At 43.0% G+C, this 119,506-nt stretch overlaps 3 protein-coding genes and 2 long non-coding RNA genes across 23 annotated transcripts; 3 read left to right on the top strand and 2 right to left on the bottom strand.

Annotated features, from left to right (window-relative positions):
• Positions 1–8,306: 8,306 nt before the first annotated feature.
• On the bottom strand, positions 8,307–34,878 carry TDRD1 (tudor domain containing 1). Its single transcript, XM_075155127.1, has 25 exons — positions 34,796–34,878; positions 33,853–33,947; positions 32,379–32,449; positions 32,035–32,182; positions 31,502–31,607; positions 30,266–30,326; positions 28,532–28,636; positions 27,983–28,165; positions 27,188–27,334; positions 26,047–26,218; positions 24,396–24,479; positions 23,854–24,030; positions 22,560–22,667; positions 20,944–21,114; positions 19,270–19,518; positions 16,481–16,603; positions 15,221–15,331; positions 14,843–15,013; positions 13,445–13,690; positions 12,824–12,940; positions 12,494–12,604; positions 11,161–11,328; positions 10,594–10,815; positions 10,366–10,412; positions 8,307–9,383 (listed from the first exon to the last, which is right to left on the bottom strand). Exons 2-25 carry the CDS (start codon positions 33,881–33,883, stop codon positions 9,291–9,293), a joined length of 3,222 nt encoding a protein of 1,073 aa, XP_075011228.1. The 5' UTR covers positions 33,884–33,947; positions 34,796–34,878; the 3' UTR covers positions 8,307–9,290.
• Positions 34,879–34,998: 120 nt separating this feature from the next.
• On the top strand, positions 34,999–40,049 carry LOC142084416 (uncharacterized). Its single transcript, XR_012674364.1, has 3 exons — positions 34,999–35,122; positions 38,134–38,272; positions 39,810–40,049. It is a non-coding gene; the product is annotated as an uncharacterized LOC142084416 (long non-coding RNA).
• A 994-nt stretch (positions 40,050–41,043) lies between these two features.
• Positions 41,044–81,474, top strand: CCDC186 (coiled-coil domain containing 186). 8 transcript variants are annotated; one of them, XM_075155107.1, is made up of 17 exons: positions 41,044–41,171; positions 41,950–42,043; positions 56,932–57,625; positions 60,061–60,187; positions 62,600–62,728; positions 64,280–64,492; positions 65,992–66,111; positions 66,659–66,784; positions 67,109–67,207; positions 67,944–68,030; positions 68,811–68,953; positions 72,015–72,270; positions 72,911–73,100; positions 74,206–74,286; positions 75,350–75,560; positions 76,609–76,828; positions 77,552–81,474. In XM_075155107.1, exons 3-17 carry the CDS (start codon positions 56,946–56,948, stop codon positions 77,633–77,635), a joined length of 2,766 nt encoding a protein of 921 aa, XP_075011208.1. In that variant the 5' UTR covers positions 41,044–41,171; positions 41,950–42,043; positions 56,932–56,945; the 3' UTR covers positions 77,636–81,474. The 8 variants fall into 8 exon arrangements, with proteins under 8 accessions (XP_075011208.1, XP_075011210.1, XP_075011207.1 ...); XM_075155109.1 differs by lacking the exon at positions 41,950–42,043 and having other exon boundaries at positions 66,659–66,763; XM_075155106.1 differs by lacking the exon at positions 41,950–42,043.
• A 1,652-nt stretch (positions 81,475–83,126) lies between these two features.
• Positions 83,127–112,872, bottom strand: ADRB1 (adrenoceptor beta 1). Of its 12 annotated transcripts, XM_075155121.1 has the most exons (4): positions 111,554–112,871; positions 101,829–101,883; positions 87,874–88,120; positions 83,129–87,202 (listed from the first exon to the last, which is right to left on the bottom strand). In XM_075155121.1, exons 1-3 carry the CDS (start codon positions 112,832–112,834, stop codon positions 87,885–87,887), a joined length of 1,572 nt encoding a protein of 523 aa, XP_075011222.1. In that variant the 5' UTR covers positions 112,835–112,871; the 3' UTR covers positions 83,129–87,202; positions 87,874–87,884. The 12 variants fall into 12 exon arrangements, 5 of the variants coding, with proteins under 5 accessions (XP_075011227.1, XP_075011224.1, XP_075011222.1 ...); XM_075155126.1 differs by having other exon boundaries at positions 83,127–88,120; positions 111,554–112,872; XR_012674356.1 differs by lacking the exons at positions 83,129–87,202; positions 87,874–88,120 and adding an exon at positions 92,541–93,332 and having other exon boundaries at positions 94,576–101,883; positions 111,554–112,869.
• Positions 100,335–104,087, top strand: LOC142084415 (uncharacterized). The gene is made up of 3 exons (XR_012674363.1): positions 100,335–100,404; positions 100,564–100,855; positions 102,145–104,087. It is a non-coding gene; the product is annotated as an uncharacterized LOC142084415 (long non-coding RNA).
• Positions 112,873–119,506: the final 6,634 nt, after the last annotated feature.

Raw genomic sequence — 119,506 nt, 5'->3', positions numbered from 1 at the left:
CCATCACGCCAGGTGCCGATTCTTTGAAAGCATAATCTGGCAAACCTGACACGTCAGGGCAGCGGGGGTCAGGAAACGCCTTCCCGGGGCACAAGCCAAACTTTAAGCAACAGACACTTCTCCTCTGGGCAGGCTTTTCTCTTCAGAAGAGCAGGCGAGACACCTGAAGCAATGGGCATCGCTCTGTCTTGTAGCAGAGCATCACTCTCCAACCCTTTCCTCTAGCACCCATCCCAGACACACTTGGTCAGAGCAAGGACCCACTAAGCCCATGTAGCTGCCTGCACCTCACACCCCTCACATCAGACGAGGCAAGATACCTGTAGCAGGCCATGCTCAGTTACCTGCACGGGTCCAGAAAGAAGAGAGGATTAAAGAAGTGTCATCAGGGATTATAGACACAATAACGCTCTGTGTCTAGCAGTTCCTTACCCAGTTCCAGGTGCTTTACAAGCATCACCCTTCAACACCCCCACCAGACTGCCGCTGCCAGATTAACAGATCCCAAGCTTGCTTAAGTAAAGGGAGGTAAACACAAAACACGACTTCATCAAGGAAACCCTTGTGTTCCTCAAGTAGCTTCAAGCCCTGGCACATGCCACGGAGGCAAGGTCATCCGTTTGCCATGCCCTGAGGACATTCTTTCTAGGAGCTAATTCCAGAGCACACAACACCCAAAGGAGGACAAGCCTCTGCTTGCAACCAGATGTGACAGGTGTGGGGGGATTAAAGGTTGTTTTCATATAAAACATTTACAGGTCGAGATGTTTCTACAAGTTGGTCTTATCTTGGGCTTAAATCAACTAATTTGCAGGATGAATTCTTTGCCTTTCGGCCCAGCTAGACTCTCAGCAGCAGGAACTGCAAGAAAGGTTCATCATCACCTGCTGCTCATCAGCATTAGCCCAGGATTAGCAGAAGCCGAGCACCTTTAGAGAGCAGCTTTGCTGGGGGATGGGGTGGTGAGTGAAGGACCTTTTCATTTTATCTTCCTGGCCATTAAGAAAGGGAATTTCAAAAACATCGGCATTAGTACTGGGTCAAAAATAATCTTTTTTTTTTTTTCTTAATCACACTCAGTCAAAACTCATATTTTTTGTACCCAGATTCTCACTTGGTCACATAAATATGATGATGACTTATTTAAAGCTAAGCAAGAGTGTAACCACATGTAACCACCTCATTTGGAGAAGTGAGACAGAAAAGGGGAGAGGTAGAGGGGGGAAAAGCTCTTCTTGACAAGAATCTTCCCAACGTGTCTTTCACCACCTGCAAAATACCTGAGCTTGCTTAGTCTTACTAAAGAGACAGAACCAAATTGTGAACTGAAATCACAGTGAACCCAACACCACCGGCCACCGTGGTCACCTGGATGCGGGACCAGGTCTGACAGCACAGTTGTGCCTGCAATGGGCCAACAGCCCGGCTGAGAGGGGACCCAAAAAATACCGTGGGCTGGTGTCTGTAAGAAAGTGAAACGGGCTTGCAGCTGAGGTCATTACCTTGCTAAACTTGCCTGGCACGAAACACCACCACGAGACGCTATCCTGTGTATATCCACATGAACACACCCCACTTCCACAGACTGTAACCAGAACAGTTGGTATCATGTGCACTACTTTGGGGCAAACGTTACTCTTGTACTGGGACAAGAAGGAAGATACTTAAAAGTACCAGTCAGCTGCTTTAATTAATTATCACTTCTTTTCACCGCAGAGACCTGGCTTGCAACAAAAGGAAACTCCAGCTCATTTTTCAAACTGTCCCCCTTTTATTTAATAGGAGGAAAGTAGGAAAGATTATGCCATATATTCATTAAAGCATATTCTTTCTGCTGGGGAGGATGTGGCACCGGCTTGCTGAGAGGAGCCCACTGCTAGGGGCTTGTCTAACATTTAAGTCTAGGGAGGGAAGAGAGGAGGGCAATTTTGCTGGCCCCTCTTTCAGTCTCCCTCAGCCTGTTTTCCTTAAGTAAATTTTACTTTTCACTTCTTGCCCAGGTTTGGAGGCAGTGGGCCACCTCTGTTGGGAACTCCAGGCGTCCCCTCTCCCTGGCCATGGGCACTGCCCCGGCTGGGGGCAGCTACCGGCGGGAGGAGGAAGACAATGCAGAAATGTTTAACTTCTGCTTAAACATCACAAATTTCACTCTAAAAACTTTTGACAACTTTTTTCTCCAAGTGATAAACAAGATTAAATTTCCACAAAATATTCTGCAAAACGAGCTGGTTTATCCACCCCACCCCACCCCGGTTCTGCAGCGAGGAACAGTTTTGACAGGCTCTTTCCCCCCATGTACAAGGGCTCCTGTACATACAGAGACCTTGATCTTGCAGCACTGCTCACATGGGGTGCTGTAAAAATCAACATACTGCAGATCAGGTCCTGTACGACACACGAGTTACGGAATAAGAGACACTTTCCTGAGCCAAGAGCTTGTGCTAAACTTAACTGTGTAGTTTGTTCTGACAGAAGTGCTCACGCTACTGACTTTGCCTGTGGCTAGAACAGCGGGAGTGTTTCCATGAACGTCTCCTCTTTTTTATCCTTTGCTGGCTGCCACATGCAAGACCACCCAAGGGAGCCAGAGCCTGCCTCAGCACCGCCAGCACCCGGCCCTTGCTCGCAGCGGCAGGCAGCTTGTGCGGATGCTGGAAGAAACGCTTTGTGCAGTGGCTGAGAAAAGGGGCACAGTGATCTGCGAGAACTTGGTGTCTTAGGACAAACCAACAGCAGCATAAGAAAATAAATTCGCAAACAATATAATTACATTGAGGTTATGAAAGATTACAGATAACTTGGTCACGCACCCTGCTGTGAACTACTAATTCAAGGCTATGGGCTCCGGTGCAATTACCGTAACTGTCCCCTGTCGCCACCCGCCCCGAGCTATGCAAATCCGGGAAGGCTACAGCTGGGTGCCTGGCTTCAGGCCTGACCTGCATTGCCTTGTACCAGCCAGAAACATCCACACCTGAGGTGGATCAACTACTGATTTACCTGCACCACAAGCAGGTGTGAATGGTTCCCGAAGAATGAGGTGGGAGAGGATCACGCTCCCTGCCTGCTGCAGCAGGCAGCTTTCTCAGCAAGACCAGATCTCTCTGCTTTATTCCTTAGATGTACCACCACACCACAGATGCCTTTGTCCAAAAGCTTCCCAGAGGGACAGGAAGACCTTAGGTTTGTCACCTTGTCTCACAAGACACAAAAACGCTGTTATTTCACTCAGCAGCATCGCCATCCTGAGAGCCTCCTCCACGGGCAGAAGGCAGAGGCGATGTGTTCCTGACACTGCTAGAAGGGGAGCTCGCTGCCTGTGGCAGAAGCAAACTGTTGGCCAAAGAGCACCAAGCTGGTTGTTAACGAAGCCAGGCCTCAAACCACAGGCACCTGCTGGCTGGCTTAAAAGGACAAACCTCACAGTACCACAAGCAGGAATAAGGACTTAAAGAGTGTTATGACAAGCCTTCCTCTTGAGGAAACAAAATTCTAGTCCGTCCTTCCCCACCACCCAATACTGCAGAGGAGGAGGAATTCTACCTTTGCAAACCAGTCAGTTGCAAAGATTACCTGCAGCAGGAAGGGAGGAAAAATCTTTTTTTGACACTTCTGGTATTCAATTTAGCTCTCAGAACGTGAGACAGTCTGTCCTCATCTCAGCACGCATGACGCCAAGATGTTCCTGGTCATCACATACCCAGCCCCTTTTACAAAACTAACCCCAATTCACACCTTATCCTCCTGCTGCATCTCTGAGAGCTCCACGGACAAGCTACAGCCTGGCAATTTTCTCCATGGCACCACCCCTGCAGACACACACAAGCTGTTACCTGTGTGCACTTTCAGGACAGAGGTCTGTGGGCCCTTCCTAAAGGAGCTTCAGAAAGCGGGAGTCTTCCACATGTTTTTTCTGCAGAACTGGGGTAAGGTTAAAAGAGATTTTTTTAAGTCATTCCATCTACTTATTCCTCTTAGACTCTTCCTAGGAGACCCAGACACCTTCAGGAGCACATGCTGAAGATGACGTGGTTACCTGCCCCAGCAGGCAGTACATGAGGCGTGGGTCAGCACACGCACAGCCTCTCTGAGGAAAGCGGGAAAATGTGGTTATATATGGGCCTTCTCTCCTGGTGACGCCTCATCTTCACTACACAAAATAAACAAACAAAATGGAAGTCAACTTAGCAGAAGCCCCCATGAAATCATTTTCACAATTCCCAGGTCACGTTTTAATGCCTGTTTGCATTTTCTCAGGTAACTTGGAAGCAGGGTCCTGCCACCTCCCTGTTTCCTTTCCACTCCGGGCCATTGGGGAAGCGTCTTCATCCCTCTTTAACATACATGGAAACCAAGATACAGAGAGACAGTGACTTGCTCACAGGTGCATGAATTTGTAGCACAACAATTTGGAGCCAGCCAGAGAGTCCTCCTCTAGCCATGAGACCACATCAGGAAAAGCTGCTGTTCCATATACTTAGAGACAAGAGCTATTCTAATTTCTTTAATGAAGTACAAGTGTCTGGGCTTATTACAGTTATCATTCCAGGTCCTTCAGTTCTTGCTTGATCAGGACTTGATCAAGTCGTCTTTGTGTCTTCTGCAGAAAGGTTTTCACTAAGGACATGAGACACAACCTGTCTGAAAGCCTGCCCTGGCAAGTTCAGCACCTTCCCCCGGCCGCACCCCAGAACTGCCAGAAACAAGTCAGTTAAAGCATTACAGCGTGGGCTAGGTCTGGTTTCCTGGGTGGTCGATTTTTTGTTATTTTAATAACCCAATCCTCTTTACCGAGCACAGGAGCAAAGCTTATGCTCTCGGGGCACCATGCAACTGGACCCAAGGCAAAACACAGAGAGGCTGGGACTCAGCCTGCCCCTGTCGCCAGCTCTTCTCCTGACCTGGGACGGGACCTCGGCTGAGCTGTGGTGCCTTCCACCACCGCCACCCTTGACCCCGACGGGCGCACAGGCTTTGAGATGCCTGCCGCAGAAGCGGTGTCCCGCCGCCCCCCAGTACCCCTCGCACCCCGCGGAAGGGCCAGGAAGGCTTCACCGCCGCCGGGACGGACCCGGCGCTACCCCCGAGGACCGCCCGCTGGGGGCCAGCCCGGCTGCTCGGGCGGCGGCCGGGCTGAGAACCCCGACCCGCCCCGGCGCTGGCGCCCGGGGAAGACTCACCCCCGCGCACTCACCCACTCGTCCCGCTCGGCAGCCACCGCCCCCGGCTCGCCCGCCCTGTGCTTACCCGGGCTCCACCGGGCTGGGAGGAGGCGGCGGCCGCCGCCCGCCCGCCCGCGAGAGCGGGGGCAGCCGGAGGAGGAGCCGGGCGGGGGCTGCCCTCCCCGCGCTCCCCCACTCCCTGCCGCAGGGCCGGGACGGACCCGCAGCCCCCGCCGCGCAGCCGGCTCCGGCGAGCGGGCTCGCTCTCAGCACCTCTGCTTGCCCACGTGGTCCCTAACCTCTTAAGTGAGAGGTTTAAGATGTTACCAACTAAAAAAGGGGAAAAAAAAGCGGTTTGAGTTGCATTTTACCTTTTCTCTGCAAGACTCTACTGAGTAGCACTTGCACACCTGATGGGCTTATGAGCAGCCTCCTTCACACTTGGGTTAATATTGTGTTCAGCTGCGACAGTCTCTCCTTCTCGTCCATCACATCCTCCCATTTACAACCAGGATTTGGAAAAAAAAACACCACCAAACCCAAGAACACCCACATTGCTCTAGGTTCCATTTAAGAGTCACACTGTTGTATCTGCTCGTCCATCAGACTAAGTACAGCTGAACGTGTCAGCACCCCTGGAGCGCTCTTCCCGCCGCACAGCTAACAGGCCTGCCAGCAACACAGAGTAGAAGTAAAAACAGACTGCAGGGTTACATTGCACCAACAGCCATAAAGTAGCTTCATTTAGGAGCCAACTTTTTTGGAGAATGTTTTCTCTAATGCTTGTTTTTCCACAGAAAACTATTCTCCACCTGTGAGTAGGAGTACCATATTCACACCTACTACACCTGGAGGAATTATTTAGGGGACCTATTTTAAAAATTATGGGGTGTTTAGGTTGGTTTTTCAGTTTGGGTTTTGTTTTGGTTTGGTTTTTTTTCCCCAACTGTGCAACTGTAGGAGCAGAAGAGAACTTTACAGGTTAATATTCTTTGAAAAGTGTTAACTTCATCTGTTTTAGAGTTATAAATAGTTACATTTTCTAAAAATAAACTGGAATTTAACTATGTAATAAGATTAGTATAGCTTCTATTAGGGAATAAAGTAGCAGATCCCATTCCTAGATCAGCTTTCCTTATTCTGCTTTTTACTTTTCTCCAGGAGGACAGTCCGTGCCTACGATACTCACCCTGTAAACGGTCCTTACCCTTGAAAGCTGAGCAATGCAAGAAGTCTACAGCAAGAAGGAGGACACAGATGAGCTGTGCCATGGGCATGCAACACCTGGACCTTGCTCAGTGTTCATCTGTTCTCTTTCCTGCAAAGGTCTGACTCAGAGTGAACAGATAGGTAATGGGGCTAGAATCCACCCCGCCACACACCCACCACCAAAAAGCAGCTCCCACAATAAGAGCCAAGGAAGAAAGCAGCACCAGAGCAATTAATTTCAAATATACCAGCACTATAGGATAGTCCAGCTTTAGAGAGAACATTTCTGTCTTACACAATAGGGTTACCACAACATAGCCATTAAAAACCACTAATTCTAAAACATTGAGAGGATCACTGTTCCTGTACTTTCAGCCCTTCCCTACCAGGTAAATTTAAAAGATAGGGTACTAACTAATCTAAATCAATCCCTAGCTGTTATCTTGAATCTCTTTTTAGAGGGTAACGCAGTTCTGGTTACAGTAATCTGGCTGGAGCTACCAAACAGGGCCTGGTATAGCCTGGCAGGTGCTGAATCCCACTCGGAAGTTCTCCCTGACCTGTCCCAAGGGGCAGCAGAGGAGCAGCTGACCACCGTGATGCACACACTGTGACCAAGCAATGTTCCTGTAAATAAAAAAGTACCTTCAGAAAAAGTAAAGAAATATTTAGGAGGGGAGAAGGTGTCAGACCCACTTGTAGTAAGAGTTTGAAAGCAGACAGCAAGACCTCAAGAGTCCAAGCCTCAAGACACCATTGCCTTTCAAGAGCACTGCATCGCCTTAACCTGACAGGCTTAACCAGCAGCTAACACTCGCAAGTACTGGTAATTGCACAAGACTGAGCACTTTTAATTGAAGAGTATCTTGCACATCTCTTCCCACACAGAACTAAATACAGAGCAGTGATTTTGTAATCTGTACAAAACACTCCCTTGCATCTACCTCACAGTATGTAGAGTTAGGAACGGAATGGAACACCAAGTGCTAAATAATAAATAAATAAAAAATTTCAGTCACACCCAATGAACAAAGTATACTCTATTTCCTCCAACAGTAATTCATAAATGAAAATGACCTTTTAAGGATTAAAAGAAACCTCATTTTTCAGTGCTATATAATTTTTATTAAATTTACACTACTTCCCTTTCAGCAGTGCTGTTATTCTAGAGTTCCAGTTCACTTTGTTTTTTTTCTCCAGAAAGGATGGAGAGGAATTAAGAAGTTTTATTTACCAAGAGCATGGATGTTATAGTTTAAGTGTTTCATATAATAACCTTTGTGCCGACATAATCACACATGGAAATTTACTTTGAAATTAAGATTCTATACTAGCATTTAGAGAAATATAATCCATATAATAATCCGTATATTTAGAGAAATATAATCCGTGAACTAAGTCTCTGGAACCATATGAAGTCTCTTACTTCTTCTGTCTTTCCACTGCCTAGAAGGATTACTGCCAGATACCTTGTGCTGCACCATGCATACATCTCCAAGTGAAACACCAACCACTGCCTTCCAGGGGTTTTTGTCCAAGTAGAACAAGCAAAGATTCACTTTTCCTTTCTCCTGCTCATGAATTGTAGACAAAGTGACTACTTTTGACTACTGCAATCAAAGTCATCTTCTGAAATGCAATGACTAGTTGCTAGGAGAGGTGGTATGGGGGGAAAGTGGACTAAAGCATCAGTGAGTTGCTTTGGATGTGGGCAAATGCTTGTGAAAGTCATGCTTGTCCCAGGAAATCAGAGGACACTCAAAACAGCCACAATCTTGGTTCAGAACTGGGGGCACAAAAAGAACTCTAGAGACCCAAGTGCAAGAGTTTGTCTAATTATTAGGTACTGCAAGAATACGATGCAACAAAACCTGAGGCAAGAAAAAAAATCTGAGGTAATTTAAGTGTAATAGAACATTAAGTCAAACAAAAATATTTCACTTTCACAACAAGTTTAATCACAAGATCCTTCCAATTTGCACAAAGCCCGAACTTAAAATATGTACTTCAAGTGGACAAAAAAGCTGACACTGCAGTTTCAATATGCAAATGTCTACTGTGCTCTATGAACAATAATTTGGCATTCCTTAGTAACATCATCAGTTGATAAGTCAGAAGTGACAACTAGGTATCAACTACATTTTACAGAAATACTGAAAATTCGTTAATAATTTGATTTCAGTATTTTTGTCACACCCCTGAATGCGACTTATCTATTATGATGTTCCTATTATGATGTGAAAAAACTTGATGGGGTAGAAATCCTGACAACGTAGCTACAGACGAAACAGCTCTAATACAATTTACTTCAAAACAATATTCACAGATGCATATTACACAGTGTAAGTGTAAATAAAGAACTGTGCCCAATTAAGTGTCTACTGATTTTAGAGAGAAGTACCTATACACAGTCCAAGACAAGATTCAGCCTTTAACAATACTGAAACCAAGTTTATGAAGAACAATTTTCAGTCTAACTTCAGACCAGAGATTAAGTTGAAAGAAGACTAATCAAGATAAGATACAATTTTTCAAGTAAAATTAATGGTACCAAAGTTGAAGTAAGCTTTACAATTCCAATAATTTCAAATGTAAGTTTGAAGAATAGACTGACAATGCAATGGCCATTCCATAAAGTTATGTGCATTCAACAGCAAAATAAAAGCAAAAAAGCTTAGCAGCACATGGCAGTATAAAACAAAAACGGAACAGAAAATTTAGCTTGCAGCTTTGAAATCCTTCAAGTTACACACTTATTTCACAATAACAATCCAAGCATACAGATAAATACAGGTACTTGAACAGCAGAATTTCTACAAAGCGGCTCTCATTTTTAAGCTGACGAATAAACTTGCTTTTCCAAAAAAGGAACTGCAGCAACCTGGTACATATACATATGAAACGGCACACATCAGAGACTTAGTGCTCCAACAGTTTTTTCATTTCAGTGAATCCATCTGGATTTCCATACTTGTTTAAAAGGAAGAGTAGTATCTGTTCATGCTTTTTAAGCTGTGGAACAAGCAGAAAAAATTAAAAATAGACAATTCTTTTTTTTAAATTGCTGATTTCAGATTAGGGTAGATCCTAAAACTACAAACTCAGCTAAGTCCCACATTAGTTTAATGAATATACAGTTCTTTTCTGCTGTAAAATCTTCGGGGGGGGGGAAACCCAGCAGAATTGTAGCTGACTTCCCCCTGCCCCGTTCCTTCTGCCCCCCCCCCCCACTTTGAGAAAGGCTGATGCATCTTTTCTGGTATACTTTAAGTTACTTTTTGTAATCTAAAGTTCTAATTTTTCATAAAAAGCCTAAGTTAAAATAAAAAATTAGAAAGCTTAAAACCAGAAAGCTTTCAAAAATTACAGGAATATGCAATACCTGTAAGAGACACTTCATTTTTTTTCAAAAGGAAAAAAAAATCTTGCAACTGGCAAACACTGTTACAAATTCCAGTATTCTACTGAACTCTGATTCCCAGCCCTACTTTCATGACTGAAACTGTGGCACATATTAATCTCTGCTACCTAAAATACACATTGTAAGAATTTTCCTACATGTGCAGCTGTCTGCCAAGTTGTATCCACACCAAAACATAGCCATATTACTGTGGATATTACTGAAAAAAATCCAGCTGCCCCTTCTCCAAATGACGCAGTTTATGCAAAACACTGCAACTATCTTTACACAACAGACAAAAGTAACACTCCTGAGCCTTCATACTCTAGGAAAAAACAAACAAAAAAAGAGCTGTATGTGTGGCAAAACAGACTAATGAAGTCTGTGTGATCTATACACTATCCTCCCTCAGTTTCAGGATGCTCTAATTATTACCATGTATAAAACAAACTGAGAAGTGTTGGGATAGTCACTTTGCATATCTTGAACGTTTCGGTTAGCTATTATCTCCCCACTCCCATTTGGTTCCCACATAGGGTTTATTTTAAATTCTGGAAATGTAAAAAAGCGAGTATTGCTTGGACTGAATCTTACTTGCATTTTTAATTCTGTGCAGCAGCATTTGGTCTCACCTCCATTGCCTACAAAAAAGCAGAGCAAGTGAATGAGCAAAATACACATGGACACTGCTTCCCTAATTTAAGAGGTGACGTGTGGAATTCTTTTAAGTTTTTTGGAAGGAAAAGTCACTTAAGCATCCCACATGCCCACAGTTCTTCAAATTAAGTTTAAATTAAGTAGTAATTAAGTGAAAGTAAGTACCTTGGTGTTCAGTATGTAAGTTTTCAGCCCTGCAGGACTTGACCAAACCTTCCATTACCAGTTTGTCAGCTACATTCAGATTACCACTTTCACAAAGTTTCTCCACCGTTACTAAATTCACATTTCCATTAATCCCTTTCACTGTAATTGTAACATATTTATTCAATAACATTTCTTTCAACTTGTCAAGTAATAATGGAGACCACTCAGCTTTCTCTATTCCTGCAAAAAAAATATAGTCCAATCAAGTTTGTTCTAAACAGAATTCCTTTATGATATGACTTGAATCTTACAAATAATGCTACCACTGTTTTTGAATATGATGCTAAATTTTCCTAATATAAATAGCTTAGATTCTACAGATAATTAACTAAAAACATACTTTCTAAAACAGCTTTTGCAGTGCTAACCAGTATACTATTTCAGCAGATCATCATGTTGTTTGTCAGCATTAAGAAACGAACACTATCATCAGAATAGACACAGATTTATAATGTTCAAGAAAACAACCAAGGGGTTTTGGGGGTGGGTTTTTTTGGTTGCTTTTGGGTTTTGGGATTTTTTTACCTGCAAGTGAACATGTAATTGTCTGAAAAGGCAGCTTTAAGTAGGAATCAGTGATTGGCAGCACCTTTGAAAGTGGTAAAGTTTCTGTGTTCCCATAGTCTGCATATAGTACTTTTACTACAGACTGAGAAGCTTTTAGAATGAGAGCTCTGTACCAGCGGCCATCACCTGAAAAGATTGGGACAAGAAGAATCACATGTGAAGTACCATCTTATAAACTTATCCCAAGTACAAGAATCTGTAATGTTTTCCAGGAATTTTTAAATACTCTGGTATATACAAAAGGCCACTTGACAAGAAGCAAGCCCATAGAACAAGGGAATAGTTTCTGATTGCTGTATTCATATTTAAGTGTTGTTTTCAGAATTTTGCTCAAATTATACGATAAGATTTTTACTACAATATTGTTTTAAGGATGTCTGCACACTGTATTTCTAGCTCCTTACCTTTCTTTTCCAACACATATTCCCTCTCAAAATATAACCAAAATTAAAAAGAAAAAAAAATCCTTTTTCCTCAATTATCCTGAAGCCATAAACAAAAAAAAAAATAATTAAAAAAAATCAGTGGAAATTAAAAACAACTGTCAAACACTTAAGTATACTCCTGTGGTCTGCCTAGTATTTTTTTAATTCATCTATCCTGTTTTCCATAAGCTGTTATCTGATCTATCACTCAAATTCATTTTCAGCTCTTAGCCAGATCTCCTGTAACAATCCACATGCAGTCAAAATTTAGTATTTATGAGTCAACACTACTTTATTTTTTAAATATCAAGCCAATATATCAGCAGAGTATCCCCTCTTCTGAAAGACTAAGTAAAGGAACTTAATTAATTGTCTATTAAGAATACTTTTGACTTGAACTAACAGTTCACTAAGCCTGGACAGCTTGTTAGGCTAACAAGGCTGAACGATCAGTTGTCATAGCCAGTGTCACCGCCCCATGCTTGCACAAAGCAACAACAAAAACACACCCAGGCACCCACAAACCAGAAGTGGGTCTGTATAGATGCAAGTGCACTATTACTCTGCCATGAATTTCATGCCCCTGTGACTCAAATACAAACAAATTTCAGTTTAAACAGTAACTAGCTTTTTCCTCTTAAAGGTCCATACATTTTGCAGGGCACAACCTATTGCTTATTTTCTCTCCTGGACTGTCAGGCGGTTTCTTTGCCTTAAAGATGCAGCCAGGCTATCCTTTGTAACAGAATTAATGTATAACAGTATTAATGTAAGCACTTTAAAGTTGGCATTTTTTCCTTTTTCTAAAGCAAAAATGAAAGTTGTGTTTTACACTGGTCAAGGAAATATAAGAACGACTGCCTCACCTGAAAACTTGGCACAACAGGCTTCACCCAGTTTTGGTTTGAAGAGCAGGTTCTTACAAGATTTACAATAGCCTTCCAGTTCAATCAACTGCCTATGTAGTTTCTCTTGATCTACAGAAAAAAACACCTGATAACTAACCACATTTGGGTATATGAAGAGCATACTTACTTTTAAGCTCCCCTGCTCCCACTTTTGGCATTTTTTATATTCTTCTACTGTCCGAGCTACATTTCCACATGGTTCGGTTTGCTATTAGGTATTCATTTTATTAATTATCTCGTAACAGTGACTTCTTACTGGTATTAGGAACAGCGAACACTTTTTCTTACCCTTACTTTGAACTGGTACAGCGTAGAATAAGTCTGGGCTTACAACTTCTGTTACACAGACAGATACGGTTTCATCTATAGCCAATTCAATCGACTTCCAGTGCCCAAGTGAGATTTCTGATAGAAATAGTAAGAAAATGCAGTGTACCACTTTTCTCCAAGCACATACATAAGTAACTGCTACAGAATATCTTTTTGAATTTTAGAGACAACTGCATGTCTTCACTTCAAGAAGAGAAATCGAAACCAAGATAATTCTTGCTTAATTTGCTGTTCGTAAGCTATTGGCATATAGAAGTAGCTAAAGTAAAAAAACACCTCAGAAAAATAAGGTATTGGAAAATAAATATGGGAAAACATTCAGTTGTAGCAAATTTGTAATTCTCTACTATCAAATATTCAAATAGCATTCATTTAAGACAAACCCAGCGATTTTTATCTTTCTCTTTTTGTCTGTAATGCCACCTGCAGGGCAGCTTGTGTTTAACTGTAAAAACTGACAATATAATCAAAACTATGTATGTTTATTATTGATATTAACTATAGTTAAACAGCAGGATCATGGTTAAAGGCTGGAATACTGAAAATTCTTGTTTAATCTAAAAGTTAACATTTGTTTACCTTTTTTGTCAACAGACTTGTTTGGAAAGTTATTTTTATCTTGTTGAACTTCCTTTACAGCCAATTTTTCAGAAGTTAGTATCTCATTGATCACTTTTGGATGACCTGTGGAATTGTCAATAAGCTCTACACCTGCCCCATCTCTGGAAAGGGAAGTTACTCTGGCTTGAAGCTTTATCCCTGCAGTGTACATACGAAATCTTGCTGTAGCTTCTGGAACCCATTTGCTATTACCAGGCTTTATACCTAGGAAGTAGGAGAACTGTTCAAAATATCTCCATTAAGTGCCTTTCTTCAACATTATATTTTCCTTTTAAAAAAAATTTCCTTTTTTTTTTTTTAAAGCACAACTCGAAATATTAAGGCTCCTTTTACTACCTTACACATTGTTCTTCATCCTGTTAACTGGTCTCCCTCTTCCTCCTTTCTTCTAAAAGAATACATTTCCTCAGGACTCCCAAGTTTTGTTTTCTACATTTTATGATATTCTACCAAGTAAATCCTTGTGCCTTAGCACAAAAAACACTGTTAAGACTGCTTATGAATCAGTTTAATATAGCCTTTTTATCAAAGGAGCAGAAAAATGAAGTGTTTTAAGAGACAAAAAAAAACCACCAGCTGAAGACACCTTGACAAAATGTGGTTTTGAGCTTTTCCCTGTTTCCACATTTTTTTATTTTTAAACCAAGTAGACTACATTAGAAAGAAAGAATAATTCTATAGAATTTTGAGTGATTTGGTGTGGAAAAGGAACAGGCAGAGAATTGGTAGAAGACTGAGAAACAGCAGTATGGTGCCAAACTCTGCAGGAATCAAATGAAACAGCCCTACAGAGAACTGAAAGGCCAACTTGCTTCATAAAAACAGATGAGCTCCTTCGCCTGCAAAAATTTTGAGAAATAACTAAGTTGCACAAAAGCACATTTACTCCTAGCAAGGCAGCAACCAAAAGCTAGTAAGCAGTACAGATGAAGCAAAACTAAATGACAAGTTCCCTTTGACTGGTAAATCAGGAAGTAAACTCCATGCAGATCACTCCACAGCACTGTCAGGAGCTCAGGGGAGAGCCACCATCTTTCTGTTAAATGCCAGTCTGGCGTGTAGTAAGGTTAAAACAATGGCTCCCACAATTTCCAGAGGCTGGAAGCAAGACAGACATTTATTATCAAAAAAAAAAAAAACCAAAACAAAACACAACACCCCAAAAAACCCCAAAACACAAAAAAACCCCACCAAACAAAAAAAACCCCAAAAATCGACAACAACATAAAAACCCCTTCAACCCCCCCCAAAAAACAGTTCTGTGAAGTATACCCTGTCATCACCTCCTTCCCCCAAAGCAGCAAGCCTCTAAATGCAATAGCTCTTACAAGAGAAAGAATCAATAAGAAGATCCACCTGAGAGCCAGCATTTAATTCCTTGAAATGGAAGTTTTAGGAAGGAGGATGAGATGTGCCGTATTTTATCCAGTGGTACTTCCTCAACATTTCCGTAGTCCACAAAGCATACTTTAACAGTTCCATCTGAAGTAACGTTTTGCACCAAAGCACGGTACCAGTTACCATCATCTAATTTAAAAAATTAAAACAAACAAACAAAAAACCCCACAAAAAACAACTACTTCACATGTTTAGTAAGTTTACCAGCATTTATGTTTTAGTAAATAAATGCAATTCTTTGCTATCCTATACCAATGCAAAGTATCAGATATCCATTTTTTTTTCTTTGCTTTATGTTCACCCTTTAAAACCAAAAATATTTAGTGTGTTACTTACCAGAGAAAAAAGCACAGCAAGGTTCTCCATTCTCAGGCTTAAAAACATTTGGTGGAGTTTTCTGACAGTATTCAGACAATGATTCGTTAAGTAAGTTTAGAGCAAGTAACTCTGAAAATTAGAAAGAAAAAACCAAAGACAAGATCAACAAAATAAGCTGACTTGAACTTTATCAATACTGTTCACTGCATAGCTTACTTATAAAAAATTTGATGGGAGATTTCCATGAATTTTAGAATTTCATAAAAAAAGACCTATTGACACCGAGTTAACTATTTAACTTACTAGACAGACTTATTAACAGGAAGAGGCGAGGTAGCTGATATTTACTGACAAATTAGTTCAGTATGATAGCAAAATGACCAGTAATGCTTCCTACTAATCCAACAAGTACCCCTCACTCCAAAATATAAAGTATATTTTACAGCCAGATAACACCATAGGAATTATTTAGTTCAGCCAGTGCATATGACAGACTATGGGATCTCATCCTCTTGCTTATTTATTTTTTATATCAAGTCCTTTAGCCTGCTCTAATAACATCACTTTTAGGGAGGAATTCAGTCATGTTTTAAAGGCGATAAGCCACGAAGAATCTCTACTATCCCTAGATAAGTCAAGGAATAAACTTTCCTCACTTTTTAAGATCTGCCCTATATTTTTTGTTTGAATGCATTTAGCTTCCACTTCCAGCCACTGAATTTCACCATGCTCTTTTTTCTAGTAGGTTAAAAAGCCAGTGGCTATCAGAAGTCTTTACAATGCAAATAGAGGAACAAGATTTTTTTTTTAGCTTATCCAAGAGCAAGTCAAATCTCAAAAGCTGCAGTTTCTAATTTTCATGTTATTTTCTCTCCTTAATCTTTTTAAGTTTTTATAAATTAGAACAGGACAGAGTACTAGAAGAGAGCTCCAGTAAACATCGTATGGGCACAGGGAACATGTCTCTTACTTGCTATCTTCTGTTTAGATATCCTTTGACTAGGTTATGGTAGTTCTTTTCACTTTTCTCTACATTCTTAGATTACATTTTATTCAACTGCTTACCTTCAACGTTTTCAGATTTCAATCTCAATCTCAGAGTCACTACATACCATGATCGAATTTCTTCATCATTCCACTTTTATTCTTAGATAAAAAAACTCAGAGGTAAGCCTTGGCTCTAAACTCACTTGAAACAGTAATGCATTAGAACTATAATAAATGACAAATCAGGAAGCAAAGAAACTTAACAGAAAGAAAAAAGCTGAATAAACTTACCACTGTTATTTGAAATCTGACAGTAGAATTCTCCAGGATTGTACAGTGTACACACTACAACATCTACTGTTTGTTTAAGAGTTAATTTACTCCACTTGCAAATTCTTTTGTTAATTGTACCCTCTAGAGAGGAAAGAGAAGAGAGACGTAGAGGAAGGAAGAGAAATTAAAATAATTTTTACAGGAAAAAAATTACATATCCTGAACGCTCATTCATGTCCTTGAATTTCTTGTTACAAATAATCCAACAGACTAACTACCACTGAGAGCCTCTTTGCAGAATAAAAGCGAGTAACAGAAATGTGCCAGTTGCTTAATGTATTTGACCACTACTGGGAAGGGCAAGCCATAGATGAGCGGGGAAGAGTAATCACATGAAGAGGTACAGACTAGGTGGCAATAACCTGAACAAGAGGGACTCTGGGCAACCTTGGTTCCTGGGAAACAGGCTAGGGGGCATAGAAAAAGGAAACAGCTGTCACCGAAAGTACTGCAAACCGTCTAAGGAGGAGAAGGAACAAAAAGATTGATAGAAAGATTGGTTGCAGAAATCTGCACTGTGTATTATACTTAATACCTGAAAGGAGGTTATTATTTAACACAAGTTGTAGAATAGATCATGTGAAAACTAAATTATGGCACATTGGAGAAGCCGTCATTTCCTCCATTAGCATATAATTAAATCTTCCTGTATTTTTCATAGCTGTTGAGTTTGTTACAGATTGTGGTAGGCAGCAGCATGCAGAAATACTGTCAGCCTTTTCAAGACTTGAGTCTTCTGAAAATGAAGCTCAAGAAAGTTTTGAGCTTCAAGGATGGCCATGCTGAGATGCTGTTCCATCTGCCCAGTATTGTGTCTGACAGTAGATTACTTTAGGAAGTCATATTGCCAACAGGCAAAGAAAAAAACAAACACAAAACAAAACCCCTCCCATATCCCCCTCCGCCCCCCTCCCCCCCCCCAAAAAAAAATCAAAACAGGCTCTTAACAGGCTCTCAAATCTTCTTTATGTTCAGTGGAATACAAGACTCTCCTTCACACTGTAAGCAACTGCCAGAACCCTACTGGAAGGGACACAGCACAGTCGGCATATTTTGAGAAATATGCTCGAAGAAGTAGAAGCTGGTTGAATTTTCCACTCCAGAAGGAAGAAAGATTGACAGGAAAAATAAAATTTAACAAATGGCTCAAGGTTTAGAGAAAGCTTTATGATGCTTAACCACTGTGAAATATAATTTTTTTTTTACTTTCATGTGGTGGTGAGATTTCTTTTAAGTAGTCCTCTAAACTAGAAAATTTCTTAATTCTGACAAGTTTATTAAAATCTACTGTTATACCATGCTGGATCCAGCAATCACAGATTTAATCACTAAGTTTAAATAAAGCAAACAAGTTAATGAAAAATTATTTTGCAAGTTGACAGAGAAATGTATGTGTTAAAATTCCAATATAAAAAGCACAAGTTTTAAAACACCTAAGACAAAAGTTGATAATCTGTTTAGAACCTGCATTCAAAAGTTTCCACTCAGTGCGAGAAATTAAAACGTGAGAAGAAACCTAAGGAGTACTAAACAGGTCCAGGATTATGGCCATAAATCAAAATGTGTTTGGATATAACCATGAAAGTTACTGTTCATTTGAATTGTATACAAGATTCCTTACCCTTCTGAACAAAGATCATGGAATCATAGAATAGTCTGGGTTGGAATGGGCCTTTAAAGGTCCAACCCCCCCTGCAATGAGCAAGGACACCTTCAATAGATGAGGTTGCTCAGAGCCCTGTCCAACCTGACCTTGAATGTTCCCAGGGATGGGGCATCTACCACCTCTCTCGGCAACTTGTGCCACTGTTCCACTGCCCCACTGTAAATAATTTCTTCCTTACATCTAATCTGAATCTACCCTCTTTTAGTTCAAAACCATTCCCCCTTGTCCTATCGTTACAGGCCCTGCTAAAAAGTTTGTCCCCATCTTTCTTATAAGCCCCCTTTAAGTACTGAAAGGCTTCAATAAGGTCTCCCCGGAGCCCTTCTTCTCCAGGCTGAACAACCCCAAGTCCTGGCCACGAGGCATCTAGTCAGGAAGAACAAAATTAAGGGATTTGGACATAGCCTTGACAAAAAGACTTTCCCCAGTTTTCAGTACAGATGGATCAGGAGAGACTATACAGTTTTACCAGAGCAGGATGGAAAAGAGGGGCTTAACATGCTTTATATAAGAGAAGCTAGGAATCTTCCCACAATACAAAGAAATCTGACATAGAATTTGCAAATCTCTCAAATTGAAGCTTTGGCTACTAAATGCCAAAAAGACAATTTAGACATAGCCTTGAAGTTGTATAAGCTACTGCAGTCAAACAAATTTTCAAGGACTAAATATGTGGGTTTAAGTGTAACATATAGGACAATGAAGATGAAATACTATTTGAGATAAAGGACAAAGGCATAAGAACAAGCAGGTACTAACTAGTCTTGTCCTACTTCAACTGGAAGTTGTAAGACTTCTAACAAGAGAAAGTGAAATACTAGTATGGTCTTCCAAAAGTAAGCAATTGAAACTTTTTTATGTATGCACACATATATATACACACACACACACACACACATACGGACAGACAAGCAAACACACAATTTCTTCATGGTATCATTGCCATGGCTAAACTTCAGAGCTGTGAAGGCTAGCAAGAGCCAGACTGGAAATTTCTTACCAGTTAAGAACTTGCATTCTTTGTATCCACTCTAGTAGGAGCTTAAATAATGCCAGTTCAGCAGTATGTGCTTGTACTCACCATTTGCTTGCTTAACATCACTCATTCCAACTGCTGGCAAGGCCATCCTCGATTCTTCAGCTGCACAGCCTTTCTCCATGAGATGGCTCGATATATTTATTACTGGAGTAACTGATGCATCTACAAGCTCCACCACAGATCTGTAACTCTCTTTATCCACTACTTTTACTGTGAATACTTTGTCTTTCACCAGTTGTTTCATAAAAGAAATAGCTTTTGAGGTCCAGGCTCCTAATGGTGGCTTTACACCTAAAAAGTCACATAGTATTGAAAGGTTCTGAGGACAGTCCAAGTCTCAACAATATGTGGAAAGGTACAACATTGTTTGAAACAACAGATTAAGCAGCAGATATACCAAGTAACTCGTCCTCATTCCTCATGAGCGTAACAAGATTCCAAACCCAATTATTTAAATGCTGAACTTTTGTAGTACTTGGATTTAATAAAAAGCTGACAAAGATCATGTACAACTAGTCTATAACATAAAGAGAAGCACAAATTCAGATTTAATACTTCCTTAGCATGAATGTCCATAAGAAGTGTCAGTCTTCAAGTCTCATGAATAGAACCTATAGCTTTGAACATTAACTATCTCTCAGTCAATGTATCTGCTACTATAAGCTTCTTCCTCCTTAAACGTTTACTCTTTATGCTAATAAATTTATTTCTAAAATGCAAGTTATAGCCAGAACTTCATAGTAACAGACTGGCAGAAGTTGCCTTCCAGAAAGATATATTTTATGCATCAATAATCCTTAACTCTAATCAGGAAACATCTTATCTGATCACTTTTTTGTGTCCATGTTGTGTTTAGGATCTTTCTTAGTCCTAGAACACTCATTATCAGCTGTAGGCATCATGATTCACCCCAGAAAAGAGATTTCTTTAGGTCACGTTCCATCTCTACATCCAAGGGAAGCATTGTTTCATGTTTTCCTCCAAAGTAAGAAGCTAGAAGGCTGCTCTGAACTTTACCAAAACTTTGAAAAGCAGGTTAAATATCGAGTATTGTAAAGGAAGGATAGACATCAAGTATTCTAAAGGAAAGGCACTGAAGCAAAGGGGTGGACTATCTTGCATAGGAATGGGAACAAACAGAGAAAATACACAATTTCCAACAGCAGGTAAAACAAGTATGTGAGGGGAAGAAAAAAAAAAAAAAAGATTATGATCCTGGCTTGAGACAGAGGGATGAACTAGGAAGCGTCAACGTCCTTTCCAAACTGACAGATTTCACAAGCCTGCAGAGAGGAGTCTACCAATAGTTTCATTAGATTTGCCCTAGGGGAGGGGGACAGATACAGTTCTCAATTTCAAGACATAAAATGAAATTTTACCTTCCCCTGCAGTGTTAGAACCACAACAGATTTAAGAATTCCACAAATCCAGTAGGTGACTGAATTTTGCTTAGAACAAAAGCACATGCAAAACCTAACAGGTATGTTAATATAACATAGTTTTCCAAACACACAACTGCGGGTCACCAGGTACATTAGGAAAGATTTGTCGTGTTTTGTAGATACACCACAACAATTAAGAATTCTGGAAATAACGCCTACTGTTATCTCCATCCTTCCCCATATTTTAATATAAGATACTACAGGTGTGATCGTTATCTAACCCCACTTATTTTGCCTCTATCCACCTTGGAACAGCTTATCATTTGTTTCATACCTGCCAAGGTACATCTTATGGCTTGAGCTGGCAAGTCCATTAATCTTGGAATCATAGGACGAAGTCTAGTCAGCGGAAGAACTTCAAAATTACCATAATCTATATAGCCCGCCAAAACAGTATCTTCAGAAACATATGCTATAACAGCAGCACGATACCAAAGATTGTCTTCTAGAAAGGAAGATACAGATGTTCATTGTACTTGCTTTTAACTTCTGAGAACAGAATGATTTTTTGGGCAGACCAATATAAAAATACGTCAATCTCAACATAAAACAGCAGTATTACAGTTCACACAAACCTTCACAAAACCCTTATGGACGCAACATCTACCACCATCACCCCTCCTTGAGTTGTGCGTTGCAAACTCATTCTTTCCGTGAAGACAACACCCCCCCCCCAATACACATTGCAACAAAGAATTGACTGTATTATATGGATGTAGTGTTTAAGTTCAATACATTTACACAAACAGCAAACAGCATCTCAGCTGACCACAATGAATGCAATTCAAAGGCCACACAACAGATCTAATAATTTAAATATTTTAATTCAATTAAAATATTTGAGAAATAGAAATACAAGCTTACTCAAGTTTATCAAGACATCTGAGGTACTGAACTGATAGCTTTCCCTAGCTAGGCACCTGAAACCAGTGCCCATTCAAATGCCAAGACAGCTTATTGGCCATATTAGCTTTTTCTAAATGTGCAAAAAAAGCATTTATTTCAGCTTATCTGTTCAGTCCCACAGCTAATTTATTCAAAGCAGCAAAACCGCAGGAAATGGAAAAAAGAAATGACCGGGAATGTTTATCAATCACATAAAGAAGTTACAGCAGCAACATTTCTGACCAGAAAAAAGGCGTAAGAACAGCAATACGTAGAGTTATTTTTCTTTCTAAAAGCTGGATGAAAAGAATAATCTGTGAAGAAGAGAGATTCACTTCCACCCCATGCACTCAGGGAAACAGGACTTCAGATTCTAATAAATAAAAGGTATTTCTTTCATATAGACTTAGCAATTCCTAGCATAAAACACTGCTTTATGCAGAATACGAGCCTATGTTTAGGCAAGATTCAATTTTGTCATGAACTTGTAGAAACTTGACATCAGTGGTAACTGTCAGGTGGAAATTAAGTAATGAACATACATTCAGGACTACCAGGTCTTGGCTAAATAACATTTCGAGTAGTCATCTATCAGAGCAGCATTGTTACATATAATGCCATTTCTTCTGTCCCTTTTTTGGGGTCTAAAATTCCAAGTCTATATTTACTTACAGCCACAGGAAGCAGTGCTCACCAACATATAAAAGATCAAATTTCTTCATGGTCTCTTAAAAAGTTCCTTTATACAAAAGTGAACCCAGGGTTAGGAGTTTGCTCAACGAAGGGACCATTTTATGGTCTTTTTTTAAACTAGTATTTTATAGATGTCATCATTTGCTCTTAATAATTTTTTAAAATCACTACCAAATACTATCCACAGCTAAAACCAGACAAATAAAATAAGCTCTATATGAAACATTTCTAAACATAATTATAAAATGTGTTTATTTTTGTAATAAATTAAAGCGACATAAATTAAGAGCCATATTTTCACTCCATTTTTACCTGTGAACTGGGCACAGCACACATTTCCAGCAGCAGGATGGAAAGATGGACTACTGGGAAATTTGTCACAATGTTCATTAAGAGACACTTGAAGCTCAGCAAGTTGACCTATGTTAAAATATATACGTTTTGGAACATACACTGGCTTCTAACTATTACAAAAGTACACAAATCTTAAGTTCAAAGAACATCTTGTAGTATAATGGAGATTATTTCACGTAATGTTTAACATAATACCAAAATAGCAATGAGACTAGGACTCTTCAATCAGTAAAATGAGAGTCCTCACGTGAGTCTGAAGAATTACAGTAGTAAAGAGAACAGACAGGGAAAACTAGTCATGGACTTCTTCAACACAGGAGCAAAACTGAAGCCAGTAGGAATTGAAACCAAGCTAGTGGAGGTATGCTAGAAAGAAACCAAAGACGACAGCTCTTCAAACAACAGGCAGATGACAAAGTGTCATTTCTTGCCAAAGGACACGCTATGCTACGAGTCTACCCAGAATTCAAAGGCTGCAGAAGTACACAGAAGAGAAATCATCTTCTGAGTGTTAGGAGATACACCAGGTCACATCCAGCTGCAAAAGCCCTTTTAGCTGAAAAAAAAAATACGCTGGCTTGGACAGCGCTAGGAGGACACATCCCACTAACTTACTCTGCTCTTATTCTCCCCCAGACATTGTTTATGGGCACTGTGGGAGATGAACCAGAAGTTCCTGCAGCCCAGCACTCTGACTCTAGGGTGACGCAGCTGTTACATTTTACTGTATCAGAAGACACCAAAGCAGGGTTTGGGCACTATTATCTGGCCTTCTCACACTCAGATATTCTCCCCATACTACGTAACAAAGAAGTTCAGTTCACGCACCCAGCCTATAAAGAAACACTTCCCTCCAGTGGTAAAGCAACAAGGCATTATAGGAATAAACAAAGTAATTAGAAATTACTGGATTTCTGGAACGCATTTCTGGAACACGTGAGAACATATTTAACATTGAATATTTGTGATACAAATTTACTTCAGATTGCTAAAATCCATGCCACACCATCTTTCTACTTTGCACTACTCAGACTGCCCATGAATTATCACCTCACAGGTCAGTATCCAACTGCCAAAAATATCCCCTCCAACACCATGGCTCTTAACTGACTGAGGCATGGCCTAAAGCTACAGGGCATCACCATTTCAGGTCAAACTACAAGACCAGCAACACCTCCCTCCAGCCACTCTCTGCTGAAGAGAAAGATGCCATAGTAGGTGTCTTACATCCCATTTTCAGCTCGTCACTTACGGGCACCGTGTATCTGCTGACAGAAAAAGTCTTCTGGATTTTGAACACAGGAAACCACACCAGAAAACGCATCTCCGATACATACGGAGACACACTCTGCAACGGAATTAGCACAGTGGAGAGATTCTTCATCTTCAGGTATTGTTTCTTTACTTCCCTTAGAATGGTTTTCTGACACTGTACATATTTAAAAAAAAAAAAAGTTGCTGATCAAAAGCTAGATGACTTTGAAAATTTAAACACGCTGAAGCAGTTTATTCTTTTTGCTGACTCTTTGGACTTTGAAGGCTCCTGTCATATTATCCATGAAATTAATGCTCACATAATCATCACTAAACACGTACTTTATTCTATTAAAAAGCATATGTGCTATTGTCACTAGTGAACTGAAGAAAGCTCCATTAGCCAATGTTTTTAAGTAGGAGGTGATGCTCATGAACAGCTAGAGTATTTACTACGTTCAGAATATCATGCAACAGGAGGACCTAAAATTCCCTAAGTTTTTTTTGTCTCTTACTAAGAAGTTTGATTTGCTTGCTTACCTCTTGGAGCACCTCCTCTATTGGCATTACTTCCTGGAGTTAAATCAGACCTCATTTCTAAAGGTACTTTATCTATGCAGTCTCCTAAAATACAGATGTAAGAAACAAAGTTATTTACCATACAAGATAGTCATAATTTAGTTTCATTTCAGAACCATCTTCTGAGCCTGACCTATATCCCTATCACAAGGTGAGCATGTTCTACTTATTTGTTGAGCACTTATTATGATTAGAATGCAAAATAAAAGTAGTTCCAGAGTAACTCAACTACTTGAGTTTTCTGAAGACATTCACAGCTCCAAGACTGTTTGGCTAAATAAAATGAGCAAAGCAGTAACAATCAACATTTACCTGTAGTGACTAAAGACTGTTAGCTGAAAAACTGATTACAGCTTTTCAGACACAAGGATTCATAACTTACATGCATTTTTACAACACTGAGTATGCAATGAGTTACCAAGAAATCTTAAGTTTCTTAGCTATTACATATTCCATTTCCGATGCATGAAGCTGTATTCCAAGCGTTCAATATAATTATTTTCAACTGAAAACCTGCATACAGGTGTTTAAGTTGCTTGTAAAGTCATGGAATAGATGCATGCAACATTTCATGAACGCAGTGATATTTTTGTGATCTTCTCTCCAAGAGGTTGGCAAGTTATATTGTTTTGCCATTAGTGTGCTGTAAAGCAACCAAGCGTGAATATGCCCAGTACAACCCTGAATCAGTTGAATTTACACAGGACTAAGGTGAACCATCATTTTATAGATTGCAGGGACTACGACATGGAGATAAGCTTCCTGCACATCAGGAATTTTAGCAAGCTAAGAGGATCAACCATCACTTCCTTCGAAGTTTCTGTGGGCTGCATATCAATGAAAAGAATATGCTCTTAGCACTATATTGTTCTTGCTCTGCAGCCAGAAAAAAACCCAAACAAAATAGCCCTCCAAATAATGACAACAGGCACACCTTCTGTGTATTGATCTGGTTCCACAATCAAAGCCACCCCCTCAGCTCAACTGAAAAATCTGAATTCAGACTCCTCAAACGTCAGGTGCTCGGTGCTCTGCCTGTCTCTGTCCACTGAGGCTTGCTAAGTTAAAAATATAAACATGCTTAGAGTTCTCCAAGTAGGTACAACAATATCCAGTGGCTGCACTTGCTTTGGGATACTTTTTTAGTGAGCATGTATGAAATATAACAAAAGCTGGTAAAATCCTCAGTGGAACTAGAAACTGATACTATCATTTTTAAAGAGTTAAAAATGCATGAGATAAAAGGAACAACATGGTCCCAAATTTGCATGCGTCTATTAAAACAGAAAAATAAACAAGATAATCCAGAAAACACTGAATTTATTACAATTCTACTGGAAAAGTAACCTTACTAAAATTTAAGGTTATTAAGCATAACAAGATATTTCAGGTACAGACATTTTAAAATGACCTCTACATAGAAAGGTGAAGTAAAAGAAAATTTAAAAAAAAAAATAAAAATCAAGGGACAGGTTGGGAGAGTGACAAGAAGGAGGAGAGCAAAAGAAGAAACTCTCCTCTTTTAAAGGTATTGGGCAGGGGCAGGGAAAGTGAGCATGAAAGATTTATCAATTTTGTTTTTTTTTTCTTCCCCACACTACCAAGTACTTACCAAAATCTGGAAGAACAACATCTACAGCAAAACTCAACATCATTTCCTCCTGTAATACATCAACAACAGTTACTGAACAGTGCTTTCCCATGAGTTGGGAAGAAAAGCTGGCGATGCCTTCATTCCATCCTTTTTCTTTTGGATCATAATTAGCAAAGGAACACTTAATGGCCTGGAAAGAATTACAATTAGAACAAGAGGGGATAGAGGGTTGTTTGCCCTGTAGAAAAAGCAACTAAATAATAAAGGCCCTCAGAAATACATCTTCCATGTAGAAGTTAAAGCTCCTGTTGGAATTTGAAGCACTATCAATTCAACTAGCTTCTTTACAAGAGAGTTAAGAATTAGGAAATTAAGTTCAAACTGTAAACTACATTTCCTTTGATTCTCCCACTATTTATGCTGTCTTATGTAAGGCATGGTTGTATCACACATCACATCTAACCACAGGTGCATGTCCTAACTTGCCCTCAGCAGACACTGCGGGCTTTAAGGCAAGATTCAAACAGCTCTCAAAATCTTTTATGGACCCAGCAGAAAGTCATGTGAACAAGCTATGAAAGACTATTCCAACAGCTGCTACCCATAGTTGTCATTGGTTGAAAGAATCCTTCTCTATTCTTCTTTGTGCATAATTAAACATACTAGTTTAACTCACAGATTAAAGCTAGGCTATCTATTTTGTAATGGAAGACATTCACATAGTATGGCAATGAACTCGGACCGACAGCTGTCTTTACTCCAAACAAAGTTGCCCAAACTACAACTGATTTTTCACTTCTGCATGAGACCAGATTAGAATACGCAGGCAGAATGTTTCTCCTGCTGTCCTCTAGCGTATAAGGGACATGTGGACCCAAACGCCCTGCAGGGTTTGTTTTGTTTGGTTTTTTTTTACCAGCTCAGAACCCAAGAATTTTGGGACTAGGAAGAAAAAAGCCAGGCAGCCTTCCTCACTCCTATGGAATAGCTAGGGAACATTTCAGAAGATGAACTTAGTGTAGTATAGCAGTTTTTATGCATCAGTTTCACTGAACAGAAAATACTGTGATAATGACAGTTACATTGAGACACAAGTTACACTCATTTCAGAGCTATTCATTTAAAATACCTCAGCTACTGTTAGGAAAATAGAACTCACACATGGAGGAAACAACAGTTCAATGTCTTTGTGTAGAGCTTTAATCCAGGAGAGTGGAATATTTTCTTCATTTCCATAATCTATATAGAGTACTTGTGCTTTCTTTTGCAATATATCCACATCTTTTATCAGTGCTCTATTCCAGGTCTGTGTAGGAATAAACGAAAATCTTCGTAAGAACACAACATATTTTGCTTTACTTCATCAGGTTTGTTTACCAACAAAGGCACTGACCAATTCTGAAGCGACTCAAATGAACACAACTCACTGTAGTGTTGACTGCTGTGAAGATAAAATTCTACTCGTATGGATATTGGCTACCATACAGTGAATTAAAAATCTGCTAACAATGGAGGAGAAAAAGGGGAAGAAATACAAAAAAGGGGTGGGAAGGAAAACAGGAACTAGATGTGGCTATAGAAATGCAGCCAGAAAAATCAGGTAAGAAATGAAGTAAGAATAACTTCCTTAATTAAGCAGAGTAATATTCCAAACTGTTCTAACTACAGCAGTTTGAATTTGCTAAGAACACATGCAGCCTTCAAGCAACAGTAGGACAAACAGTGCCTACAGGGCTCAAGGACATAACCACATAGAAGTAAACTCTTTGGGGGCGGGGAAATCAGTACCTTAAATTTGAGTTCCAGATGTTATAAAGCTAGTTACTACCACAATTCCACCACAATAAACTGATCTCTAATTAGCAGCCTTCACCGGTAGAGACATAAAAACAAAACATGCAAAACATGACGAGCTCAACATAGTATGGTTATTTTATGGACAATCAGATGTTACCTGATCCAAAGAACACCTTGCAACGCAGACTTCCCCTTTGATAGCAATATATTGCTCTTGAATAACTGTGTTAGCGTAACAGTCTTGCAGTTTCACAGAAAGTTTACTGATCTGGTCTAAAACTTCTGGAGAACTCATCTGTATATAAAATTCACTTGGACTCTTGAACTCTGTTACTGTACCCTGAAGAGAAAAGCCATAGTAGATGATAATTATGCAAGAACAACCTACAGTATATTATTCAGGACCAGTGTTCATTTCAATAAATGCATTTCACCCTATACCTGATTTTGTTCTTTTGTTTTGAAGTAATTAGCAGTAATTAACTACAGGGACAAAACCAGTGATGTTCACCTTCACAGAAACAATCTTCCTCACTTACTCCCCCGCCAGCCCCACTTGCATTTACTCATCTTCATAAAAATAAAGGAATTTTACACGTGAGCAAAATGAGTCAAAAAGCTGAGGTGACACGCAGCTTCATATGCTTAGTAAAGCTTCAAATGCAACCTAACAAAGCATTGTAAGATTCTTCCAAAATAAAACTACCTGTACTTCCATAGTTTTTTTGATCCCTAGAGTCTGGAGATCTGAAAGCATTATTTTCTTGATGTGCTCTTCTGTCTTGAGAGAATCCACAGAAGTTGAATTACCCTATTTAAAACAGCTACAGGTTATGTTTAAACTGGAGTTGTTCAGCTGTAGCTCTTTGTAGTAACAGACGAAAAAAGAACTTTTTATCATTTCAAGAAACATGTAAAGAAGTGCTTTTGTTGACTTTCAATAAGAAGTCTTACAGATTTCGTATTACTCTTGAAAATAACTTAAAACATTATCACAGAGATATAGTGAACAGACAATGAAAAACAAGTGCTGAAGTCTCACACATTCACCTCTTCCTTTCACGCCTGTTTTACAGGACAGCTCAGCTCTGTTTCCTGCTTATGATGCTCTCGTAAGTAAGAGGAATTGAATTCCACTTGCTTCCTTGTAGCCTTAACACCACAGAGTAGATTATAGCTACTGCTTTAACTGCTGGCACCTATTTTTAGAAAAAGTCTAACATTTAATGTAACCGGCCTAATGCATACCATCTGTATCTGTGACATCCTAAAAACTTTAAAAAATAACCTCATACACATCCTTAAGGAAAACCTCTTTTACATTTGAACCAACACACCGCAGACAATGCACGATGACAGAGATTACTGTTGCAACTGCCAAATTAATTGTTTACTTGTAATAAAGATCCTTCTAGAAGATTTTCCATAAAAACACATCTCACAGTACAATAGCAAAATACATTAGATGTTGTTCGATATGCAATATAAGCCCTCTTACTTCCACAGGAGTTACTTGAGTTTCAGAAGATGAACCAGGGAAAAAAAAAACTTCTGTTATTTCAAAATAAATTGGCTACAAATTGTTCATTCATATTGTACATCCTCTTGATATAAAGGTCCGTGACTATCAGTTGATCAGTTTTATTAGAACACAGTCACAAGTACACACAGCAGAAACTTATCAGGATGAACTAACAGAAGCCTTATGACCCAAAATGAATACTCCTTTCTAAATTCCTTCAAGAAGTTAAACAGATGAATGAGCTACTTCAAAGAAGTGCATGACGAAGGAGTTTTCTTGTACAGTGCAAACATGAGGCTAGTTGGAGGTATGCACATTTACTTGCTTTCATAAATATCATCCCAAGAAACCACGAAGACAGCAAAATGATCTCCTGCAGAAGAGTTCATAGGAAGACTACAGGAAATGTCTGACTGAAAGTAAGATCAAGAGAGGCTTCAAAACATTACAAAGGAGAATTGCATCATGTTTAATTCCTGCTACAAAAGCTTCTCTGCATCTGTTACTATACAATACTACATTAAATGTGTTTCTCCGATAATTTACAAGGCTCCAAGCATCAGCTCATGATCTACGCAGAAAACAAGACACCAGAATTTTTCTCAATTGGACAAGCTACATCTGTTTCCTTCCTAAAATATTTCTCTAGCAACATCATACATGTCTTGATTTTTAACTTTTTCACAAATGTTTTTTCAAACAAAAACTGAGTTGTCTGATAGTGTTGCTAAGGGCTCTAGAAGTAACATATTTTTGAATGCTTCTCCCAGTAACTTTTGATTTGAAGCACTGATCTTTCTAAAAGGAGTAGATCATAATCTTTGGAACTTGTTCCTTCCCTGTACAAGTTAAATTAAGCATATTGCAACTAGCTCACAGCAGATCCATTCACAACATAGTAAAAATTGTATTCTATACCTTAAGATAAACTCCCTTCTCAGTTTTAGCAGGGAACTTGCCTCCATTGTTATTACTTACACTGTAATCAAAGAAGATTATGTTAATTTTGAAGAACCAAAGACAAACAAGTAGCATTCATAACACCTACTTGCAAATAGGACAAAAAGGTTTTGTTCATACTATGTGGTTTTTGTCAACACTTATTCCTCCTCCAAGAAAATGTAGAATGGCAAGTTTGTTAGTTCCCTGTCATGCAACATCTGGTGTGTTTTTCCTGATGCCATCAACAAAAAATAAATTAATTTTGATTAAAATGGAGAAGAAATCTTACTCTGTTGTTGTGGAGTTCTGGTAACACTGTAATCCCAAGCCAACCTTAAGAACTATAAAATTGCAAAGGAAAAAAAAGTTGCTATTTCAGTTGAATACATAAGTAATATCCAAGTAACATATAGGCCAGATTGTCGCCGTGTCCCCCCCATTCAGTCACTGTAGCAAAACTTGTGGAAAAAAAAATACCTCTTGTAAACTTTGATTATGGACACCTGGTCGCAGATTGACTGAACTGTGATCATCACTCCTTGCTAGAGACTACCAGCTTAAATGCTCAGATCACTCCCCCAAACTGTTCCAAAGCCAGTCAATTTGTACCATGTCATAACCTAACAGCGCTTACTTTAATTGAAACAGATTAGGGAATGATCTCTTGAGCATCTAAACTGGCATATCAAAAAGTGATAATGAGCAGCTAAAGAATGCCCTGGCTGAGACAACTTCTTGTAATTGCAGCTGTGCTCATCAAAGATAAAATATCCATGAAGTTCACTGAGGCCACAGTTAGATTCAACGGGTGCCTCTTCAGAGTCTGTTAAATGCAATCCGTTAACCATGCCACTGCTGAAAAGCACAGTCTCATTTCTCCTCCCTTCTCTACATCATCAAGAGCAATAACAAAGGCATGTGATAAGCTGGTATTCTTACTGCGTGCTCACATAGTTCTGATGCAAATAAAAATCATGCATTTGCTTTAATTCACACTACAGAATATCTTAAGAACTCCAACAGTATCTTTCAAGTCACCCTTCTAAAGTAGCAGAGCTGAGTTTTCTGACAAGTATGAGATAACATAGTACTAGCCTAAGAATAAGGAACATGTTTTATTGTAATAGTGCCTTTACATGGTCATTTAAGTTGCATTGGGAGAGATATTGTCTTTCTGTAAAGATTATTTGGCAGAACTTTTAACAAACTTACTTCTGTTTAATTGGCTCACATACAACACTATGTGCTGGCCAATCTTTCTTCTGACAATCTGCAGAGCAGTAGTGTATTTGCTTGCATTGTGAACATCTGAGGGACCCTAAAAGAAAAAAAAAAAAGAAAAAGAGAAGTCAGAGAGAAACATCTGCATGTCTCTGAAGAGACAACAGCTGTTAAGATACAGACTTCATATATTATTTAATAACTGCCTTACAAGACGGTTCCACTACAGTTCTAAATACATACAAATAGGTATTTGTATTCACATATAGCTATCAGACATTACTGCCCCAGATGTCCCAAATTCCTTCTATAGGTAAGAAGGAAAAAAAACATTTTTGATTAAGGAGATGCTCTCTTCTGTTTATCAGTTCCATAACTCCAACTATGTTCTGAATAGTCACTATACTTGCATCTAAGAGATAAAAATACACATCCATTTTAAGATATTTCTAAGCAAACCTTCTGATCTGGTTTCACTAATAAATATAGTATGCATCACAGACTACAGGACAATAGGCACTTACCAAACAGACCACAATGATGGCAAGTCCTCATTTGAGGGGGTGATATTAATGAACTAAAGAGACTCTTATCATAGCCAATAGAGAAAACATTTTCAGAGGAATATTGCAATTTCTTTGGCTTCTCATGAATCAAATCAGAATGCGATACCTGTGGAAGAAAAAATTTAGGTGATTCTTACCAGAAGAAAGCTGCCCATTAGGGCAGAAATATTCTAACATACCAAAATGTGGTAACAAAAACAGTCAAAATTTCAAAGTTCTAGAAAGAGCAATATATGCTGATCATTTCTGCTATCTAAAAATGCTCAGAATATTTGGGGCAATTTTAAAGTCCAATAACTCACCATATTTCCTTTATCAGTTGCAGCTGTCAACAGCAACTTCCCTCTACCAGTTATGCCTTCCATGGAACTTCCTAGGAGCAGAAGTATTTGCAAAGGTTTAACAATGCTAATGCATGCGTGTGGTATGGAGTATTTGCAGGAAGACAGAAGGCTCTTATCTACTCCTACTATTCTGCTAGCACATTTGAGCAAATGGAGATGCAAGGACCATGACACACTCTGGAAGTCACTTCTTGTTATCACTCCGATACTACATTTATTCAAACCTACCATCAGTGGTATTATTAAAGCAATAGTTTCACAACTCTGTGCTTATCACTTGATAGAGGTCTTAATGTCCTCCATCCACGAATTTGTTTCAATTAAAGTTGTTCAGCAGGAACAAAAAAAATTTACATAATTTCCAATATCCATAGGGTAAAAATTCAGAATAGGCAATTTTATAGTAGCTGAAACAGTACAAGTTTCTTTCAATACTGTTGAACACGTGGTCTATGTTTATACTTATGCATAGTTTTATCACATCAGCATGTATTCAGAAACAAAATACTCTGAAACAAGAGATTTTGACTTTCCAATGAGTGCCTTATAAGCCTTATGGTTTTCCCAGTGAGTTTATGCTTTATCAAACGACTTTTACAAGACAAGCATTCAGCTCAGTCTGCATACCAATATATTAGGAACTATGTTTTCATTTACCTACAAAAAATTTGTTTCAGTTTTAGACCACACATGCCATTCTGAGCTTGTTCCAGTCTGGCAGGCTTATTAGCCCTAGTTCTCCACTGAGCCAACATAAAGTTTACGTGGCCTTTTTTCCCCCACCTAGAAGCAAGTTAATCTTGTAAACTTTGCCTAAACTAAAACTCTTGCCTAACATGAAATCAAATTTCATGAACACTCCAGTCGGCTGCATCCCAAGCTATCTCAGATCTCCCAGAATCAAGTCTTTCCCCCCCACCCCCCCCCCCCCATTTGGAGTAAAAGAGAACATGGATCAGACAGTACTAAGGCACTGATGAAGGCAAGAAACATTGCTGAAGGAACGCCAACTTCCACTGCATGTATCTGCGCCAAATTCCCCAGTACTCCAATTATCCTGTTTTTTCAATTATCTAAGACATTCCAGCCCACACAAGTTTGAATAATTAGGAGTTAGCTGTATTTATAAGCCATACTCATACTAATGATGTTTATCAATAATCAAGTATATACACAATTACAGAAGAACAAAGTCAAGATACCTTGTCAAGCTTTGAGCAAAGTCTCTCTTTTGTTGCACTTATACTGCAGTTAAAACTTTCTATACTGTTTCTACACTTGGCAAAAAATACCCTGTATTGTTTGTTCACAAAATACTGATTTTTTTTTTTCCTAGATATTTCAGAAATTCAGCCTCAAACCCGAGAGCTTTTCAACAGGAAGTTGGCACTTGTGATTCTGCTGCTTTAACCTCCACCTACAACTTTACTACCTTTGTTCTTCATGTGAAGCGGTTCTGCCATCACGTTCACATCAGAGTATGACGAAATGTGGCTGTATGACGAAAGGTGGCTGTAGGCCAAGTAACTACAAAAGCATGGATTTAAAGATTAATTCAGGCGGGCACACAAATTAAATATTTTAATATTTTTAAGTCATGTTCTGAAGCTATATGTAAGCATCAATGTTGGAAGGCTAATTCTTCACTATTTCCTTGATTTGCACAGTAAAAAGTACAATACTTTCTGCATTAAAGTTATAAACAATGAACACTCCAGATTAAAAATAAATGACAAAAAGTCCTTTATGAGAGGAAAGCGCTGAGGAGCGCTGAGCACGTAAAGCTGGCTGGACTCACGAGGGACCCGTCTCTTTTGAGCAGACCTCGCTCCCGCTAAGCGGCCCCTCCACTGAGGCATGAGCTGACTCCCCGGTTCCTCCCGACCGGGCGCGCAGCCGCGGGCCAAGGCCCCAAGCCCTGGGACGACCACCGGTTTCTGCGGGGGCAGAGCCACTGCCCGAGGGGGAACTACTGCGCCGGGCTCTGCCAGAATGAACTTTTGGCGCCTGCTTTCCAAGTGTTAACACGCAATATAATTATTTTAAATACAAAAATACTCTCTTACTACATTATATGGGAGAAACCAAATTAAAATGAACTTGCAAACAAAGCAGAGCAGTCTTTGGGCACACGAACTGGCACTGCAATCAACCAGAACGAGCTTTCACAACAGCAACTGAGTAGTACCAGTACGTGCTATTTTAATTAACTCAGAATAAAATTAAACATCCCCACCCCTCAGCCTCCCGCCACCGCTCGGCCGGCGCAGGCCGGGGCGCCCGCCCCCGCTGCCCCGAGCCCCCCTGCCGCCCTCCCTCAGGGCAGCGCTCGCCCGGGGCGCCCCCCCCGGTCCCCGGCTGGGCCGGCCCCTCACCCGAGGGCCGACGGAGGCCGGAGAGGAAGCACCGGCCCCCGGAGGGGAGAGACGGCTCCCTCCGGCTGTGCCCCCGCCGCCTCCCCGCCGACGGCGCCTCACTCGCCCCGCCCAGCAGGGAGCCCGCTCCGCGCGGCGGCCCGTAGATGGGGCGGGGCGGGGGCACGTGCTGCCCCGCCGGTCGCAGGCGGCGGGATCCGGCGCGGGCCGTCGCCTGCCGCTGCCCGCCTGTCCCGCCATCTTACCCCGAAAGGAGGGGCCGGAGCACCCCCGGCATCGCGTGCGTTAGAGCGACACGTGAAGCGGCCACCTGTGATTAAACGGCAGGTACAGGGGCTGAGGAGACCCCAGCTGCGGGCGGGGGCGGTCAGGCCCCCTCAGCAGGTGGGTGGGCACCATAATTGGCACCTCATCAGGGTCGCTCTGGTCATGTCGCCTGTCCCTGTGTTTGAGGGCTAAGGCTGTGTGGTTTTCACTGGAACTATGGCACGGTTGTCAGAGCCTCTGACCAAAACTGTGTCAGTCATAAATTGTATCACACCCGGCGTGTTGCAAGAGACTGCTTTTATTTTATTACTCAAAAGCACCACTGGTTTTCTCACTGTCTTCAGCAAAATTCAGTGAGGGACAGTGGAACATCCATGGTTGCACTAGTAACCCCGTGCGTTCCTTGGGGATCCATGTACTGTACTGCTCTTACTGGTGATGAAAGAATAATTAAGTTACAAAATACTAGCTGCAGAGAGCAATGAGTAGCACTGTCCTTAGCTTTTAATTTCAGAAAAACCTACAGGTTATACTCACAACTCTGACTGTGCCTGAGCAGCCTTGGGCTTCTCCTGACTTGGCCTGTCAGTGCTTCACAGCAGCAGGCATAGCCGCATCCCGGGCCAATGTTCATAGTTCAGCAGCAGAAAGGTGTATAACTGCAATAAAATGAAAATTCTCTCAGAACATCAGTTAGACAACCTTGTTTCATACAAGTTCAGAAGCTGGCTGTAAGATCTATGCAGGAATGATGAAATTTGATACATCAAATTGATGCATTTGTATTTTAAAATATTTGAATTTTGCCCTGCAGCCTAGAAAATACATCACTTCCTCTCCCATTTCCAACCTATTCTCTGCTTTCATTTGTCCTTTCTCCTCTTTCTTTTCTGTACAAGGTGTTTTCCCCTTTTATCTTTTGTTTCCCATCCTCATGTCTCTGTCTACACTGGAAAACATACTTCATCCTCAACACTGCTGCAGTTATGCTACTACTTAGACATGCTCTCAGGTGTTCCCAGTGCTGTGCAATTAAACTTTCACCAAAAATAAATGAATCTGGTCTATTTTAGTGCCTATGCTGTTGTACTTATTATTAAACTGTATAAAATCAGTGATGGATTTTATTCTTACAAGTTCTGTGGGGCAGGGAATAATTATCTCTGTTCACAGAGAAGAAACTGAAGCACAGCTATGTTGCCTTAAAGTCATTTGGAGTCTGGCTGTAATGGCTTTTCAGTCTAAATCTTCTGTGTTTAAGTCTAGGATCCTGTTTGCCAAACTATTGTTCCCTGCTAAGCATTCTCAAAAGAAAAGGGAAAGACACATCAAAGGTTTGCTGAGTTTTTTCTAGGTTGTTTAGATACTGCCTACCAAAGTCAGAGGAAAGACTTCCTGGCTCAGATGCAATCTGAGTAGAAGCTGACTGTATTGGAGGCTGCTCTGAAAGCAGGAGGTAGGTGGGATTAGGTGGGATTTCAGGAAATCCATCTGCCAAATTGCCCAGCATTGCATATCAGCGTAGGCACAGCTGCGCACGGGAGGTTGCAGGGAGACAGGGCAATGATGATCTTACAGCCTCCATTACCTCCCTGCGCCTTTTTCCTTTGTCGACAAGATTAGCCCAATAATGCTCATGTCTAAGAAGCAATAATACCAGTGAGGCATTAAGAAATACTTGTCATTCAAACCTCTCAAAAAAAAAAAATTGGACTATCTTTGTGACTTAAAATATCCACGTTTCTATACATTTAGCTGACTAGTCATTTCTATCCCCAAGGCCTGCTGAATCAAAACAACGCTGCCAGTCTGAAGAGTCTTTTGAAATGACACTAATTAACACTATAGACTGCACTGGAAATATATTGACAGGATGCAGTGAAAAGGAAAATCAAGTATCCCACTGGAGACAAAACTTTATCAGCATGTGAACTGGCACAAAGTTTTCTTGCAGTTAGAAGCTGCAAAGAATGATTGAGCCAGGGCAAATGTTGTTTTCATTGTTTTTGTTTTATAAATGTCAGTCATTTGGGACTTTCGATGCCTCAGGATACTGCAACAAGAAAGGGCAGGAAATGACAGCAGTAAAATTAATTCTAAAAAGAAAAAATAACAGGTCTGGCTGCAGCAGTGGAAAAAGATAAATGTGAAGGGCTGTCAGAGGTAACTGGGGAGAGTGCTGTTAGCATGGAGGCTGATCAGCAGCAACATCACAGGAGCTGCAGGAGGTTGATGTGGCTTGCCTGCAATTTTTAGCGAGAGCTTTGGGCTTGCCTGCATGTAGGTTCTGTAATAACTGTACCAGTGTGTCATTAGCTCTAATTTGTAGGATCTAAGTGCCTAGGAACTAGCTGGGACACCACTGTACTACATGCTGAACAAAGGACAGTCAAAACAACGTATAATGAAAATAGGTTTTTCCAGGTATAACTTACTCAGAGCACTTGTGTAATCACAGTCACACTTTAACTACACCGTGCGTAGACTAGACACGACAGTGGTGGCGAGGCCTTAGCCCCGGGACTGCAGCTTCAGCAGTGCTGCTGTCCCTACCTGACACAGGGAGGGAAGACAAGGCTCCTGGGGCTTTGTGGGTGGCGCTCCCTAAAGACCCCTGGCAAACCATGCTTGCATAGAATTAAATAGTTAGACAATGAAAGCAATTCCTAATGAAGAAAATAATGACTCTTCATGTAATCTTGCCATGATGTGAAATGCAGAAATGAAATCAGCCTGCAGTAATTACATTATAACAGACCAGCCTTCTGACGTATGCAGAGGATGGGGTCGGGCAACCTGGACTCTGCTCGCAGCTCCTCTGCGGCAATGCCAGCCATGGCCTTCCAGCGCCAGTGGTCCCAGGGGAGTGTGGGGTGTTCAGCACATCTACTGTTTCAGCCACCTCATTGTTGTCCCTGAAAGTGGAGTTGCTAACACTTTTTTAGTTGAAGGAGAAAACATAGGGTTGTAAGCCCCTCTGGTGGGCAAAGCTATAAAAATGCTATGTATAATTAACAAACATCATCTGGAAATTGAGCAATTACATGAACACTTACTTTTCTTTTTCTTAGATGACAAAGCATGAGCCAAAAGCCAGAACTACAACCTTTTGAAAATACGGGCCAAATTCTGCTTCTGCCTCTGCAATGCAGAGCTTATGTCTGCAGCAGAAGAGAAGGCTGTTGTGTATGACTGTCTGTATTTCAGATGGTAAGTTCTCTCACTCAGAAATTGTCTTCCTCAGCATTTGTATATGCCAAATGAGAGCTATGGCTGGCTAACTAAAAGTTACAGTAATTCAGTCATTCTTATTTACTATGAATGCAGACAGTTTGGGGAAGGGGCTCTCTCTATGTCCTGTCATTATCATTGCCTAAGTATCTGTGGCTGCCTCCTGGGGCTAAGATACTGTTTAGGTGAAAATTTGGCCTAAGCACAGGTACTGTAAGAGTCAGAACTGTGTGAGCATCAGTGCTGGGACTAGAGCCATGGGGAGTCCAGCTGAGTACAAAAAAAATCCTTTTTGCCTGCCTTTAAGGAAGAAATCCGCTAATCAGGCTCAATTTTCTTAACCAGATTTCAGTCCTGCTGAAAAAAATGTCCAGAAGAAAAGGTGAAAATCAGCTGAAATCCTGCCAGGTCTGGTGGGACGCACTAAGCCACACACGGTTAATTCAGTGGGACTGCAGACAAAGTGTACAGCAAAGCAGAAGCATAAATCTTAGAAGGACTGGGGCCAGAGTACGCTGGTGTCTCAGCAGTTGCCTTTAAATAACTAGAAGACCAAATAAGACACATTTGGGCACTGAAGTGACTGTGTTACAGAGCAGCCAGGCTGGGTGAACTTTGCCACTTAGCTGCAGAACAGCAGTAGGAGTGGCAAGAAGCATTTCTGAAAGCAAAGCTTAGACTTGGGCTGCATGGCAATTAGCAAGTGAGTGTTGTATGGCACCCTTTTCTGAAAATGGACCGTTTTTCCTTATCTCTATTCCACACCTAATTTTTTAATGTATTTTTAGCCATATGGAATGCACAGCATGTTATGAGCAAAGCAATGGCTAGTTTTTTGCCTTCCAAATATTATTTGGAGGTTAAAGCTGGGGCCACAAGTTCTGTCCACAAACTACTCTAGTTTATGCTCTCACCTAAATAATGTGTTTAAAGACATATGCCTTCATCTGACTCCTTCACTGCTTTAGAGGTGATGGTTAGGATATTAATGTTTAATTATCTGAAGCAGTATTATCTTTCCTAAAATAATGAAAATGCAAAGGTTTATGGTTATGAGCTCTGAATGGTTTGCAGATTGATTTTCTCTAAGATCCCAGTGTTGTTTTTAAGGATGTAAAAAGGTTTCAAGGGAGCATTTTCTAGGACCCCAAAATTTGCATTTGTGGTTTTTGAAATTCCAATTACCTGGAAAGAATAAAGAGAAAAATAACTTGCTCTGAAATAGTGCTCCCAATTAATGTTTGTAAGGAAACTTATGCAGCACATTCTGTTTTCAAAGTCACCCAAGATATGAACTGAAGAAATCGTGGCTGGGTTTTATAGGTATAAAGCATATACGTATGTGTATACTTTTATATGTATATAAAAGTAAATTAGCCAAAATACGGGAGCAATCTGATCTAACATGCAAGTTAGGCCTGCCATGAGTAGAGGATTGGATAGATACGCTCCTGAGGTCCATTCCAACCCAAATTATTCAATGATTTTAACTTGCTTTTCTATTGTTATGTTTCAGAAGTTCCTGCAGGAAAGATGCCATTATTTACTTTACCTCATCTGCTATAGTAAATGCAACTGTTTTCACTTAACAGTTTGTCTGCTAAGGTAGTTTTTTCAATTTACTTTTTCTTAAATAAAATAAAATGGCATTTATGTAGTGCTCTGGACTCCAAAAGCTTTGTGTTTCACAGAGAAATTGCTGCTCCCAGCACTGAAACGTACTGCAGATTTTTGATGGCCAGCAAATTTTTTACGTTTTTTTTTATCCCGTCAGAATAAGGAACGAAGAACCGGCAGGCGTTAGCTGGACTCTGTTTATTAACATCACTGGATTTACTCTGACATGGCATGTGGGTGCAGAGGCTTTTGACGTCGGTGTAGGGGTTGGTTCTGGAAAACGAGATGCTGTTTACTTAGGGAAGAAGAGACTCTACTAGTCATTACTTGTACACTGATCTTGCGAAAAGGGGAGGTATCTTTGTGACCATCTCCAAAAACTGTTGGGGTGAAGAAGTCCTCCTTTATGGCGGCTTCTCAGGGCTATGGTCTTGAGTAGCACCATGAAATGCCCGACACGAGATCCCTCACTCAGAAAGGTTGTAATGTATGCTTAATTAAGAAGGGGGGAAAAAGCAACCTCCTGATTGAAATAATATTTATATACACGCTCTAAATTATCTAACGTGTGAAATTCAGCAGCTTCAGTTCCTGGAGCTGTTAGCACCTTCAGCTGGCGCCTCGTTTGGTTCCGTCAGCCTGCCTGTTGTTAGCACGCTTTCGGCAGCCAACGTGGGAGCATAGCGGCAGGAAAAGGGAGAGACAGACGACGGCGAGAAGGGCCACGCCGTCACCGCGGGGTCAGCTACAGCAGGGTGCTCAGGGCTGCGTCCGGACGGCTGTTGGGTACCTCCGGGGAGGGAGATGTCCCAGCCCCTCGGGGCGCCTGCCCCAGCGCCGGACCGCCCGCACGGTGCACCCGTGGGGCAGTTCACCCTGAAGAGCCAGCGAGGGTGAGACCTGGAGAAAAAGCGTGCTCCTCCAGGGAGCTGACGTGACTTCACCGCACGCCCGTTCAGCACGGCAGCGCTGCAGCCGCCAGCCCGCCGCACGCCGCAGAGCGGGACCGGCCCCGCCGCCTCGGGAGCTGCAGACCGCCCGGCCGGACCCAGCCGCCGCCGGGCTCTCCCCGGCCCCGCCCACTGCGGGCAGGCCGCCGGGCTGGCTCCGCCCCCGCTCCGCCCCCCGCTCCCGGGCTGGAGCACCGCCCGCCGCCGCCATCTTTGTTGATGTGTCAGCTCGCCGGGGCGGTCGCGGCCGGCGGGGCGTACCGCCGCCATGGGGGAGCTGCCGCCTTCCCTGTCGGCCGCGTAGCGAGCGGGTGAGGGGCCGCGCCAGAGAGCGGGCGGAAAGGCGGGCGGGTGCGCGGGTGCTTGCTGCCGGCGCCCCTCAGCCCCACGCGGCCCCGCAGGCGCTGCCGGGTTCCCCGAGGGGCCGGCGCGGGGGCGCCCGCGGCCGAGGGGGACGGAGCGAGGCGGGACGGCTCGGTGCTCCCCGGCGGGCTCGGGGAGGGGGCGGCGGTGCCGGCGATGCCAGTGAGCCGCTTCGGCCGCCTCCCGCGGCGTGCCGGAGCCGGCGGGCGATAAACCCTGGGGGAACGTGGCCGCGCCGGCCTGGCAGGGGCCGCGGGGGCGGAGGGAGGCTTCCCTCGGGTGCCCTGACGCTGCGGTGGCCGCTGCGAGGGGATCTGCGGGTGCCGGTGGGGGCACTCGGCTGGCAGCGGGTCGCGCCGGGTCTGTGGGTGAGGCTCAGGTTCCGCAGGGAGGAGAGGGGCGAAGTGACATGAGGTCCGGGGCGGTAGAGTCCTGCCTTAGCAGCGATTTCTGAGTCAGGACCTCCCGAGCGCGTAGCTCTAGCTCCTGTGCTGGCTCGTGGTGTCTTTGTTTCTTGACAGCTTTCTTCTCCACGGTATTAATTAGATTGTCCTGTTTCGTTGGTCGTGTGTTGATTTCACTATGTGGTTAAATAATTAGATAACAAAACCCAGCAACTGTTACACCGGTATGAAGGTTATTTTTTAGAGCCGGCTGCAGTGTTGCGGTAGAGTACGTGTCCTTGTTTTTGCAGATGGTATTTGCAAAAGCTGCTTGCCCTTCTAGGTTTGAAAGCAGGAAGCTTTACTGCAACTTCAGCGAGATGATTATGATGTAGGCTTGCAGATTTGGCTCTTGTCCTGGAAAATAGTCAGCACAGGTGAGTCTGATACATGTATACTTCCAGTGAGACTCTGTGCAGACCAGGAGAGGATCTCTTGCGGAATTGAAATGTGTGTGTAAGATTAGAAATACAGTAGTCTGGCTTTATTGTTGGTTTGCTTTATCTTCTTGTAAAACTGCTTTTCAGAAGCTAAAATGTTGCAAGCAGAATACACTAAAAACCCACATGTGACCAGTGTCCCAGTATGTTTTGTTGTGTAAGGAAATTGTTGAAACGGCATGAGCCATAGCTGCGTTTTTATATCGACAAGGAAATGTAATCACTGGCTGCTATGAATGCGTATGTCACCATTGACTTTAGGAGGAGATGGTTAAGCTCTAGAATTATGAGAATCTGAAAGTCTGAAGATGTTTCAAGAGTGTCAATTAGAAATTTCATCCATTTTATGGGGAAAAAAAAAGTAAACTTGTTCTGTATCACCCTTTGAGTCCTTCTTTTCCTGAAATTCTTCAATCATCTGTTCTTGACTTGGCTTTAAAACAGTATTTTCTATTGTTTTATAAGACTTGATTTGGGGTGGTTGGCAGATGTTTGTGGTATTGTGAGGTTCACTATTTCAAAGTGTTGAGAAAAGGACTGAAGAACCAAATACTTTGGTCCTAATTAGCAGGTATGTTGCTTATCACTACCCAGGGCTAATATTGAATTTCCTGAAGCTGCCTTTTTAAAGAGCTATGGAAAAAACCAAGTGCTTTTCTGGATTTAGTAGTGTTATGAGGCAGGAGAAATATATTAAATCAGTAGTCTGCAATTTTTGTTAACATGTGGGCTCCAGTAGACAATATCGTGTACTTAGTTCTGGGTTGGCTTGTTCTAAACTTACTTTCCTGTTGCCAAAAACAATATTGGAAAGCCTTACAGATAATTCTTAATCTTCAAGTCATAGACTAAGACCCTGCTGCCTCAAATTGAGGGTTGGGAAAAAAAAAATCTCATCAGAAACAAATCAGTGTCAGAAGAGAGAAGAAAATCACAAACATAATTTCAAGAAGTACACGGAATACTGATTTTTTTTTTTAATGTAATAATATTGTATATAATACTATCTCTTATATTAATTAACAGAAGTCAGTCTTCTGTAGCGCTTACAGTTGACTCATTCAGATCCTTAAAGGACTGAAGTTTTTTGCTTGTTTGTTTCCAGGGGTACTGGAGAAACTAGGAAAATCAGGTTTGAAAACAGTAGAGCCTTACCATCCTCATGAATGGTGTTTTTCAGTACGCAGTGGTCATGCACATGGTAGTGCCGTGGTTGGAATTTTACAACCCTGTTGCGTGTTCTGGAAATGACATTTGAAAACAGCCATTGATAGCAAATATGCTGACATCTTCAATGCCAAATATGCTAAGACCCATGTCTTACCAATACTATCACACTACAATTTTGTAAGAAGGTCTGCCAGTGCTCTAACTTTTATAGTGTAAATGAGAGTTATGACTCAGTTATAGGTGGAGAAGACCTGCCATAGAATGTATGCTTTGTCCAGGTTGTGAACTCGATCATAAATTTGATTTCTTCCCCTCCCTTAAAACATTCTTCTTTGCACAGGTGGTGTTTTCAGTGTCAGAACATGAATGCAAATAGGGTAGTGGTAGTGACTAACTGGCTGGTACTAGCCTTGTCATGAGCAGAGCTGAAGGCATGATGCTGAAATCCTGAAAGGTTACAGTAGTGCTGTTGCTGATACTGCATCGGTTGCTGAGTGGTGTAGGTGAGACTTAGAAGAGTAAGAGTTGTTCTGTGCTGAAGGCATTCTACTAACAGAAGATTACAAGTCTGTGCGTAAACCCTTAAGTATCCAAGTCTCATTTGAAGTTCACAGTAAAAGGATGCTGTTGTTAGTATATTGTTTTCCCCTGAGACATGAGCTTCCAACCTTGGGATTAGTATAACAAAAAAATAACACACTCAAGGTGTACCCTATGACTTGTGTTGGGTTGGGAAGAAATGCAGTGCCACTCGTTAAACCTTAACTGATGAACTTTATTTTGGAGTTGTGCTGTTACTTGACTGTATATGTGGAGTTAATATGACCATAATATTAATCACTTGCATGAGATCAGTAGAAAACCCAGTGATGCCTTGAAGGAATTCATACTATATTGTTCAACTAGCTAGCTTGTGACGTAAGCAAAGAAAAGCAAAGGTAAAGTTTGAGTAAACCTTGTCTTCTAAAGTACTTGACTCATGTTAAAAGAATTGATAGTAATGCTGAGCTTTGCACCTTGGCACTGTATGCAATCTGTGTTTATATAAAGTCAGATTAAAAAAGAGAAGAATAATTAAGTATTAAACTGATGAAAGCAAGGAAATCCTGAGAGTACCCACTGTGTATACGCACCCTTCCACTCCCCTCCCTTCAAGCATGTGCATCAAAGCAAGTCTTTGTGTGCACTGAATCAGGGAGCTGTGTCAAGTTATGCCTGGGCTGGAGGACTCGGTGTCCCAGCACACAGCCAGCTTTACCGCTTGTACTGTGTGTCACAGTTGTCCTGTCTGTATTGCAGTCCTCTGGCTTTTCTGTGTAGATGGGACCATGTTATGTTAATCTTCCTTCTCAGGAATACCAGGCGATATCCCAATAATCTTGTCTCTAAATTAGAGCAGTATCTTGTATTTGGTCTTGGGCAAAAGTGAACTAATATTGGGAGAGCCAGTGTAGGTGGGAGTCAAGTGTGTTTCTTTTGTTTCCTATGTGTGCGATCTGTAAATACAGGAAGGCCATCAGTATATGAGACCTCATGGCCACTCTCTATCTGTTTTGTATGGAATACGGGCAGTGGTGATCAACTTCATCGCTTTTAAGCTGTTCTTTTTCTGACTTTTTCTTAGGTGTTCTGATGCTTTTCAATCCAGTTAATCGCCTTTTACTGCATTTCATCACTTCTAAACTTGGGTGGCTTGGTGCTCTGGTTACCTTTACGTGTGGAGATGTAACCAAATGCATTTCAAACAGTCCTTCTGGCTTCATATTTATACATCCCGCTCTAGATTATGTAAAATATCTGGACCTTTCTATCCCAGTCCCTTTTGATTTAGTTGAAATCTCTGCTTTGTCCCTCTACGCAGCTGGTATACAGTAGAGCTGCTTTTTGTATCTTGTCATGTAGAGCAGAACTTCTGTAGCTGAATCCTCATTTCTTTATAAACTTCTGTTTTCAACAGAAGATCTCTAGGATTTGAGTTTCCCTCTTTTGCAGTGTTAAGTGGTGGTGTAATGTTTAGTCTGGGAAAGCCATTTGTGATGGAGTTCTTATGAAGATACCATGCAAAATACAGATAAGTTGGGTATTAATTGGAAACAACAGGAAAGTTTGTTTTGCTGGTCATTGTGATGAGCAGTAGACAGTAGTTGAGGATATTTTGCTTTACAAAAAGAAACAAAAAACCTCACCTAACAAGTGAAGTAGAAAGGTGTGTTCAGTCTGTTCAGATTAATTTAGGTGGAAGTATTATTAGTATTACACTACAGCTAACTGCTAACACAAACTGTAAGATTTCTCTTCCATTTTATTTTTAGTCTTACCGTCATGTAAAATTGTTAGCAAGAGTTCTGGAGTTTTGATGCAATGACAGCTTGGCACTGACTTGGAAAAGTATTTTAGTTTGCTCCAATAATGATTATTGTCTAGCAAAGGTGTGAAAAGTTCTTGGAGATGCATCATGGGTTTTGGGAATGACCAACACAATTATAAGAAGAAAACAACTTTGTCATACCTCAAAATCAATTATTGCTTTAGCAGTCTTGTTGGATTGTCATTGTACATATGATAGCACATAAGTGATCCTACAGCTTCGTCTCTTACCCAAGTGCAATAGGTTGGAAATTAAACCTGAATTGGAATGAAGTGGCAGTTCCTGTGATTCTAACAGTTGTCTGGTTGTTAATGGTTACTTTAATGTCTCTGTCTTAGGATAATCTGTTTAAAGATAATAAAAAGTACTTATTATTCTATTTTGATTCATCTAAGACTATGTTTCTAATAGAATATTTTGTAGCATGATATTTAAAGGAGAGGAATAGTCCTTTGTGAAACAAACTGTTCAGACAAATAAATTATGGTCTTCCTAATACGTGCCTTCCTGCAGCATTTGTGAAGCTTTTTTGCATGTTACTTCTTTAAATCTTACTTTGATTGCTGGTTTCTTCATATGTGTGGGACTTGTCAAGAAAACTCTAGAAATCATTATCATTCTCTGCAGTATTCTTCAGCCAATAAATCCTAATTAACTCTTTGAAATGAAGTCCATCTCCAGTGTTACACTGGGTTATACTGCATCTCCTGTTAAGACTTGAATTTGCAATTGAAGACTGGCTAAATCACTTGGACTCTCTGTCTCTTTGTTGTCCAGGAACCCGCAAGAGGCAAGTGGGTGTGTAACTGAGCTGGTCAAATGGTGCTGATGTGCAGCTTTTGCTGGGGTTTTCTGATGAACTTCAGAGCTTCATCAAGAAAAGCCTTTTGACGGTTGAAACTTCAGTTATATGTCACTTCATTTCATAGATGCATGAGTTGAAACATAAGGCAATATAAAAAAAAATCTCTTTACCAGAGTCTTTAGTCTATACTGCAATGATTGGGGAAAGAGCCGACACGTTATTGAAGTATAAATGAAAAATGTGGTTTTGTTTAAGTTACGTATTTGTCTTTGCTTCATGAGCTTTAGTAGCTGCTTGCACGAAGAGAGGTGCTTCCGAGTTGGTATTCTGCTTGAGTGTAATGAAGCACTTGTAAAAATCAATCTGTGGATTGGAATTTAATATTACATGTGCTTAACATGAGTGAATAGGAGACAGAGTTGTTTAAATGGTGGAGTACGTATTGATTATGCATTTGCATGTACACTGTAATGTTGTATTACTCCTTTTTAAAATAACAATTACCGTTGAATCACAATTTCCAAGGGATGAGTGTGAACCTCCTATCTCAGGATAGATTTAGGACATTGCTGATCTTTCTTTACATGAATTTTTGAAAATCATGTCAGAAAAAGGGCATGTTTTGAAACATATTGCTCAGTATTACTGAATTAAAAGTCAGTCCTCAGTTGCATACAAAGTAAATGTTAGATTCCATCCTAGCAAAAAGAGCTGAAGTTCCAGCTCGTCTCCAAGTTGCGTATTTGCTAAAGAAGGAGAGCTTCTAGCGCTCAGTGTCAAGACATGGAACAGTGTAACGACATGTAATGGAAGTTTGATTTGTAGTTGAGCCAGGAGAGCGGTGTGTGTCGGTGGGTGTTGCTGAGCGCTTTAATTGGTGGTTGGAGGGCTGTAGTAATGGGAAAGTGTATTACTGTGTGATTTGAGGTGTAAGTGTGAATCTTCAAAATAGCTGTAAAGTACGTGTAATTTCCTCTTGGAAATTCACATGACTGCATTTGAAATTCCTATTGGGTGATTCAGAAAAAAAATTCAATGTTTTCTTTGGCAGCTATAATTCCATGAGGAATAATGCTTTTCAATTTTTAAAAAAGTCTATCTTCCAGACCCCCCAATTCTAGATTTAGCTGTTAGTTTGGATTTTTTTTAGTAGCCTTTTTGTGTGTGTGTGTGTGTCTTGTTTTTTTTAATTATTATTTTTATTATTGGATCAGCTTTGAAAGGTTGCACAACTAAGTCGATAGTATTTCTACCTTCAGATATAACACATATCTGTGAACAAATCTCTTGATGTTTGGAGAGCTACTGGAAAGCTAGAGTAATGAAAATAGAGGAAACAATTTCTGGTATCTGTTTAGACCAGCTACAGTTTCAGGTGTCTCAGTGCTCACTTTGCTGTCCAGAGCATTGCAGGTGACCAAAAAGGGCAGTCATCATAAAAGCATTACATTTCTAACTGGTTTAACTGGGGTATAGAATTTTCTGTTCATCTAGCACCTAGGTTATACAGAGATAAAACCCATAGCTTTCTAAATATGTAGGCAAGCTGTATGTCCGCTTTCCTAAATTCAACTTTGCCAGAACTGGAATGATTCATAAAGTATCTGCATTTGGCACCTCCAGTATCAAAATGAAGCTGTTCTTTCGTCAGTTGCTTCTGCAATGTTGGGATCGGCTAGCAAAAAAAATCTGTGTAAACCCATAGATAAAATGAGCATTTTTTTGGTTGGATTGGAGAGAAGGACACAGAGGAGCAGAGATGTTTGTAAAATAAGTTGGAATCTGCTACAGAGAATAATAACACAGCATCTGGGATAGACAGTTGGTTATTTGAATTATGTAGCGCTGCCCAAGTCTTCTGGCCTAGTACTAGGGAAAAGAAGTAGTGATTTGCTTTCACTGGGCAGGTTGAGGATGTTAAGAGTAAACCCCTTTTCTAGCTATCTTCATAAGAAGCTGGCCAGAAGATGTGCATTATCCCTTCTCCTAGTAACTGACGAGGCAAGCTGCACACTAAACCTGAATTGCATAGTAAAGGAGATAAACGAAGTTTATTTTACCATGAGTTCAGAAACCAGAACCAATATGGAAGGTTAGTGAGTATTACAGAGTATTTGAAGAGACTGCTGCTTAAAGGTGTTTGCTTAGATTATTATGATGAATTTCCAGTGGAGCTTATCTTGAGAAAGTTCCATCTTGAAAAGCAAAATAAAGAGTAACAGCAGCAATTTGGTGAGTTATCAATCCAGTGCAGTTTGAGAAAGAACCAGGAAATACGGATCTCAAATTACAATGTAAAGAGAATTGCTCTGAAGCAATTTCAAGGGGCTTGTTTTCTAGGTAGTTTTTTTTTCCTGTAAATATGTGGACTTTGTTTAGAGGTATGCAGTGTTTCCTTAGCAAGTTTAGACACAGATTACAGTGGCAATGCAACTATATGAGTGCTGAGGTGGCATCCATGTAAGAGTGGTAGGGGCTTTTGGGGACTCAGGCTGCTTGTGTTGGTGTCACCAGATTTTTCTGTCACTTAGCTGCTTGCCTGGCCTGGTCGTGGTACTTAGGAACCTGCTGACTGTTGGGGTCATCTGCCCACGAGCCAAGGAGCGCTTCGTCACTCCTTTCCTTGTCCCCCATCTACTCTCTGAAATGCATCGTATCTGTGTTGCAGCTTTGGGTCATTTTGAGACTTTAGTTTATTGCTTAAAGGAAATTTGAGTACTCTGCTGTGACGGATATAAAATGGAAGGGGAAAGAGGATGGCTTTGTAAATTTGCATTGTACTTCTGTTTAAAAATGAGCTTGTTTCATATCCTATAAAACCTGTCTGAATGCTTTTTACATATCCAAAGGTGAAGAGCATACATGGTCTTAGCTGATGTGATAACTGTGTTTTCACTATTTTGTGGATTGCACGTATATTTGTTTGGAGAGTAGATGATTCCCTCTTCATCAGTGACTCTGCTACAAGGTCCCTCTTAGGAGCACAGCTATGAGCAAAAAACATCTACCGAAAGACGATGCAAACCCCTTTCTTGTTGAAAGGAACTGTCATAATTGACTGCTACTGGTCCATTATATTATGTAATGCATGGTTGAATATGCCTGGTATCCAGTGAACTGCATTTACTGTATTAACTTCTTGTTATTACTCCCCTTTCAGAAGGTTTTGTGCCTCAGAGTCACTTATCTCAATGCTCTTCACTTCCTTTCAAAATCCACCCTGGTTTGAACAAGTTTTTGTATATGCACACACCCATGAAGCATTAGTCCCTCCTTCCCTTTTTTGCCCCTTTCTCTACAGTATGTTTAAGTTTTGTAGCTTAAATATATTTTTTCTCTTACAGCAGTGATTTTTATTTCTCGGGACATTGACCGTCAGTTTGTTTGCTTACAAAACCACCCCAGGCACACACTTCTGTCATTCTTTAATCTGTTTATTGTAAAAGAGCCCTGTTGTGATAGTTACTAGGTGACAAGGCACATGCTTTCTTTTTTTCCCTTGTTAGTGAATTCTTCTAGGCAGCCACACCTCAGAAAATGCTTTCTATAGTTGTCATTTAATATGTTTCTTTAGATGTCATCTCGCATGTGTTTTGAAATTGGCTGAAACAAAGTCACTTCCTCCTTCTCGACTATTTACAACATAAGTGTTGATAGCTTGGGTCAAGCTATCTATTTTATGAAATTAAATGCTAGCATTAATAGTGCATCTGCTTAGGAAGCTCCTTTTTAGTCAAGGATTTAAAAGAATCACGTTTGTGCTCAATAAGAAGATTGAAAAGACAGGCAGTTTGAAATGGCATAATATTGAATTAAAATGTACTAGATTCTCAGTGCATGCCTGCAATAACAGAATAGCAGGCTATAGCTGGGAAAGGTTGTGTTCCTAATTAGATCTGTGCAGACAGTAGGAAGCATACAGGGAATTGCTTTCATGATGAATTACCTTCTAGTAGTTGGGAATTAGTAGTACTGGAATAAGGGGGAAGATTTCCAACTGGTATAGTGGATAACCTGATGGACAGTCAAGGGATGAGGGGCGTCAACAGCTTCCTTAAAAAGTAAGAGTGTATGTACTTTTCAGCAGAGGGAAGAGGAGGATTGACTGTTAGAGAAACTGCTTTTCTCCATGCCAGTGAATGGACTCTGAAATGAGAATTTACTGTTAAAGCATGTATAGAAAGGAACAACTTTGATACTCCTTTTTTTTTCCCTCCCTCTGTCTTCCATCTTTATTGCATAATTTTCTTTCACTTTATAGTGAGTAATGAGCCAAGAGAGGGGGAAGAAAAGAAGAGAGAGGGAGGGAGAAAGTGCTTAAATTTTGATGTTAAAATGATAGGTCTTAGCTGTCTGCCAGTATAGAAAAATAGAGAGTTCTTACATTTTCAGACAAAGTGTTCTTCCAGTGAAGTTGAGGAGTTAGTATGGTGGTTCAGTGTAGGTATTGAAATATTTTTTATTTGTAATCTTGTTTCTAGAGTGGTACCTGTAGAATCTATCCATTGCTGGCTTGTGTTCTGACGTCTGTGTGTTTGATGTCATGTATAACTATACTTGGAAGAGTGATGCTAAAACAAGAATAATTAAACTTACTTTGATATCGCATGTGAAGATTAATTCTCATAACCTAATTTATCAGAATGTATTAAAATCAGAATTTGAATTGGAGGAGCTTTTAAAATTAGTGGCATGTATCTTCTAGCTGTTAACTGGCTTTTTATTTCTGCAGGTAATTGCTATGGTTTTAGTCCAGGAACTAAATATTAATTCTGATCGCATACTTTCTTATACAGTTATTTTATGTAGTTTAATAAATCTTGGATTAATAACCAGTCAAATTAGTGTTCAAACATTGATGTCAATGGCTCTTCTGGAAAGTCTATTTTCATTTCACTGTAAAAATTAAATTATAAACAAGTACCTAATTACCATAATTGTCATAGCAATGATATAGTACCATTATTAGAGTTTATTCCAGAAATTCAGCTAACATGATGTAGCATAGTACATACTCAGCTTGCAAGAGTGAGACCACATCTTACATAAGAAAAAGTTACCCGACTTGTCTACTTAGCAGATTGATTTAGTGAACAAGTTAAGATCTTTGTCCCACATACTGGTAATTTGCAGAGCAGGTCTATACTGTTAAATAGCTAAGTATTAAACATTATTTGACTTAATCTTTAAGTAATTTTAAACCTTGAGATAGATTACTTGCAGACAATAGAATGTAAATGGAAATACCCAGATAAATTCTAGTAGCTTGTACATTTTATTCACCTGCAAGTTTTACCTTTTTGTATGCAATGATCCTGCAAGATTTTTTGTCTGTGACTTCATATCTATGAATAGCCCCTGAGGCCAGGACTGAACAAACACTTAGGATGACTGCTACTGAAGGTAGCTAGAAGAAATATTTTTTTCTTCTTTTTTTGGCATGTTACAGGACCATGTATCAAGGTTTTTGATGTTCTCCGTAGATAATCAATACTTATGTTGTATCAGATACTTCATTGAAGAGCTTAGATGAATAATTGTCACATTTGTTCTTATTTTTGTCATTTGATTAGCAGTTAATAGAGGATGTTTCTATTGTGTAACAAAGAAAGTGAATGAAAAAGATACTATTTCCTGAGTCTTTGCTTTCCCTTACATCCCTGTGAGACATTTCTGCCTTTAAAAGTTGGTGTGCTGTACACTCGTATCGGCAGGCTTTTCGCTCCCTGCTTTTTTTTTTAGTCAGTTGTGCTATCAGCAGTTTAGCAGATAAGAACATCTCAGTTACCGTAGTATGAGAAATGGTTGCAGTCCTTGCCAGTACTAGCCTTTAATGTTGTGTGTCGCGTGGCTGCAGTTTAACTACTTCTCCAGGTACTAATGTAATATTTAAAATGGACATAATATGCGCTCATGCAGATTTAAACTTAATTTTTGTGAATACTACAGGGTAATCAGGAAAAATATGCATGCTCCTTGCTCCATTGAAGAACACATCTATGATGAGAAAAACGAGGTCTGTTTCTAAAAAAAAAAAAAAAAAAAAAAAAAAACAAACCCAAAAAAAACAAAGAACCAAAGTTTTGTTTTTGCTGTAAAGGAAGGTTGGCTGAGCTGTGTTTGTGTTCCTCATTCTCTGCTACTCACATCACCAGGTTTTGAATTGATGTGTTTCCACTTGCTTTGCTGTGTATTACTGCATTGTGGGGAAACACAGACGGCTGCCTCCTTAGCTTTAGAAATAGGGGCAGGAACGTGGGGAAGGTGTGTTAGAGTGTCAAAATAATTGTGAGCTGTAAAACAGAGAAGGAGGAGAGCTGGTCAAACCAGTTGTGTGAGTGCTGAGAGTCCTGTCACAGCAGCAGAAAGTGTTATAAGCCAGTGACAGAAGGCTTTCCATAAGCCACACTAGATGTGTGGCAGTTTCACAAGATGGCTTGTTATTCAAGGTATGCAGGCAGGCAAGCTTGGGCTGGGCTAATCTCAAAATGGTACTTTGAGAAGTTCGTGCCCTGGGCGTTTTAAGTTGACTTGGTAGTGGCATAGGCAGCACTGTGAGGGCGAGACGAACATCACACGGAGGGGACTGAGGAGCAAGACGCTTCTGCCATTCTGTTCAGATGATGATCAACCCTGAGGAAGGAGCAGAGTAAATGATTAAAGGTAGAAGCTTAGCAAAACAGTGCAAGAAGGTCGGCCAGTGCTCAACTGGCATTTTGCTATCACTCAAGATACTGTAAGCTGACCTACCATGATTTGCTTGTCTGATGCATTAACAAGATATCATTACATAAAACAGTTGATCTGCCTGAGTCAGGATTTGCCTTTTATGATTACTTTTGGTGCTTTCTGAAGACATCATAAAAGACACTAAGCTATTTTGTTTTCTTAGTGCAGTATTTTGTGAGAGTGTAATACCATAACCTTATTACTTCCCTAATTTTGAGAGAGTCACTTATAAGGATGGGTAGGATAATAGAAAATGGATTTAAAACCTGGAAAGACATGGAGCTGCTATCAAATATGTATCCAGTGTCCAAATATTATCAGGGACTTGCTGTATTTGTACGTTTGATGTGAAACAGTCAAATACGAGCATGTTTCATTTCAACTAGCTACTGCTAGGCTGGCAATGTTGATGTTTTAAGCTACTTTCACACAAAACCTTTTGCTTACAAAGCGTGAGCCTTTTCTTTAGTTTTCTGTCTCTGGCCCTATAAAGGAGGTATCTGCTATATTCAGTTGCCTGAGGTAGGGACAACAAACTTTGGGTATTCAAGAGACATTTGAATATCAAGATGAACTTGCATTGACAGCTGCTCCACATGACTTCTTTGCCTGGATATTTCTGATGTGAAGATAAATTGTGATCCTATGATGAATTGTTAGGTTTTATTTCTGTTTAAAAGTTAGCACTTAAAACATGAAAACTAGTACTATCTAGTGGCAGTAGGGGGGAAAAAAAATCTGCTCAGGTTGTGAACAGATTCAGATAGATTTGGGCAGATAGAGCTAAAATCCAATGTATTGCAATCGGAAAGGCTGTGAACATTCTTAATGTGGTAAATTATATTCTGGCTACCACTGAAAATTGGAGTAGGTCTGCAGGGAACACTGAATCATCATAATTTACTTCTCATACTTTAACCAATTTGTATAGTCACTATGCAAATTCCCCGTGCATTTGATACAAAACCTACGCTTTATTTATAGGTGATATTAAGTGTAAGATATTATGGATATGGAGTTGGTGGCATTTTATTGCTCTGCAACTGAGTTATGCAAATAATTGTATTTCTGCTTCCACATAGATTAATCTTCCTCTCTAATACTAATTCACAGTATTGTTTACAGAAGGAAGTAAGACGAAAACTTAATATCCTTCCCAATGTACTGTCTTAACAGGGCTGTATTTTTTACCTGTTGCTTTCATATGAAGAGAAATACCATCCAGTTTGCTGACTGGACGGCAGATTTTAGGTATGGTAACCAACATGAAAGTTCGCATATCTGATTTTACCACTTCTTGTAGGAGTGGTGAACTGCAGCAGCTGGGTGATGATGAGCAGCTTTGAGGCAGTAATACATCAAACAACTACACATTTTTGAGGGTTTATAACACTTTAGAAAAGGCTTAAAATGAGCCAAAAAAACCCCTCTGATCATTCCAGAGAAAGTGCCAGCAAGAACTTAGACTAGAGTAACCAATATAGAAAAAAATTGTTCCTCAGCTTTATATTAATACAGTCTCTTTCTACAGCTGAGTGTGTGGATTATAAGTTACCTGTGACAAGAGGGAACAGATACAAGAAGGTGAATTTCTCTTCCCTCTTAACTGCATCACTTGCAAATTATCTTATGGTTATTGACTGTATTAAATGGACCAGTCTCAAAACTTTGGGGTTTTTTGACGGCTTTTTAATTAAGTAGTAACTAGTGTGTTCTGCTACTATCAAACTGAATGCTTTTTCTTGCAGTTATGTTCATTGTCTTTGCTTGCAGATTGAGATTGTTGGTGGGGGTTGTTTCTTTTGTTTGTTTTATTTTAGAATAACAGTAGTACATTGTGAACTGTCATTACTAGCAGAAGTTATCAAAAAGTAGATAGGTACCAAAAGAGCAATTGTTTTGGCGGCACAAACCAAGCGGATGGATTTGTTGGCTCCAGTGTTGACCTAAGCATAAATCCTTTGATGCAAAGGGGAATCAGAGATTTTATTAATATCAGAGGAGATCTGTTTGTAAATGGGGAGTCCTTGTAAAAGTTTCACATTGTATATAAACTCTCACGTTCACCATCTCTGTTCGCATTTGTAGCTTTCTCTATCATTTGCTTTCTGGTTCCTATTGATTTGTACTGGTTTAGGGGCTTTGTAGCGTTGAGGTTTTTTGGTTTGAAACCAAAAAGGAAAAGTGGTTTGCTTGTTACTTAAAAATGTGTAATTGTCGTTGGATGATTTGTGACTGTTGTCCAGTCGTGACATATTCCCATTCATACTTTCAGCCTTATGCTCAGTTTTCCTTATGCTTTCCTCTTGTTGATTAACTGGCAGTTGTAGCCCAACTGTTGCTTTCAGATACAAGTGGTAGGTTTTTTGCTTGATGGTATTTCCTGGTAGAAATAGCTGGGCTGAGGCTGCTGCTTTTTTTCCTTATCTGATTTTTATACCTAATAGTGAAAGGTGATAGTGGTAGCAATTAGTCACAGACCTAATGGGATTTGTGAATCCCTCGTTCTAACAGTGTGAGCCTCAGTACCAAGTGTTCGTTAATAAGGCAGGACTCCGGAGGAGTGGAGCCCAGGAGCACGAAGGATTTCCTTTCAGACTGAGTCGAAGTGCAGGGCCTGGAGCGTGTAGCTGAATGGCTTGGACTGTGTGACTGTGTAAGAGAAAGCTAAACAAATGAGAAAGGAAGTATGAAAACAAGCTTGGTGTTGCAAGATGGCAAGGCTACTGCTTCCTTTGAGATAACTGTTTGAATAGCAGAGTTGAATTTATAAACGAAAAATTTGCCTTGTTATTAAATAGTCTAATTTATCTAGTATCAGGGGATAGGGTTGCATCTAGAAGTTATGACTGCTGTAATGAATTTCTCCCAATGGAAATGATATGATAAGGGCTTCTTTGCTTGCTAAAAATGCCAGCGATCTTTCCAGAAACCTGACTATCTGGGATTCCTGAAAAAGAAGATACAGCATTATATCCAGGCTCTTCCATAAGTGTTCTGGCTATTTGGATCTCAATAGGGTGTCCTTCTAGAAGAACACTTTCTACATAGCTTTTCAACTCCTCAAATGTTTGCTCTGCAAGCTCCTTTTTGAGAGTGCAAATCTGCCGCAGGCCATCTGTGCTCTTCCAGCAAGGGATTTTGGCTGCTTGAAAGCAGATGGGAAAAGAGAATCTCACCCCCGTCCTCCCCCAGCCCCTTCCTTCCTTTAGGTTGCTGGGTACAGATACATTTTGCTGTGCGGGTGGTGAGGACGTGACAGTAAGGAAGTTGTATATTCTGGCTGGATGAGGGAATCGCCCTACGTTGTAAAAATGAGTAGGTCGAGGCATATTACTGCTTTCGAATAGTGTATAGGAAAATGAAAGCTGTAAGGCTCTGGTTTGTTGGGTTTTTTTTTTATTCTTTTATGTCAGTGTTTTTCAGAGATGATGGCTTGAACTTTTTGTGGATTTAAATCATGGAATTATTAATTCTAAAAAGCTCTGCTTTTTTTTTATTGTCTTGGCATTTATGTCCCACTATTTCCTGTTTGCTATCCTTGATTTCTCACCTTTTTAGAAAAACTTTTACTGGAGCATTTACTTAAAAGTTAGGCTGGAAAATCAACAAATTCTGCATAACACCTATGTATCTAAATAGTTTTGCCCTTTGAGTTTTACTTTCCAGTAGCCTTTCTTTCCCCTCTCTCTCAATCTCTTTTAATTTTGATTTTGAGTATAATACGTTGTGTAATGTGAATTCTACTTCTAGATTTCCAAAGGAAAATGATGGAGGGATATTTACCAGAAATGCAAAGCACGCTGGAGCCAGTCAATCTGTCGGACGACAGCTCTTCCAGGTCCCCAGGTAATGAGAAGTCTGATAAAACATCTGGAACGAAGGATTGCTCGAGCATCAGTTATACTGGAGATGATGCTGGTGTCTTGGAAAGGGAATCAAGGTTGTTGCCCTCGGACCAGGATTCAACAGTTATTGGCATAAGCAACATTGGGGCCCTGGCAGAAAGGCAGGAGCAGCAGTGTGGAGGGGCAGACTGCCGTGCCAATACCTGCTCTGAAAGAAAGATAGAAGGCTCTACAAAACCAGAACATATATCTAGTGAAGAATTTGAACAACAAGATCCAATAACTAATCAAACAGAACAATCATTAATGGAAATATTACAGGGGCTAAGGGAGGAGCCTGACTTTGTGAAAAAATCTAGCGATAAAATCTATTCAGAAAGCCCTTACGACACAGACTGCACAAAGAAACTTATTTCCACAATACATCAGACTTCCTCACAGGAGGATTTGCTAAAGGAAATAGAATCTGAACTCTTATCTACAGATTTTTCAAAGGAACGAAAATTCCCAAATGGCGTGCAGAAGGGTGAACATACCTTGGCTGTGTTTGAAAAATGTGTGCAAGATAAGTACCTGGAACAAGAACAAACTATAAAAAAGTGAGTATTTGAGTATGCTCATCACAAATGGAGGTGTGTACTGAACAATTTTGCTTGCATGTTGTGTACAACTGCATACAACATTTTGGTATGAAACAAGCAGTCTCTTGTGAGTTGTTGTAAGGACAGTTAATGAGCTTTTTTAATTATGTTCTTTAAGTGAGGAATTATTTTTACTTGTGGTATGTACTTATAAATAAAAACGCGTACTTAGATCTCTGAATTCTTGTGGAATTTGGAAGGAACTGAATAGCCAGCTGTTCAGTTGAATAGCCTGCCAATGTCTAGAATTACTTAAATACTGAAAAAGTAATGGTGATATAAAAATAGTCCAGGATTCATTCAGTCCATACATGTCTTTGGAGAAATGAACCTTTGTAATTACTAACTCCCACTATGTATGTTTCATTTATGAGTTTGAAATTGCTTATTTCTTTCTCAAGTAGTATTCAATTTCCTGTCATAATCCAGCAAAGTTGCTAATCAGTCGAGAGCTATTCTTTGAGTTGGAAATGTCCTATATAGATAAACTACTGTCTTACCACATTTTATAGGAGGGTTTTTGAAATGAATGGTTTATAAACTTTGCTGTAATAAACTAGGCTTAATAGTTCTACCAGGCAGTACACTACATGAAGAATATTATATTCATGAAAAGCCAGTTCGTTGCTTAATTTCTTGATTCCCCACTTGGTGTTTGATATTCTGTTACCACTTTAGAAATGTTTTTTGCTAACAAAATGTAGCCTCTAACTTCAAATTTATTCCCGCTTGCAGAGCTGGAAATGAGTGTCCTACTCTTCATGATACCATGGCACTCGGATACCATGGTATGGGAGGACATCAAAGGGAGGGAAAGATGCCCGGTAGGGAAAGTATTCTCTTGCACCTCACCAGTTAACCTCTGACAGAAATCGTAAATGTGAGAAAAGTCAGTTGATGACAGGAAAGCTTGGGAATGCATAGTTAAGACATTCAGTAATTACAGGGGAGGAGGAGTGGGAATCTGAAGTGGTGGATGTGTAGATGGTTGTAATTCCAGGAGATCTTAAGTGAACAAGTTGTTTGGGTTTTACTTGTTTACGGTAAACTCAAAGGCAGGTCAGTGTTTTCAGCCATGGACCAATTACTTTCTTAGAGAAAAATGTTTATATAAATATATGTATATATTATGTATACACATAGAAAGTTTTTTCTATAAACATGTCTTCAGCCTCTTTATTTGCCAGCTGCTATCCCAGCTGCACCCCTTTGACTCTTGGGGACTGACCTCAAGAGTGTAAAACTTCTGTGGAACACTTTATGTTTGGTCCAAAGGGCATTCTGGGTTGAGTTGATTTTATCCCTTAGTTTGTTATCAGCAGAATTTCTTGTAACATTGCTCTGGAAATAGCCCAGTTGTCCTCTGCGATCAGTTCTAAAATATACTGGTGAGCAGCAATTGTGTGAAATACTAAGAATTTGTAATCCTGGAATATTCATTAATAGATTAAAAAACAGTTCAGAAGTGCTAAACTCTCTTTCACTGATTGTTTTGAATTCCATGTAATTTAGAAGCCTAATTTTAGAGGTTTTTGTTTTTTTTTTTTTTTTCTTTTTCCCCAAAGGAGGGGAGCTAAAGATGAAAGTATATATGTAAAGGGTTATTTAAATATCTTGTTCAGGTAAGTGCATGCCTCCCACAAATTCATGCAATTAGTGGCCTAAAATATCCACCATCTAACTGTATCTTCAAACATTTAAATACATTTGAGACTCTGTTTATTCAGCAGTTCTAGCAATGTAACTTCTGAGTTTTATGTATAACTACCTTCTATCGCAGTGCTAGAAGGTGAAACTAAATACATGTCAGCTTCAACTCAGGCTTCAAACAGCTGAGCTGCAAAGGAACAAACTATTGCTAAAAATTTGAACTTCATAAGGAATATGAGCATGGACGCTGTTGTAGTTACATGCCCACTTAGGACTCAGAAAATCAGGCTTCTGTTTCTTACCAGGTTGTGAACTTCAAGGGCTACTCTGAGCAATCCATGAAGTAAGTACAGTACCTGTGTTTTCAGACATTTGACGGGTGAAGCTATCTGACTGGAATTTACTTGTCTTGCAAGTACCTTAAAATTGTTAACATTTACAGTTCTGTAGTTGCATAGAGGTACCAAATGTCTCAATTCATCATGAGCAATAACAACCCCAAAATGCTGGAAACAAGCAATTTGCTCACAAGGAAGATGCTGCTTGCGTGTTTGGAGTTAAGTTTCACATGCGCAACATACTTCTGTTTTGTTTTTGTAAGGTGGATTTCATTAGTGTTTCTGGCTGTAACTCCCAATAAAATTTGCAGATCAAAGAGGAAAAGCCATATATCAAAATTAAAATCAAACAAACAAACCAGTACTGAAGTATCTTGCACTTAATTTGTTTTTTTTTCTTTACAGATTGATTAAAGAAAATAAAAAACATCAGGAACTGATTTTGGAAATTTGCTCAGAAAAGGACAACTTAAAAGATGAATTGAAAAAACGAACAGAAACAGAAAAGCAGCACCTTAACATTATTAAACAGGTACAGATAACAAAACAGAAGTGCTGGTTAGTATCTCACCCATATACGATGTCACTATTGCCACTGTTTAACAAGTTGTCCTTGGTAGCATAGTGGAGAAGGAAGGAATGCCCGTGTTTATTATCCTAAGCTTTTTAAGAGGATGAATCTGCTCTTCCATTCCAAGAAATATTATTCATTGGCTAAAAGCGTTTAGTGTCTTTGGATAAACTGACTTTCTAGATTCAGATCACTTACGTGTTCCATATCTGGAAGTCTCTCTTAAAGTCAAGAGAGTTCCTTGTTTCATGGGTTGCCTCGGTGGTAGGTTATGTGTACCTTGGCTTCCTGCTGGAGACAGTGTATGTTGAATGTCTGTTAGATATTTTTACAAAAAATGACAAGTTCAGCCTTTTTCTGATAGGATGATTTATTGTTTGTAGACATAAAGGAGATCTTATGCGAGTGTTTTATCAAGCCCAGTTTCTTCTTAATTTGTCATCTTTATCTTCTGGTGTTAACTACTGCATCTGCTAATAGAAGTGGATGGGTGTGTATTTACAGTTGTAAACGTTAACAATATGTGGAACATGTATAAAGAGTAGAGCGTATTAACTGTGGTCTTGCATGTTATTTTGGTATTATTGGTTACTACATACAGGTATTTCCCCAGTGAATTGTTAGAACCATGACAAGCCAAAGAGGAATATAGACTGTGCATTAGTGTAGGCTGGTTGTAGTGTGGGAAGAAAAGGTATCACATCAGGTGTCATTGCTTGTCTGTTACAAAGTTATCTGCTAATGTTCCTACAGTTGGTTGGCCTAGCTTTATAAACTTTTACAGCTTAGAAATCTGCCAAGAGATAGCATTTAAATTACTAATTTCTGTTTGTCAAAGTACTGGTGATACTACCGCAGTTGTCAGGTTTCTCTGTTAACGTCTTCATCGCACAGAAATCTGTTCTCAAAGCAGTGTGTCAAGCTTGTGGTGTTCCAGAGGAATGTAGGTAGAAACTTTGGTGCAGGTAGAAACTTTGTCTTTTGGTTCATTTCAAAGAATCCTTAAAAATCCATGATGGGATTGAAAATGGAATTGGAAAGTCTTACTTTTAAGCTACAAATTGGAATTGCATATGCCAGTATGAGCAGCTTACTCGTTCTCTCTTGTCTGTATTTCCATGATAGCACTGTATGATTTCATGAAGCTATATTATGCAGCAATTGCTTTATCCCATTCTGAAAAACAAAATATTTGTGAGGGAGTTTCTTTTGCTTTCTGGTCAGATAAGAAGGATCTGTGATATTACAAGCTTGCAGGTGATTTCAGAAAATACTGGTTTGGAGTATAATACTTTTATATTGTAGTTGGATAGCACCTGGAATTGTAAGAAAGATACATTGGAGTGAAACACTTGAGGTTTTTTTTGTTTGTGATGTGGGTGATTTAATGTCACAAATTTCTAAATAAGTGTTTTCTGGCAGCTTTCAAGTCATTGAAAGCTTGGCTGCACTCACAACTGCAAGCAAACTGCACGTACATGCTTCTATGTGTAAAACTTATTTCATATGGGCAATGATTCATTTGCAAAGCTGAAGAGGGTGTGATCAGTTCATTGTGGAACAGAAGCATTTTAGGTTGTTCTTGCCTTTTATGTAGCAGTTTGGAATTGCACAAAAATGTAAGATACTGATCCTGAGATCTTTTACTTTTTTTACACCCCACCCACCCCTCCAAAACCAAACAAAACGAACCTTCATGAATTGGCTTTCCTCTGGAACAAGAGGATAGTTGTTAAGGCACAATTTGAACAATGTTTGGGCAGCATTACAGCTTATGTAGCCACCACTTGTTCTTGCGCTAGTGCTGCTGCTTCTTCTACTGAACTTGCATGACTGTGCAGTGAACATGCTCTGGGAAGTGTTCCAGTTGAACATTGGAAATTATTCTTCAGCTGGATCAGGTCTCTGACTTGGTTCACTAGGCAGCTAAAAAAAGTGCCAGCACGATGACTAAGCACCCCTTTATTTGCTGAGTTATTTTTCAATGAATTAATTCCCGGTCCAGTTCAGTATGGACGCATGACTGCTTTGCTGGCACGGTAAAGGATATGGCACAGGGATAGCAACAAAAGGGTAGAAGGTGAAGCAACTTCAGAGAGCAGCCAGCTCTGCTCTGGCATCAGCATTTGCTGTCAATCTAATTTTTCGTGTAGTAAATTACTATGCCTTGTGTTTTACTTGATTTGATGCATCTTTCATGCTTGTAGTGTAATGCAAAGCTAGATGTTGATATGGATAGTTGCAGCTTGACAAGTGTAAAATACAGGTAAATACCTGTTGAAGCATTTAATTTTGTGTGAAATGTTCCTGCCTGTACAAAACATGATCAAAGTCTTATTTTCCCTATAATTATATCATAATGTCGTCTTTTAGCTGGAAGCAAGAATGGAAGAGCTTAATAAAGAAATGAAAGCTAGTAAAGACAAACTTTTAACTCAAGATGCAGCAGCCAAAAATGCTATTCAGCAGTTGCATAAAGAGATGGCCTTTCGAATGGAACAGGTAATACGGAAAACCTTTAACTATTGAACATCTTATGAACAAACTCGGTTCTTGTAGGAAACACACAGCCTAGGTTGTTAGATCACTAGGTAAGGCAAAATTTTCCAAAATTGGAACTACTAGCGTGCGGTTATATATGCATTTTTGATAACTGGCATCAGTGAATTTCTAAATAGCTGTTAAATTCTAGAGCGCCTGTATCAGAAATAGTGTGGCCAGCAGGAGCAGGGAGGTGATTGTGCCCCTGTACTCGGCACTGGTGAGGCCGCACCTCGACTACTGTGTTCCATTTTGGGCCCCTCACTACAAGAAGGACATTGAGGTGCTGGAGCGTGTCCAAAGAAGGGCAACGAAGCTGGTTGAGGGTCTGGAGCACAAGTCTTATGAGGAGCGGCTGAGGGAACTGGGGTTGTTTAGTCTGGAGAAGAGGAGGCTGAGGGGAGACCTTATCGCGCTCTACAACTACCTGAAAGGAGGTTGTAGCGAGGTGGGTGTTGGTCTCTTCTCCCAAGTAACAAGCGACAGGACAAGAGGAAACGGCCTCAGGTTGCACCAGGGGAGGTTTAGACTGGATATTAGGAAAAATTTCTTCACTGAAAGGGTTGTCAAGCACTGGAACAGGCTGCCCAGGGAAGTGGTTGAGTCACCATCCCTGGAGGTATTTAAAAGGTGTGTAGATGTGGTGCTTAGGGACATGGTTTAGTGGGCATGGTGGTGTTGGGTTGACAATTGGACTTGATGATGTTAGAGGTCTTTTCCAACCTTAATGATTCTATGATTCTGCAACTCTTTTTAATGTGTATGTTTATATGTATGGAATTCAGCCCTCAAGGAAATCTCATTTTCCTTGACTGTAAGCTGATCTTTGTTCAAAAGGAGGTAAAAGCTGGCAGTGGCTCTTTGCAGACAGACTATCACAAAATTAATATTTTTCTCAACTTCAGCACAAAGCTCTTATTTTGTCTCATGTATTACTGAGAGCTGAGATGATTTTTTTTTTCCTTCTTAATACCATATTTTGCCAAGCATTTTCTCTACGGTATGAATTCTAAAGCTCAGTGTCTGATTCTTTTTTTTATTTGAAGCAGACTTTATTAGTGCTGGGGTGGGGTGAATCTGTAAAAATAAGCCACTGAAAATAAGCCATCTGAAAAATAAGCCACTGGATAATGATTGCGCAGTTGGCATGTGGACAAGGGAAGACGCAGGACTGGTACTGGGTATTTGCAAAATTATTTTCTTGCTAAAACTTACCAAATACACTTCTTTCTTTCTGAAACAACATATTATATTCCAAATTACTAATGTATTGATAACTCATTTGAGATGTTTAGCTGTGAAGCTGCAGCTGCTTAGATGTATATTTACTGTTAGAAGCATGAGTAATTCCAGTACTTAAGTGGGATCTAATGTTAATCTTTGCAAAACAGAAGCTTTTGTGTCCTACTTTGTTATGCTACTATACTGCAATACTGAAAATATCCAGTAGTGTCTTATAAAAGCTAATTATGAAATACAAGGGTGATTCATTCTATGTTAATATTTTTTAAGGCAAACAAGAAATGTGAAGAAGCACGCCATGAAAAGGAAACAATGGTGATGAAATACGTCCGAGGGGAGAAGGAATCACTTGACCTCCGAAAGGAAAAGGAGATACTTGAGAGAAGAGTGAGAGATGCAAACAAAGAAATTGAAAAGCATACTAATAAAATCAAACAACTTTCTCAGGAAAAAGGAAGATTGCACCAGCTCTATGAAACTAAGGTGCTCTAAGTATTGCTGTATGAGTTGAGTGAATGATTAAAAGTACTATCAGGCCAACCTTATCACTTGCTTGCTATTGTACTTGGTGAAAGAAACCTGTTTTCATTTGATTTTGCTCTATAGCTGTGAAAACCCCTTTCCTCCAAGGGAAGGGGAAGAAGTTATTGAGTTCTCATTGTTGTCTATTTGAAGTTCCTCTTAATATTTCCCTGAATATTAGCTTGTGAAACATAAGGGGGTTTTTTGACAAAATTGAAAAGACTGCTTGTTGCGGATGACTGGATTTTGAGGGAATTTCTAGCTCGTTTGGATTCTTTTTTAAAAGACTGTAATGGCATTAAATTATTGCAGCCTTTTTTGCTATTTTTCTGTGTTTTCATTCAGTATTTTCTCTTTTGAACTACTAAAAATTGGTAATAAAGCAGAAGGATTTTTCAGGCCCAATTCAAAAAATTTGCCATTTTTTTAGAAGCCAGTAAGAGATTCCCACCAGCCTCTTAAAATTATCTAGGTCTTTTTGTATTGTGCTTCACACCTGTGCTTCACAATTCTATTTCATGTGAAAGATCCAAAAATTGACAAATTAGTGGGGTCCAAACTTTGATTTGGGCCTCTTCTGGGCAATTGTACTATGCACAAAAAGACCAGAAAAATACATTTTAATAAAAATCCTAACAATTATGCTTCTAAAACAAAAAATCACCTCAGTGTCCTCTTTCACATGAACAGGAAGTGGGAGCATGACTTCAGGTTTCCTAAACAAAACTTATATCTTCATAACTCCTGAGGATTACACTAAAGCCTTACAGGAATTGTACTGCCCTCATACGGTGCTGTTTTAAACTTTTTTGGTAAGACGAACCTATTACTTCAGAAACATGGTTTGGAAATTTGGCTTAATGCAGTGGTTTGTGGATAGTGGTATAGAAGGTTATGCCAGCAATGTGCTTCTGTTAACATCCTTTCTTGGCACTGACTTAGAGATTAGTGATTTGACTTGCATACATTTTGCTGTCAGTGCTCACGCTAGTCTGCACCTCTGTAGTTGGTAATACCATTCTACTGGTGTTGCAATTTTTGTCTGTAGCTGTGTATAACATATGACCTTACCACTTTGATCCTGTGTTTCCTCATCCTTTTTCCAAAAAAGAACAAAGAGAGGACTCTGCAGGTTACCCAGGATCATTTTATAATATTTTAGATCAGAACTCTAGACTGTGCTTTGCCTTTTAATAGATATGTAACATTAATGTATATTATAATGTACATAAGTAATGTAGCCTTACCTTGCTATTCAAACCAGAACACTGATGGTTTTTTCGCTGGATTATGGGCTAAAGCATTATTGAGCACTCTCAAGTCTGTGCATGCTTTTGCAAAATCCAGACACTGAGGGAAAAAAAAGAGCAAAACCTGCATTTGACACTTGAGCAGGAGTCTTGTTGTAGAAGCACTGGATGATTTAAATCTATAAAATAAAATCTATGAAATCTTCTTAGGATGGTGAAGCCACTCGACTCAACAGAGAAATAGAAAAATTGAAAGAAGAAATAAATTCTCATGTCATCAAAGTAAAATGGGCTCAGAACAAATTGAAAACAGAAATGGATTCACATAAGGTTAGTGAAGTGGTACTGGTACCATGACATGAAAATACAGTCAGAGGAGTGTAGTTGCTATACTGTTTACTTTTTATATAGTACTAAAATCTGTTTCTAAAGTGTTTTTTGTTTAATTTGAATACCTGCAGCAAAAGTCAGAATAGTGCTCTTAAAGATATTGATATGGAAATGGAAACGTAGGGAGGATGTGTGTGGGGGATTCTGTTTAATCTGGTGATCAACTTTTAATTTGGTTTTTTTTTTGTATGAATTAACTCTCATCTTAGTTTGGTTTTTATGTGATAGAGTTAAATCTATTATCTGAAAATGTGCATGGCACGTAACCAAGAGGTCCTTTTGTTGTGCTTTCAGTGTTGGAACAAACAGAATTGCATAAAGTAATAGTTGAATGGAAGCAAGAGGAAAAATAAAGCTGGACATATTTTTTTGTTATTGTTGTTAATTCTTTCCAGACTGAAATAGGAAACTTTTATTATGAGAAATGCTTTTTCCAGATTAAGTTAGATAAATAGGTTTAACCCATTATTTATTACTGGTTTTACAGGAAACCAAAGAACGCCTCAAAGATGCAACAACAAAATTAACTGAAGCAAAAGAAGAAGCAGACCAGATAAGGAAAAACTGTCAAGAAATGATAAAAACCTATCAAGTAGGCACATTTTCTCAGGAGGTGAAATTAGTGTTTAGCATCTGAGTCGTCTTTTTCCTCCCTTTCTATCTTAAGCTGTAGCAAGGAAGAATTATCCTGTGCAAGCTACAAAGCTGAGATGACTAGTCACTGATTTCTTTACTTGGAAAGTTGTTAAATAAAAGGGAAAATGTTTGTCCTGATTGGCATGCAATGTGGGGGTCTTTTTTGGCATGTTCAGAATTGTTAGATATGTACCTACAGAAAAGAGACTCAGTGATGTGAAAAGCTGTCTGTATGCTCATAAAACCAGAAAGGGGAACATAAAACTCTCAAACTGTACTTACATATCTTCAATCCTTTTAGGAGTCAGAAGAAATTAAATCAAATGAATTGGATGCAAAACTCCGAGTAACTAAAGGAGAACTAGAGAAACAAATTCAGGAGAAGTCTGATCATCTGGAGGTAAATATGTGGTGTGTGGAGACAACACAGTTGGCAACTTAGTGGTTAAGAATGCCATGAGTTTTTAATTTTGAAAATCTTATTTTAAGCTGCTTACAATTTTTGCCAAACATTTTTCTTTTTGGCATAATACTACAGCCCAGGTGTCTGCATCCAGCCCTGCTTTTTGGAGGATGTTTTTAGCTATTACCTTGGATGCACTTTTTAAAATCAAAGCTGTGGGGAAAAGGATGATATAACGAGGAAAAAATAACTGCTCTTTCATTTATAACCATGAATGTTGCTATAATTTAGAGCACAAATTCAGATGATAGGCAGGTCTTTCTCTGACCAGTATTCTGCTAAGCTATATGGCAAGGAGAGATAGAGAACAGCCTCTGTTCTGTGTAGAGATTTGCTAGCCCAAAAGCTAAATTCTCTAATGATTTAGTACCTGCTCGCAGCTCTATGTGCATACGCCATCTTCAGTTTGCCCCAGGGGCTGTTGTGGCTTAGATTTGTACACTTAAAACCAGAGTGTATAATCTCACTTCTGTTCTCAGTTCTTCTGAGAATAAAGAAGTTTTTGGGCTTTGCTTTGCTTTTTGAATAAGTAAAACAAACCTTTTGGGTACCTGTTGTGCCTTAAGCCCTCTCAGCTGTTGTGGTGGCCTGCATCGGCCTAGATTTTTTTGATATCCCAGGAGATGCCACTGTCTATTTAGATTTCTCAAGGAGCTTCTCACTCTTTAAAAAGGTGCATCATGCAAAAATAAAAGAACTGGAAGACTTGAAGAGAACATTTAAAGAAGGCATGGATGAGCTTCGAACACTGAGAACAAAGGTAACGTGTGCTGTGTTGCATGGCAGTGGGGCTAAAGGCACAGTGTTGGGTTTTGGAACAAGACTATATTCAATCTGTTAATTGTATTTTTACTTCTTTCGGAATAAACAGTATGATTAGAGACTGGGTGGCATGAGACTAGAAGGGATACATAACTGTGACTCTGGGTAGCCTTTCTTAAGGAGTATCAGTTGATCCATAGTACAACAATGTTTTGTTTCATGGTATGCACCTCATTTGACTGAAAAGTTGTGACAAACATTTTTAGTAAACAACTTGTAAATTTAGTAACTTTGGAATATGAAAAATACTTGTAAACTTTTCCTACCTGTGAAGCTATTTTGTAGAGGTCATACATGTGACCTCTGGTAAGGAGTATAACTTCTGAACAGTCTATAGATTAGTATGCCAGCCCCCCTATCCAGAGCAGGGTTTTAGCTCAATAGGACCTTAGAAAAAGGGAGGAAGACATAATAAGGGATTGGCTTGGTAACTGGGTAAAGATGATGTCTTTGGATCGTGGTCCATTAGACTTACAAGTTTCAGTCTTTGGACAAAACTAATGTTAATCACACTTGTTTAATTTGATTTTTTTGCATTTTTTTGTATGTTTATTTTTCTGACTGTATTTGATCTGAAATATTTGGGATATTGTTCTGAGCTACTTGGAATCACCAAAAAATAACACAGGAGCTTTGTACAACAATCTAGAGATTTGATCAGAATAATTCAGTTCTGAAGTTTGGGAGAATAAATGGTTTCTTATTTTTTTCTATTTAGGTAAAGTGTCTAGAGGATGAGCGTTTAAGAACAGAAGATGAGTTATCCAAGTATAAAGAAATCATTAATAGACAGAAAACTGAAATTCAGAATTTGCTGGACAGAGTCAAAACTGTAGATCATCTGCAGGATCAACATCAGAGGTACAGCTATGCACTTTGAGGAATGATTTAAAAGATTATCCGGGATGTGGAAAGGTTTTTTTGTTTTTTTTTGTTTTTTTTTTTAATTGAAACTATTGATGCTTTAAGATGTATTGTAATTTGAAGAATCCCTGTCCTAATTTAAGTGTTTTTCTAATCTAAATCAATATTGCTAGAACTGGAGACAACCTTGTTGGCCTCTTATAAGACGAGGGGATTGAGACTGATAAGTCTAATTCTTACGTCTTTCATGATTAGAATAAGTAGTGCTTGCTTTCTGGCATACTCTGTAGGAAGTTACGTCTTCTAGGTGTCTGCCCAGTGCTCGTTTTATTGAAAGATTGGGGAAAAGCAAGGGAACTGGAAAGACAGATTGCTTCCAAATTGTGGTGGATGAATGAAAGTATTTAACAAAAACAATTTTATATATTTGACAGATGCTATATTCAGATAGTAGGGAGCACTTGTATATCTAATGGACTGGAATTCATCCTACTGTATCAAAGTTTGCTCATTTAAGAATGTGAGGGAAATAATCTCGGAGAAGAGTTGGATTTGTGGACACTTGAGGAGCATCTGAGCATAGTCATGTTTCTATATGGTACATATGGACTAGAATATACAAATGCTATCTATTTCATTGATTCTAACGGTGTTTCATCAATGGAGATAGACAAACATCAGATAAGCAGAACCACCCATGTGTCCCTCCTGTGCTTTTAAACAGTTCTTATTTATTACTGAAAAATATTTAAGTGATTATATGCCTTCCTCAGGGTTTAGAGAATGGAGTGTTTTCCCTTTGCTGTGTGCTTGGTCAGCTGTGTTGGCACCATGTCATCAGCCTTTCTAGGGAAACTGCAATCTGTTAGAGATAACTGAAGCTTACACTTGATCAATAAATTATTTTTCACTTGGGATCTTGCCAAGTGAATTAAAATGACTGTGATCACAGTGTGAAACTACAAATGTGTTTTTCCAGTTATCTTTTCCTCTCAGTAATTGAGACATGCTTAAATATCTGTGTCTCATTCCTATTCAACTTGGATCAAATTTTTTTTTAAATATCCTTCCTGTACAACACTTATTATCCCTACATCAAGTCTCATACTGTCTTTTGCTTCTCTGACTCTAACATATATCTTCAGTACTCCTTAGAATGTTTGATAAAGTTGTAGAATCTCAACCAGAAATTTAAAACTTGGACCAGTAAATTCCTGTTATCATCTATGAAAGAGAAATCCTGGAATCTTGACCTCTATTTTTCCTGTTGTTGTGTAGAATAAATAAACTTACTGCCTTTCATTTTCTTGGGAGCAAATGGAAGGAACTTCATCTTAATTCACATAAAATCTTACCTGTTTTCTTGATGAGAAAAAAATAGAGGAGGCAGGTTTCTTCAGCCTGGGGAAGAGAAGATGGAAAGGAGACATCCTCATATCTCTAAAAGGCTATTATAAAGGGAATGTTCAGCTATCCTTGTTCACTGGAGAAAGGATAAAAATAAAGAGTTTTGCAGGAAAGATGATTTTAGGTTGAATGCTGAGAAGAACTTTATGGCTGAGCTGATTACCTCCAGTGTTGCCTGGTCTCCTTCATTGGAGAACTTTAAGGATAAGCTAGAGATGTCTTTTAGAATGGTCTAAAATTTAATTTTGGCTGGTTCAACCCTGACTGTTAACTAGAGATTTCTCCTGTCATAATGAAACAACATATTTGGAAACGTAAAATATAAGCGTATCCTTCTGGCACAGGTTTTTAAGTGGGAGCTGTAGGTGAGATATTCTTGCAGCATAAATGGCTGAAAAAAATCAGTGCTGTAGTTGCTCAGTCTTAAGTCTTCTGAAAGGTAGAATTAGCCTAAAAAAGACTGTAAAGGCAGGGTGCAATACATTTGATGTTATCCTTTGCTAGTGCAATGCTAGCTAACTTCTGTTGTCATTAACCACATGAGCTCCTCATTTTGGTAGCTGCAAGTGTATAATTTATAGTAATGGAGTTCTAGTAGAATTCCATTACTTAGTTTTACAAAATTATAGTTCATTGTCAGAATGATTAATGATTTGGATTGCCTGAGCCTCACCTCTACTTGAAGAAACATGTTGATAGGGATTGTTGGTTTAAAGTGAATTGAGCCTCCTGGTAATTACACTGTCTGACAGGGAATTAAATGAGATATGTGCCCTTGCTTTGTATAACTTTAATTTTATTTTTAAATTTGAATATACACACTCCCTGTGAGAAAGAGAGATGAGGGGTTTTCTGCTGATGTTCGAAGGTAAGGTTTTAGAAAGGTGTAGAAAATCCTATGATTGAAGAACTAATGAAATAATATTGCAAGAGCAAATGAGGGGAGGATGTTTTAGTCTGTAACTTTTTTAACAGCTATTTAATTTTGGAATTAATTTCAATCACTTTCTCTAGAATGTTGATCATATCTGAAGATACAGTCTTTCTCACTGAAATGGTTTGCAAGTGATAGATCAAAAGTCTCCTAATGGGAGTGCTTCAGTAGAAACAAGAACTTGTTTTGTAGAGGATTTGGGGAGGGGTAGTGGAGTAAGACGGGTCCTTTGAATCAGAGCTGCACCGCTTGGATAAGGATGTTTCAAAAGTCACTGTACTGCTGTCCTGGAGAAGCTCAAAACTGGAGTATTTCCCCATCTCTTAAAGACAAGTCCTCTTACAGAATGACCACCTTTGTTGGATTTGCAGATCTTCCTCTTATCTACAGGATCTGTTTTTGAGGGTTTTGTTTATACCCTGTACTAAAGCTCATGAAGTTGAATAGAGAGAGATGGTCTTCCTTGAGGAAGCTAATGACTGCATGTCCTTCCTTCTGTGGGATACAGGTATCTGTCACTTCAGCACTGCAACATGTCGTGAAATGGAATCTGGAAACTCCCTTGGCATTTAAAACCATCCAGCGACTAACAGATGCCCCAGAGTCATTCATTTATTCCTCTGCCTTTTTTGGTCTTGTCCTGAATGCTTTTATTTCAGTAAGGTTTCACATCTTTAAGCTCAGCTTATCCCTAATAAGATACAATTGTTTTGACAGAGATGAACAGGAAATCAGTGCTTTAAAGGAAGAAGTAGATGGTTTCAATTCTCTGATTGCTGATCTCCAGAAGGACATTGAAGGTAGTCGGAAAAGAGAATCTGAGCTGTTGATATTCACTGAAAAACTTACCAGTAAGAACGCACAGCTTCAGTCTGAAAACAATTCATTACAGAGCCAGTTGGATAAGCTTTCTTACAGCGAAAGAGAGCTGCAGAATCAGCTGGAATGTGTTCAACAGACTAAAGGTGATCTGGTGAGTACAGGATGCAGCTTGTTTTTTGCACTAGTAAGATGTTTGATACTGGTAAAGATGTGGCACATGAATTCCACCTTGTGTCTTTACTTACCTGACCACAACTTCTCCTTGAGTTTGCCAAATTGATAGAATAATAGCAGCAGGATATGAACACCTGTTTCTAAGGGGAAAGAAATCCTGAGGCACGCTGCACTGGAATGAGGGGGTGTTAATGTGTTGCTCCTTCTGTCTTTCTGGAAGTACAGAGTTGTTCTCTGTGCAGCTGTCATTGAAACAATCAAAAGGCTGTCATTTGTCTGTGAAATTTATTACTGTAAACTGTTTCTTAGGTCCTGTTTGTACTATGAGATAAATGTAATTTTTAATAAACTTGGTGTGTCATGGAAAGTAATGTGACTGCACTGTACAGCTCTGCATGGCTTTCTGCTCTATCACCTAGATGTTTTGGAGATAGTTCAGGAGTCTTACTGCAGCGTTGCACTGTGCTGCATATTCATTTGCAGTGCCTAAACAATAAATGTAAAATGTGAATGATTCGCAGGTGAAAAGTAAAGTGCAGAGTTAGGGCTGTTGAGCATACAGTGTGGTTAGGCTGGAATTTTTTTGTATATGACTGAAAGTAAAACTACAATTTCAGGCCGCCAAGTTGCAGAAGGAGGAGGATCAGCGAAAGCTAGAGGTTGAGACGCTACAGGCTCAGCTTGCTTCAGAGCAGAAAGAACTAACAGCGCTGAAGACCCACGTGGATGAACTGAAAGATGAACTGGCTACCCAGAAGCGCAAGCATGCAGCAAACCTGAAAGATCTCACGAAACAACTTCAGCTAGGTTGAAATTATTTTGATATAATGAGTCAGCCCCATCTGTAAGCCCCTTCACGGTGTCTGGTAGAGACTAGGGTCCTGTCTGCGTGTGCGCAGTGCTTGACTGTAGCCCTTTAAGCTCTCCCTATCCCTAAAGATAATGAGAGTGAGTGAGCAAGTTGGATCTTCGGGAAACTGCAGGAAACAGGCCTTAGTGTCAATTTTCAGTCTTAAATATAACTTTTGAAATAGGCTTAGATATAAAATGAAAGATTTATTTCAAAAGAGCTTGGTCTTTGTTATCATGTATTTGACTACTGAAATGTCACTGTGGGTATATATGGATCCTGATCTGTGTAGAAGTATATTCAAAAGTTGCCAGAAGTTTCCTAGTTGCTGATTGTATTGGGAATTGCTGGTGACAGTTATTTTTTTAGTATATTAAACAGAGCACTTCAGTTTTTAAAGATGGATGTGGAGAGACTGATGACTAATTTTGTCAACAAATAGAAATCATTAAATATCCAATAATGCATATGCTCTGAATGCAAATAGATTTGAACATAATCAAATCTGTTTGAAATGTATTTGAAAGAAGAGATCCTGTTGGCATTGTGCAAGACAAGTTCCATGTCTCTCTCTGTATATATGTGAACAGCTGTGCACTTTCCCTCTTGATCCCTACCCGTGGTGCTTCTGGCACAACTACTACACTCGGCTCCCAGTAGTGATACAGTTATGAGATCCTGGAACAGAGTTGCCATTCTGTCATTCAGTAGTTATTTACATGGCAGTCCTAATCAAAAGTAAATAAAATTTAAGTCTTATTGTTCCCAGTTAATCCTATGTATGACATTACTCCCTTCAACTGGCAACTGCTGCAGGGTGTAGGGATCTTGGTGGATGTTGCATCCAGGTGCTTCATGGTTGGGGACAGGGAGAGAAGGGGGGCTGTTTGGTTTTGGGGTTTTTTCCTCTAAGATTTTTAGTTGCTACCATTATCTTTCAGTTATCAAGCCATGTTAAATTAGTGCAGGTCGGAGAGGATTAGAGTTTTTATATGTTGTGTAACACTATGATTTTTGGGTTTTAATCTCCTGTTGGTAACCATAATTTTATTATACTTTTAGCACGGAGGAAATTGGATCAGCTGGAAAATGGCAATTATGACAAAGAAGGCAGCAGTATGGGGAGCCGTTCCAGTTCATCAGGTAATATAGCACATAGCAGGGCTGCCAAAACAATCCTTCGATCTTAATAAGGTTGTCATGGTGTGCTGCCGTGAGCCTTGCTCTTTCTGTGGTTTGTGCATATGCAGTGTGTGGGCAGCCTCTCATTAAAGCTGACAAAATAGCCTTTACGCACCAAAATGCACTTGGCTGAATGCAGTTGTAGGTGGTTATTCTTATTACGAGATTTAAAGTTTAATGTTTATAATGTTTATATATTTCAGTTCTTTTGAAATGTCTACCTTTTTTATTTTGTTGCTTTTATGTTTGGAGGAAGCTCAGAGGACTCCAGTTTATGGAAGACCCTCTTAAATGCTGCCAGAGGCAAAACAAAGATGAGCAGTGGCTTCCAACATTGTTTAATTGCACTATTGACAATTGCAACTGTGTAAATGATAAGTCAATTAGCATGTTTAGAGGCATCAGTGTATTTGTGTAAAATTCATTACTTTCTATCCGGTTAGAAGCAAAGCAGTTATCTTTAGCACTGAAAACAACATCTGTTTTCTTCCTCAGTACCTTCGGGTTTTAAGTGTGGTTAGTTCTCTGTGTCCTGTAATCTCACTGTATAAGAGAGAGAAATACTTAGAGAGAAGAACAGAAAGAAAAGAAAATATTTCAAGCTCTAAGTGATCAGCGCTGCAGAGTGTTTATACACAGGACTTTTGTTGGTCTGTACACAGTTTTCATAATGGTGTAATTTTAGTGGACTCCAAAACAGATATGTTTAAAACCAGCTCAGTCTTGTACAAAGTAATATTAATGACTATGAAGCTACTTAAGCAGGAATAAGCATTACTGAAGCAAGCACACTTGTGCTAAAGGAACTATGCCCACGCTAGGGGACTACACTGCTGTTTCAGCATGTATCATTTAAATGGTATAAGGATTGTTTATATAAAAACCCACTAACATATAAGGGAAACTGACATTCTGAAGAAAATATCCTAAGCTACTGAAATGTGATGAATGCATGCACTGCACAGCACTATACTACCTGGTATAAAAGCAAAAAGAGCTTTTACAAATACGGATCTATTGGCAGGGTCCCTTAATGCGCGCAGCAGCAATGAGGATCGGTCACCTGAGAATACTGGATCTTCAGTAGCTGTGGATAGCTTCCCAGAGGTGGACAAGTCTGTCTTAGTTGAAAGAATACTAAGGCTACAGAAGGCGCATGCTCGAAAAAATGAAAAGATGGAGTTTATGGAGGATCACATTAAACAACTGGTGGAGGAAATCAGGAAGAAAACGAAGTATGTTCCGAGTTCTGTTCATACAGTTTTTCAGTGTTGAGCTGGTGCACTAGACAAGTATTCTGGATTTTATGTAAGACAGTTATCTAAATTAAAATGTTCAGAACAATGAAAATACTGCAGTGACAGTAGAGCTCAAAGGTAGGATTAGTCTTGGGGTTTTTTCCTCCTTATCTTTCCCCAGTAGTTACAGTAATTGCTGAGTTGTTTACTACTAAAATTTTTCAGGAGGAATAGAATGGTGCAAGTGTTTTTTAGTAGCAAAATGGTCACCAGCTGGCTGATTTGAGGTGGACTGCTGCCACTGGCTAACAGAAGAGTCCGTTCTCCTCATGTGCTTAAAAGGGTACTGATTGTAAGTGTTTGTTTTGGAAGGAGAATCTGCATAATTCCAGATGGTAGTCTGGCATGCATATCAAACAAACAATGTATCTGAGCCAAAGGTGGTCGGTATTTTAACGCACGAGACAAGATTCCTCTTACATGGAAATCTCATAGTACAGGGTGATGTCTGGAACTTCAGTCAGGAGGGGAAGAAATTGTACCTTCCTCTGGAAAGTACAGTTGTATGTTAAGTATAGCCTTGGTTAACAAGCCTATACATTTATGCCTATCTGGTACCATTTCATAGAACATTATCACAGCTTCTGAAGACTCTTGAGCAGAGACTTTGTAATTTTTGTCTCATCTGTAGAAAGCTTAAGATTCCCTGTCTGGAGTCTTTTAGCAAAGAAAAGTAGAGAGAGGCATTTTTTAAGTACCTTTTTTGCACCAGGAACAATATTACTTTCTCAAAATACTTCTAAATATGTAAACCTTGTGCATTGTAGAGGCTCAGCTTACCAGCATCTCTTATAGCACTTGTGGTATCCCAGGTTTTCCTCTGACCTAGAAATTGCAGGAGTTGATTTTTACTGCCTTTTTAGTAATATAGTACTGCTTGAAAATAAAATTACTCTTGTGTCAGGAAGCTGATGTTACTTCAGTGTCTGACTCTTCACTGCCTTGTAATGCTGTAATGTTTTTTTTTAATGTTTCCTCCCCCCAGAATTATTCAGAGTTACATTTTGCGGGAAGAAGCTGGAACACTATCATCAGAGGCCTCTGACTTCAACAAAGTACACTTGAGTAGACGGGGTGGGATAATGGCATCTCTGTATACATCTCATCCTGCAGATAGTGGTCTCACGTTGGAACTTTCCTTAGAGATAAACAGGAAGCTGCAGGCTGTGTTAGAAGATACATTATTGAAAAATATTACATTGAAAGTGAGTAGCTATGCTACTTCTTCAGCACGTTCTTGTGGTTCTGAGTTACTGCCTTCAAAGAGATGCATGCTGTTAAAAGGAGGAGGCTTTTCAGAAGTCATCTCATTGTGAATTGGTGATGCTGATAGCATTGGGTTAATCAAAGAGTTGTGTAACATGATCCATGCTGAACCTCTGTTTTGGGACCCTCGTTGTATGCTGCACTAATGGGCTGCTGCTTGAAATAAATTCTGGGCTGCCTGTGCATTCAGCAGGGAGGGGCCTCTCCATGCTCTCCCCCAGTCATGTGGAGCCAGGGGCATGGGCTCTACGTGCCTGGCCCTGTCCTAGGAGCTGGGTACCCTATTGAGCTGTTGGGGCAGCGTGTTTGCTGCAAGGGAAAGATGACAGGCTGGAAAATGTTGTGCAGGCTGCCAGCTGGACTGCAGTGTTCTGCAGAAGTTGGAGATCTATTCCTGTAATTATCGTTCCCCGTGAACACTATACTTTCTAGACAGCCTGTGGAATATTAGTAACTGCAAAAAAAGACCTGCTGAGAGCTTTGCATTCTTTATTGAAATGAGCTTGATTTTCTCCAACTTTGTCTAATCATTTGTGCTTGTTGTGGATACTTGAAAGTATCAACCTGCTGACAAACAGTGATTTTAACTTATTAGTGCATTTTGTGCTGATTGACTCATTTTCCCTGTATAACTTACCCTATCCTTTTTTTCCCCCCCAAAGGAAAACCTTCAAACTCTAGGAACAGAAATAGAACGGCTTATTAAACACAAGCATGAACTGGAACAGAGAATAAAGCAGACATAACTAAAACTTTCATGGAATAACCAACATGAAGATGCAAAAAAGGCAGGTGCTACAGACCACTGTTTTTTACATTTTTCCTGAAATCTGATTGCCTGCCAGCACAAGCATCTGGTATTTTGCATATACAGCTTTTAACCATACAGGCTTACTCGTGTGAGAGATCTACAGGGTTTGGCATCAACGTAGTTCTGTCTACCCAATACCAGCCTGAGTTGTTGCTGAATTTTACTACACACTACATTTATCTAAAACTTTTATTTGAAATGACATACAGATGCTTTGCAATGCATACTGTTTTGAGTGAGTTGCAGTGAGATTTTAATTCTGCACTGTATAATTAATCAGTCTCTTAATGATGGAGCTTGAAAAAATAAAACCAATTATGTTTTAGTTGCTATTGAACATATCCAGTGTTACTGAGCTGTAAGCGCTTTCAGATATTATTTCCTTTCTTGCATATTATTTCTGATACTTAAGTTGATTAAGCATTTTTGACATACCCATGGAAAAATGCTTTGTCACAAAATTTTGGTTTTTCAGTGGTGGCCATGATATTGCATATTTTCTGCTTTAGATTAACATTCAACTGATCAGTTTCTTTATTCAAAAGAAGTGAAACAACAGTAAAACTAAGGGATTAAGAAACTTTCGGATTCGGTTGTTGAGTTTGTGTAATTGAACCAAATGTTAATTCAACAAATCCTGTAAACCCTTGATCTTTAGACATATGGATCTAAAGAAGCCTGATATCAGATAATTGGTTAATAAAGTTCTCCGTCCTTCTGCATAACTAACAACATGTAAAAAGTAGGAGTTTTAACTGCCCATTGTTACATATGTATAGGTAGACATCATGATTGCATCTGTTTTCAGATGATCAGAAAATCTGTTTTCAAAAACAAATGGAAGCTAAGTTTTCTCAATAACTGGCTAGACCACCTAGTGAAAGTAATGGGTAAGAAATGGGAAATATATCTAAATGGGATTTTAATCTATTGGTTGGACTGTGAAAGTGGCACAGAAATCTGTGTGACTCCTTAATTTTACTGTTGTGAAGAATTAGTTGGTCAAAATGGCACGAACTGAGAACTGTTATTTAGTCCTTCACTGGCTGAGAGGGTGATGGAGGAAGAGTATCAAGGTGACAATATTCTGGTTAGTCACAACATCATGTTCACATTTTAATTAGTAAGTAATTTACAGGATCTGAAATATTTCTATTCCAGCAGTAAATGCATAGATTTCTGTATTTATTGCTTTTTTGACCAAAATGAATTGACCAGATCACAGTGTAAATATATACCTTGGGTTTTTATTAAATACTTGAACTTCCTATTATCATGAAAAAAGATTCAACGTACATTTACAATAACAATGCTTTAGCTATTTTAATCAGAAAGGATACTTGGGGCGAGTGGGGGAGTCTGTCTTACTGCAGGCACCATTTGCATCATACACAAAAGAAGAGGCCGGAATCCGGCAGCACACGGGGGTAATTTATCAAAGCATCTAGGTGACTTTGGAGTGTGTACTCCATTTTCAGGTGCCACTGAGTCACTTGAGCTTTGTAATGAACCAAATTGAGCAAAAGGGCCTGATTTGGTTTGAGTAGTTTTATTCAAGACAGTGAGACTTCCTTTTTACTTTAAAGTTTGGTATCTCTGAAAGTCCTTGGGGGATCAAGACCTGGTTTGTGGTCCAGAGAGCTTCAGGAGTCTGGGATGGCAGGACCTTTCAGTGTCAAAGGATTAAGTATTTCTTTAGAAAGGGAGGGTGGAAACAAATTATTTAAAACCTGACTGAGCATTGTAGAAACTGTGAGCCTTTAATCTGGGTGGGTTTTTATACATATATTTTTCTAATTCCTGAGAGCAATGGTTATCTGAAATGTTAGGGAATTTGGACCAGTCCAGTCATGGGACTACCTCTGCTTTACTGTTAAGTGATGTGAAGAGGAAAATATCTGGCTCTGCTGAAAAAGATTTGTCACCAGCTTCCAGGAAATGAACAGGCAGTTGTTCGTGACTGAACTAGACCTTCTGCTGAAATAAAGTATTTGGAACAATTTGCATGTCAAAACATAGCTTAGCTCTTGTATGTTTGTATTTTCATGCTTTAATGTACCAGATCTCTGGATATTTTCAGGCATTCAGCTGAATGACTCCAGTATTTTAGATATCATGTTAATATTGTAATAATTTAATGTATGTTCTCCAGGTATACAATGTGAATGAAGGAGAGGTGTGGTGCAGATGGAATAAGTGCAATGACATTGTGGAAATTCTTATTTCTTTTTGGCATGGTTGTTTCTCCTTTTAAGTTATTTGAGAAACCTAGTTAGCTGTCCTGCCCTGCTGGAAATCCTGCTTCCTCTCTGTAGCACTAGTAACTTTGCAGACTTTTTTTCCTTGGTTTTGGAGACACACAAAGCAGCCAAAATATCACATCACTTATTGTGCACGGTATTTTCATGGACCAAAGTAATCTTCTACAGGTGTGATTTTAAACATACCTGGTAGAGATGGAAATTTCATTCTAGCTTGCACATTGGCAAATGACTCTCTATCCAGTAAGCCCAGAATGTGATGAATACATGACAGGGTCAGCCAGCAATTTCACTTAATGATATGAACACCTGAGGCAGTGGTGTACTTCCCATAAAAATGTTGCTGGCAAGCCACCTGCCTGTTGTTTCCAGGAGCATAGCATTGCTGGTGCATGTAACAAGAACACTTCTGTGAAAAGTCTTTCTGTGGGGTGAGTACCAGCTGGTGCAAGGCTTGTGTAGCAATCGCAATTCACTTACCCTTGTTTTGGAAACTTTTTATGTTATGAACCGGAGATTGAAAACTGTCCTCAGATAAACTGAATTTTAAAGAGAAAATGATAAACTAATTTTGAAGGCAGCTTGGAGCAGTTAGCTACATACCTATCACTGAAATTCAGTGTCCATTAGACATGTAATTGCCACAGGCTGCTTTTGAAAATTCCAAGCTTGTAGCTAGTTGCGTCCTACAGGCTTAAACATCTGTTTCTTAAATACTCAGGGCGCTCTTTAATTCAAACATCGCACATCCAGATGTTGTTAGAGGCCCTACAGGAAAGCTGCCTATGCTTTTCCACCCTCTGTAAAATCCAGCACTGGCGTTGTCTAAAGCCAGACCCTCTGAACTGAAGAATACCATTTTGTGCTATAAACATCACTGGCTTTCTGCCATACAGACTTGTGCAATATTTTTAATTTTGGTCTCCAGAAAACAGTGGAGATCGATTTGTTCCTCAGATATGTTCTCATCATCTTTACTGGTTGCTGGCAACACCTGCAGTATCTCCAGCTACTAAAACTGAAGTTGCTCTCTTGAAATACTTTTCATTACAATATTTTGGTTCATAACTTCAAAAAAAAAAAAAATCGGATCTCTGCCTTGCACTGAATCGAATGTAAAGCTGAGTGCCCGCATGCTGCAGACACCCAAATCTAAGAAGGGGTTCAGAGAACAAGGCCTGTCCGAATGGGCCTTCACCCTTCGTGCCGTCAGTGGAAACAACTGTGATGGTAAATGTCAGCAGTAGGTGGCACTAGCAATCAGATTCACCGTGTCTCCACAACGACCTGAGACCTGTCGAAGGGCAGGCGGCTGCCTTGCAGAGGGAGCTGGGTGGTATTTAGACCTTTTCCAAGATGGATGGGGGTTTCCTTCCCATTTTCGTGTTCTAACTGAAACTATGTTGAATCTTCCAATATATGTATGTATGTTGTCTGAATATACACAGAATGTCTATTGATTTAATTTTGTAGATACCTGTTTCTGTATAAAGTTTTTGAAGATACCACTATACATTATGTATATATTGTACTTTGAAATGATAAACATACAAATGTGTGAAAGTCTGGTTTGGGTCTGTGGTTTGTGCTATTGCTGATTTACTGCGCTGGGTTGCGCTGATAGCTCTCAGTGAAGGCCTGTGGTGGCAGCAGCAAGGTGCTCCGTGTTGGGTGGTCATCTTTAATGAGTGGGAGTCTCCCCTTCCCACGGTGCAGAAATGTCCTCATGATGCTTGTAAACAAGTACTCTGGGCTAAAACCAGCTTAATTGCCAGCAAACTGTTCTTGCCGGCATGGGTGGTGGGAGGGCACCATAAAAGCCCCTTTTTGTTTCCCCTCAAGTGGATATAACTATATGTAACTATATAGTATGATCTGTGGTTGGAGGCATTGCTACTGCCCACAGCTTGGCAGGGCAATGCTTGCTGCCAGCCTGTGCTTTTCTGTTGCACTGTGTAAACAAGAGGTGGCAGTGCATCTTCGCCGCATACCTCTGGGACTGTGAGTCAGTTTTAACAGCAAAGCCAGGGAAAACAGGGCTGCACACCTTTCATACTGTACTTCATCTCTTGGAAATGGGTGAGACTTTTCCATCCTAAGGACAGATGATAGGTGTGCCGCAATTAAGTACTGCTGTGAGTTATTGCTAATCCCAGTAAGTGGTCTTGATGCTGGAGTCCTCTTTTCCCTTGGCTCATGTGAATTTGACAAACCTATAGTCCCAGTAGCAAGGGCTGGTTCCCTTGACGACAGCTCCACATTTGGGACACTATTTGCTGGTCTGATTTATTTATTCCCTTGCAGACACCTAATGTAGTTTGTTTTTTAGCCGTGATGTGGTTGTTTTTAAAAAAAGTAGTGCTGTTAGATTACTGGCTGTTCATGGTGGCTATGCTTATATTAAAACTTTGGGAGTCAGATTTGTGTGGGTTGTCCTGCCCTTGCAATCTGATTGTAGGGAGATGGAAAAAGGGAAAAAAGAAGACCATGAAGGGGGTAATTTATGGAGTTTATTCTAGTATCTCCCAGAGTACTTTAAGTGAGAGAAGGAGGTGTCCTATTTTCTGTTGAAATTTAATGGTGAACTACCACTAGCTTCCCAGGATCAGGGTGAGGGTCCCAGTAGGTTTTCTGGTTACTCTTATCTGTATGACCCTTTGCTGGCATTGTTTTGCAGTTCACCATTTTTCTTCCAGCCTTTTCCACTGATGGCAGATACAGCTCTCGCTGACAGATGTGACCAAAAATCAAGATGTTTGTGCTCTGCAAGTACTTAGCGCTGCTGTTTGGAAACAACAGCCTGAAGCTAAACGTCCTCAAATAGTAATCTTGGCTTTGGTGATATTTGCAAGTAGCCATTTGGTGAACTACTTCTCACCCCCGTTTTACAGATAGGTCTGTATTTCAGGCTGACATAGCACAACTATATGTGCAGAGGAAGGGTTCTCACGGCACATCAGTGTTAAGTAGTCAGTCCTGAAGCAAGCCAGTCTCATACTGGAGCTGTTGGGTAGTAAATATATAACCCAAGGCTAGCAGTTTACTTGTCTAGCAGACTGCGAAAGAGGAAATCAGCGCTGCTATTTTTCTCTCCCTCCCTGCTCTATTCTAAGGGGTTTTTTAATAGAGAGGTATGTTTGGGTTTTTGTTGTTGCGGTTGTTTTTAGGCTATTTTGCATTAAACTACAGTGGGTCTGTGCCAGATCTTGCAAGATTTTTGCATGCATAAATGTAACTTGGAGTAGAAGAGTGCTGCTGAACAAGTTGTTCTCATCTAATGTGTATAAATACGCCGTTAGATGTGTTTGTTGCTGTTCTGCTCTAGTGGATGCGCTATAGACAGGAAATCCTCCAGCCTTCAGGTTTTGCAGGCTCTTTACCACATGCAGCCGCCCACTGATCTCAGCGAGGTGCTCTAATGCCTCAAGTGAAGTACCTCGCTGACTAAAAGGCTGAATCCATTCTGGCCTGAACATCTATGGGCTTCTTAAGAAGTTTCTATCTAAAAAATAATCCCATGTGTGTGAAATAAGGAAAAGCAGTAGATGAAAGCATGGGGAAGTCTGCAAGCTCTAACCAAAATGCTGGTGTTTTACACGAGATAGGTAAGCACAGCCTAGCAGCTACAGCCGTTCCCTTCGGCATGGCCGGTGAGTCCTTAAACGCTGCCCTGGGCCCTCCAGCCTGCAGTTCTTCAGGAGCCAGTGCTGCCTTTGAAGATGGAGATGGCTTGAAGCAAGGTATGAATGCAGGGCAATGTTTTTCACGTTATGGTCTGCAGTTCCTGCAGCCTGACAGAAGGGTTTGTGAGGCTGCACTGTGAAAGCAGCTGGTTAAAAATACTCTGAAAATGATTAGATCTGAGATTATTTTAACTCCAGTCAGTGCCTGGTAAGGGGAGAGGGAGAAGGTGAGAATCCTTTACATCAACACTGCGGGTAAAAGCAGCATATGACCAAGTTACGGGCTGAAAAAACAAGCCTAGCGCCGGTCATCCTAAACCTGTTTCATGGGTCTGCAAATTCCCTGGAAACTTTGGCAAGTCAAAGAGGCTGAAAAGCACCGACCTTGGGCTCAGAGCTGTAACCTGTTAATGCTGTAAGTGGCTTGTACTAATCAGCTGGTCTGGCTTCATCTTAGTAATTAGATTATCGGAGAAATATTGATTAGATGGACTCTGGAAAATGTTTAAGGGATTCACCCTTCCAGAGAAGGATGTGGAAGGTATCTTCAGCCATAAGCTGAAGTGAGAAATCAGAACAAGCTGCTGTCAGCTTGTCATGGGCTTAAAGTCAGGAGTGACACAGGCTGCTGGCAACCGGGCTCGCGATGCGCGTTCCCTGGTCCCTTCCCCTTGCCGTGTGTCTGATCTGGTCCTAGGGCTCAATCAACCAGCAGGGACGGCTTGCACAGGGGACAGGACTCCACTGAGCTGGGAATAGAGGCAGGACTGTCCCAGGGGTGAGGTTATTGCCCACTGTTGTCCACCTGCTCCCAAGCTGTGTGGTTATTCAACTGTTCAAGCAGCTCCTGACCCACTGCAGGTCATTGCTCAGCCTTTTGAGGCAAAGCAAGGAGTATGTGTTTTCCCTGGCAATGCAACGCTGTGACCTGCAGCGTGTCAGAGGTGGTTGCGCAGCTCCCATGTCCTCCATGCTGCGGAGACAGAGCTCCTTGAGCAAGGCAGGCTGGCTGGCAGCAAAACCCCTGCATGGCTCCAGGTAAGCCCTCCCTCAGCATCCACAGCCCCTTGTTTTGCTTGGCTTTAATCAGATACTTCTGGGCTCTGGAAGGATCCAGCTAGAGCCAAGCAGGTGTTTTCCATCAGGAAGGACAGGCAGAGGAAAGCCTCTGTTCCATAAACCTATCTGGTGAAGCAAGCAGCCATCGATCCGGTATCGGTGGTCCCAGACGCCGTGCTTTGAAGCCCTCGTGGTTTTTCTTGGGCCATGCAACCCTGACAGCAGATGCATCAAGATGGGCTGCCGGCTGGGAATGACTACCGCGCTGACTTCAAAAATGTAGGTGTACCTCTAAACCAGGACCTGACAAAACACGGGTTGGATCAAGTTACCTTCACTCCTCAGGCAGGTGAAGCCCTTGGAAAAGAGATGTGACAGATTTGGCAGTAAGCCTGTAGCACGAGGCTCGCAGGTTACATTTTTTTGTTACCTGAATTACGTCAAACCATTTCCCTCTCTCAGCCTTTCCTTGCAGTCTTCCAAGGCTGCTTGTTGACGGTGAAAGACCAGTCAAGTATTTCAAACTGATTTGACCTTGCTTGGGTTGGTGACAGAGCCCAGACCTTGCTGGTAGTGGTCACCTTGTAATGCCAAATCCACTGCAGCGTGTCTCTCGTTAAAGACAATGTTTAGGCAACCACAAGCCACGCTGAGGCATGGTGGTGGGCGAGCTCCCTCCCGTCGTGCTGAAGGAGAGCGTGATGTAGCTTTCCTTGGCTTTGGTGGTAGCTGAAACAATAGAAATGTCCCCAAAGGCCAGGGCACACAAGCCAGCAGTGTTTCTCTAGAGAGCAATAAATGGAGGCACTTACGTTTAATTAATTGTGTATCAGAGCAAACACTGGAAAAAACCCAAACCAACCAGCCCTCCCAACCCAAAGCGGCGAGTTTACCACCGACTGCTGGGGGAGGTTTCTGCCAAGAAAGCAGCCTTGGATCAGAGAGCAAGGAAGCGAGGCCCTTCCAAAGGGTGACTCAGAGCAGCCTCGCAGGCTCCTGCGCTGGCGCCCTGTCCCCACCGTGCTGGGCCAGGGCACGGAGGAGCAGCTCCCGGCCGGGCACCGTCCTTGTGACGAGCGAGGAGCCCATCTCGGACATGGCGGACGGGGAGGTCAGCTGGGGTTCTGATCCCTCGTATACATATTAAGATGAAAAATTCATACATTTTCCAACATGAGATGGTTCCTTTGATTTTTCGGTCTTCTGACCGCCGGGGACCTGACCCATGCAACAGCACAGGGACGTTGAAGGACCTCCTGTTCCCTTACCAACCTGCTGGCTCATCAGCTAGGGCAAACCTTTGAGCAGGGACAAAGTCAGCCGGAGCAGTCGAAGCAGGACTGGAAAAGGAGCCAGATTTCCCTGGAGCAAGACCAGACTTGGCTTTGTTAGCTGAGGCCATGAAGATCTGCTCCTCGGGAAGCAGAAAACCCAACTCGTGCTGTCAGGAAGATGGAGCAGACTCTGTGACGAGCCTTTCGTTTGTGGGACTTTCCTACCTGCATTTCTCTGTGAGTTGAGGAATTGGGCTGGTCCGTGGCACATTCAGGCTAGGGTGAACAAAGGCTACCCTGAACAAAGACTTTATTTCTGAAAACATCATGCTTACAAAAAAAAAATTCCCAGTTCAGTTTGGTTTTGTGCCCTTGATGGGTTTCAGAAGAAGGCAAGCTTGGGCTGGGCACCATTAATTGTGGTTTTGGAAAACCAGGCCAGTCGGGTGTGCAAAAACAGTGAGAAGAAGTGGTGTCAGCAGCCCCCGCGTGTGCTGTGCCGGCTGCTCCTCCGGGCGCCTCGGGCTGGGGGGAACTGCCTGCCCGCAGTATGCAGAAAAGGCTTAAAATCAATGTACAAGGGAGAGGAAGGGGCTGGGAACTGGCTAGCTGGTGAAAGGCTAAGAGATGGGGGGGGGAAAAGAAATATTTTTTTTTTTAGAAAGGCCATCCTGGCACAAGAGCAAATCCCACTTGCTTTTGGAGCACCACGGCCTCTCCTCTCTGCCACAGAACGAACTCGGGGTGCTGCAAGCGCAAGATCTGGAGCGCAGCTGACAGCATGATCTTAACTTCTCCTTGCTCAACCCCAGGGCATCCAAAACATGCACTTTTGAGCGGTTATATATGAAAAAGAAACAGAAAAGTCTGGCTCTCTTTGCCAACGTGGCACAGAAATGGCTTGCACAATTGTATTTACTTTGGAGGTTCCTTTTGGGAAGCGTCTGCCTGCGCTGGGCTGTGTGTCAGCTCCCAGCCCCATCCATTTTCCTTTCCCCTCTTTCTTCTCCGTGCTTCTGGGAGTTTGCTGCCTGCACAGGAGCCAGAGACCCCAGCCCCTGCCAGACCTTGCTCAGCTTCGTGATTACTCACATTGCATTTCCACCAAGGAGCAGGACACGACAGCAGCGCAGGGACCATCCCCTGAGCTAAACCTTGCGCTTCCAGTACCGCTTTCTCACAGAGTAATCGCTGGGCGGATTTTTTTTCCTCTTTCTTCCTCGATCTTACGACAAGAAGTCATGAGGGCAGCATGTTGCTTGCATTTCTAGTTTGCTATTAGGTTCCTGGAGGCGTAGAGTTTGGTGGATTTGCTCTGTGTGGTGGAAAAGATGGCACTTTTGGGGGGCCGGCACTGGGCTTGCTGGGGCCGGGTGCTGTGGCCGTGGCAGCTGAGAGCCGAGAGCACAGAAATAGCACTATATGGGCAGGGGAAGAGAAAAGGAAGATGCAGATTCTAGCTCAAAACCTTTATAGGATTTCTGATGGGTTTAAAGGAGAAAAAGATTGTTGTTGGGGAGCGATTGCTTTGGTTTTGTTTAACAAAAAGCACTGGCAAGAAATATAATTGGTAATATAAGAGAACGGACAACTCTGTACTGGCAAATTATACATGTCTGATTTGACTGTCAGCTCTTACAAGAAAGGGCAGGTTGTGTTAAAATAGTGTTGGGGATGAAAAAGGTGAGGATCTGAATGAATCCACCAAGAGCCCTGCCCTAATGTTGTGGGAAGCTGGAGACACCTTGAAAGCAGAACTGCCAGGAGTAAAGAATGGGCTTTGCTAAACAGCTCAGGGAAAAATCCATTCTGTTGGAAAAGTGCGCATCCAGAGAAGGACAAGCAAAATGTGACAGTAGAGCTGTGGATGCAGTGATGAAAAAGACTCAAAAGTACCTAGTTATCCTTCACAGTTCCTTTGAAATCCCTTTGCATGGCTGCTGACAAAGGTCTGAAAATGGTTCGTGCCAAGCACGAACGCCTATCGTGCTGAGCAATGCTGCATCACCATTTCCTGATGCTCCTGTTTTCCTGTCCATACCCCTCTGTTGTCCTCTGTGAAGGTTGGAGCAGATGCACTTGGGGACCAGGAGCGTTGCGTTTTGCCTGTGAAGAACCAGCACAAATTGTTCCTGATCCTTTCCTGGATCAAAAAAAAAAAAACACTTTAAAGATTTCATGTAGTATAAGGACAACTTTAATCCAAGATAAGTACTGACGTATGAAAACTAAAGGGGAAGAGAAATTGCATTAGCCGTTGCGAACAAGCAAAGAAAGAATTGCAAAACAAGTACTGTGCAGTTTGGATGCGCAGAGGCGAGCACAAGGTGCACAAAAGGGAAAATGGAGTGTGCAGCTAGCAAGTGCACATGTCTGCAAAGATGCCCTAACTGCAATGCCAAGAAAATCAAACCTGCAGCCAAGAAAAACACCGTTAAAATAATGCAATGACATAATCTAAATGCTGCTGGTGGAATCTAAATTACACGCTGAAAATCAAGAAGGAAAACACCGACAGCATTCGCTCGTGTAACAGGGATGTAGACCTCACAACTAGCAGGCAAGAGAACAACACAAAAGCAGACACAAGTAAAACCATGTTAGAAAGAGGGACTCGACCTTACCGAAAACATCAACCAGGCCTGTCCCTGAGGGGTGATACTGAAGTAAGCATGAAGACTGCATGCTCAGGTTTCTAAATTTTTAACTAATCAGTTTAAAATCCACCAGACTTAAAAATCCCACTAGAGCAGACCCACCTGGTGAGCAGAGCAAGCCAAGAAATCTGCAGCTCAGCACCAGGACACTGCATCTTGCTCAAACAAAAAGCTGGGTAAGGACGTGATTAGCATTTTTTAAAAAAGAAGGAATAGACTTCACCAAGGGCTTTGGCATCTCTGATCGAGAGAGGTCCTACCTGTAAGATAAGTACTGGTGGTTGCACTGCAGGTGGGAGACAGAGGCAGGTTATGTTCTCTAGACTTCTGCTCCACGCCTTTTATAGGCTATGAAAATTTTGTGGTGCTATACTAGCAATGCAATCAGGTTATAGAACTAGACATGAGAAAATGCAAGTGTAGATCCACACAAAAATATAAACATCCCGGCTTAGACCCAGCACTATATTTTGCTAAAAAGCAGTGAAAAAAAAAGTCTTGATTAGGGAGTAAAAGGCATTTTATTCACCCAATGCCCTTTATTAACGGGATGTGCTTCTGGGGTATCTCCTGATAAACAGCATTTTTTATTCATGCTTCACAGCTTCATCTGTATTTTAGACTTTAATATAAGCAACACGATGCAAGCCCTGATAAGCGGGAGAGGGGAAATGCATGCACAATACAAGATGTTCCCATCAAAATTTCAGTTCCTCTTAATGCAAAGAGGACCTCCAGGACACAGTGTTGCTAGGGCTCAACTACAAAGATCCTATTCAGCGAGCACCCCCTCAAATTGGAAAGGAGAGATTGCCTGGTGTTTTTAAACACAGCCCTCAGTTACCACATCCTCAGAAACGCCTGGATGACCGCTGGCCTCGCCCTTGGACCGGGGAGGTGGGATGCAGCGGCAGGCTCACGTGAGGCGTTTGTGGAAGACCCCAGGCTGGACCCACAGCGCTGCCCTCGCCCCGCGCGCGGGCACCACCTCAACAGGGAGGCTCTCGGCGAAGACCCGTCAGCGTCAGCCTCCAGGCGGGCTCAAACCCACAGACGAGTCACTTCACACCCTGCCCTGCCCCCCTCGGCCCCCCGCTAAAACGCCTCTGTGCCTGCAGCTTTGGGACCCGCGGGCGAGAAGGGCGAAGTAGCACCCAGAGTCATCAGGCTACAGAAAGTACCCGAGAACAAAAGATTAATTTTAATGTCCCAGCTTCGAGCAAGCTTGGCCGTTAGCTTCAGGAAGTCTTCGTCGTTTATGCAGAGGAGGAAGCAGATGGAAATCACAGAATTTCATCCGAAGAGACTGTGTTCTGGAAAAACACACGTGTCAGGCCCCATTACTCCCGATGGCAGGCGCAGGGACAGGATAAGCCACGCGTGGCGTGCAGGCGTGAGCGTGCTGGGTGCTGATTGTCGCCATCAGCTGAACTGCACGTTTCCTCAAGCAAAAGGCCCGGGTCAGCTTCGCACGGGTTGCGGCGTGCCTCGGCTGGGGCGGGCAGGGAGCCATCCCTTCCCCACAGCCGTACCCGGAGGTGATGGGTGAGATCAGAAATAACCAGGGGAAAAGGGAGATGAGGAGGGTCTGGAAGGGCAGCTCTGGGCCTCTCCAGGGATGGAGATCCCACAGGGGATCTGAGTCCCACGGGAGACGCAAGTCTCCTCTTTCCAATGCCTGCAGACCACACGTGAGAGCTCGGCAGCTTGTGCTGTGCTTAACGTCACGGGTAGCAACACGAGCCGCGCTTCTCACTTCCTTCCATTGCAGAGAGGGCAAAACCACGAGGTGACAGCTACGGTGACAGCTATAACTACCTGACACGGAGCCAGGGCTTTGCAGTGCTCTGGGTTTTGTGCAGAGGATGGCGGAGGTCGCGGCAGGCCGTGCTGCGTTCCCCTTGCTTTGCAATTGCTCTTAAAAACATTGAGTGCAAGGATCACTTATTTTGAGCTCCGTTCCCCACGCCGCAGATGCTGACCCTGGCGGCTTTTTAAAGAGGATGTATCCAGTCCTTTTTGTTAAATTTGCTTGTGGGTCCTTGCAGCCAGAAAGTCCACCTGGTCTTATAGCTCACATTTAGGATGTCTTTGCCTGCAAAGGCAAACGCAGTGCAGCAGAGACACCGGAGAGAGCTGCAACCTACCTACCGTGGCCAATAGGCTCCTCATTCAAGGCTGCCACCAAGTTGGCAGCTAAAACTACTCTTGACATGCACTCACTCCTCCTGTAGATGATATTGATGACTTGGTAGAGAAAGAGTTCATTTGAACTTTCTCATCTCCCCAGAAGTAAGACACTGTGTTTTGTTGTGTGACGAGCAGATGCAGAACCTCTCCATGATGCCTTGGTGTCATCTCCACACACTCTGCCCCAGCCATGCTGCAGTGCAAACCCAGGGCAGGCTTTGACTTTTGCTCTCAATGCAGAGGAACCCAAGAGCAGCAGCTTTTGGGAAATCAGAGCCAAGAGTCCTGGGAGGCTGAGGACATGTGTCCCACCATGGTTTCAGTGGTGAGATGCTGAGAAGACAGGCCAGTGACCAAGTACCAAACTAGCTCAGGGAAGAAGGTTTGATTTCCCCTTGCAAAATGGGAAAACTTTGCAGACCACAAAGCCTTGCAGACCATGGCAGGGTCAAATGCAGAAACGTTCCTCCCAGCCCTTGGTCTGGCACCACGGTGTACCCGAGCAGTGCCGTGTTTCTACATGGACTCTCAGCTCAGCTCCAAGGCCAAGTACTCCGTTGCACCTGCAATGGAGCCACAAACTTCAGAACAAAGCAAAACACAATGCACATGTTTACCACCCTTGTGCTCCGAGTGAGTATGAATAGGCTATGCATTAATTCACACGATCATGCCAACAGGCTTCTAACGCGGTTTGGGTCATGGTCTGGTGGGCAGCTGTAACTCAGCCTTACTTTCTAGCTCTCCCTTTCCTCGTGCGAGGAGCTGCCTCAGTCCATAGCTGCCAGCCCTCCAGCGAGAAGGGGTGTTGCTGCCAGTCTGAGATGTGTTAGACAAAGGAAAAGGGAAGAAAATTCCTCAGTTTATCCACAAGGCCAGTTTCACCTGGCAAAGTCACATTATTTGAAGTGCCACCTCTGCGCTGGCGTCGGCAGAGGAGGGAGAAACGGTGCTTTTTGCTGTCAGGTGGAAGGGCATCCAGACCAGGGCTGAGGCCACCCTTTCTCCTCTCACCCCAGGCTGCGGTCCCGCAAGCGTTCAGCGTATTGCACCTAGCTAACGCGTGACAGGGTGATGGGGGCTCAGAGAAGGGCAGTACTGAGAAGCTCGAGTGCCTTCTCCCATTTGGCATGGTTCAGAGCACGGTGCAGGGTGCGAAGGGGGTTAGCGAGCTGCTCCAACCTGCCTCTCTCTCAAAGCAGAAGCGTTTTGTAAACTGCAGCCACTACTTGAAGTGACCCCACGGGCACTTTCAGACAGTCATCATCATAGCCTTGAAGTAGTTGAACAGTTATTGGAATAAGTGCATGATAAAAGCCTCTCCACCCCCATCCCTCCCAGCACCACTTTTGGATCCCATGATTTCTTCCTTGTTTAAAATGATTCCGCAGTAGACTCTCAGATAGTCTCCATCTGGTTAAAAATAGTTGCTTGCCTCATATGGCTTTAGCATGGTACTGTCAACTGTAAAATGTTCCACCTTCCAAAAAAGTAGAGTGAAAAATGAAAGTGAGCTTTCACACATCATTACTCTCCGCAGTTAGACCTCCAGAGCTCATTCCAAACCCATCAAAGGAGGAGAGGCGAGCTGGGAGGGCGGGCAAGCGAGATGCTCGTGTTACTGCCTGGTGCCCTGCGGGTCCTTGTGAAGCTTTGCTCCCTACACAAAAGCAACCAGGCTGACGGTTCACTCATTTCCCAAAACAAAACACTAGCTTATTTTCAAGAAACATTTATTTGTTGGATTTCTGGAATGTAAGAAGAGCTTAGTCATCGCAGCTGGATGTCTCCTGATGTCAGTTAGGGGAATACGCTCCAGCAGGGAACCAGTACAGCCCAGTTAGCTGAGCCACATTCCACAGCCAACCCGTAAGACTGGGGCAGGAGAACATGAGAGGCTGAGAGCCCGTCAGCCATCTCACGGCTCTGGCGCTCTGTAGGCATGCAGATCCGTGATGGGCTTGCACAGTGTGACTGGTTGGCCTGAACTGCATGTGTTTTGGGGAAAAAAAGGGTAATTTGATTGCAATAGTGGACAAATGGTGCAGAAGGGTTATTTCACTTGGCTCTGTATCGCTTGAAGAATGAATGTGTTTGCATTCAGGCCCAGGCACTGGAGGGTGTGAGGTGGGACCATTCTGCCACAGAGGTGTCACAGGGTGGTGGTAGTGAGGCACAGCAGAGCGATAAATGGAAAGTGCTTCAGGTCCAGCCTACCAGGAGACAGAGGGTGCTTCTGCAGTGCCCACAGCTCCTGATGCTCCCGGCTGAGGAGAGGAGCACGGCACAGAGGGAAAGACTGAGCTACAGTTTGCCCCACGGCCCGGGGTCAGAGGAAAGAGCCACTTGCAGTGAGCAGCTGAAGCATTCATCGCGGTTCCTCCCGTTTGTTGAGGCGGTGTTCACCTGCTCCTAGCGCCCAAGAACTTTGGAGAAGCCAGAGGAAATGCAGAAGCATCCATCGCTTTTCACTGCACACTTCACAGCATCAGAAGCTGGGTTTAGAGGCTGTATGACAAATTGCTGGTTAATACCCACATTAATTCATTTTTCCCCTAAGAATTGCATTTGCTGTGCATGCTGAGCCATCCTCTGCTCTTTTCCTCAAGGTGATATGCTAAACCCTGCTCCCTGGGGCCACAGCAATCAGCTATTGCTGGAATACGATCAAGCTGCAGATGGCAGCTGTGGGAACCGCAGAGACTCTGCATTGCTGAGCACCACAGTCCAATCCTGGCCAGCATCAGTGGCCATCCAGAGTCAGACCTCCCACAAAGACCTGACCGAGCAAAGTGCTGCAGCCTGCCCGTGGGGTGCAGTCAGCACCCACCTCTGCCCCCAGGCATCACTCCCTGGCACTGCTGCTCTATTTATGAAGCCTATCTGTCACACCACCGTATCATCTCATACTGACAACTCCATCGTAAGCTCTGGATCACTCTTGACAAGACGTGAGATGAGCCTAGAAATGAATTACTGCTACAGAGAAACGAGTGTTTTGAAGGAGTGCAGAAAGAGTCCAGGTTTTCTAGCTTCGGATGCCTACTTGTGTGCCAGACCCCAGGAAACAGCTGTGTCTATGGGAAGGGACGTTTTCAGAGGCCAACAATTCTAATGCGCACCAGGCCTTATGCAATTTTTCTTTCCATTTACAATATTATGTGTTTTATATGATAAAGTTTGAAGTGCGGCTTTTGTGCATGAACGATACAGTTTCCATAATATTTTTTCATATGCAAAGACATTTTGTTTTGATCTCATGCAGCATTAGTCAACTCCTATTTGAGGCCACTGGAGTCCTTCCAGTGACCTTCCCGGAGCCTGGCTAACTGGGCAGCCGAGGCCTGACGCGTTGTGGGTGCGAGCTAGCACGACCTGCCGAGGCTCAGGGCAGCTCAGAAGAGCAGGTCAATCAAAAAAAAAGCTTAGATCAGGAAATTATGCTGACAGAATTCAGCGTGCTCAGTGCAAAAACAAAGTCTCTGCCCCAGAAATGCACTTGCTGCAGCACCATGAGCCCCCCGGACATGTCGGCAGCAGTGGGCAGTTCAGCCCTGCAAGATCCCCAAAGTTTGCCCATCCAAAGCAGGTACCGAGTCCCTTAATCTCAAGGCTGCAGGAATCAGGGTGAGCTACAGGAGTGATTTGGCCGAGCTCCTTGAGTGGGACAAACATGACCCTGGGTTGCCTGGATTACACAGGCCAGGTCCTGCACCCTCACAAAAGCAGCAGCCCCGTGGACCCGACTTGCCTGCTCGGAAGTCGATGCACTGTTGCGCGGCAGAGCTGGGTTCACGCTCTAGCACCACTTCCCATGAAGACCCCTAAGCACGCAAGGGTGCTTCCCATGAAGACCCCTATGATCCCCCACGCAAGGGTGGGATCCCACGCAAATTCAGGCAGATGCCCATCCAGTATGCATGAATTTTTTCCCCCCTTCTTAAGGACTGTTGAAAGAGTAATTTCTTTTTTTGGTAGGAGCAAGTTTCGATGGGGAAATATCAGGTTCCCCAATGGAGCGAAACTCTGGCAATTTGCCTCGGCTCAGAAAGGCACCCCTGTTCTGCAGGGCCAGCGGGGAAGACAGCACACCCAGCCTCCGTAAAACACACGTCATTCCCCAAACGAGCGACAAGCAGGTCAGGCCCACAAAGCTACTCATTGAGCATCCTCACTGTTTACGTGGCTTACCGACATCTCAATAGCTCTGTTATTGAGGAAGAGCTAGCGAGAGGTGTTTGTGCCACGACGCTCAGCACACAGCATTTCTGTGGTTGCCCAGAAAGCGGTCGGTGCCGTCAGTAAATGGCATTGTGGAGATGTTCAGAGCAGGGAGTCAATGAGAAAGGTCCAGCAGGTGGTAGCCTCTGCCTGGCTCTGCTGCCAGCTCTGGCAGGGACCCGGGACTGTTCTGCAGGACGCTGGGCTGCAGCCCGTGTCCGCATGGGCGGCTCCTCCACCACCGGGCCTGCTAAGGAAATGGCACATGATTTGGAAATCAAGCAAAATATGTCGTGTTTATGAAACAACTCCTAAGAGTTTTAAAAAGGGACTAGCGGTGTTTACACACAAGCTGGACGGACTCTAACACGGTGCATGCTGTTGTGTCAACTCCCACACCTGCATAAGATAGTTTAAAAAATCCCCATGAAATGAGGGAGCCAAACAACTGACTCTCATCAGCCCCGTCTTGGTGCTCTCGCTAGAGCCACGTTGAACATTTTTGCTAACGGAGCTGCAGGATGCTATGGAAAATCTCCTCTCCAAAGAGTCTCTGCTCATGTCTGAAGTTAAGGCTGGTGAAAAGCAGGGAGCGGAGCTGTGAGGGAGCTGGTGTCGGGGCAGCCTGGGTGCAGAGCCCCACTCCCGGGGCTGATCGAGCGCTCCCCGGGAAGAGGGGAGACCTCGCAGGGAGTCCAAGCCTTGCAGCGCCGCAGCCCGCTGCCTGCAGCGCAGGAGGGGGAGAGCAGCAGCCTCGATCCCCTCTCAGGCAAGGAGGAGACTTGGCCAAAGAAGAATGAAGTTGCAAGAAGCATTTTCATGTGCTTTCCCAGACTACCAGAATTACCAAATGTGCTTTTCACTGGGTGTTTTTCGTTTTCTATGCTAGAAAGTTTCTGGGCCCCTTCTTGGCAACACGGGTTCTCCTTTCTCTCGTATCACTTGCAGAAGGTCCTGCCTGGACCGTGTTTGCTTCTAGGATGACACCAGGATTCAGTCCATAAAAGGTTATTGACCTGGGAAGAGAGACTTTCTAGAATTTAAGGGCTGGGCAATTTCTTGGAAACTGCCTTATCAGCACGGCTACAAGCTGGAGCTTTAACAACCCTTCCTGAGCTGCACGTCTCTAGTTCCTATTCCTGCAGTTTGATATTTGTCTCTGTACACGTACGCTTACTTTGAAATTTGTTATTTAAAAAGCTTTGGGTCAAGATTGCCACAAAACCGTGAAGCAAAGCTCGATTGCTTTGCTGTTACTGAAATGAGGTGTCAGCTAAGTCCCAAAGCAAACCAGCAAAGGGGAGCAGACATCTGGGCACAGACACTGCGCAAAGGCTGGTGCCGCGAACCTTACATGTCCTCCTTCGCTGGTGGAGAAGGCAATTGCCGGGGCAGGGGGGGTGTCAGGCGTTGTTATCAGCAGAAGCAAAAGGTGGTAAAACAGGAACAGAGAGGCACTGACTTTGCATCGCAAGGAGCGTCACCAGGGCGCGCGCTGGTCTTTAAGAGCGGTGGAGGAGGACTGGGAGGGAATGGATGAGTGCAGCACGCTGGGGATTTAAACCAGAACCTGATCATCCATTAAAGTCTGCTGGAAGCGTGAGCCCGCGCTTACACAGGGACAGACTTGCTCTGGAGTTTCACAGGGAGGGGCTGGTTCACCGTAAACCCGGGGGGGTCTGCAGTGCCTCAAACCTTCCCAGAGCGGACCTGGCAGCGCGGCTGGAGCTGCTGCCCCTCGTCCTCCCTCCGCCAGTGCCTTGGCCCAGCCCAGGTTTCGGGGCGATGCCACTAGCTGCTGCACGGCTGGGCAGCCTCCATCCCACTCGCAACTGGGGGGCTGCGGGAGGAATCTTTCCAGGAGAGCTGTAGAGAGCATGGGCTTTGCATCTGGGATCCAGTCCTCGTCCCCGAGGGGCGCGGCGCAGACCTGAGCGAGGACCGCCGGCAGCAGCCGGCCCGTGAGGCTCTTGGGTGCCGCTCACCTGCCGCCCTCGCCGGGCCAGGCTGCTCGGCAAAGCCAGCATCTGCCTTGGAAACAAATGTCCACAGAGGCACAGACACACAGCACCAGTGACTTCACCTCCTGAATCGCTGCTATGATAATCCTGTTTGCTCAGTCTTAGTGGCTGAAGCGAACCATAACCAAGAAAAACAGCAGGATTATCCTCCAGCACCTGTTCCCACCGAACGGATTATCATAGCTGGCCACGCTGGATGACGTCCTCTAGGTATCATCATGAAAGCAGCCTGAGCGACATGGCAACCCACCAGAAGACCTCCCTCCCCTTCTGGATGCCCCTTTCTCAGGTATTTTCAGCACAGAAGCTGGAGGCTCCTCACAGGTGGAGGCCAGTCCACGTGGATACAAGCATCAGCATTTGCAGGTCTCCAGCACACAGACTTGCTCTCCAAATAGCATCCTCTCTCGTTTGACTGTCTAACGGGGAGGCGGCGTGAGAAGTGTGGGCTGCAAGCTGCGGGGCTCAGAAGATAGACAGCAGCTTTAAAGCACTTTAAAACAAGTTGGTTTTCCTGCTCACCGTTCCTTGTACTTTTGCTGCTCAAGGATCTGCCCCCCTCACCTCACAACATCTAAGGGCTCTGTTGTGCTGCATTTGCATCCACAATACAATGGTAGCTGACGTAAGAGCCATTTTACTGCAGAATGAAAATGTTTGATTGCAAAAAAGAGATCTCCTTCAGAGCTGTTTACATGGGAAAGCAGGAAAACCAGAGAAGGTCCAGAGAAATTTTGGAGGGACTCAGCTCAGCAATGGATGGGTAGCTCAGGCAACAGGAATGCAACCCTCCTGTAGATGGAGGACTTCTCTTTAACCTCACCTTCCAGAAATGAAATCTGTCCCACTGTGCCCTCTTGGCTTTCTTTTGGGATTGCCTTGAATAACAAGGCTAGCTCAATTGCCATGAAGTTGCCACCAGGCTTTGCAGCAGCACCCCGAGGGCTGGTTCTGCCATCGGTGTCAAAGCCTGAGAAAGAGCCTTTGGAAGAGAGGAGGAATGGACTGGAGGGGAGGAGGTGGCCACCATCTTCACACCGGTGGGCATGATTTAAATGAGGGAGTTTGAGTGTAAAAGAAGTCCCGTGTGCCACTGGAGCCCCGGGGACAGGTCCCTCTGGTCCTGGGCTGTTGCACAAACGTGGAATACCCTGAAGCAATGCTAACGTGCTGCTGTCATCACGCCGCAGCGGTGTCACACAGGCCTCGGGGCTGTGACCAGGCACATTTGCTCCCATTGTGCCAGCACCAGATCAAGTGTCCCGAGCCCCTTCCAGGCAGGGCATCTCCCAGTGGTGGTAACTTTTAGTGCCCCATGGAGCTGCAAGGAAGGCATTAAGTCCCTGAACGGTGCAGAGGGTTACTGCGACTGCCCCAAGGCCTCCGTGAGATGAGCTAACTCCTCGCTCCACCGTTCTTCTCAAGAGCATCCTCCCATCCCTTAAGCAGAGGCCTTGGTGAACGAATTCCTGCAGTCACATAACGGAATGTAACATTAAACTAAACACTGGAACATGGAGACAAACAAAGCAAAAAAATCAGGGGAATAATCCTTAGCTTGTAATGAATTTTGCAAAACATTGTCAAAATTAGGTTTTATTGGAACAAAAATGTATTTATCTATCTGTCAACACTGAAAAATTATGTTTAAATTAAAACTTTATTTTAAATCCTGATGATGACCTAGAAGTGGCATGATATTTATAAATAGCTTGTCATACACCACAGTATAAAAAGTAAATTTATCCTCTTGCTATTGAGTCAAATTCATTGTTATATATGAGATGGGAATTAATTTTACCCTTCCGACTATCAAAACAGAGAAAAAAATTAAAACCACTGGGAGGAGAGCAGCGACAGCCCACAGGTCAGATTCTCCTCTGAAAAGGACCATACGAAAATGTCCCCATTGGAAAAGGCCACCCCGATGCTGAAGCTCAGATAGATCAGGGCGAAGACCAGGGGGTACCAAGCAGCAGAGACCACTGATCCCCGCTGTTCTGCCTAGGATTTCAACCTTTGATATGCTTAAAAGCTGTTCTCAAGCCCTGAGCCAGCCAGGCCCCCATTTTAACTCAGTTACGCTGTGGATGGGTGGCTCTTTCCAAAGTCTTTACCCTGTTGTTTTTGGCCACAGGTTTGACAGGACGGCAGGACTGCAGACGACTTCTTGTGCCAGCTCAGCTTCAAAGCAAGAAATGTCCTGTGGCCCCGCTACCAAGTACAACACACGGCAAAGGCTCTTCTGACAAGGCTGAATAACGCGTTGTATAAATTGGGCATAAGACTAACTATGCAGCTGTGTTACCCAGCCGGGACCCTCCGCGGGGCTGATGATGCTGATGCCCCTCCTGCACGCTTGCCATGCTCCCGGTGCATCCCTGTGGCTCAGGTACCAAGGGGTAGAGCCCACCTGGGTGTTTGGGGGTGCTATCTGGGATCTCAAGCAGCCCGACTGCAGCGGTGAGGATGCCTCTGCCAGAGGGGACCAGCGGCTGTCAGGTGGCAAGAGCTGACATCCCCATCCCCTCCTCACCAACCCAACAGCTGGGAGTTAGGGGACCTCTTACAAAACCTCCTTTTTACCACAGAGGGGATCAGAAACATTCTCCTTGGATATTTCAATCTCCGAAGCTCAGCTAGAGGAGACTGCATTCCTTTATCTGGGCTTCATTAATATCCCGTAAACAAAGACAAATGTTCTCCTTTCCTGGGATCGAGCAGAGTCAGTGTGCTCTGCTCTGGTTGTGGCTGTGGCCATAGCCCAGGTGGCTACGTAGCTGGGGGATGGAGACGATGGGCTGCGATACAGCAGAACAAATGCAGCCTGGCTGGCTATAGACCACGCAGCAGCCCAGGCCTGCCACTCCTGCATGCAATGCAGAGACCGTCGCTGAAGTGGAAGGGAGCGAAGGAGGTGACTGTGGATAATGCCGTGAAGCCGCCTGGAGAGGGGAGGTGGGAAGCTGGTGGGCAGAGCCGAGCCCCAGGTGGCGGGAGGCTCTGAGCGGCAGCGTCTGGGAGCCAAGCGGTGACAGGGGGAGATAAGGCTCTTGATGGATAGACCTCAGAAGATTTGAAGGTTTTTGTTCTATTTGGATAAGCAGTCAAATATTCACACAGATAAGCTTCAGAAATGCATCTGATCTGAAGCCCTTTGTATCTTAAAAAGCAAGGCTGGAAATAGAATAAGAGAATTCCTCCAGGGCTTTGGTGGCTCCTGGGCTTTCCTTCACCAGCAGCAGGCTGTCCAGACCTACCCATGCAGGCAAACCAACAGCCTGGACAGCTCTAACAGCCAGACCCTCCCCGAACCTCAGACATTCAACTGTGTCTAGGTACCAACATTACTGACAGCCTGGGGGGTGGGGGAGATGCTTCGCTTGGTCACTCTCTGCACTTTGTGCTCCATGCAGCTGCTATGGGTGGTTTAAAACACTGTTAAGGAAAAACCCTCACTAACGTTTGTGTATACCTTAACATATCCATTGGCATAGAGTTTATATAACATTGCCTGGCGCCTCTTCACCAGCAGAGCTATACCCACATCGAGCATCTCATTGTGTGCAAAGAACTGCAATAACCCGCTGATGAACGGTTGCTGGTGGCAAGACGAGACAGCAGCACAGATGATCTTGGCAGGCTCCTGCCCTCCTCATGCACCACGCTCAGACCTAGCTGAGGGCTGCAGCCAGCATCGAAGATGGCCAGCAATTATCCTGCAACTTTAAATTGCAGTGCTTTTGGAGAGTGCATCATTTCCTTGGAAAGACATTGTACTTTACTCCAGTGAGTTTCCTTGTACCGTAAGTTGTTTAAACAATTTCTCATTATGCGTTTCCCATTTGGTCAAAAAACAGACCAGAAAGCCTGAGGCACCAAGGCTGGTAGGAAATCCTGCTCCGAGTATCCGAGTGGGCAGAGAGCAGCTCCCTGGCTCTGGGCAGGTGAAGGTTTGGGGCAGGAAGGGGCAGGCAGGACCAGCAGCGGTTTCTGGCTCTGCAGAAAGTCTTCAGGTGACCTGAACACCTTTCAGGTTCACCTTTGAACGACTCCCGGTCGGTTATGCAGGGTTTCTGTCTGAGCATCCCCCCACTTTGGGGTGTCATAGGGAGGACCCAGGTCCAAACCCCGAGAGCAGAGCAGCAAGCCAAGGGAGTCCACCCCATCTAGGGTCAATTCATCGCTTCCTCTTCTCCCGTGTCCCTCCCCAGACTTCCCGACTTGCTATTTATATCTTTGCCCTGATGAGTCCCCCCGTCCTCCCCCCAGCTTTAACCTCTTCCTTGCCAAGCGGTGTTTGGAGTTTACATGAGAAAGTTGTTTATGTTAAATAGCTTTGTAATAGTTTCCTCCTACACCACCTCCCTTCCTTCCCCAATAAAAAGCCCTATGATGCGCTCGGCAAAGCCCGTAAACAAAGGAGGGGTTTGGAGACCCAACCAGTTTTTGGTGAACCCAGTGAGGAAATAATGTCTCTCTTGAAGGACGTTAAAGCCTGAGCTCATAATAGTAGGAAACTAGTGTCCACCCTAAGTACGGAATTGCCTACTTGCAGCACCTGGCATAAAACAGAGATGTCCACGCAGCAGGCTACAAGTCGTGGTTGGACGTAGGGGGTTAACCTCGCGTGTTTTCCTCACTGGTCAGGATGGCGTTGATGGTAGCAAACCGGTGTGTTTGCTAGGCTCCAAATACTTGAAGTTGTGGCAAGTGAGCAGGGAAAGGAGAGCACAAAAAGGCAGCAGTGTTTTGAACTCACCTAGACTGATGAACAGAAGCAGAAGGCAATGAAAATCCATTAGCCTGACTGTTCCCTGCAGAGGAAAAACAGGCACACAAAATCCAATTCATTATTCGCTTTCTTATTTAATGCTAAGTAAGTCACTGAACTTTACTACTTGATCCATCCATTTTCTTTAGTAATAGGGCTGCAGGAAATCTTTCTCTTCTCAAAGGGGGTTTCAAGTTTCTCGCTGATAGCATGTAAAAAATACTTGGAATGTATGAGTAAAAAATAACTGCATTTCAAAGGGAGCTTGAGCCATGTAGATAATGATAATTTTTCTCTTCTGAAGTGCAGAACCAGAGAGTGGAGGTCCCTGGGAGCTCGGAGCACCATTGTTCTCCTTCCAGGCCGTTATCTGGAGACAGGCCCTGCGATAGACTCTGCTGAGGCCACCGAATGGATTATCTGCTCAGAGTGCTAATAGCATGCATTTGACAACATCAACCGTTTAATTTATGAGGTGCCTCATAACATAAAGGCAAAGAAATCCATACCATGCAAAAGCCCAAGTACATCCAGTGCAATTAAAAGGCATCTGATCAAAGCCCAGCCTGCTCTACAACACAACTTTCTTAATTATGGCTATGCAGAAATGTTCCACCTTCCTAAAAGGCACCTTAGCAGATTTGGTACAGTGATGGCAGCGTTATATAATGAGAAATATATTAATGGAAGCTATCCAGCACTGAAATTATTCCAGCCTTTTTATCACCGCCTTCCTTGCTCCCACATGAGTGAAGTGTGCAGGAATAAAAGCAGTTAAACATCATCCACCAGAAGACACGTACGATGGGGATTACTCACAAGATACTAACAGCTCAATGGTGCTCATCAGCGTTGGGATCCACACAAAGACATTGTGCAAACAGAGCTGCTCTTCCTGGGGAACTATTTTTCCACTGCCCGTGGCTCATTGCCATGTCACCCTCTTGCAGTTGGGGACAACTTAGTGCTGTCACTCGGTACCTGAGTTGCTCTTTCAGGTCCCCTGGTCCAGATCTTTGCCAAAAGTTGAGTCTGTCCCATGCTCTTCACTGTGGTATAGTTACACAGCAGATAATCAGGCTTAAATCATGTTTTTCTTCTATCGCACCAATACTTGTAAAAACTAATTTTTTTTTTCACTTTTCACATGCAATGAGAAGTTTAATAGCTTAGTCATTAAGCTTCTGAATATAACATTCAGAGCGGCCCCTGAAGGGAGAGAAGGTTTAGGTGGCGAGTCCTGCTTTTCCAGCACAGGTCAGGCAAAACGGCAGGCCAGAGGGTGCTGGTCTGGGTCTCAGCTTCTGCAGCGTCACTGCCAGACGTGAGGTTTGTGATCACAGTGACAGATCCAAATCAGGGCTGGTACCAAAACATGATCTCGGCCCCATCGCTCTGCATGTTCCCATGCCCCTCGTGCCATTACCCCTGTTTGTGCAACCCACGTGGATCAGGTGAAACCAACCTTTCCTGAAAGGGCCGGTTTTCAGCCAGAGGAGCCCATTGCCCATGCAGCTGCACAGGCAGCAGAGCCAGTCTGGGCAGCAGGACATGCAATGGAGGGGAGAGCGCGAGCACCCGCTCTGGCTTGGATGGGCTGATGCTGGGAAGCGCAGACACGCGTTCACCCCGTTGCCAGCTAGCTAGGAACCACCTGGCAGCGAAACAGGAACAAAACCTCTCCCGTGGATGCTCTCGAGGTGGTTTAGAGCAGCGTTACAATACTGGCAATTACTGCAGCAGCAGCTGCCTTGCACCGAATATTACATAAAAGCTCCAAAAAGCCTGAGTATTTGACGCGAGCTGATTTGTGAGCAGATTGTATGCTCCTGTGTCAGATCTGGGATTTTCATAGAATCATAGAATAGCTTGGATTGGAAGGGACCTTTAAAGGTCATCTAGTCCAACCCCCCTGCCGTGGGCAGGGACATCTTCAACTAGATCAGGTTGCTCAGAGCCCCGTCCAACCTGATTTTGGGTGCAGCCTGGGCACACTGGTGTTGTGGCTGTCCTAGTCTGGCGATGGAAACCTGCCAGGGTACCAGCGATGCTTCGGTCAGGAGGAGGAGTGTGAGCAACAGGTCCTCCCATCGCCCCTCCTGCCTCCCCCTCGCCTCCGCCGCCGTACCGCAGCGAGGGTAGCCAGGGACCGCATCCCACACCACGCTTCGTGTCGTAAGCGAGCTAATTGAGATGTTATTTGACGGCTCCCAAGCGAGTATTTAGGGGAAGAAGAGACAAACAAAACATCCCGCTGAAGGCGGGCTCCGCGAGCGGGCGAGCTATTAAACAATGGGAGCTTTGTGGGACGTCTCCCAGTTTACCTGCTCCAGTCCAAGAGGAAGCACTCCTCCCTCCGCAGCACAATGGTGGGTCGGCAAGCCGCAAGGGGGGACACGGGCTGGCACACACCTCTGTGTCGCAGGACACCTCTGGGGTCCCCTCCGATCCTCAGGCAGGTGAGAGGGGGGATGTTATACACCCAAATGGGAGCAGAGGGAGGGCGGCTGCCGACACCGTGAGCTGTCCCTGGCGTGGCTGGGGCGGATAGCACTTGCCCATCACCGTGGCTTGCACAGGGTGCCAGCAGCATCGGTAACTCTCGCTGGACCAGTCAACAAGGGGGTCTTCATCTGTACGTGGAAACTTTACCCCTGAATGTTGTTCTTTCCCGGCTAGGAAATCCTGCTGGGGGTTGTCTCAATTCCTTCTTCTTAACAAGGACTCTTTAAATTTTGGCCACAAACCACCACTTAGATTTTACCATCTGGCAAATCTTTTGTCATGAGCTGTTGTGTTGTCCCTGTATTTTTTCCTTACAGTGGCAGGGTATTCTGCAGTCCCACTTTGAGGAAGGGCAGCTGACAGCCTCCGAGGGGGCTCCAGCACTCACCTGGCCCTACAAAATGACTTGTTGGTAGCTGAAATATTTATACACCCAGCAGCTGCTGAGATTTTGAGCACTTTAGTGGCTCTGATTGCCTCTTCGGTGTATACACTTAAATCTGCCTTTCAAAGCATTGTGCCAACGAGCTTAAGACCAATTATCAAAATAATTTTGGTAGGAAGAAGTCTCAGTATCATGGCTTTGAGAGAGACAGTGGGCCAGGCATGCAAAGGTACGTCACTGCCTAGAGACGCACAACAGTGGCTAATGGCTGACGCACCGAACTAGTAGAAAATCCTCATTTAATCTCATTAAGGACAACAGGATTCAGTGCATTACACAGGATCAGAAAGGAAAGGCACACCATTACGTCTGATTTCTCCTCCAGGTTGGGGACCTGGAGGTCAGGACTGTTTCCTATTTGTTTGGTACTTTTGCACCTTGGTGCTGCTGCTATTAATAACTCCGAGCATCAACCCTGGAAGGAATGGGTACGACCAAACCCAGACACTGCCCGGCGTCTGGTACCGTTCATGTCTGGATGCAGCCTGCTGCCGGGGCACAGCTGAACAACTCGTGCTGCTGGCTGCTAAGACCGAGCAAGCAAACACCGCCACAAAAAACCCGGGAGCCGAGCGGGCGGGAAATGGCAGTTTGTGAAGCGAAGGCGCATACCAAGCTGCCAGTTTTTGTGAACCAGGAAGCTGATCACCCGTTTACACAACAAACCCAAACACTCTTCCATTTCCAGCTCGGCGGGCCCGATGCTGTCGCTGGTGTTTGCAGGACGGAGCGATGACTCAGGGGAGCGGCGCGGCCGGCAGCCTGCACCAGCACGCCTGGCACGGCCGAGGCAGCGCGGGCACAGCCTGCAGCACCCACGCACCCGCCCTGCAGCGGTGCCACCCCCGGGGTGCCACGGGGCACCTCCTGTTGGGGGACCAAGTGAGAGGACGACGGCTGCGGGCTGGGGGAAGGCTCCAGGTCCTGCAACACTCGGCATAAGCTGGAGCCCCTTGGAGGGGAAGGGGAGGTGCCAGGAGGGAGCCGCGTTTCCCGGGAGACATGGATGTGCAGCTTTACATCGGCTGGGAAGCTGCTCAGGTGTGCTTTCGTCTGCTGATGTTATCCCCAAAGAGTAAGAAAAACATTTAGGGATGTTTGGGCATGTTTCAGCCGCCAGTCCCTTGCTGGCACGGTCCTGTATGGAAAGTGTCTTACCTCTCACACTTCTTAACCTGCGTTTCTCTAGTGCATCTGCCTGGTGCATCCTTATCCAAACCGGATAGACTTTCCCAGGAAAAGGCAACACCTATAGTATGGCAAAAGATGCCCCGATTTTTTTGCAATGACAACCCTGGGTTTGGTTGCCAGCATCACCTTTTTTATCCTTTTCCCATCTCGGCCACTTTTTTGAGCACAGTTTGACAGCCTGAAGTTACTGAATTGCACAAATAAATCCCCTGCTGTTACAACGGCTGCTCCTCGCGGATGGCCAGGCATACAAACATCTCAAATAAAAAGCGTATCGATTTCTTGTGCGAGGCGATTATCACAAATATTGTTGATCTTACATTATATGCCACTGTTTATATAAAGAGAAAGACTCCTTACTTCCTCCTGGGGCGTTCAGGAATTTGGCAGCCTCTGAAAGCAAGTCCGTGGTGCACAGGGTAATGCTCCTCGGGGGGAGTGTGCTCAGTGCCATTGCAGGAGATCATATTAGTGCTTTTGACACGATCAAACAGAAAGTTCCAGCTGAACAATGAGTTTTTAGGATGAAAAGTGAAATGTTAAGAAGGTGTGTTCTTCTCCGTGAATTTGCTTCATTTCACGCGTTGATGTAGCGGTAACAGAACTATTTTTAGGTATAATCCTTCAAACAGAACATGACTTCTCCTTTCTGATTAGTACAAAGTTGGCTGCTAGTCAAAGGATAATTATTTCCCAACACATCACCTAACACACACCAGCAAACAAAACACTCATTATTTGAGCTATCCAATGTTAACTGTTGTTTAGCAGCTAACATTTTCTTGACAGCTTTGAATAGGACTAATTGCTCCAGCTTCATTAGCAGAGGTCATTTACGGCTGGTAACAATACTTTTCTGGAGATACTCTCTCGTATAAGATTAGATTATCAGGTCAAATTCTGCTCCCAGTGGCAATGATGCCTGACCGCATTTGGCCCGAAGAAAGTCTGCTCTTTCAGTTTATAGCTGCACAATTTCCAGCCCTGCAGCTGATATATTACATAAAGGAAGTAAGTGCACTCCACCGGACGGGAAATTACAATAAATTAGGAAAGTGTGCAGCACAAGGAAGGTTTGCAAAATAGCCACTTGAAAGTTATTAATAAAATGTCAACTGCAGATAGGGTTTAGGGAAAAAAAAAAAGCTGATAAAGAAGTCCTTATACTTGAAAACACGTACATACCCAGAAGGGAAAGCAGCGTTTGCAGAAGAAATGGTGCGTGCTGTGTCACAAACACAGGGCTGATGCTGTCCAACGCTGCGTGTGCCACGGGCGTAGTTCAGAGCACAATTTTAAGCCACACTTTCTGCACATAGTTTCATTTGTTCATCAGTTACTGTTTGGAGCTACAGTCAGTTGATGCCGAGGGTCGCGGTCTCTAAGTGCAGTGAATTTTCAGGAGGGCTTTTGTGCAGCTCTCGCCGGTGGGGAGGTACTTCTGCGGGCACTTCAATAGCCCGCTGTGTGTCTGAAACATCCTTAACTTTCCTGAACACAGGGAAAATGAACCCAGGCTTTCCACCCCATATATTCCCATCTAAGCACGTGGAGAGATGCAGCCGGCTTTTCAGAAGTGCTGAGCAAACACTGCTTAGAGCGCGGCTGGCGCCTTTGAGAATCGGGATCTTGCACGTGGAAGTCTCAGGCACCCTCGCCAAATAATTTTCTCCGAGTGGATTTCTGTTTTACCTGTGTCTCCCTTTCCTGCAGGCCTGCGGGTCTTTGCTGTTGCTTTCCTGCCCACGTACGTGTGCAGCCGCATGCCTACCACCTATACTTTCTGACTTGCAGCTCCAATTGCTAATCCATGTCTGGTTTTCGTCAGAAAAAAATATTCATCGTGAGTGTTTGACTCATTGCCTCCGGAGTATTTCAGCTGCCCCGTAACACTTTTCAGAGTATCCTTCTTCTCTGTGGAGAACAGCCTGTTCTGAGCGTGATCCACGGCAGACCGCTCGCCAGCAGCCTCCCCTTCCTCGCACACGTGTGTGCCATATGTCCCGCTCTGCCCGCACCGTTACTGTGCCACCGACTTTTTTACACCATGCAAGATGGACCGGCATCCGCCATCCACGCTGCCAGGTAGATTGTCTTAGCTGTCTACGAAAGGACTCAACGTGCCAGCCTCCAGACTCTTCCAGCAGGTCATCGACCGGCCAAAACTGAGTGGCAGACGAATCCTGACCACTCTGCTCACACAGCTGGCCCTGCTGAGGCCAACGGGCAAAACTCATCCTACCCTTCACCTTCTTCATGCCGCTACACTTGTCCAGGGGAAGCGTGACCCACAGCAGCTATTGGGCAGGAGAAGCCAAGCAAATTCTGGTCATAAATTTCCCACCTAAGTCAGACCCTGTTGAGCCAAAACTTTCATCACTTTTTGAAGTCTAAGGACACGGGCGTTCAGATAGTTAAAATTAAGAGTGTGAACTGATTTATGAGATGAAGAGCCAAGGCCGTTAGACTGTCCCACCCCACGCAGTAGGCACCACGCTTCCCCAGGATCCAGCACCCTGCTGAGGACGAGGGCTCGATGGCCACTTCAGCTCCCAGCCGGGCGCTGGGGCCGGATCCTGCCCTCGCTTGCTGTGATTCCCAACGCGCAGGAGGAGGACGGCAGCGCTGCCTCCCCATCCCATCCCGACCCTGACATGTGCAGCCAACATCTTGCCACAGTTGCCGGCATCAGACATTGCCATCCCGTGCACCCTTTTGGTCCTGTTGTCCTTGCTGGAATCACAGACAAAACCAGATTAAAAAAAAAAAATCATTTGGTGGCAGAGCTGACTTCGCTTAGCACCTGATCTGATGTCACCCCGGCATTTTAAGGAGCCCATTTCACCATTATCAAGGGAGACACCATTAACTGCAGCTCACGTTGAACCCCAGTAACATCAATGGAAAAGTATTACTTACTTCCCCGGTCCCTTTCTTTTGTCTTTGCATAAAAAGCTTTTTTTTCTCCTGAAAATACATCATTAGAAATTGCAAAGAACAAATTCCTTAATTTTTAAAACAAAAAAAAAGAACAAATGGTTTCCAAAACAAACCGTTGGCTATCACCCTAAAGAACTTGCTTTGGGAAGTGCTCTTCCTGGGAGGTGATTTCTAATTTAACTGTACTGCTGAGTTTAATAAAGCTAAAAATGGCTTCACTTTTATTCTGCACTGCCTTTTTGTTGCTCTATCTGCCGTGTATTCATTGCAGTAATGAAAACCTTTATGAAACCAGAAGCGTACCTTCATAAAGCAATAAAGGAAGACAATCTTTTGGACCAAGGACCCAAAGCTGCAGCCCTTCTGCTCCCAGAACCTCCTTCCTCGGACCGGTCCACAACATAACATGCAGTTACCACCATCTGGCCCCCGAGGAATGTGTGACTGTCGGCGGCAGACTCCTGCAAAGTGAGCCACACTGCACATGACCATTAGCTTTACCGTCTGCAAACTAGCTAGTTTTATTTCACCCAGCGACAGCGGAAGAGGTTTCCCCTGATTTCAGCGGTGTTTAAGTCTGTCCCAGAGTCCGATCCTGCTCCAGTAACGTCCCAGCCATTCCCCTTTTTTACAGTAAGAGGGAACCAAAGTCTGGACTCCTCCGACTGGCTCCCCAGCTGCCATCTCCCCTCCTCCGGATGCTTTTCGGGCAGGGGTCTCCCCCGACCTCCAAGCTCAGCACCTGGACCTGGTCCTGCCAAGCGCATGCCACCCACCTCGCTCGGGCAGGATCAGGCCCACTGTCGGCACGAGGTGGACTTACTCGTGGGGTGGTGTGTACTGCATAAGGAGATTTCTTTCTACTCGAGACCATTTTTAGCTTTCAAATTAAGCATCCTCTGTAATCTTAAATATTCTGGTCTCCTGACTCTCAGGCGCGTATTCCTAACAAAAAAAAAAAAAAAAAAAAAAATCCAGAAAGGAATAGTTACAAAAAATGAGTGTATTCATTATCAGACTGGAAACACCTTGTCTTTAGCCATTAATTTTAAGGGAAGTCAGCAGACCTCGGTGCAACAGGAACACAAACTTATTGGGTTTCAAACACATTTTTACAATACTGTGTCAGGAAAAGCCATTAGATAGAGTTGTATTGGTAATCTGAGCCATCTTTGGAGAAAAACAAATGCTGTTCTTCCCATTATAGGTAGGTATTGTTTCAAAACCTATAGAGACACGCTTGCTTGTGCTGCAACGGTATTTATTGCACATAGACCAATTACTTACACAGTAGTAAATTGCACCAGAGTATAAATATGTTAGAAAACACACACAGAGAGGAAAATGGAAATGACACACAAGTGCTAAAATAACAGCAGATTCACGTGGGCACTTGGAAGTAAAAATAAAAATAATAAAGTCTCTTAAGATATTTTAATTTATAATACGGATATATTTACAGTACCTTCATAAAATAATATAAAAAAAGTCACTCTCTCAATAAAACTATAACAGATCAGACAAAACCAGAAATCAGGTTCAGGGTCGGTGTTATTCAAACCTCTGTTTCACTTTTAATTTGCGTGTGTGTACGTGTGTGCAAGTAACATCTTCAAATAACTTTACAACTCTTAACACTGTGCAAAAAACGGCTTTGTTGCCATTTTAAAAAAAAATGTGCAGTAAATTTTTGTTGTTGCCAGGATTTTTCTCCCCTGTTCATCTGTAATTACAATGAACAAGCTGCAGAAGGCTCCTTGCCCTCCCCCCCCTTTCATAAAATACTCTTAGTGGTATGTAAATACGCTGTTTAATGTAAACACGGTCCGTTTATTCCCCTGTACAATATGCACAGTTTGAGGTAGAAGTTTCTCAGCCTGACTGCTATTGTCTGGCCGAAGGAGATAAGCACAATAACTCACTGCTTGCTGATGCAGAGGGAAAAAGCAGAAGAGTGTGGGTTGGGTTTTTTTTTCCCTTTAAGAATATACCTGTGCGCCTCATTACCCATTTTTTTTTCTCCATCGCTACTCTGCGGAAGAGGGGAGCACAGCTACTCGGAGCTTAGAACTCATCTCGCCCGTGGGTCTGTACTCTCTGCCGGCAGCACCTGCAGCACGGACCCTGCGCCTCCCCAAAAACCGCCCGCTGCTGTGCGTGGGGGAATGAAACCCAGGGTGTCTGACAGCCCCAGGCAAAGCGGGGGACGGCTGGGACCCCGGCTGCAGCCGAACTCGGCGACCAAACGCCAGCACCTCCACGCTCAGGTTCGTTCCACCAGCACGGTCCTGGGACAACTCACCCGAGCAAAGGGCGCTGCCGCAGCCCCTTCCGAAAGAGCTTCTCCTAAATATAAGCCGGCTGTCTTTGGGACAGGCCGTTTATTTTCTTTGTTCTCCGGTCAGTGGGTTTCCTGTTTGCTGTAGTTTCGGATGAGGTATGTCGTACACGAGTTCACCTGCTTTTATTCCTAAGTAAACACCCGCTCTCTCCCCGCTAAGGCAGGGATCAGGTTTGCTCGGCGTTAGCCTTACCACCAGGCAGCTGCCGGGGATCTCTCTGCTCCTGCGTGCCTCCCTGCCTGGCTTCCCCTGCCCCGGCTCCGACGCGGCCCCCCACACCCCCCCTATACCTTGGACTCCGAATCGGACGTTTTGCTATTTCTCTCCTCCAGGCTGGACTCGCTGCCGCCCCGCGTGCCCCCGTTGCAGTCGGACCAGGTCCCTCCCAGGCTGTGCTCGGGGGAGCCCACGGTGCTGATGAAGCCCCCGGGCAGCCGAGCCAGCTCCCCGCCGCTGGCGTGCAGTCGCCGGTCGGCTTTCCGGGGGCAGCAGAGCAGCCTCTTGAAGGCCTTACGAAAGTCAGGGCTGCGGCAGTAGATGATGGGGTTGAAAGCGGAGTTGGCGTAGCCCAGCCAGTTGAAGAAAACGAAGAGCCAGTCTGGCACCAGGTCCCTGTTGAAGACGTTGACGATGTTCACCAGGAAGAAAGGGAGCCAGCAGAGCGTGAACACCCCCATGATGATGCCCAAAGTCTTGAGGGCTTTCTGCTCCTTCATGACCATGATGCGGGAGGTCTTCCGCTTGCTGGCTCGGCCATTGCCGAGGATGGGCTGCTGGTGAGGGTGAGCGGGCGGGGGCGGCTGCGGCTGCTCGTGGCTGCCGTAGAACCGGCCCTCGCACCTATCGATCTTCCTGATCTGCTCCTTGGCCTCTCTGTACACCCGGAGGTACACAAAGATCATGATGAGGAGGGGGATGTAGAAAGAAATGATGGAGGAGGCGATGGCGTAAGCCCTGTTGGTGACAAAGTCGCAGCAGCCCGGGTCCTGGTAGCACTCCAGCGCCTGAGGGTCCTCGTCCCGCCACCAATGCATCATGATGGGCAAGAAGGAGACCAGGGCGGAGATGGCCCAGACGGTGCAGATGATGCCCTTGGCCCGACTCTTGGTCATGAGGCTCTGGTAGCGGAAAGGCGAGGTGATGGCCAGGTAGCGGTCGATGGCGATGACGCACAAGGTCTCGATGCTGGCCGTCACGCAGAGCACGTCCAGGGAGGTCCAGCACTCGCAGAGGAAGGATCCCCAGAGCCAGGTGCCCCGCACCACCAGCGTGGCCCCGAAGGGCACCACCAGCAGCCCCATCACCAGGTCTGCGCAGGCCAGCGAGGTGATGAAGAGGTTGGTGAGGGTCTGCAGCCGCTGCGTGCGCCCGATGGCCGCGATCACCAACACGTTACCGGCCACGATGAGCAGCACCACCAGGGCCATCAGCAGGCTCATGCCCACCGCCCACTGCTGCGACAGCAGCTCGGCGGGCAGCTGCCTGCTCCCGGGCGGCGCCGCCGTCACCCCGCCGCCGGCGACGGAGCGGTTTTGGGCGCCGCAGTCGGGCGGCAGCCACCCATCGCCCATGGCTGTGCGGGGCGCTCCGGCCGCCGCGCCGCGGGCAGGAAGGCGGCGCCGCCGCCGCCGCCGCCGCTGCCGCCGCCGCTGCCGCCGCCGCCCCGGGCTGCCGCATGGCCCCGCGCCGCGCCGCCGGCCCGCCCCGCCCCGCGTCACCGCCCGCCGCCAATCGGCATGGCGGGGGCGGAGCCGCCCCGCCCCGCCCCGCCCTGCCCGCGCGCTGCCTGCCCTGCCGGTGCTCCTGCTCCTGCCTGTACCCCATCGCTGCTCTGGCTGCGCCCTGCCTGTCTCGCAGCCGCAGCGCACGGAGACCCCCCCCCGGGCCACCCACCCTGCCGAACGGGTGAGTGGGTGGCCCGGGGGAGGGGGGGTGTCCGTGCGCTGCGGGACAGGGTGGGCTCCTGCCCGCAGGGTGCACCACGGCACCGCAGCTGGATGCCCCCCCAGGACGCCCCCCCGCCCCGTGCCGTTGCTGCCGGTGCTTGGTGCACCCTCCGATGTTTGGTGGGAGCGGGCTGGCAGCAACAGGGAGTCAGTCGGCAGCGGTAGCACGCTCCAGAATGGGGCTTGGGAAAAGGCAGGTTTATAACCCAAATATTCACGGCGACCCTGGTCGACAGTCAGGTTTTGTCACCTCCCCTGCAGCCCCAAGGCAGGTGGGCTCTGAATCCCCAGCTTTTGGAAGATGGCATAAGTGCTGGGGGACACATCCCATACCAGAGATACCCTGCACACCTCCATTGCCAGGCACATCCGTGCAAGCTGCTGGAGCAGCTGCTCCCCCTCTTTACACCTGGAAAGCGTAAAATACCAAATACCAGCACTGTCGGCATCATTCTCCATTGAAAAGCAATGAACACCTTCCCATGGGATGTCCCCATCGGGAACAAGCCCCACGCTTGCAGCCCCCCATCACCAGTGTCTCCTGCCCCAGCCCAGGCACTCTCAAAGACCCCCTGGCCGGGACCCCATGTAAAACCTTCTGGCTCAAGGGATGGTGCTACCAGCTCCGTGTGGGGCTGCAGCTGTGGCTTGCCCCGTGCATCTCCCCATCACAAGCCCTGTTTGCTCCAGCTTCCCCAGCCCTGCCAGACCAAGCACTGCAGGGCTGGGAGGTGGAAGTCCCAGCTCCCCTTTCTGGCTTTCCTCTGTTGCATCGGACAGGTCTCGCTGGACCTTTTAAAATGCAGCCAGTAGCTTTTACCCAGTGTGGTCAAACCACACTAAATCTAGGGACTGCTTTAAGTATTAGTACTGTTATTTGGTAATGAGCAATAAAGTACATGAAGCATCCTGAGGCTGTAATGCCCAGATAACAGACTCCAAGCAAATCCCTGCCCGCCTCCCATCCATTTCCATGAAACCTGCTGCTAGGAACTAGTTGGGCTGGCTTTTCATTTTCTTGCTCAGCCCTCTCTTCTGGAAGATTACTCTTGGGTGCATTTAGCTGTTTTACTCCTCTTTTAAACCTCTTAAAATAATGTGAAACAGCTGTTGAGTAAATGAGAGCGAGGTCCCCTCCATCCTTACTTTTAATCATCAGCATGTCTTACAGCAGCACCAAGCGTTCCCCACAGCAGTCTGGGAGCAACTGGAAGGCACAGTTATTTTTTTTCCCCCTATATAAATTTATTCTGCTAAGACTGCTCTGCTGTTCCAGCTGGACCGTAAAAATCCCTTCCAGGCTTAGACTTGATTTACAAGGTCGCAACCTAGGAGCGATTTATTTATTTATTTACACGCTGTTTATTTAACCCTGACTAAAGGCCACACACCAGCGCGGACCTGCTGCTTGGCAAACCATTCCCTCGCGTTCCCATGGACTTTGGTTTGCTGCTCGTCATCTGCTGGACCAAAGTGCGACCTTCTTTGGTGGGAAGGGTGGGAGGCACGGCATCTTCAAGAACAGCGGGAGATCTTATGTTGAATGAAAAGCAGAAGGATTGTGGCTGGGAAAACTTGCCCAGGACTGGTATCTGTGATTCTGATTTTAAAAAAGTAATAATCTGAAACCAGGTTAGGACAGTGGAGCTTTGGGATAGAAACATTTTTTTAATTTTCTACATCTAGCTGGAACACTTAAAGTAAGTACAAGCCCTGCGGTGCATCACCACACCAAAGCCTTCACAGCTGAGACGCTCAGATGGATTTTGTGAGTGTGCATAGTCCATTTTAGCGCAAAATCAACCAGATGAAAATCTGATAAAATCTTAAGTACTTTTCCCGAGATGACACTGACAGTGGGAAGCAGTGTTGGGGGTGCCATGTAGCTGTTTTGCTTGCTATTCCTGGAGCATCATCCATCTGTCATCTGTTCAGATCCATTATTGCTATAAGTATCCTTATACAGTTAATAAATACTGTAACCTAATCACATGCCAGCTCTTTGCCTATCATGCTGTCCTACCAGATCTCCAGCTGGAGATCCTCGTCCCACTGTAAGCTTAAAGGTTGAAGAAGTAAAGGAAATTACTAGCAAGTATGCAATACACCAGAAGATGCATAATCGTGCATTGCTTCCCAGTATCTTTGTTGGTTCAACAAGCGTCAATCTGGAATGCCAGATCAGAACTGGAGCCAGAATGTCTTTGGGAAACAATGCATCTCCAAAGGAAAAAATAAGCAAATTTATGATTTCTGTACAGAACATCCCTCTGGCCCTTGCAGCACAGAGCAGCCAAATAATCACTGTAGGCTTAACCCCTTTCAGAGCGTTACCTTTTGCAAATCTCCTTTAACTCAAAATTTCCTTGTTTTTTTTTGAATTTCAGACACCTCCTTAACATGATTCTAATATAACTTTTTGTTTGCATATTATTTAAGGATGTCAGGTCAAGAGAAGACCTTCCAGAACTGAAATGGTTTGTTTCTACTTGCTCTCTAGATCACAGTTTTTAATGAGCAACTAATTTATTTTTTCCTTTGGAAGTCATTAAAAAAAAAAAGCCCAAACTTTCAGTAGTTATTAGGACAGATCAGTCTTATATTGCATAGAGCATAATGGATAGGTCCGATGAAAGTCAACATGTATTGTATTCGAGGAACCCTGTTGGCGTGAGCTGTGAAGCTTCAACATTTCAGGAACAGAAGTGGGTTATCTAGGTATATTTTTAAACCCAGCCCTCTGAGATGCTTTGCACAGCTTCCTTCTTGTCCTCTTGCCTCTCTCCATGCAAAACAGATTGCAAGATGAGGGTCCTACTGCATGGGTATGCATCTACATACGCGGCGCTGCCCTGGGGAATGTCGGCAGCATCGGCAGTGGGGCAGGAGACTGGGAATGGAGCTGGGCACTGGGGCTAACCCCTTCCTTTGGTGTTGCAGCGGCTGGGGCAGCACTGGGGGCAGTGGATTTGCTGTTGCCAGCTCTGTGTCCTGGGGACAGGCAGATGACTTGCTGCTGGAGCCCACCCCTGGATCTCCAGGGATGCTCTGAGCTCTGCGTACCACGTCTGGCACTCTTACGTGGCCTGGGAGGTTGGCTGGAGAGGGAGGATGTTGGCAGAGAGGTGATGAATGTTTAAAGAAGGATGGTGGGGTTAGCAGATGAGGAGAGTGAAGAGACAATTTAGCTTGTTGAAGACATAATCTCTTAATGTAGTTGGAGGACGAAAAAATTGTCAGGGAGAGAGAGGAATAATTTAGATGAATACAAGGAGATTTAATGAGTGGTAATGTGATAAAAGGGAAAATTTGATATGAATATCTGAAAGAACTTTTAGGACGTCAAACCCATTACGTTGCCAGGAGTAGCAGTGGATGTCTCATCACTTGGGTTTGACAAAACTTTAATTCACAACTTTAAATCAGATTGCATCATGTCTGGACTTTTTCAGCTCTTACTTTTAGCTTTAACACGGCTTCTTACCATATCTCAGTAACTTGGGTCTTGACAAGTAACCTCCAGTCATGCCCTCATTGCAATCAAATTCAGACACCACCATTATTAACATAATATCCTCTTAAAATATTAACTGTTTATTCTCTTAAGGCATTAGTCAAAGCCCACTGAAATGCCTGAAGGCCTCCCATGGACTGCAGTGAGCTTCACGTTATTGTCATTCTTTCTCTGGAAAAGAAGATCTATGTAAAAGCAAATTAAAAATGCATTTTCTGTCCTTTTTTCTTCCTGCTGTCTTCCTAAATCCCTTTGTAAACTTAGCATACATCTGAGAAACAATTTTGTGTTGGTTACCTGGACAGTTTGACTAAAACCTGAACTGAGAGAAAGCAGATGAGAAACAACTCTGCAAGTCTTCATGTGAAGTGATCAGGCTTCACCCTCTCTGTGTTGTCCCAGGAAGAAACTGTCCCTTGGCTCTATTCACATTGGACATTTGTTATTAGAGAAATAGAGACATGATGGAACATTGCCACAAGATCCATGTCTCTTGTTTTTAAAATAAACATCTTGGCTTTGACTTGACGTTTATTTTCCATAAATGCCTCGGCTTCAATTTGGCATTTCAGCAACAGCGGGAGGCTGTTATCCTCTGACAACATGCAATTCCATTGACATTATCTCTTGATTACATGTGACAGTGCGCCAAATACTGTATGTAGTTTTTTTTTAGTTAAACAATGCCACGAAAATTTAAAACAAATGTATTAAATAACAGAAGCGGCCATACTTTCCAGCCCTATACTGTGCATGTGACACCATAATTACATGAGGTACGCTATGTAGTAGTGTGTGCTACGTTAGTAAGCACACTCTGAGTTTGACTCCAAAGTAGCGAATGCCTATTAATTCCCCTTGACTCGAGGGCTGTGGTTGATGTGTTGATTAGCATGTACAGGACCGAGCATATCAACATTTTGAAAAGCTCTAAACCGATCTGAACACACACAAATAAGTCCTGATGCTCTGGAAGACCCTACCATACCACAGTAACCCAGCCCTTGTTTAGAGCACATTTTCACCAGGAGACCGTCTTACAAGCGTGCTGATTCATTAATTCCCTCCGGTGATAAGAGAGATGCAATGACTCTCTGTCTTTCTGTCTCTCTCTCATATACTGAGTAAAAAGATGCTGAGGAACAGCCAAGCCAAGGCTTCCTTGTCTCCTGAAATCTGTGTTGTCTTGTTGCTAAAAAGTCAAACCTCTGGAAGTTTGACCAGTGAGTTCAACTCCATTCAATCCTCCCAGAACAGACTGAGGACTCTTTTTGTGCCTAGTGCCCTTTAGAAGTGCCCAGATTTTGAAGATCCCCTGCTTTCCTCTGTAGGATTGAGGCCAGGTCTCTATTTTTCCTGTATTTCATGAGAATTGCGATGTGTTTTGTAATCCTACCCACAATTTTAAAGAAATGTAGGGCCCTGGACTGAGGTTTCATTAGGGGAGTGAAGGAAGGGCCTGTTATGACTCTGGAAATGCGTCCCTTTCTGAAGGTGGGCTTGGTCTTGTACATGCAGAAGAAGTTTGGACTGGGAGTAAAGCTTCTGGCTCAGGCCAGGTATATTTATTTGTCTACAGAAGCCTAATACAAAAGGAGTCGCACCAATTTATGCTAGTTGAAGAGCTGGCTCTTCGTCTATCTAGCTAATAGTTTTTGACATTCCCTCCCCCAGCCTCACTCCGTATATCTCAGAGGAGGTCTGCTCTTCAACTTTGAGGTATCTCACCCAGCAGAAATTCTTATTTCGCCTTTCTCAGTGACACTTTGCCATCTGCATGATCTAGACTTGCTGTTGCTGACTGGGCCCCAACTGATGTCCCAGTTTGTGGAGTGGTTTTACCATTGTGTTACCATTCATCCTGCAGGAATGAATTCTCCTTGGGCAAAAGTAATGTTCAAACTTTGCAAAGAACAAGCCAGGTTTGGTGTTTCTGGAAGCAGAGTATTCTTTTTGCTATTGATGCCATTTTCGTAAAGTTAATACCCAGAGTTATTTGACAGAAGTGTTTTATTTACAACCTGGACTAATATTAATCTGGAGCAATAATGATGCGCTCATTAATCCAGATTATAACTAAGAGTTACCTTTAACTGCTCAATTTGCCAAGTCTCACTCTCTGCATCTCCCTATACTTTCTTGACATCCAGACTCCTTGACAGAGACTCTGGCACTGTGAGAAAAGCCTGACTAAGGCTGCCTCTTGTATAAGCATCAGCGATTCCTTTGAGAGGGGTGGCGAAACATTTTACAGCAGGCCAGAACTCACTGCGGTGGCCAGAGCCTTTGTTTATACAGAGAGATTGTGGTCGGAGACCAGAGCAGAGGAGGCACGACTAGGAGTCCTCTGAGATTTTACTCTAGTCTATTCCTGCTTCAACGCATACTGGCTGCAAGAAGTTGCTTTATTTCTCCCTCCCGAAGCTTACCCGTCTGTAGGATGAAAGTTGCACCCTTTGGGAGATATCATCTCACATTTTAATTGGAACAAAAAGCTGATCCTTTACAAGCACCTCCTGAGGTGCAGTGAAAAGGCACAGGGACAGCGGTTTGGTGTCAAGCAACATGCTGGTTAGTGAAGAGTGTAAGTCAAGAAACCGTTTCCTTCCCCTTCACATCATGGAGGACTATAGCACGTAAGCTAGCGGCTGGAACGTGCAAAAAGACTAATTCAGATGGCTTGGGGTGGAACCAGCATTTTCAGATGTTTGGGAAATCTGTATATATGTTCTGCATGGCAAAACACCCACTTGAGCGGCGTGGCTGGGGGCCCAGCTCCGGCT

The sequence above is a fragment of the Calonectris borealis genome, chromosome 7, assembly GCF_964195595.1.
Source record: "Calonectris borealis chromosome 7, bCalBor7.hap1.2, whole genome shotgun sequence".
Taxonomy (NCBI): Eukaryota; Metazoa; Chordata; class Aves; order Procellariiformes; family Procellariidae; genus Calonectris; species Calonectris borealis.
This window is presented reverse-complemented; position numbering and strand designations above follow the sequence as displayed.

Bases quoted from the DNA above. Each gene is read 5' to 3' on its own strand.
- ADRB1 (XM_075155126.1), bottom strand. From the start codon at position 112,834: ATGGGCGATGGGTGGCTGCCGCCCGACTGCGGCGCCCAAAACCGCTCC. The intron at 101,884-111,553 runs GTATAGGGGGGG...TTTCCTCTGCAG, and splicing joins CGTCCGATTCGGAGTCCAAG to GGAACAGTCAGGCTAATGGA. The intron at 88,121-101,828 runs GTGAGTTCAAAA...TTTTTGATCCAG, and splicing joins GCTTCTGTTCATCAGTCTAG to GAAAGGATCAGGAACAATTT.
- CCDC186 (XM_075155106.1), top strand. From the start codon at position 56,946: ATGATGGAGGGATATTTACCAGAAATGCAAAGCACGCTGGAGCCAGTC. The intron at 72,271-72,910 runs GTGAGTACAGGA...CTACAATTTCAG, and splicing joins AACAGACTAAAGGTGATCTG to GCCGCCAAGTTGCAGAAGGA. The intron at 74,287-75,349 runs GTAATATAGCAC...ATCTATTGGCAG, and splicing joins GAGCCGTTCCAGTTCATCAG to GGTCCCTTAATGCGCGCAGC.
- TDRD1 (XM_075155127.1), bottom strand. From the start codon at position 33,883: ATGGCAGAACCGCTTCACATGAAGAACAAAG. The intron at 15,332-16,480 runs GTAAGTTTATTC...TCTAATTTTCAG, and splicing joins TCAGATTTCAAATAACAGTG to AGTTACTTGCTCTAAACTTA. The intron at 13,691-14,842 runs GTGGATCTTCTT...CCTACTTCCTAG, and splicing joins AATTAAATGCTGGCTCTCAG to GTATAAAGCCTGGTAATAGC.